The 126904-nt window shown below is 43.1% G+C and overlaps 2 protein-coding genes and 1 non-coding gene across 3 annotated transcripts; all 3 read left to right on the top strand.

Moving 5' to 3' along the window:
• The first annotated feature begins 41567 nt into the window (after positions 1-41567).
• Positions 41568-79643, top strand: LOC147883009 (glycerol-3-phosphate dehydrogenase SDP6, mitochondrial-like). The gene is made up of 6 exons (XM_087399929.1): positions 41568-42615; positions 42781-43254; positions 77375-77706; positions 78291-78451; positions 78607-78865; positions 78967-79643. The coding sequence occupies exons 1-6, from the start codon at positions 42243-42245 to the stop codon at positions 79261-79263; spliced, it is 1896 nt and encodes a 631-aa protein (XP_087256055.1). The 5' UTR covers positions 41568-42242; the 3' UTR covers positions 79264-79643.
• Positions 79644-79976: 333 nt separating this feature from the next.
• LOC147883010 (small nucleolar RNA U3) lies at positions 79977-80162 on the top strand. Its single transcript, XR_015543834.1, has one exon. It is a non-coding gene; the product is annotated as a small nucleolar RNA U3 (small nucleolar RNA).
• A 28800-nt stretch (positions 80163-108962) lies between these two features.
• Positions 108963-112159, top strand: LOC147883011 (pentatricopeptide repeat-containing protein At3g09040, mitochondrial-like). The gene is made up of 2 exons (XM_087399817.1): positions 108963-109662; positions 109866-112159. Exons 1-2 carry the CDS (start codon positions 109660-109662, stop codon positions 111828-111830), a joined length of 1968 nt encoding a protein of 655 aa, XP_087255943.1. The 5' UTR covers positions 108963-109659; the 3' UTR covers positions 111831-112159.
• The last annotated feature ends 14745 nt before the right edge of the window (positions 112160-126904 follow it).

Here is a 126904-nt window from a genome sequence, read left to right on the forward strand (position 1 = left end):
GGATTTCCAAAAAGGAGGAGGAAGAAAGTTAGGGGAGGAGTCATGTACAGTGTGGAGAGGCTGAAAGATCTAAGGACTTGAATAGAAATCTGAAGGTAATCTTCTACTTGGAGAAGGAGCAAAGGAAGAATCAAAAAGATCCTCGGACGTATGTAAATGAAAAGATGGAAATTTTTTATGGGAAAACCCAGGATGTCGGCCGCAACCTTGGCTGTGACCACGGGAATTGCTACGACCAAAAGCTGGAGCAAAAACCTCTGGGAGAGGAGGTTCTTCTGGAGGCTCTCCATCATAACTACCTAAGGAGATCTCGATATCAATACAGAAAGGTTGTCATTGGTGAGGAAGATTCATCAGGCTATATACATTGGGGTTGTCATCTTTGGATGCTGGAGGAGCATGTAGCTTGCAATGATGACATTTTGGAGTATCTGATTCAGAACATTCTAGAAGGGACTCATCAGACTCACCTTGGGAAATGACTTACCATTGTTTAGGGTGTGCTACCATTGTGAAGAAACCTTTTAGTTGTTTTTGCTATGGTTTGTAGGGTTTCTCATGATAGTCGCGAGCAAAATGGCCTTTCTTGCCACATATAAAACATCCTATAGATTTGTTTTGTCGGAAGGAGCAGTGGTGAAGAAAACGTTGAGGCCGTCTAGAGTAGCGGCAATGCCATCAGAGCTTTCGAATTTTAGGAAAGCTTGAGGACCCACATGAACATTTAGAAGGGCGAGATTTTAATGAATGGGAATGTCGGGAAGGACGATCATAACTAGAACCTGGAGGGCAAAAATTATGATGACCCACAAACTACTCACATATGGTCGGAGAAACAATACCAACCTTTTTAAGCTTACACTGGAGAGTGTATTTTGTACATTGTCGGTGGATATATACTTGGACCATCTGGAATAGGTTAGCGAAAGTATAATTTGTGACTGTTTTATGGATTTCAATCAGCTGATTGTCAATGTTGACAATCTTCGTCTCTGCGCTTCAATGACGGTCATGACCACTTCTCCAAGTCAGTGTAGTAAACTATACAGGTAATGACGCTTTGCTGCAGTGTCAGAAAAAATGCCAGCTCTATAAACTAGCTGTTGCACATGTGCATTGTAAGCTTCCAACTGAAAAAGATCTCATAGCTTAAGAGCAGAAAATTCATTTGCTACCTGGGCATGATCATCCATGAAAGTAGGAAGAACCTGATTGGAGATTGTGGCTATGAGGTAATCCAGAGCATTAGGTTGATGATTGGCATCAACACTTGCAAAGATTTGCTCTTTGGACTCATCTGATAAGAACTCCCACCAATTAGCAATAACACTGGTGAAACCTTTGGTGGATTCAACTGCTACATCTCGTGGATTCCATCCATAGATTGTGACTAATGACAACATGTGTCCGTAGAATATTTTGAGAATATCCTTCATTGCTTGTGGTGAGATAGTATCAATATTTAAAATATAACTAGGGAAGGATTTGTGTTGCAGCCATTTCTGCAGATCAGTCTGCTCATCAAGGTCACCATGAGTGAAGTGAGTCTGGAATTCACCTCTCATGAATTCAGATCCAGGCCCACCGTAAAAGGTTGTGCGCTTGCCTCACCATTGCTACTAAGGGGGTTGTTGTGAGGTAGATTCTTGGGGTGGATCTTCTTTCATAGGCTCAGGTTTAATTCTAGAGTTCATGTAGAGAATGGGACCAAAGGAATTAACAGAGGAAGCTCGGGGAGAACCTTGGCAGAGATGGAAATGGAGATTCCGAGAGCGATGATGGAGAAGGACGCGGTGAAGTGGGAAGTGGCGGAGGTATTTCCATATGAGGGGGTAGAGGTTGGAATTGGTGGAGATCATCTCTGTCCTCTTGTAGCATATCCCGTTCATCAATGCTAAATCCTCGATATATTGGGTGATGGGTGTCAGTCCAATCTATCGTTTTGAGAGGAGAATCAACTACTGCATAAGGAGAGTCAACCATCTTGATAGAATCAGAAAATTGGGGCCAAAACATAAGACTGGGAGCTTTGGAAGGATAGCAAGGCTTTGTGAGGGGACTAGCCAAAGAGGGGGGTAATGACAGAGGAAATGACTTATATACAGACTGGGTTGAAGAGGATGCATGGCCCTTTTGAAGTTGTTGGAGCTCATCTAACACTGTGTGGATACTACAATCTAGTTTTCCCACAGCAAGTTGTAAATCGTACAAGGTAGAGTGGCAAGCATCCAAACATACCTAAGTAGCAAGGTTGTGCGAATTGCACCAATCCAACTATTGCTACTCGACAAGCATGTTATTGTCATCTTTGTCTGTTAGGGCATAAGGGGCATGAATAGACTTCAATAAACCATCTTCAGTTGTTTGCTGAAATCCTTTAGACTATGGCCACTTGACAGGTCGGAGCATCATCATTGGATGTATGCAATCAGCTGATGCAGTGATACTATCAAAATTTGAATGCAACTGTACAGGTGGATTTATAGTAGTAGAGCGGTGATACAGTAGACTAGCATCAGCAGGAATCGGGATGCAGTTGTAGAAGCTACCCAATCTTTAATAGATTCAACTTTGTTAAGGGAGAGATCAGGAGCAGTATCGGAGGCCCTAGTTCCAGCTCTCATCAGGGATTCTAGCAATAGAAACATGAGAGGCTAATGGGAAAGATAAATGCATGATGTGCTTACCCTTTTCACTTGGAGTGCGATGGCAAACCATAGATTTTGTTGGAGTATCCTCAACTTGAAACATAGGCATTTTGGAAGAGGAGGAGGGGGCTTCGTCCAAGACTTGCTGATAATCCATTTCCCACTCTTCTGGCATAGGAAGAGCATCGAAATGGAACTTGGTCACTTCAGCATTAGTTTTGCCGTAGATAATACATTCATTATTAGTAGTGACATGGCAAGGGACGGGATTAATGGTAGACACTAAATAATTCACAGAACGGACATGAATGGCACACTGCTCTGATTTTGGCTTCATGGCTAAACCTTTAATCTGGACGTACAAATGCAGAGCAGTGGACAAGTGGGGGTCTGTGAGGGACATCTTGAAGTTAGGATAGACTACTGTATAGGCAAGCGCATGATTGAGGCTACCATGGATGAGTCATTTGCAGGCATCTTTAATATTATAGTGGTGAGTATCTACCAAACTAACCATGCAAGTAGCATTTACACCCATGCGGAAAAGAGGTTCTATAGCTAGGATAAAGCATCCATAATGTATATATTTATATCCAGAAGATTGAAAAGAATCAATCTCATGGGGAGTGAAGAGAGGGAGGTAAACACCGGTGGAACCCTCATCAGCCACATTGATCACTACTTCGGATACCTTTACATGTTTGAGAGCATTGAAATGGAATGCAGAGAACTTGTAAATATCATCAGCGTTGATCATTGGTATATTCCATGCCAGCTTGTTGTCGGTAACTTTAGTAGATGAGGAGGTTGAGGAAATGGGACGGGAAGCAGAAATACAGGAAGAGAGGGATCGAATCACCATAGCCATTTTGGGGTGGAAAACTTTGTGATAAGGAATCGTCAAGCGGGGCGGCTCAACCTCAACACGGCTCTCTCTTGGCCTTTAACAGGGAGCTCTCAGTGCTCTCTTGGATCTTCTTACACACAAGATCTGATACCAAAAAGTATGGGTGCTGGGTGGAAGGAACAATGGGGTGACAGAAGAATGTAGATCTGATACCAAAAAGGATGGGTGCTTTGTGATAAGGAATCCTCAAGCGGGGTGGCTCAACCTCAACACGGCTCTCTCTCAGCCTTTAATGGGGAGCTCTCAAGGCTCCCCCCTCTTGCATGCAATAAGCCTGCCACCAAAAAGGATGGGTGCATGGGTGTTGGGTGGAAGGAAACAAAAAGGATGGGTGTTGGGTGGAAGGAACAATGGGGTGACAAGAGAACGTAGATCAGAAAAAGAGAAAGCTACACAGAGTAAGAGCGAGAACCCATGATAATGCCGAGAGGTAAGGAGAAGACAAAATTGAGAGACAAAGCATGAATGAAACAGACATAAATAGGAAAGTCGGTAGGAGGAGAGGTGTGTAACAATGGGGAAGACCAAAGAACAGGATGTAAGAGATGGAGAACGGTGGAACAGCCAAAGGCATGAAGGAAAATTGAAAGTAAGAAACTGAGAACAAGGGAGTTTGAAGCAAGGAGGCTTGGAAGCTAGAAATATATTGCTCTCGGAGGCAGACACTACCTACAAAGGAGCCAAGGATGCTCTTATATAGGAAAAAAGTTGAGTGGAGGTTGAGTTGTAATCCACTCTGAGCTGTCATGAGTGGAGGTTGAGTTGTAATCCACTCTGAGCTGTCATGAGTGGAGGTTGAGTTGTAATCCACTCTAAGCTATCATCCATTTGTTTGTACAATGAAAAGATATGTACAAGACATAAAGGTGAAGGTCTTACTCAGATATGAGCAGTGTCTAGTCACTTTATGAAATTTATTTAATTTTTGTACAGGTGTCATGATGAAGGTCTTATCCAATTGAGGACAGTGTCTAATCACCATCATCGAGACATAGGACTTCTGTTTGTCCAGTATCAAGTGGAAGTAGTAATCCGCCATTGTGAATGTCCCAATAAAGTGCTCCTTCATAGGAGAGCATGTTTGGGAGCACATTTGAAGAGCCTTTTTTCCATTCTACTTTGAAATCATACATGGTAAAGAATTCCTGCCAGTGAGCTAAGCATCCCCTGCCAATCTGTTTATCAATTCGGCGAGTGCAAAATGTCTTGAAGTTCTGGTTGTCAGTGCGGATGAGGAATTCTTTATTTAAGATAAAGAGTTCTAGCTTTTGAATTGCCCTTTTGACTGCTAGAATTTCTTTCTCAATTGAATGGTAATTGAGGTCAGTGCCTTGAAAAGTTCCTAACCGGTAGGCACATACAACTTCTTTAGTGGGTGTCTTTTCAAGTAAAACTACTCCCCAAAAATGGTCAAATGCATCTGTTTCAATTATCAGCTGTCCTGTGGCTGATGGAATGGTGAGAGATGGTAGTTGTTGAACCTTTTCTTTGATGTGTTGTACTGCTTGTGTTTGGGGTGGACCCCATGTCGGTCCATATTTTCTGAGATAGAGTCGGAGAAGATGCTGATGTCAGGCCAGGCCAACTGTCTATAAAAAGGGGATATGTAATTTAAACATCCCATGAACCTTTGGAGTTGAGTTTGATTTCATCTGGAAATGCAAGAAGGGCCTTCAAGACATGTTGCTGCATTTGAATATTACCCTTGTGGATGTGGACTCCTAAGAACTCAATCGTTTCCTAGCCAAGGGTGATTCTTTTGGCAAAAAGGGCCAACCCTTTGGATTTGATGAGATCATACACAATTTGGAGATGGCAGAGATGTGAATGAACATCCTTGCTGTACACTAGTATGTCATCAATATAAACTAAAAAAAAGGAATGATGCTGACTGTGAATATGGAATCCATGAACTTTTGAAATTCTACAGGAGCAATTTTGAGATCGAAAGGGAGCACGTTCCATTGATAGAATCCCTGAGGAATGACAAATCATGTCTTATTGCAATCATTAGGATTAAGACCCACTTGCCAGAACCCTGCCTTGAGGTCAAACTTCCAGAAGATTGTAGCACCAGAAATTTTTTGCATAAGGTATTATTTGTTAGGAATCGGATAAGAAACAGACAAAAGACATTTGTTTAGTGGCTTGTAATTTATGACAAGGTGCTTCTTACCCCTCTTCTATTGGGAGTGTTTATTTACATAGAATGCCACTACTGCCCACTCAGAGTGGGATGGTTCAATGAGACCCATATCCAAGAGTTCTTGGATTTCTTGGTTGCACAATTGTCAGTCGGCTTGGGTAAACCCATATGGACTTTCTTTGAATGGTTTGGAGTTTACCGAAGAGGGAGGTCGACTTGATGCTAAAACACTTTCTTGAAAGCTGAAGGTGAGTCACTACTACAATCACAAATGAACTTTTGTTGCATATCCTGCAGTGCTGTCATCATATGACGTGTATGAATAGTTCAGCGGAGCTGCTTACTGTTTTCTACCTGGAGGAGGTTGTTGATATAGTCATCGAGCTCCACTCCTTGAAGGGGTTATTGAGCATCTTGAGGAGAAGGCTGTGGGCTAAATGACTCGACAGGATTTGGAGAGGCATTTGGAGTAGAATCATATTCGGGTAGAGCTTCGACATATTGGAGGTCAACTGAGGAAGAACACTATTGGACAATCTCTAGGTCCTCTTCAAATGGCTTAAGGACACGCTTGAGAGATTCTCTCGCAGGGATATGTACCAAGATGTTATTTATGGTAAGGAACATCTCTTTAATAGAAAACCCAAATGGGAGATGTTGATTGAGAAAAGCATTACCAATGACCAGATCTACCCCTTGGGATTCCAATTGATAGAAACTAATAGTGGTGGAATGCCCAGCTAGGGTGATAGGATTTTCTGACGCATACCTCTGGTATGCAATAAGCCCGCCACCCATTGTCGATCCACGCATCTGATCATGGGTCTCAAGTTGTTGCCAAGAAGAAGCAAGAAGAGCTCGATATTTGCAGATGTTGAATCCAGACCCTGTGTCAACTAAAGCAATCAAAACCCCTAAAGCCCTAAACCCCTAAAACCCTGAAACCCTGAAACCCTAAACCCTAAACCCTAAACCCTAAGCCCTACCTAAGCCTAATGCCATTAGTTGTAGGACCAAAGGGGAAGATCACTCAGTTACATATGAATTATATGTTATGATAAATAGAAAAGACTATTTGATGACTTTGAAACATGGGAAACCGAGACCATGAGGAACTTATAGTAGAGCAAACTTCTCATGCAGAAGAGACCCTGGCTTATGTTTTGACCGTGTCGTATGTGGGCATCCCTAGACCATGAGGGACTTATAAGAGAGAACACTTCCCATGCAATATGGAACATGAGGGACTTATAGTAGAGCACACTTCCCATGCAATAGACTCTGGCTTATGTCATGACTGTATCATATATGGGCAACCTAGAGCATGAGGGACCTATAGGAGAGCACATTTCCCATGTACTAGATAACACAAATGTATGGGAGATGGGAGAGAGGAACTCTTGTAAGAAATCACACACAAGCACTCTCACTAAACAAAGAGAATATGAGACATAGATGGCTAAATTCTTATATCTCCTTATTCTTCTATAAATAAGCATAAGATAAAAGATAAGAGTACACAATATAAGTGAAATTACCCTACACTACATAATACATATGTCCACCAAAGTGTGAACCAAGCTATATGAGCTGGCACTATAGCTATGCCACATTCTCTGCATGTGGTTACTATCACCCATGATAAGTTCAATTGCACCATAACCTAAAAGCATGTAGCTATGCTAGTGACATAAATGCATGACTATCACCCAGGCAAGTCACCATGCTAGTTGAGCTTGATATCGCAACACTCCCACCTAAGTCCAATTCTATCCTATGCACACAAAGTGAGCTCTGAGGCTTCAAGAGCTTCTCAACACCCAATGCCTTTGTGAAGATGTCAACTACTTGCTCCTCTATGTTGACATACACCAAATCTACATACTTACCCTATATGTTGACATATTTTCTCCTGATATACACCAAATCCACATCACCTGCTACTACAAACTCCTCCCTCACAAAATCATAATTGATCTCAATTCGTGCTAGCATGGAAAAATGGGTTATTGGCCACAAACGGCATGCTCCTAATACTGGCCACCAATAGTATGCTCCTAGTATATCACAATAAATGATAATGCACTAGTCAAAGGCTCATCCAAATCAACAAAGTAGCTTCTAGAAATAAGATACCTGATATTATACCACTTTATCACCCCTGCACTCTGCCTCTATACTCAATAAAGAAATCTGGGTTTGCATCTATACTCAATAAAGTAGCTACCATGGGTTACTTCTGTGTTGCCTCATTGCAGCACTCCAAGAGAGAACATAAGCATGCTAGTACATATCCTATTTGAGACCCTACTAGACCAATATGCATCCATGTAACCATGCACCTATATCTCTCTACCAACCTCATAGAAAATTTTGTAGCTTGATGTGGACTTCATATACCTCAAGATCCGTCTAGCCACATCTACGTGTGGCTTCCTTGAGACCTTCATAAACTAGCTCATCAATCCAATGGCATAACTCATATGAGTCTAGCCTAGTAAGGGTAAACGGATAAGACTATCAACCATATATCTATATGTTGTTGGATCCTCCAACAAGTCACATCAATCTGTAAAGAACTTTGGATTTTTCTCCAATGGCATTGAGTTAGGCTTGCAACTTGTTATCCTATATACTTGGACAACATGTTCAAAGCATATTGTCTGATCTAATCACCTCCAAATACCCAAGAACTATCTCAGCATGCACAAATCCTTCATCTCAAATTGCTCTTGAGAAGAATCTCCACCTTAGCCACGCCATCATCACTATCAACTCTGTGAGAATCAAGTCATCCATATAGATGACTACCACAATGACAGCTTTGTCAATCTTCTTCACATAATGTGAAGAGCTAAAACTAGAAAATTGAAATCCAATAGAGACAAGAGAATGTCTGATCTTGTTTGACCATGCTCCAAGTGCCTTCTTTAATATATACAAGACTTTCCTTAGCTTGTATACATAATTTGGATGCACATCATCCTCATTACTAGGTGGATGTAACATATAGACCTCCCCTTGAAACTCCCCATGTAGAAATGCATATTTCACATAATCTGATGCAATTGCAATGCATAGTAACTATGTGACTTATTGGAGACAACAACATGGTTATTTTCTCACAAGAGGAATGTGGGAGGTAGAATACATGTATTTGATAGTTTTGATGCACACTATATTGATCCATGTGTGGACATTACACCTCTAAGGACTTAAATCCATGGATGAGTGCATCAAGCTCACAAGCTTCTTGCTCAAGGATGGATCTACTTCTTGTACCATAAACCTATATGCCATTTTGGCCTATCCTTGAGTGCTTTTTGGCTAAGTAAGCACTATGGTTTAAGATTTGAAGCACATTGGCTCAAATAATGCTACACGATACTTCAATCTAATGCTTGCTCTCATGCTTGCATGCTTCACCTTTGATAGCTAGAATTGTAGGTTCATCTTTGCAAATTTAAAGGAAAATTCCCCACCCATGCTCAGTGTAGTGTAAGGAATGCTTCATGAGCTGGAGACCTACTTTGAAATTACAAACAATAATTTTTCATGTTTTGTTTTGAAGGGTATGCCCAACATTGGTGGAGGTCAAGGCAAACTATAGGGACCCTGATTGCCACATGGGAGTAATTCAAGGGGGGAGTCGACGGTGCATTGACCTCTAATTGAGGTATGTATGAGTTGAAGCAAAAAACATTCTACCACCAATAATTATCCTACTGAAGAGATATGGGAACATTAACACATGAAATTTGAGTGATACTCCCTATGAAGCAAAGGACTATGTACACTCCCTATGCTAGCCACAAAATAAAAAACAAATGAACAAAAAGTGAACGATAAACTAGGCACATTCAAAACAAAAAATGCTCTTAAGAGATAGGTTTGGTTGTAGATTACAATGTCTACATTTTTTTGTTAAGAGAAGTAGATAAGGACAAACCCTTCATGCATCAGATTCTAGGTGACATGTTTGCATTTATTGGTTGAATCCAATAAAAAATCCATGACCCACTAACTCCAAGCTATAGAGATGGCCCTATGGCATATGATAGGATGTCTATAGATGTAACAAGGTAGTCGGCCACTATGGACTGTGAAGGCACATTTCATTGGATTCAGACTGAAGGAGACTTCCCTGCAGTGTTGAAAGCATTTCTACAAGTGCTCCAAGTGCTCATCGAATGTGCCAAACACACTAAGGTCATCCAAGAAAATCCTCATGAAACCTAGATTACCCGCTGAAAGGTCAAAGGAGCATTCTGCAATCCGAACCACATAACAGTGCAGACATAGACCCCCCAAGATGTGATAAATGTTGTTTGTGCTGGTCTTCCAGAGCCATTCGGATTTGGTTATACCCGCTATATCCATCCAAGAAGGAGTACATCTCGTGCCCTGCCACTTCATCGAGCAGCAAATCCATATAGGGCAAGGGGAATGGATCAGGAACTATGGCCACATTCAGCTTGCAGTAGTCGACACAAATCCACAGTTTCTTGTTTTTCTTTGGCACAACGATAATAGGGGAAATCCACTTTGGATTTTCAATCAGTGTGATGAATCCCACCCATAACAAACGCTCCAATTCTTCACGCATTTGCTTAGCCATGTGTGGATTCATACAATACCTCTATATCTTTGTCAGAGTGACATTTGATTTGAGGTTAACCCGGTGTTGGTAAAACTTTGGATCTAGACCCTTCATATCCACATAGTCCCAGGCAAACACATCAAAAAATTCTCGCAACATGGGAATCAATTCACTACAGAATTCAGTTGTCAACAAAGTGCTAACTTTGACTAGTTTAGATGCACCATCTGTGTCGAGAAAAACCGTATCGAGAGCATCCTTCTGAATCCGCGTGACTCTGCTCATTCATTCTTCAAATTCTCGCTCTTGCTGCAAGAGGTCCCGTATATCCAATTCTGCTGCTACTTGTTGGGGCTTGGACTCCTCCTCCGAAATAGGGTTGACCGCGTCTGCTAGACAGTTGTGATGCATGTAGCTGTCTATAATGCCTTCCACATCAATGGTGAAGATAGGAACCACAACTTCGGATTTGCCTTGAGAAAGGCTTCCTCCTCATCATCCTCCAATCCATCCACCATGTTCACCATCTCGGCCAACACAAGTCGGACCACATCTGCCAATGGTGCTGCCACTCCCATGGTGACCCACACTTTCTTCTTCCCTCTCCACACTGAAATCACATTCTACTCCCAATTTTGCTTGACTTTTTCTTGCTACAACCAAGGCCTTCCCAAAAGGATGCTATACTCTGGTGTTGCGGCTTCCATGTTGAGCACCACAAAGGACACTATGAATGATATGCCGGCCACCTCCACAATGACGGCCCGCAAGATTTCGAGTGGTCAAACTCGGTGTTGATCAACCATGCAGACTAAGAAGGTTGCCGGCTCCCAAGAAATCCAGCCCATTTCTTTGCAGGTCTTCAAAGTGACAATATTGACCCCCGACCCGCCATTGACCAGCACTTGAGCAAAAGCCCGACTTTGTGCCTTTGCAGAAATCACCGAAATCCGCATGTTGGTCAAAGGCACTACCGGATCTAGGCATGAATCAGCTTGACATAGCTCCACCTCTTACGGTTTCGACTTCATGTGCAGGGAATGCAACAATTGTCGGTGGAAACCTGGAAACAGATTAAGCAAGCGGCCTAATGAAATTTGGATAGGAGCCTCCAAAATGCACTCCAACCCCAGGTCCCTTTGTGGAGAATTTGCTCGCCTCTTGGCTTGGTTAGCAACCAACAACGGAGTTGCTTCGACCGCCGTCGGACCATTTTTGGTAAGTGTAATTTGAATTTGACTTGAGTTGCCACCTTAGATTAAACAACTGGTTTCGCAAACTGCACCTTTCACACTTCACTAGGCGGCATTGCGGACTTTGGCACAGGGATATCAATGGGGGCTCCTTCGTCACCAACTCGCAGACTTGGCGATGCACGTTTTCTTGAGCTAACCAATCTAGCATCTTGTCACCATTCTGAGGAGTCGGTCCTCATAGCTTGGTACCAGCATGGGTGATTATGCTAATCTTTGGGCACACCAGCAGATCATCATTAACAATGTGTACCATCGAAGTGTTAGGCATTTTTTCGGCCATCTTTTGCCGCTCTCACATTGCCGATCCCATTCTTGAGCCTCGAGGCATTCGTTCCACCAATGGCCTTCGCCCAAACACAATAGACAGTTCTTCGAATGATTCTAACCATGCCCCTCGCGTCCGCGGCCACTGCCAACTCTACCTCACTGGAATGTCTATTGCTATGGTTGGAACGCTTGTTGTTGCGGCTCTTCTTGCACAAAAGATGCAGCCGCATCTTGCTACAGACCAACCGCTCTCTGGCCACGCCCATTGTAATGGCATGCCACCGTGTTGTGTGTATTAGTCAACCAAATCACGCATCAATTTGTGTTAAGAGCACACTCGATTGTGGAGTGACCCAGATTGTGGTAGTGAGTACACCATATCCCCTTTAGGTATGGTATTTGGTCCATTTTTGTTAATGGCAACACAAGTAGTGTCAGAGGTGATGGTGATGCATGGAGAGAATTTGGGGACATGGGGGAGTAATATGGAAGAGTGTTAGTTGTGGGAGGGGAATCAGAGGGGGGGGGGAAGAACTAGAAAAATGGTTTGAGTAGCTTGGTAATCCTCATGTGTAGGATTAGCAAGGGAAGGGAAGAAGCTAGGTGTGAGGGGCTAGTAAGTTTGCAACTATTGGGTTAGTTGAAAGTGGTGAGAGGCATGAGAAAAGAGAAGGGAGTAGATATTTGGCTAGAGCTCAGGGAAGTGTAAGAGGGTGGTAGCAGCAAGGGTAAGTGAGGTTATGAGATTGGGATAGAGAATGGTTAGATATGGCAAGTTATTTGTGAGATAGGCCATGTCATCCTCCAACACTTCCTTTTGTTGGTGCAATGGGAGCATCAATTGTTGCAAGGGTGGGATGTCAGTTATGTCATGCCCTATAGATAAGAGTGATGGCTTTTGTAACAATGGCAACAAACCACCAATGACCCTGAGGGGAGGACTGCCCATGAGGCATACATATGCTATGAAAGCATCCGTCCTAATTGTAGTAAATTCGGCATGTGTGGACAACAAGCAGAAGACATTTTTTTCAAGTCTTGGCAAATTTTGCATAGAGTTTTTGCCCCTATGCAATGTTCCCATTATATTTTTGTATGAGCAGATATGATCTTGAGTTGGAGTTTTTTCCCATTAGATAAGTACTCATGCTCTGAGATGATCTTCAGCTTGTAGAACAACTACAAGCTCTTGGCACACCACCATCGTGCACTATAGTGGGACTTCATTTGTGGTATCTTTCATTGCCTCATTGTTTTGCACTAGCAATATGAGTTCAATCTTGAGATGGCTTTCTTTGGGATTGCATCTAATCCAATTTTTCCTTATACTTATGGTGGATGGATGTATATGCATCCTTAAGCTTTTTCATGTGCAAGGTGACCTATGCTTATTGAGGAATGGCTTCATTGGTATTTGACCGGTATTTGACCACTGGTCCATGATCTGAGCTTGAGCAATGCTTGCCCCTATATTGGTGGAAAGTTGGTCTTTTAATAATTGGCATTCCTTGTAAGCTCCTCAATGCTGAAAATGTATGTCTTTAAAGATTGTTGCATCTCTTTAAGCTTTTCTTGGCAATCCTAGAGTTCTTCTTCTTTTTTGATAGAGTGAGCTGAACTTGTACAAGTTCCTCCATTTACTGAGCATGTGCTAATGTCAAGTGGTCATAGGAGGTTTGTAGGATTGCCATAGCATGAAGTGCTACTATCAGCTGTATTTGGCTCTGGTGGAGGTTGGAAGTCATATCTCGCACTACCTTCTCCTAAGCTCGGAGAGCTTGGTTCATGCACACTTCTTCAATCTCCTTCTCATCTATTTGAGCCCAAAGCTCTGTGACCTCTATTGAGATTAGATGGAATTGTTCTTGGATGTCTACTATAGTTTTCATTTCCAATTCTTGGGCATGCTCCTCCTTGGCCAAGCTAGTGAATAGTTCTAACATTTGAAGCATCTTGTTGGCTTGATAATGGAGGATGGTAGATGGTGATGAGGATTGGCAAAATTTTTGATACAATTGGTCCCATGTAGCCATCTTGTATTACCTACTGGGGGTTGCTCCAATGGTAAGTCAGCCACTTGGGTATAATAGTCATATTGTTGATTTGGCACTAGATCTCCTTGTGGCTCATTGACTGGCATAATGTTAACGAGCGGCACTGGTATTGATGTAGCCTCTAACTCTTGCTACTGCTATTGATGGAGATATATTGGTTGTAACCATGCACCCAACTATAGCATCTCGTGGGGAAATTTCTTATTTTCTACCTCCCTAATAGGCATGTCTTCTGAGGTATCCGGATTTGTCAATGTGGTAGTAGGAGAAGCTATGGCTCCTACAAGGGTGATAAGAGGATGTCTAGATCCTCATAGGCTTGGGCGATAGGGGGAGAGTCATTTATTTTTCTTCTACCTCCTTATTGATGATTACTCCCAATAATTGCAAAAACTTACACTTTTTGCCAAATGAATCATCGAGTTTCTTTGTGAAGAATATGACCAAATGCCCTACTAAGCAAAACAAATGTGTGGAGTGGGAGGGATTGATTCTTGCTGCACTTGACCCCCAGGATTGTTGATCAAAATGTTGTTGGTTCCTTGAGTTGAGGGTTGATGATTGTGCATAATAATATCCCATCCCTATGGAACTTGGTGCTGGACACAATGATGTAGCGTGCTTGTGTTTCCTTTGTGGCTAGATGTATGGGTCCCAAAAAATCAATCCCCCATTTTTTGGATGTTGTTGAGTACTAACTATCATTAGGGGGTTGAAATCCTTGTGTTGGGGTTTGATTGTTCTTTGGCATACATCACATCGTTTGACATAGTCGTAAGCATCTACCCAAAGGGTTGGCCACCAATATCCTACTAAGCGGATTTTTCTTCCCCTACAAATTTTCCTCCTACAATGCCTTCATGCACTTCATGTGGCATGATGCATCTACACAAGATGTGATCTTTTCCCATTTTATAGAGTTGGTTGGCTAATTCACAAGATAAAGCAATGCTTGATGGTTGGTGTAGAAGATAAAAATCAATATCAATATGAACATGGAAATCAATATCCCAATTGGAGCCATTAGTATGAACATGAAAATTAATATCCCAATTAGATCCATCAGTATGAACATGAAAATCAACATACTTGGAGCCATCAATATGAACATGAAAATCAATATCCCAATTGGAAGATATAAGGATGGGCGCTGTGATTAGGTGCCACTTTAGAAGCTCAAAGGCTTGGTTGCACTCTTCTGTCCATAATAATTCCACCAACAATTTGTAAAGTGGTATGGCTATCATGGCATAGCATAAGATAAATCTTCTATAGTAGCTGGCATGTCCCATAAAGGCCTGTACACCTTTGGAATTTGTGGGAGGTGGCAATTCCATGATGATTTTGATTTTGTCCATGTTAGTTGCAATCCCATGTTAAGAAATGTGTCCTAAAACAATTTTGTGGGTGACCATGAACTGGCATTTTGTAGGATTTAGAGAGATGCCATATTCCCTGCATTTGATTAGAACTGCTTCAAGACATTTTAAGTGGTCTTGCTTGTTGAAGTGGATGCATAAATCATCCAAGAATACCTATAGAAATTTATTCAACAATGACTTGAATGTGGTGAACATGACTCTCTAGAATGTGGCAAGGGCATTAACATATACATACATACACACACACGCACACACACACACACACACACAGAGGACAAATGGCATGAGTCCATAGGCAAAGATTCCTGATTCTGTAGCAAATGCTATTTTTTATTGGTCATCAGGAGCAATTTGCACTTGGTTACAGCCATTAAAGAAGCTATATATATCTGATCTACTAGCCACATTTTCAAACACTATTTTTATTTAAGGGTAGGGGATAGTGATCCTTGACTGTGGGCCATTCATATTCTTTAAGTTGACACATATTCTTAGCTTCTTTTTCCGTTTAGGCACAATGACGATGGGGGAAACCCAATCAATGTGCTCTATCTCATAGATGAATCTTGCATCTAAGAGTTTTTCTAGTTCTTCCTAGACCATGATGCCATATTTTGGATTTGTTCTATATGGTCCACATACCTTGGGTGGGCACCTTCCCTAAGAGGTATCATGTGTACTACCACTTTTGGTGAACTTCCCTTCATTTCCTTGTATGACCATGCTAGGCAATATTGGTATTCCAATAGGAGTGCTTTTAGCTTTGTTTCATCTTCTTATGTGAGATGTTTCCCAACGAATACCAATTTCTCTTCCTCCCCTTCAAGGATGAGGTTTATTGTTCTAGTTTTGGCTGGTCCCTCATAGATGGGAGTCTCTCCAATGTTATCAATTTCTTGCACTTCAAATTCTCGTACTAGTCTTGGCATTGCTATGGGGACACTAACACTAGTGTAGTTCTTCAAGTACTCTAGTACTTCATGAAGATCAGCCTCTAATAGTGTTGAACTAGCCATACATGGCCCATGGGCCATGGCCACTTAGTGGCATAGAATCATTAATAAATTTTTGAGAATCTTGTGGACTTTCTTTTTCTGGAGTCTCATTACCAAGCTTCATCTGCACATGTGGCTTAAACTTTCAAAACTTTTTACATTGGGAACTATAAGGGAACTATGGGGTAACTTTTCCACTGGAAAAGTATTCCCAAGTAATGGTTCATCTATTGTGCATATTCCTTCAAGTCCATTGGGGGGACCATTCAAGAGGAGGTGGATCAAATTTTGGAATAGCTAGGGTGGTAAGATACAACTCTATGATTCTAGTTTGGACTCATTTGAACTCATTGAAGTGGCCGGCGGCCTTGGCTTTACGGCGGCAATGTCCTCCTTTGGTTTTCTTGTGGGATCTTCAGTTATTGTTTAGCTTTGGAGTTTTGACTTTGGGAAGTTCAATGTCCATTAGGCCATGGAGAATGGCTAAATCATTGTCAAAGACATGGTCTTCTAATCAAGCATGGGGGGGGTGGAGGTGGTGGGGGGGTTTGGATGGAAGGGGGGGGGGGTGTGGAGGGGGGGGGGAAGTGAAGGCAACTCTTGTGTGTATGATGAAAATCCATTCTGGTATACCTAATTTGGTTGATAGTGGGAACACCCACAATTTCATTAACTCTAAGTCTATCCTACCAGTTAGACTACATGATTCACCATGGGCCACAAGTTTAAATGGCCAATGGGGAGTAGATGACTATAAAGAATAAGTTTCCTATCCCTAGAGTTGATGATCTCTTGGATGAATTGAAGGGAGCCCAATATTTCACCAAGATAAACCTTAGGTTGGGTTATCATCAGGTAAGGATGAGAGAGGAGGATGAACCAAAGACAACTTTTAGAACTAACAGGGGATTATATCAGTCCAAGGTGATGGCATTTGGCCTCACCAATGCTTCAGCCACTTTCCAAGCCCTTATGAACAAAATCTTGTAGCCTTACCTCTACAAATTTGTATTGATGTTTTTTTATGATATACTCATCTACAACAAGTCTAGGGAGGAGGATCTCTCTCACATGAAGCAGGTCTTGGAGGTTTTAAGTACCCACTAGCTCTATGCAAAGCCTAGTAAGTGTACTTTCAAGGCTAGAGAGGTGGGATATTTGGGACACATTGTGGGTAGCAATGGAATTAGGGTGGATCCCAATAAAGTAAAATGCCACAAAAGGTTTTCTTGATGAGTACTTGACTTAAATGAGCAAGTCAACAACTCAGAATGGCCTCTAAGGAGTCCTCATTTTTACAAAAATGTATTTATATGTGATCGATGTTGCATAAAAAATTTTATATAAAGTATGGTAGCCACTTTAATACATCATCGTTGCAAATTCTATATGATGAAAATGCATTATACTTTGAGCCCATCATTGAAACTAGGAAAGCACCTACTTCAACTTTAGATATTAGCCTCGCAATCAAAGCTGGTTTCAAAAGAAGCACAATAATTAGTCCATGAACCACTATAACCAATCATCAACATGAAACAATTGATGACATGCTATTCAAACAAAACTTATATCATGCAGGGGCTTACAAGTACACACCTCATGATTGCTTGTTTGATACAATAAAATATTTAGTTGAGATGAAGCTAACATTCAAGGAACTTTGAAAAGCAATTGTGTGGCAATTTCTTACTTGATAGTAATGGAAGAATGAGCAATGGGGTGCTTGCAAACACACCTACTACCAAGTTCTCTTCAATCACCACATGATATACAAAGCTGTGATGAGTATTTAACACACATGAGGAAGTAAGCAACATAGGATGGTCTTTGGGGGGATGAGTTCGCTATTTTATGGGCAATGGTTTTTTTGCAAAGGCCCATTTTTGTGTGGTCATTTTTAAATAAACAATCTTATATCAAGCATGGCCAACACTTTAGTACATCTCCACTATGCATTCTATATGATGACGACCCCTTGCACGCGTCTCATTTTGAGCCCATTATCCAAATCAAGCCTGCATTTATGAATGAGGCTCAAGCTACTGAGCTACCTACCAGCACATCAGTAATAGCTGAACTAGACATGAAACAAAAACTTAAACATACAATAGCTACTACACAAGCCTTCAAGAGAAGCAAGCAACATGTTTGGTTAGTAGAGGAAAATTTCTAGATGAAAAAAATGTTGGATGAAAGATTTGATACAACAACAATGCAATACGGACAGTTACCCAGCTAGCTTGATGTCTCAAGTATCTCCAAAGTAGATTGCAAATGCAGATCCCAAAAACAAGGAAGAGAAAAAGGTCAGGAGCAAATAACAACAAAGCCATACAAACATTCATGGTACTCGTTTTGGACAAACTCGTGCACTCTTGTTGTTGTTGTAGCATGCTATTTTTTAAGTGTCGAACTAAACAAGAAATGGCAAAAAATATTAGGCTGTTACTGGAAATTGTTAATATACTAGAGGACTGCATAGGAGCATGTAAGAATGCCATATGTTTATATACAAAGACAAATGCTATGAAGAATTAAACTACACAACATTATTCTTTGATCGGCCAAGACACGAGCACATGCTTGAAATCCTAAGCTACCAAAAAGTTGTGCAATGGGAGATAGCGCAAGAGGACCAACGCTTTGCAATGTACATTAAAAATCTTTTCTTCAAAGTAGCAAATTATTAATACATTTCATTGCTAGTTTAGTATGGATCCAGATGTCGAAAGCACAATTACAAGGTAGAGCTATAACTACTGTGGATGTTAAAAGTAAACCCAATCTAAATTTTCTTTTACAATCAAATGTAGGTTAATGTGAACTTGAAAGCATTAGAACATCTCCACATGACTTACAACGTCAATCTAAATAGTTATTTGTGATGATTTGCTAGCTAGGTCCTCCAACATTCTTTGTAACATTCACAAGAGGAGAAAGCAACTTGGTGGCATTAATGAATGCATTAAAAAAACTACCCCTGGCCCAATGTGGCACTATAATGACAACACTCTAATCCACCAACTTGTACTGATGATCATGTGACATGTGCATGTGTCACTATATCAGAGTATTAAGAAAACTTCTAAAATTTGATAGACAAATACAAAATTTTTACTTTCTAAATGAATTTCGAAATTGTGGACTGAGCATAACCATGGTTTGCTATGGATTAGTGACGCTCCTACTTATTATAATAGAGAACTAGATGAAGTTGTTATGGATTACATTGACTAATACATATCCTACAACCTCACATTGCTCCCTAAATCATTACAGCAGGTAGCACAATGTCACACAAATACACATACATGTAGGAAAAGGGGAGAGCAATATGCAGGTTCCATTTTCCATTACCACCAATGGACAAAACAACTATCCTATAACCTCTAGTGAAAGAACTCTACAATGGTAACATCACCCTCACTAAAGTATACAACTAGCTAAATGATACAATCTCAAGTCCATTGCAAAGCTTAGAGCAATTGTTAGTGAAATTGCAACTTACAAAGGATGAATACATCTTATCTTTGAGGGCAAACTCAACATTGTTCTTGACTCAAGAAAACCAGCAGATGCTTGGACAAACCCATTTTCCAAATTACTAGCATTGTTATGGGTAGCAAATATTGATGCTCAACTTATACTTTATCCATATGCAATAGCAGTTGCTACATACTCTACATCATCCCTTACAAAGGTAGACAACACAATAACCAAGTTATTTTGTGACATAATTAAAAAATAAAATGACGAGAACAACGATGCAGTTGACTACATTAAAGAAATGGGGGCTACATTCTTTAACCTACAACAAATGTCAACATAGCAAGCAGTATACATGGTGCTCTCATTACCATTGCACCATGCCTCCAAACCAACATAGTTTATAAATGCCACACTGTTACAATGTGTTACTGTCCTGAAACCTGAAAATATATTGCTAACACTCCCATACGACTCAATTGTTCTAATGTGCACTTCAATTAGTTGACCGATACACAGCAAGACAAAAAATGCTTGATACAACATGCCTCAAAGAATTTGTTTCAGAATATAATAAGAAAACCTATATAGAAAAAAGGGACCACAAATAATTAGATTCATGCATTCTTACCAACAACAAGACCCTAACAATTTCTATAGAGAACAGCTCATGCTTTACAATCCTTACAGTAATTAAGAAAAAACTCTAAAGAAAACAAATGAAACTTGGCAAGATGTGTGTTACAGACCAAATTTCTACAACCAAAGAAAATTTCAACTTCCATGTAAACACAAAAAACCAAGACATTGAGGCTTGGAAAAACTTTTAGAACCAAACAGATGAAATGGCTACAACTGCAAACAATGACATTTTAATAATGCTATTTTGCTAGATTCATCTAACATAGTTGGCGTAACACACCACAACTACATAGAAAAGCAATCAATTATCATTTCATTGCCCCAAGCTCAAAATAGGCTGAAAAGGGAAACTCATGCTTCCTTTCAATTCCTTCAACTGATACTAGAAGAAGAACATTAGCCACCACAGGTATGGTTTGCTAAACCCAAAGAAATGACATATATTTGATGACATAATGTGGAAAAAAATAATAACCCTAATGAACCCATATACATATTTCTAAAAGGTGGAGCTAGAACTGATAAAACAACTGTCATGCATGCTCTCAATCAAGAACTACTATGTTGGTAAAACAAAATACCAAATTCAAATCCATTGAAGACCAAAATATTGAAAATGGCATATACAAGAAGAGCTAAATACAACATAAAGATGCAACTCTATATTCAACATTAGGTATACCAGTAAATTGCAAAGACATGCCTAAAATACCTACTAAAAAACTAGACAAACTCACAAAGGAGTACATGGAAGTTCAAACAAAAATTATAGATGAGATATTGCTGATTGCTGGGAGAATGTTCAACTTTATCAATAGAAGACTAAGTGGCATGCACTGTTTGTGCCACCACCAGCTCTTGCAATGTTTGTGCAATTTGTCATTAAGCATAGTTATCACCCACTATGCTTTGCTACAACCTATACCATGGGATCCGCATGCAGGGCTTCCAAATGTGATTTAGAGTTTGGTTGGGGTGCAATCGATAGTGACAACTAGTATTAGCAAGGAGGTGTTGGGTAAGAAACATCTTCCAAGTTTGAATGTCTCAAGTTCATGCCTACAGCACAAGTTTAATATTTAACATATTTAACATATCTACAATGTTATTAGCACATCTATATCTAGTATCAATACATATATTATTTACTAAATTGTTATTAGCACTTATGTGTTGATAGCATATGTAATTGTTAGTTTATATTCATGTTTATATCCAATAAAAAATAGTATACATTTACCTATCTTGTGTAAACACAACTTTCTCTTATTGATCCTCCAACATGATATCAGAACGTGAGAGAGTGCAAGCCATTTGCTTCATTAAGTCACAAGTTCTTCTTCCTGATACATCTTCATCTCATTTATATCTTCTTGTAGGGCTCCTTTCACTCTTTGTTCAAATACAAAAGGCTCCTAATTTCATCATTTGAAGCTTCAATTGTCTCATTTTGGTGCACAAAATGAAATACAAAAAGGTCTTGTACATGCACCCTCTACTTACCCACTGCAATTTAAAAGGGGGTGTTACAGATGATATAAATTGCACCATACCTCTAGGGCATTAGGGGAAAACCCTAACCCTAACCCTAAGGGGTTCTCATGTATATATTCATGCAAGCTAGTCATCTCATACATAAGGAGGGCCTACCCATTTGCTAATCCAAGAGCTAACTAGAATACCTCTATTAATAGTTAGCCAACAAAATATGATACTTTTTTGGACCTAGTATTACCCCAAAAATGATACTAAGACCTCCACATATGATTCTTTAATATCTCCTATACCTGCCAGTACTAAACAAGTGTGGGTATTTGATGGGTAGCTCTCTGTTGAATCTACATCCAATCCTCATGGAATATTAAAAGAAAGCAATAGAGCAATCTAGAGTAGAGAAAGCTAGCCATAAGACCACTCCTTTGGATCCTAGTCCAGAGTAGGGGCTTGATTTGCAAACTAAAGTCATTGTGTCCATCACCACCCTCATGTCATCACCCTTAAAATCAACCCAAGATTGGATTCCAATGCCTAGAATTGTGTGTCTCTGTGTGTTACAGTTCAAAAGGTATTTTTATAATCCATGCTATCCCACCATACTATATCATCCATATGAATAAATATGAACATCCATCAATAAATACCATGACATGGATAGGCAAATCAGCCCCCTCATGTCTCATAGAAGAATGGGATATACCCTCCATCACATGGAAAAATCCATCAACATGGATCCCATCATGCATGGAATGCATATCATCAAGCATCATATCATGAGAAATAATAACTCCATCATGAAAAATAGTATCATAAGGATCAACATATAAAGAATCATCATGTAAAAGATAATCATGCATAGTAGGAACCTCCAAATCTGTAGCATAATCATCTTCAAGAACTAAATCATCCATGTGAGAAATATCATCATCATGAACATGAGAAATATCATCATGTAGAATATCGTCGTGCACATCAGTACGAGCATATGAAGAAACATGTAGTAGCATGCAAGACAAACCACAACAATGGCCAAGTTTAAACATTGCAACATCAACATTGACAATAGTAAAACTCAATGATGCCTACAACAACTGATATTGTTTAACACCAAGAATAGATGCACAAACCTCACAGAGAGACAAGTCATTGTCTGCATATCCAATCTCTAAGCAGAATGCCAATGATAGAATTAAATGGAATCACATCGGTGGAAACTAATTGGATGATATGGGCAATGTCTCACTTGGATTAGGGGAGTCCAATCCCCTTTGTGGCTATGCTAGTCTATAGCTAGACTACACATTCATGGAATAAAGTGGAGGGACCATTTTTTTATTCATTCATTTTATGTGTTTGGTGGATGCGTTGCCTTAGGAGGTGGTTTCAATGATTGATTATGAATTGTAAAAAAACAAAATGTAGATTAGATATTCTCACCATGTAGAGAAATATCTGCTAATCATTTTTACTTGTAGACCATTGCAAGTTTCCTCAAGGATCAAGAGTTATAGCCATTTAAAATTTGTGCCAGCAATTTTGGTGACGGAGAAAGATAAGTCACCTAGGTCTGTCAGTTTCACCTCAGAATTATTTGTTGCTTTTCGGGACTTGATAAGGGGGATTTTACTGAGATGGCAAACTATGCGGTGATGAGGGGCTACCTTTTTGAAGATGTAAATGCCAGTTTGGTGAAGCTATTCTCAAATTGCCAAGAGAGGCTAAAGGTCGGGGATTGGAGACCAATCGCTATAATGAATACCTTGTATAAGGTGGTGGCTAAGGCTTTATCTCTAAGGATACATGAAATTTTCTCTCAAGTGGTGGACTGGGAATAGAATGGATTCATTAAGTTGAGAGACAACATTTTGAATGTCTCGAGTGCTCTAGATTATGCATGTGTTATTGGGCACAAGTGCATTCTCTTTGGTATTGACCTTAATAAAGCCTATGATGGGGTGAGATGGGATTTTATGCTTGCAGTGTTGAAACATTTGGGTTTTGGTGTTGCTTTCTATAGGATGGTGGCGACTCTATTCGAGAATGCCTCAACTTTTCTTTGTATCAATGGTGGAGTGGTCAAAAGATAGTGAGACAGGGTTGCCCATCAGCACCGTTGTTGTTTGTAGTGTGCATGGCATTGTTGATGGCTCATATAAAAAATAATTGACAATGTGAATATGGGGCCTTGAAGGGGATACTCCTCCCATTGGATAAATAGCTATTGTTGAGAGTGCACAAGCACCCTAAAAGATGAAGAAGAAGAAACATTCATTCATGAGGAAGTAAGAAAAATACACAAGCTGAAAATCCATAGCTTCCTTTCATTATGCAATGACATCCATCAAAAAGATACATCCATCAAAGATACATGAGGAAGTTACCATGCATAAAGCCACACCCCTTCACATCTCAGGTGTAAATGTACTTAATAGTGAGCACTCTTTAGCCTTAGTGTGGTGCCTATATCCCCTATTAACACTGGCACACCCGGTGGTTACTATTTTCTCAAAATAGTAGACTCAAACCCACATAATTATTTCTAGTTTCAATCTAATGCAATTTAGTAGGCCCTCTTCATGATGCAACATCTCACCAATCCAAGACTATGCTAGAAAATAGAGCATACTCCATAGACAGCCTCGCATTTACCTCCATAGGTGTAGCTATCTCCTTGCACTCGGACATAACAAATGCCTTCAAGATCTCCCTTGCATATTTCTATTGAGAGATGAAGATCTTGCCTGCTTGCCAGACTTCAATCCCCAAATAGTAGTGCATCAAGCCTAAGTCTATCCTCTCAAACTTAGTGTCAATGCCTTTCTAGTCTGCTGGATCATGTCTTCATAGTCACCTGTAAGAAGGAGATCATCCACATATAGAGCAATAATAGCATATTTCCACCTTTCCTGTACACATGCAAGTTAGGATCTGAGGCACATCGTTTAAAGTTTAATTTATGAAAGAATTTGTCTATCCGTTGGTACCATGCTCTTGGGGCCTGTTTCAACCTGTACAGTGCCTTCTTTAGCTTACATACCTTGTTCTCAGAATGGGGGGCCTCAAACCCTGGTGGCTGAGCCATGTACACCTCCTCCTTGAGGTCACCATTCAAGAATGTTGATTTAACATCCATTTGATAAACTGGCCACTTTTAATGAGCAGCCACCGATAGTACTGTGTGAATAGTGGTCATTCTAGCAATCTGAGCGAAAGATTCCTGAAAATCAAACCCTTCAACCTGCACAAATCCTTGTGCAACCAACTTGGCTTTGTACTTTTCCAAAGTCCCATCGGCCTTGTACTTTACCTTCCAAACCCACTTGGTGCCAATAACCCTTCTGTTAGGTGGTCGATCTACCAGTTCCCAAGTTTCATTCTTCATGATGCTATCATATTCTACTTGCATAGCATTTTTCCAATCTCGGTCTGCAAGTTCTCTCCAAACTCGCAGGCTCCTTTACTTCTGCAATAATCTCAACCATTAAGGCCATATTGACTATGTGAGTAGAAGCCCTCCTTTGCTCCTCAATTCTCTGAGACCACCTTGGTCCATCTGCATGATGCTCAATAGACATAGGAATTTGGTTATCATGGTCGTAGAGTTGCCTTACCCATCACAGCAATGGCTTTTTTGGTGGTGTAACAATAGGTTGGTGACTTATACCTTCATTATCTAATATTTCTTTGGTGCTTTTTTGTTGTAGCTTGTTTCTCTCTTGGTCTAGTACATGTGCATCGAATTCACACCCAAATGTTTTGAAGTGAGAGATAGATGGCTTCTTATCGCCGCTGTAAGCCTCATGTGGTGTTTTACCTTTGAGTGCCTTTGTATAGCTACGATTAAGGATGTAAACTGCAATATTAACAGCCTTAGCCCAAAAATGGTTTGGTAGTCCAGCACCTTTCAACATACACCTCCCCGTCTCCTTAGTGGTCTGCAATCGGCTTTCAACAACAAAATTTTGCTAAGGCATATGTGATGTCGTCATTTGTCGCTTGATCCCTTTGCTCTTGCAAAAATCTCCAAACTCACCACCACCATCCGATCTGATTTTCTTCACTTTTCTCCTTGTTTCATTTTCAACAAGCTGTAGCCATTCTTTCAATTTACCAAAAGCTTGAGCCTTTTTGCAAAGAAAGTACACCCACATCTTCTTGCTATAGTTGTTAACGATCAATAAAAAATAGGAAGATCCCCCCAAGGCTTGTGTAGGCATCTTACTGCACAAGTCAACATGCACCAACTTTAGAGGAGCGTTTGCTCTATTCTTGCTTTCTTGTTTGGAATGCCTTTCTCTGTTGCTTGCCCATCATGCAAGCTTCACACGGTTCTTTGATTTCTGCTACTGTAGGTAAGTGAGCAACCATACCTTGCTTCTGCATCTCCTTCAGCATTGCAAATTTGATGTGGCCAAATCTTTCGTGCAAAAGTCTGCTTGTGCCCACTCCAGTGGTGGCTATAAGAGCACTTAGCTCATACAGGTTGTTCCTCCTTACTCCTGTGCCAACAAGATTGCTAGCACTATCCAAAATTTTTGCTCCTGTCTTGTTGAACCTCACCTCATGGTCAAGGTCAGTTATGGAAGCAACTGATAGCAAATTTCTCTTGATTTGTGGAACATACATCACATTAGATAGTTTCTTAAAATCTCCATTCACATAAACAAATGAAACCGTACCTATACCCTCAATAGAGCATTTTGTGTTAGTTCCAAAAGTCATGGTGATGGGTTCCTATAGAGGCTATAAGGAACAATATAGACCCTTCTTGCAGGTCATGTGACAGGAGGCACCACTATCCAACACCCATGAATCAGTGGTTGAAACTTCTTGAACTGAGGAACACTCTTCCTCAATGGCCAGAAATAGATCCAACTCTACTTCCGTTGTGTTAGTTGTCTCTTTTCCCTTATCTTTCTTCTTCAAGGTACCATTCTTTTCATCTGCTTTCTTGACCTGGCAATCTGCAATCACATGGCCCTTCTTCTTGCAGTAGAGGCATTCTCCCTAAAACTTCTTCTTGCCGCCCTTCTTCTTTTTATCACCACTAGTAGAGGACTCACCTTTGGTGGAGGAACCAACTTTGCCTTTCGCAGTGGTAGAGAACACAACATCCCCATTGCCACCTCCATCTCGAGCTTTAAGCCTCAATTCCTCCTCCATAAGTAATGCACAGAACTCCTCAAATGTCAATGGTTGGGGTCTCACCTGAGTGTTAAGCACTGTTACCAGTCCATCAAACCTTGTGGACACATCTGGAGACACCGCTGAGCTAGCTCTTTGCTAGTCTTTTGTATCCCAGCACTAGCCATCTGGTAATGCAGTTTTTTGATTTGGGTTATGAACGCCTTCGCTGTCTCTCCTTCATAAACTTCTCAGCTGCAAGCTGATTCTCCAAGTTTTGGATCCTTGTCTGACTCCGCGTCTCATACTGACTCTTCAATATGTTCCAGGCCAGTTGCCTTAGATGTATGCATCTAGCTTGCCTTCAGCGAAGGCTGGTGGGCGAATCCTCAACGCCTGGATTGTTGGTGCAGCTACTGAACTCAAGCCACTTCCTGATGCCATCACTATGTATGCTGTTGAAGCCCTCACCTCTCTTCTACTCTTCGATCCTTAGAGCTACCTGGGCTCTGATACCATGTTAAATTACATGGTGCAGCGAAACAGAAACTGAACAAAGAATAGAGAGTACACAGCAAATTGAAGAGGAACAAACTTTTCCTTCAATAATGATGTAGTACAGATGATGGCTCCGTCCACCCGTGCACTCCCACAGTGGAGCTTAGATGGCGATCTAGACAGATACTAGGTGAAGAGCTACTAGTTGGAAGATCTGATCTGATATAATGGACTGGGAAGGTCGCCTCTTTATAGCTATGAGGATGGTAATCGGATCAACATAGTTGATGGAGCTGACCAGTCAACCTAGTCGGTGGAGCCGACTAGTCGTCCATGGAATATTCAGGGAATATTCCCTATACTTTCGCCTTAGGGGCTAGCCCCCAGACCATAGCAAGAGCAAGGGGCTCCCACACAATCAAGACAATGTGCCTCGTTGTGCTACTAGCATACCTACCCTACCTAGCCATAGGCTAGACTCACATAGATCACATTTCTACCATCAACGGTCTCATTGATAGACCTCATCTGACATGCAAGTCATCCAGTGTCCCAAGCTCACACATGGCTTCTCCTCATATGGGGGCCTTACAACTTGAGCACCTTGGACCACTGGTGGTTACCAGGAGGGTGGGGCATTGAGCATATCTAACATCTTCTCCTCTCCCTCTCGATATTTTGTCCCACATGCCATGGGAATATGCTTGGCACTATTTTGGATGTCTATCATGTAGGTGATGTCTCAATATTATTGGGCTTTTGCCATTCCACAAAATTTATGACGTTGTTGGTAGTTTTATCAAGTGGAATAGTGAAAATGTAATGAGGGTACTACAAAACCAAGATGGAACACAACACAATGCATTTGACATTGATAATGACAAAACTCGGATATGTAATGGTGATGGGGAAAGGGTGCAGTGTGATGAGGTGCTTGAAGATTATTATTGCATTAATAATGTACGACGATTAGCTGGAGAGAAAGGAGAGTGGTGTTGTGTTTAGAGGGAAATACAAAATACCTTGGTACAGGACCTATATGAGGCTATTAGTTTTGGATTGGTAGGAGACCCTTTATGTGGGTATAGTGATAGATGGGGCATTCAATGCTAATGCATCAACAACTATGAGTGACAATCTAGACTATGTCAATTTGGTAAGGTGGCCTATCAAGGGACTAATATTGGAGGAAGGAAGACCATTGCTATAGGAGAAGCACATGAAAGGTTCCATGGATGAAGCATTCATAATGGATGGAATGGGTGTCCTAGTGAGGATTTTGTCATGAGCAAGAACTCAATCTATGTCAAAAAATAAAATTATTGTATGGTAAATAGGAAGGCTAGGGTTCTCACACAAAAAGGTTCTATATTGGGGTTATTTATGGATGATCTTCTGCAAGTATCAACTAATTGTTATGATAAATAATGTTGTCAACTCACTAGTCGAGAAGCAACAATTGAGCTTTGCAAATGCTTTTGGAGCTTAATGTTGGAAGCATGCACTAACTATGTCTATGATATTTTTGACTCATGAAATCATGTTAATAGTGTGGGTATAAGAAGATATAATTTTATGGTTGATGGGAAGGATGTGTGTGCAATGGCATGGTATATATGGCATCCCAAAGATCTTGGTTTATAGGTATGAGTAGGATGTGCAGAGAGCCATACATGGAAACAAAGGGATTTTAAGGAATGCTTGGGATCACACTCCAATGGGAAGAGCAACTATGAGAGACTTCATGGAGGAGAATGCAAAGAAGATGCCAGAAAAAAGCCAAATAGGACGAGATGGTTAAGATGAATACAATTGATAATTTCATATGTGTGTAAGCAAGTAAACATCTTGAGTGAAGTTAATACAACATTGGAGTAGCTAGGATATAAGCAGATGTCAAAGCCCACATTTAGTTGAATATGGAGCATAGAGTTCAAGCATGTCAATATTGCAAATACCAGTGAGTTCTCCAAGTGCACCTAGTAAATTCTTTGAGAAGCTCATGGCAAGCATGATTTTCACTTTTCCACCCAATGCATCATTTTCAATAGTGTGAAATTTCAGGGCCCACACAATCACATAATTTATGTCCTTGATTTCTAAAGTTACATCGATGGATTCTTGTACAATGGACATCATGCATTGGCAGTACATTCAAAACCATTACAATTTAGGTTCTATGTGAAAGGGAATATACCAAAGATGCAGTACAAAATGAATCCAAAGTCGATTGAGTGGCTACCTAGGGAAAGTAGCATTGAATTATGGAAGAGGGATAATATTTTGGGGAGCTCATGCTTCCAACAGGGTCCCCAATGTTGGCACCCATGTTTGTTCACATAAAGGACCATCAAGAGGTGGTAAGTGGCATCAAAGGTTACCTAAGGTGTTGAGAAAGATGGTCAAAAGCACAAGGTCCTAATGTTAAGTTCACCAATACATAGCACCCGTGATTAAGTATTGGAGAAATATGGTGGATGCTCTAGAAACTCCAAAAATTTAAGTAGTTTTCAAAGATGTTTGGCCAAGGACACATGGTGAAGGCATATCTTTAGAATGGTTGACATGGATGACTTCAAAGAGTTGGAAGAACTCAATGACCGCTGTTGTGGGCCTTCACACAAATGACATAAAGGTGCACTTAATCCAATGGGGGATGTTAAGAATGGTGGTTTTGTGCTTGTTTTACCATCAGATGCAATCTACCTAGTATGGCTTGGAGTTGTACAAAGTGATATAGATGTAAATAGGACATTAGGCAGCTCCAAGAACTCCTTCTTACAATATTGGGCATCTGCTTACATTCATTGCCGCAATGCTATAGATAAAGAAGTGTATTCAAAGTGTTGCAATAAACTTTGGATGTGCTACAGGATTAGTAGCATTTATCATTCTAGCACACATATTAGCCGTACTATCTCATGGCTAGCTCCATATTCTAGCACACATTCTAGCATGCATACTATTTCATGGCTAGCTCCATATTAACCAAATTCCCAAAATTAATGAGAATTTTATCATTTGTGAATTTCCAAAGTATTCAAAAATTCCCTAACTCCCTAATATGGTGCTAGATGCAGAGGAGATTAAAAATTGGATAGCTACTATGCAAAGTGAATATATTCCATCATGCATAATGATGGTCTTTGATAGATTTACCTTATTGGAGAAAGGCAATTGGCAATAATTGGGCTAATAAAATAAAACAAAAATCTCATGGATCAATAGACTGCTTCAAGGCAAGTTTTCTTGCACAGTAGAAGGGTATTGACTTTGAGGAGACCTTTACTCCCACTTCCAAGAAAGTTACTATTAGATGCATGATTACAGCTCATCATGGTTGGAATGTACATCAGTTGGACATAAAGATTGCTTTCTTTGCATGGAGATTAGCATGAGAGCATATTCATATCTCAACCTCATGGTTTTTTTAAAAGGGGCAAGAACATAAGGTGTGTTGGCTAAAGAAAGATTTATATGGCCTAAAGCAAGCACCTAGAGCATGGTGTGAGAAACACACACTCATCTTGTTGCACATGGCTTCTATAACAATTTGAATGAAAGTACCATCTAATTGCAATCAGATGGTTCATAAAAGGAGATCTTATCCTACGAAAGGGAGGGATTATGTGGTAAAATTACGAGACATGAGCCATTGCAAAGTAAGCAAGAAAGGTTAGGCACGAGATGCCATTGTGGGATGATCAAATTGATGATGGCACTCTGTGATTCCCCTTCATAATGGATTATGTTGTATCTAGATATGATTATGATGGAGGAGTTCATTTAGATGCTGAGGAAGACGTTGTTGATTGGTTTGGCTTATTTGTGGAATTTAGAAAAAAGATAAGAGATATCTTAGCTATGAGTTTAAGAAGATTTGCAATGAAAAGAAGGATTGTTAGTAAAGCACATTCAAAGGAGAGTAATGAAGCAAACATATGGTGAAATCATGTGATACATTGGATTGTATCACATTGAAGAGGATATTAAGTCTTGATGAGGTTTTAGAGATCATAGGCACTTAAGTGGGTGTAAACTAGAGAAAATAGCTTTCAAGAAAAGAGAAATATTGATTCATGGAAAGAAATCCTTGCCGCTAACAAGTAGCGCTAGAGAGTTTACTTACATTAAGATGAGCCCACATGATGAACAAACATTGATTTTGATGCGAATAACACAATCAAAAAAGATGTACTAGCTAAGTGTTGATATTTTCTTCCTTGACATTATTACCAAATACATGCAGCAGAAAGGCAACCTAAAACACGTAGGCTAAACCAACATGAAACCGAAGAGACAAAAGCATGCAAGGATAATCCGATTCAACAACTATAGCAAATCAAAAGACTCTTAAAACCATTATAAGGAAATTTGTTTGCTTTATTTGCCTTTCATTGTGCAAGAACACTCCTTGAACAAGGAGTTCCCCACATGGCATGACATCTACAATGATGGACATGAAATCCATCTACATCTGCAAGCACTTCCACATCCTCATCGACATCACACATGCAACTTCGTGGACGAGGTTGAATTTGACTTGCAAAAGGAGTTCAACACAAGAAACAAAGAAGCTCAATTTCATTAGAATCAACACTTAACATACAAGCTATTGTCTAACAAGGAGCACCGCTCCTCAACTTAGAGTAGTGTACACTCTTGGAGGTCATGCTTCTGAAGAAACACATAGCTCCAACATATTGTTTGCATTTGTTTTTGATGGGAGACATAGGCACATGTAAAACTTTCACGTTGTTGCTTTTGGTTCAACCTCTTTTATGCCATTACTCCGACTAAGAAACTTTTGACTTGAACTTGCCAAGAGCTCTACTAATGGCGTATACTGGAAAAGCTAACTACAACATAGGCAGCACATAGATTCTGGCCCTCCTCTTGCCTTTGATGGCATTTGCCTACAAAGGCTTGGCCACTGATAGCCTATGAACATTATCTACTATGTATAGAAGTTTGGTGCCCATAGTTCATCCACCTACAAAGACCCTCCACTTGCCTTTGATTCTTCCCTCCATAGTATAGATTCTACCCTCCACTTGACTTTGATGGCATCCACCTACAAAGGCTTGGTGGCTGCTGACAATCTACAAACGCTATCTACTATGTACAGAAGTTCGGAGCCCATAATCCATCCACCTACAAAGGCTTGGCCATTGACATTTTACAAACACTATCTGCAATCTATTGAAGATTAAAGCCAATAGTTCTCAATGAAGTTTTGTTGATAGAACAAAACACATTCATTGCTGCTGCTGACATGGACATGGGGGAGATTAAGCACAATCATTTGGAGCCTTATGCGGTGTTAAAGAAGAGAAACATATAAGGAAAAAAAGTTTGAGACATGTAAGTTGAAAAATGCAACTAGAGTTTGCAAAAATTTTGATCAAAATTAGGAATTTTTAGTTTGACAAACATAATATTGAAAAAAGATGTCGAATCCTCAAGCAGTCTAGGTTCCGAGGTCACGGTCCACTTACGAGCCACCATCCAAACAAACTAGGTGTTAGAACATCATAGTTACATTTGGGTAGACATGTAATGCATGTTTTCCCCGGCTTGTTATTGCTTTACCTAAGAATATAGAAAACCATATGGATTCTTAGATACTTTTTAAAAAAATTAGCCACAAGTGAAGTTTAAGTCACAAGTGGACTAAGGAGCAAATGAGTATATGGGTTGAGAAGGGATTAGAGGAGGTATGGGACGATTAGTGGGCTTGGTATGTGGGGTGGTTAAAAAGAAAGTGTAAAGGGAAGATTTCACGGGGGTACATAAAACAATAATTCATAGTTGGGGAAGTATTCATGTGTGTGAGTGTGTAAAGAAATAAGTGCCTATGTGTGTGAGATACATTTACTAATCAAATTTATTTATTTTTTTTTTTTGTGTGTGTGTGTGTGTGTGTATGTGGCCCACCCCCAATGCACAGGGTAAGACCACATGGTGCGGAGTAAGCCCACCATGTTGGAACTTACTCCCCACCTACTAATAATAAGTGAATAAAATCGGATCTGTATGATAAGTGTCAAAACAAAAAAATAATGCCAATAGTAAATTCATACATCATTTTTGCAAAATAGTATTAAAGTGAGTAAAAAATAAGACAGATCCCAACATGACTATGGATTATCCATGCTAAAGAATTATCCAATGGATGTGAATTAAGTGTATGGCACTAGCTTGACCAAAGGCTAGTTGGGAAATCAAAGTGTGTGTTTAGATTAAAAAGTCCCATCAATAATTAAGCCATACAATTAATTCCATCAATTGGATAAAAAGTTAAAAAAGGGAAACATATATGGGAAAAAAGTCTAAGACATCTAAGTTGAAAAATGCAACTAGAGTTTGTAAAAATTTTGATCAAAATTAGAAATTTTTAATAATATTAAGTTTAACAAGCATAATATTGAAATAAGATATCGAATCCTCAGGCAGTCTAGGTTCCGAGGTCGCGATCCACTTACCTGCCACCATCCAAACAAACTAGGTGTTAGAACATCATAGTTATATTTGGGTAGATAGGTAATGCATGTTTTCCCCGGCTTGTTATTGCTTTACCTAAGAATATAGAAAACCATATGGATTCTTAGATACTTTTACAAAAAATTAGCCACAAGTGAAGCTTAAGTCACAAGTGGAGTAAGGAGCGAATGAGTGCATGGGTTGAGGAGGGATTAGAGGAGGTATGGGACGGTTAGTGGGCTTGGTATGTGGGGTGGTTAAAAAGAAAGTGTAAAGGGAAGATTTCATGGGGTACATAAAAGAATAATTCATAGTTGGGAAAGTATTCATATGTGTGAGTGTGTAAAGAAATAAGTGTTTGTGTGTGTGAGATACATTTACTAATTAAATTTATTTATTTATTATTATTTTTTGTGTGTGTGAGTCCCACATCCCCAACCCAAAGGGTAAGACCACATGGTGGGGAGTGAGCCCACCATGTCGTACTTACTCCCCACCTATTGATAATAAGTTAATAAAAGTGGATCTGTATGATAAGTGTCAAAATGAAAAAATAATGCCAATAGTAAATGCGTAAACCACTTCTGCAAAATAGATATAAAAATTAGTAAAAAATAAGGCAGATCACAACATGACTAGGGATTATCCATGCTAAAGAATTATCCAATGGATGTAAATTAATTGTTAAGGCACCAGCTCTCGACCAAAGGCTAGTTGGAAAATCAAAGTGTGTGTTCAGATTAAAAAGTCCCATCAATAATTAAGCCATATAATTAATTCCATCAATTGGATAAAAAGTTTAAAAATGGAAACATATAAGGGAAAAAAGTTTGAGACATCTACGTGGAAAAATGCAACTAGAGTTTGCAAAAATTTCGACCAAAATTAAGAATTTTTAATAATATTGAGTTTGACAAACATAATATTAAAAAAAGATGTCGAATCCTCAGGCAGTCCAGGTTCCATGGTCAGGGTCCACTTACCTGCCACCATCCAAAGAAACTAGGTATTAAACATCATAGCTACATTTAGGTAGACACGTAATGCCTATTTTCCTCGGCTTGTTATCACTTTACCTAGGAATATAGACAACCATATGGATTAAGGCACAAGTGAAGTTCAAGTCACAAGTGGAGTACGAAGCGAATGAGTGCATGGGTTGAGAAGGGATTAGAGGAGGCATGGGATAATTAGTGGGATTGGTATGTGGGGTGGTTAAAAAGAAAGTGTAAAGGGAAGATTTCACGGGGACACATAAAACAATAATTCATAGTTGGAAAATTATTCATGTGTATGAGTGTGTTCGTGTGTAAAGAAATAAGTGTCTCTATGTGTCAGATACATTTACTAATTAAATTTATTGTGTGTGTGTGTCCCACCCCCAACCCAGAGGGTAAGACCACATGGTGGGGAGTAAGCCCACCATGTTGAACTTACTCCCCACCTACTGATAATAAGTGAATAAAAGTGGATATGTATGATAAGTGTCAAAATGAAAAAATAATGCCAATAGTAAATGCGTAAACCACTTCTGCAAAACAAATATAAAAGTTAGTAAAAAATAAGGTGGATCATAACATGACTAGGGATTATCCATGCTAAATAATTATCCAATGGATGTAAATTAATTGCATGGCATTAGTCCCCTGACCAAAGGCTAGTTGGGAAATCAAAGTGTGTGTTTAGATTAAAAAGTCTCATCAATAATTAAGCCATATAATTAATTCCATTAATTGGATAAAAAGTTTAAAAAGGGAAACATATAAGGAAAAAAAGTTTGAGACATCTAAGTTGAAAAATGCAACCAAAGTTTGCTAAAATTTCGATCAAAATTAAGAATTTTTAATAATATTGATTTTGATAAACATAATATTAAAAAAAGATGTCGAATCCTCAGGCAGTCCAGGTTCCGAGGTTGGGATTCACGTACTTGCCACCATCCAAACAAACTAGGTGTTAGAACATCATAGTTACATATGGGTAGATATGTAATGCCTGTTTTCCTTGGCTTCTTATCGCTTTACCTAGGAATATAGACTACCATATGGATTCTTAGATAATTTTAAAAAAAAAAGCCACAAGTAAAGTTTAAGTCACAAGTGGAGTAAGGCGCGAATGAGTGCATTGGTTGAGAAGGGATTAGAGGAGGTATGGGATGATTAGTGGGCTTGGTATGTGGGGTAGTTAAAAGGAAAGTGTAAAGGGAAGATTTCACAGGGGTACATAAAAGAATAATTCATAGTTGGAAAAGTATACATGTACACACACACACACACACACACACATATATACATAGATACATAGATACATGTATGTGAATGTATATGTATTTTTACATCTATATGTGTGTGTGTGTGTGTGTGTGTGTGTATGTATATATGTATGTATGTCTCTCTCTCTCTCTCTCTCTCTCTCTCTCTCTCTCTCTCTCTCTCTCTAGGAGTTGTATCAGAGACCCATGACTCAATTTGATAAAGTAGTTATTTTTGGAATCCAAGAAGGCTCGCAGTAAGTTTGCCTTGCTCATCACAAGTAGCCACTAAAATCAGTAAAACTGTGATGCTAGGTTGTCCCCTTCTAAAATTTAGAACTCCCCACATCCCTCTAGTTGCTACCATGTCTTGCTTAAAAGGGGCTAGATGAGTGCCCCCGTCACACATGGTCAAAGTTGGTTGGACTTCAAAAGATGAGGTGGTAATTGGATAGGTGCACCTCATTACAAACAACCAAAATTGAGCAAACTTCAAAAGATGAGGTGGTAACTGATTGATGAGCAATTTTATGCATAGGCAATGTTAGCTGCCCACCCACTCATCCCACCAATCAAATTCATATTCTATTAAAAAAAAACAAAACAAGCCGACTATATTAATGGGGCCTAGGAAAAAAAACCATTACATAAAAAAGCTGAACTAATAGGGTGCAACCGCATGAGGCCCACACAAATATGCATGGAATTACTTATTTCAAGAACCAAGCCACCTCCAGGAGGTTCACACTCAAGATGTCATCCTTGGAGCCAATCAGGTTTCTGATGTCAACGAACCAACACACCAATCCGAGAGGATTTTTCAAAGAACACCATCTAGTTTCTTAGAGTCCATACGGCCGTGCTCATAGCATCCTAAGATACATCCAGCAAACAAATAGCATGGAGGTAAACCCCTCCGTGTAACCTGACAACACTACCTTCCATTTCTTCCTAATGCCAAAGTAGGACATCAAACCTGCACATCTAATGGCCTTTTCCATCTTCATCGAAACACGCTGAGCCATTGGGCATGCCCAAAATAAATGTTTTAACTCTTCAAATGCCCCTCCACACAACGGGTAGACCAGATTTACATTCATCCACCTGGCTACTCTGCCTCTCATAGGCAAAGACAACTCTAGTGTTTTCCATAACAAAAACATTATTTTCCCAAACTGGCATCCCCGCCAAATGTCCTTGAGCCTCTCCATCCACCACTTACTTCTATGCCTAAGTCCCCACTTAGAATCCAAAGCAAAGTTTTACGGCATATTATTAACCATGCATTTATATGCCACCTTAGAAGATATTTTCCTTAAGCAAGTTCAACTAAATGACCATTAGTTCACCTTCAAGTATTAGAGAAGACAGTATTGGTGGGCCACTCTTTAGCAACGCTCCAAAATACCTGTCATGAACTCTTACTCATGCCTTTTCAAGTTAAACTGAGCTAGCAGCACTACTATAGGTTTCCTATTAGCCAGACGGACATCCTAGAGATCCTACCAATTCTTCATGCCTTTCTAGTATAAACTCCTCGCACATGGTAAATTTAGAGTCGCTAAAGGATTGCCCTCTACTTGTATGGCCTGACCGCACCAGATTGGTTCACCAAGGCTAGCATCACCACGAAGCCCTCTTCTCTACCCCTCCACTTCAAATGTTGTCCCCCAGGTTTCAAAGCCCTCACTGATCCATCTACCGAATTAGAACCTTTAATTTTAAGAGGAATAAAAACAAATAGCTCATCATTCCAAGGCATATTAGCCCAAGTCCAACATATTTGCGTTTGTCTTGCCCAATATACCATTCCACCATTTGAAACCAGGGAACATCCACCCCAAATACTTAAGGCATCCATTTGAAGATCAAGGATCTATTCTTGACCTCAACATCAACCAATCGTAGCCCACCTTTACTCTTTGGGGTCCTAACACATCCCATGCAATGTAATGAATGTTCCTATGCCCACTTTCCTCAACCCACAAAAAAGCCATGAACAGTTTCTCCGCCTCCATCCAATGGCATTTTTTAAAATTCCAAACTGAAGCAAGATAGGTCGTAGAAGCAACCAAGATATGTTGCAGAATCACAAACCGAGCATTCCACCCCCAAGGCAATCCATGTCGAAAAAGTAATTTTTGTTTTTGAACCAATCAAATCTTTGCTGTAAAGAAATTCCCAACACAATTGGTGCACCTAGATATCTGACAACTTCCCCTCTCCTTATCAATTGTACACCAAGATCGTTCAACCACTAAGGAGGTTCATTCGGATCCTTTCTAAAGCCCAAGGTTTTGAACCAACTACACTTGGGATCTCGAAGCATGACAAAACTTTTGCACCACTTTGAAAGCATGGAAATACTGCTTTGCTCTTCCTGTGAAATGGACAACATATCATTAGCAAAAGTATTCGCACCGCCCACTATTCACCATTTGGCAACACAAGGCCTTTAATCTTCCACCGAAGCATTTCTCTTTTGATCTTGGCAATCAGCGATACTATGGCCACCGCAAATAGCAACGGTGCCAACATGCCGACAGCCTTGCTCGACGGACCTCTTATGAGCATATCTTCCCACTACCCACCCATTGAGGCATAATATTGCTGCAACATTTCCAAATAACGACCCAACCATCTTTGTGAAGCCTTCCCCAAACCCTAGTTTGCCAAGCACCACGACAAGGTAGTCCCATCTTACCTTGTCATATACCTTGTCTAGGTCCACCCCTAGAAAAACACACCTAGCACCCACATAATCGAAAGCTGAAGAGGCATTCAATATATTCTCAAAAATATCCCTAGATCTAAGGAAACCAGTTTGTTCTCTGTTAACAACCAAACAATAGATCTCTCTAATCCTTAGAGCTAAGGACTTAGCAATTACCTTATACGAGATACTCAACATTGTGATTGGGCACCAATCCCCAACCACTAATCTTGACTACCTTTTAGGGAAAAATTTGACAAGCCCACTATTAACATCCTCTGAGAGAGCACCTCTCTCAATTGCACAATTAGCCATCTTAACCAGATCCACCTTAAGCAAATCTTAGAAATGCATAAAAATTTCAACAATAAAGCCATCCGAGGGCTTGGGGCTTTCTCCTTCTCCATACTAGACAAGGCATTCCAAAACTCATCTATTGAAAAAGGGCAAGCTAGCAAATTCTTTTGTGCTTCAAAAATTTTGCAATCCAATTCACTCATCAAATCTTCTACATTCTCTATCCTGCACACTCTCCATTCCAACAATGCTACTTAATTCATTCATGAAAACTCTAGCAATATGCCAAAACTCCGTCTCTACATTACCATTCCGATCTTGCACCCTATCAACACTCTCCCTAACTTGTTTTCTCCTCATAGTTTGAAAAAATAGCTTTAAGGAACAAACCCCCATCTGTAGCCATGCATGTCTTGATTTCCCAAGCATGTAAAATAGATCCTACTTCAGATAGTAAAGTGGCCAATATTTGGTCTTTTGGAAACTCTTTGACAGCCACCCACAAGGCTTTATGAATGCCCAAAGGGAATTCTCAGCAGTGCAATGAAGAGGGGGGCCATTAACTGTTGCAGAGACACCTACCCATAAAAAAATTACCTTCATAATTACAAGAAACCCCAAATGGAGGTCTCCGCCACCACCACCTCTAGTCCAAGACATAAAAGTTGTTCCCACCCTAAACTCAGAGCCCAAATCTCCTATGATTCCACGAGAAGCTTGACACTCAGCAGTCCCAAACACTCTCCTACCATGAGATCTATCCTCTAACCTCTCGGTCATGTTCCAATCCCCCCTTATCAACCAGTTTGACCCGACTAAGCTCGACTTCAATTCTTTCCAACACGATATTTGGGGCATATACACAAGCTACTCTAAAACAATACCTATTAACTGTAATAAAAGCCACCCAGCCAAGCTCCTACAAAACCTCTTCCGCATGCAACCTTTGCTTAACAAGAATGGCAGACCCCCATCTACCTCTTGAAGGACAATTGACATATAACCGCATTTGTTGAATGAAAACTAGAACGAGTCCTCCAACCCACACTCGAATTCCTCAATTAGCACCACCTCGAGATTACTTGTAGACAATCCTTCTACTTTTGTTGCAATGTCTTCTAAGGTTCCATGATCAAACTCTCCCCCGACTTATACGCATGTTTAAAGAAAGAGAAGCGGTTCTCCTTTCCTACCCTTGAACTTTGTGCGAAGTCCCTTAATCCTCTTCAATATTGTCTTAGAGGCTTGAGTCTTCTCCATTGGTCGTGGATTGTCTTCTGGTTCCTGTCTTCCAAAAACACGCTTTCTATGGCTCAATTGGAATTTCTTCATCTTTGTCACCAAAGGATGCATCTTCATAGACCCCCAACCAATGTCCTTTTCTGCATTGATGGGCACCGCATCAACCTTTCCACCACCTAAGTCTTTTAGCCTGCACTGGCTAAGAAGACTCACCTCTAGTTTGTCCCCCCGCATCCAGACCACCAACCATCGACTGGTATGGAGAACCGTCATAGATCTCTTGAACTTTACCCTTCTTGACCACCAACTTCCATGAGGACCCTCTAGCACTGTCTTTTCGATCACCAAACCGATCCGTAGGAACGGCAACTTGGCTGCTAACAACATGCACACAAGAGTCCGCACCTTGACCAGGGAGATTAGAAGAAGTCTCGGGACTTGCTAGCCTCCCGATTCATTCGAGGGATGTTGCTAAACTTTCTCGTTGGCCATCGGCTCCTCCGTTCTCTATCTTCCACCAGCTCCCTAGCCAGCTTAGTGTTCTATGCTCGCCTTGGACACTCCCTCTAATAGTGACCCGTATCCTTGCAGATGTGATAGGCATCCGGGAAAGGCCCAAACCGGACTACGCAGAGAACTATGGTCCAGGAAGGCCACCCGGATAAAGTCTCGAAGGTCTTGGCTATGATCCCATAGGATCCATGCCTTGCGGAGATCAGTATCCTTGCGAGAAGAAGGCAGCACAACAGTGTTCTGCCCATCCTGCTGGAAGTCCAGGAAGCTCCACCCATACAGGACCCCATGGGATTGAGAGCACCATAGCACCTTCGAAGATAGAGCATTACGAATAGACTCCCACGCACAGCCAATCAGGAAAAAAACCCTTCCCCACAAACTTAGCCGAGAAGCACGACGCTAGTAAATCACACTCTGCAATCAGGAAATCCCTACGCTCGATAGATGACTGAACTCTCCCTATAAAAAAAAGATCCGCACCTCACCAACGTGCTCCTTTCCTTCGTCTGATACACCCCCCTTACTCTCCGCCTCTCTGCTACGCCAGGCTAACTCTTGCTTAAGGATTTCTTAAATCTCCTGTTCAAACAACGGCGAAAATTCGCTCGGCGCTTTTTGGGCTATAGCATTGGCATATGACACTGTTTCCTCAGCTTTTCCCAGATTACCCTACTCTCGAGACTCACACTTGTCATCTTCAGCACCGTCCTGCTCCCGAGACTTGCACGTATGGAGCTTTTACACCTAAACTCAAGAGACTCACCTTCGCTCATTAGGCACTCTTTGGGAACCTCGTTTTCTATAACCTCACACCGACAGCGCTTCGAACCTTTCCCCTCACGACGCTCAAGACGATGGACATGCACAAACCTAAGGGAAGCTGTCAAGCTCACAAGCTCCGACCCTTGCATATCTTGATCCCATCGGCCTCTTGTAAATTGCTGTAAAGGCGCTTGCCCATGAACGACGCGTGGATTTAGGAAAGCCCATTTTGACAAGGCCACGTCAGCGCCACCTTTCGCGTCTGCCACTTGCACATCTCCTTAGCTTTCTTTCTAGCTTTTTTGGTTAGCTTTCTTTGTGGCTTTTCTGGCTTTCCACCTGAGCTCCGCTTTCGTCTTTGTTGCATCAACTCCTCTCTGCTCTCTCTCTTTCTCACAGTAATTGCGGGTTGGGTCGTCCTTACTCCTTTCCAGCTACACGTTGATGGATTTTTTTCGTTTTTGATTGAGAAAATGTCCCAGTCCTTTGCAAGATTGATCCTGCGAGGTTCTGCAGTGGCAGCTGTTTTTGCAGTAGCTTGTACGAATTCTTCCCTTGCCTCCAATCTTCAGCTGTTTGCCCTCTCTGATCAACAAACTGCAGTGCAAACTTGGAAGCAGAAGATTGATGCATTGGGCGGTGTGGTACCGCGCAGAGAGTCTCACCTGTCTGCACTTGCTGGTAGTAGTCCTGCTTCTCGTTTCGATCTTCTTGTGATTGGCGGGGGAGCAACAGGTTGTGGCGTTGCTTTGGATGGAGCCACCAGGGGACTCAGAGTTGGACTGGTTGAGAGAGACGACTTTTCGTCTGGAACCTCATCACGCTCGACAAAACTAGTTCATGGCGGTAAGATAGTCGCAACATGCTGTACCTACTTCATTGTTTCTCTTCCCGTGATGAGTCTATTGAATACGCTTGCATGTGAAAATTGGCTAAGCAGCAATGCCTGGGTTGGATTTGGGGTTTTAATTTTTTTGAATAAATTGGTTACTAATGCGTGTATCTAACCAGGTGTGCGTTACTTGGAAAGAGCCGTTTTTCAATTGGATTTGGGGCAGCTCAAACTGGTATTCCATGCTCTAGAAGAGCGGTCTCACATTTTGCGGAATGCACCTCACCTTTGCGCCCCGTTACCCACCATGACCCCATGCTATGAATATTGGGAAATCCCATATTACTGGGCCGGCCTGAAACTCTACGATTTGGTAGCAGGTCGGAAGCTTTTGCATCTTTCAAGGTTTTTCTCAGCGGAAGAGTCGAAAACCCTTTTCCCTACGCTCTCTCAGAACGACCATGGCAGGAGTTTGAAGGGAACGGTCGTGTATTACGATGGCCAATTCAATGATAGCAGGTTCAATATTGCACTTGCTTGCACGTCTGCCTTGGCAGGAGCTGCCGTGCTCAACCATGCTGAAGCTGTGGCACTTCACAAGGACGACATAACAGGCCGTATCACAGGAGCTCGTGTTCGAGATCACATCACAGGTAATTTCGTCAAAGCACTTGTGCTTCTTCTTTGAGACAAAGTGCAAACGCGCACACACACTGCGCCCATTGACTTTCTTTCTCTCACAAGAATTCTGGCCATTCTAGATTAAGAATGGGCACATGCTATGGAAGAGTTTTATGCTGTACAAAATTCTAGCTGTTGCTTTGGTTCTAGTACTTCCATCACCCAAACTAGATAACAGAATTAACCTATTGGATTACAATGCCACATTGTAATTGGATCGTCGCTCAACAAGTACCCTCAGCTGTATTCCCAACTTTCGTAGCTTGCATGCCAGCAATGACAATTTGTTAAATCTAAGGCATCTTTAGACAATCAATGAATCTAGTTTATTATAAATCATAGTTACGTGGCCTTCGAGTGCAGGTGGGAGAGGTGAATGAGGTCCACCAAATAGCTCCAACATGTGCACTCCCAGAAGAAATTGTAGTAGAGGCAGAGGGAAGAGGAGTCCGTTTTGCAGTAGCCACATGAGTACCTGAAGTAGCTCCTCCACCATGCAATAGTCGTCCGTTTTGCAGTAGCGACATGAGAACCTGAAGTAGCTCCTCCACCATGCAATAGTCCTTGCCCACTTCAAGTCATACGAGCCCTTTATATCGACTTGACTCCACCAATAATCTGCTTGGGTGAACTCCCCCTTGGGCTCAAACTCGAAGATCCCAACTCTTGAAGCCATGGCCACAGTGCGAAAGAGGGGGCTGAAGGAGGGTTGAGTGAGGGGGCTGAAGCTTCAAAGAGGGCTGAAGCTATAGAAGAGGGCTTCAGCTCTTGAGGCCTTCTCCTACAGGGTTGAAACTTTAAAGAAGGCTGAGGGCTGAAGCTGAAACTTGAAAGAGAGGGCTGAAAGGGGGCTGAAGGAGTGGAAGAGAGTGCTGAACGAGACAGTCTGAAGAAGTGCTGTAAGAGGTGGAAGGAGTGGATGGGCTGAAGGAGGGCTGGAGAGCTTTGAAGAAGTGCAAGCTGAAGGAGTGGAGGGAGTGCAAGGAGGGTTGGGGAACCTCCAAAGCTGAAAATCGTCAAAAAGAACTAGCAGCGGAAACACACGGCGCTTGAGGATATAGGGCAGTCTGAAACGGCGTGTTTCAGACTATCTCAAATGTTTCACGCTCCTTTAGAAACGTTTTAGGTGCCGTCTTTGAAGCGAGAAATGTTCTGCTGAAATGTTTCAGGGCAAAATAGGCCTTGAAAATGCATTTCAGTGTAACTATGCTTCAAAGGCTCCTTGCTTGCAAACTTGCGGTACAAAGGAAGAGAAAAATGATGGCGTGTGATAAACCCAACCACCTGTCTTCCATTGTCAATCATATTCACAAAGGAAGAGAAAAATGATGGCATGTGATAAACCCAATGCTCTTCCATTGTCAGTCATATTCCTAACGCAAGGCAATTTTCTAATGTGTTTCAACAAATTATTTAATTTTGGACTTTAGAACAACAAAAAATCTAAATTTGTACGATTGGATATATTCTAGTCTTAACAGGTATATAAAAATTATTTAAACAATGTACAACACAAGAACTCTGATACCTTTGCTCCGATAATGCCCCTGCAGCCTTGTTGGTATTTTCACTATCTGAAACAAGCTGCACAACATTAGATGGACCTACATATTCCACTGCATCTGCCCACATTTGTTTTTTTCTGTACTCCACACTCTATGGAGTGTATGTAGAAGGCAAATCCTCTACAATATGCCAAGATGCCCTCAAGTGAGTGACTTCGCACATCACTCCAACCATATGAAAACAAAGTCACCCCATACCTTTGCCATTTTTGCTTCACAGGTTGAATGGCTTTATTTGCCTTCACCTCATCATCTAGAAGCTTTCCCCTCAATGCATCAAAACTGGAAAAGGTATACGTGGGCCCAAATGCTATAATTTCCAAACGTCCTCTAAAGGTGAAAATCGGCAAAAAGAAATAGTGGCGGAAACACACGACACTTGAGGATATATAGTAGTTCGAAACGGTGTGTTTCAGACTGTCTGAAATGTTTCACACTTTTTCTTATCGTTTCTGTTAAAATGTTTCAGGGCAAAATAGGACCTGAAATGCATTTCAGCTGAAGCTCACATGATTGTCATTACAACTTTGAAAAGATGGGCGGATTGCCAGCTATCAAGTGAACAAAACATCTGTATTCATAAATTAACCCCTGACCATCACATTACATCTACTAGCCTATCCTTGGCCCTCTAGGACACTTGATCGTAACCAATACCCACTATCCCTAGGAGCTTCCTTACCCAAGTTAGGTATGGACTAACCATATACCTAGATGAATCCAGGAACATTCCCAAACTCATCCTCTAAAAACACAACATAGTGCAGTTTCAATCTCATGATAGTCACTCACAAGGTTGAAAACCATAAACTCCATCATGCATAGCAGGAACTAGCTACTATGACATCCCCACTGATGTCATCAGTGCCCAACATAGTCAGCTCAAGATGTAACCTCTCTCTCTCTCTCTCTCTCTCTCTCTCAGCAACGTCTCTAGCTTGCCTCTCAGCCGGCATGTAGCAGTGCCTGTAGCCCGCTTCTCATCCCGACTATAGCAGCGCGTAGCAACAGCTCCAACGAAATCCACATCGCAAGTAAAACATACATGCAGATTATGTGCAATCTTCACATTAGGTGGCTTCAGGACACGGCGCACACTGCGTCAAGTGCATGTTGTTTTGAGAGCGTCTTACATTTAATGCATTGAGAAAATTTTTGCAATCATGGCTTGCTTGAGGACTTTCATGGAGGAGCCTACAGCCATGGCTGTACGGCAGAATGCCAATACTAGATATTCAGAGACCACACTTTTCTAGAGCTAGGGTTTTTGGGCCAAAAAACGTTTTGATTAAAAACAGATGTTTAAAAATGGTTTAACGTTTGCTTCAGGCAGCAAACATGTTTTATTGCAACTATAATGTGTTTGTCACTAACGGGAAAATGAGCCTCAACATGATGCACAAGGGGAGCTCCAAGACACTGGAATTGAGGCACAAATAAGCATCTAAGCTGGATGCAAAATAAAGTGGAACTGAAGCTTAACTGAGCTGAGATAATAGCTCTAACTGAGCTGGAAATTGAAGTTTAACTAAGCTGGAATTGAGCTTTATCAGAGCTCAAAACCAAGCTTTATCTCAGCTGGAATTGCATTCATTGAGCTAAAATTGAGCTTTGATTGAGCTGGAACTGAGCTCTAACTGAGTGTAACTGAGCTGGAGCAAAGCTTGAACTAAATTGAAAATCGAACTCTAATTGAGCTGAGAATGGGCTGGCCATTGTGTTAGAAATCAAGAGGGAATGAATCACTCAAACCTCCACCCAAGATCTCTCCAAAAATGCAAAAATGCAGAATGGCAGTACTAAGTCCTAAGTACAACATAGTCATGTCGATGGTCGACCATATATCAATCTCAGCATCATCATCCTCAGCAATAGCAAGATATTAGGATGGATGAGGCAGTGGAGGCATGAAGTCGACAATAGAGTGCTGTCAGCCACTCAGAAGTGCGGTCCTGGCACGTCTCCTGGTCGTAGCTCTGCGTCTAACCAGGGCTACTGTGACCCCCATCGGTCGGGCTCCGACTCTAAACAAGGAGGGGATGTCTCCAAGTGTGATCTGTGTGTCGACCCTCTGTTTGAGCTATCGGGTCACGGTCATGTCGAGGCCTCGTCTCGTTGGGGTCCATGTGATCTAGCTGAAAGAACTCCGTGATAGAGCTCTGAGAGGGATCAACCGAGGAAGAAGTCTGCTCTTGTCTCCGTGCTCGGAGTATCCTCTCGCGGTGTCTAAGTGCCTCATGAATGAAACCTGCCAAACACCGCTGGTCTGGGTAGGAGAGGAAACGGGCTAAAATCCCATAACTATCCCTGAAGAGGCAGTGGAAACGTCCTCGGATCTCATAGTACACAGGACACCTAAAGATGAAATGCTCCTCTGTCTCAACCTCCTGTATGTCACACAGTGTGCATCTGTGCCGCTCCATGGGTAGTCACTCTGCTCTTGTCGCTCTCGATGCGAAGTCTGTGTGAAGAGACCCGGAACTGCCCAAGAGAGATCCTCAGCGAGTGGGGTAGGTGAATCTGTGTGTATCCTGGTGGGTCAATGAAACCCTCCACTGTGATATGCAAGAAGTGATCTCTGTAGAAGCTAAGCTTCACTAGGAGTTCACTTGGTCCCAACCAGGTCCGAAAAGTGTGTAGCTGTAGTAGATCCTTGCGGATAACCTGGTTGACCTCGTGTGATAAGAGGGGAGAGAACGGAGCATCCATGCTATACTGGAAGGGAGGTAGTCTATCCATGTGGAGCCCCAGTCGCTCAAACCATCTCTCTACACGTGCATACCAGCACCTCTGATCTCCTCCTGCTGCAAGTGCCATAGAAGAGGATAGAGCTATCCATGGTACCCTGCTATGCCCCGAGGTATAATCCTCATATTCCCTAACTCGGTACAAATATGTGATGACCTGAAATGCAGCATCTAGCTGTAAAGGGGGTGACCCAAACTGAGCCTGAATGACCTGGTGAGGAACGGATGACTTACCACGAATCATCCGTGATAACATGAGAACCTGTAGCTGCTCCACACGGGCCCACTCTGTATCCGATAAGTCTGGCCCCCAACAAGGGCTGTCGTACATTCCCGTTGGGCGAGCCAAGGAGTCAAAAGGTAACCCCTTGGTGCGTGGATCTTGAAAGTGCGAGCGGAAGCATTGCCTCTCTAGCTTGGCCAATGAGGCATACCCTCTACTCAAGCGTGCTTGCATCGCGGGTCTCATAGTGAAGCTCGGTTTGGAGAAGATAACCCCAAGATAAGTGTATGATGAAACTATCTTAACAGATGACCCCGCAAATGTGAACTGCTCCTGATGCATGATGGCTCGAGATGTATTGAAGATCATGACCTTGGTTTTACCCAGGTTGCCTTCAAATCATGAGACTTACAAAAGGACTGTAGTGCGTCTAGGTGTCTCTGAAGCCCCTCTGCTGAGGAAGACAAGAGAGACACGTCATCTGCATAGAGAAAAATTTGGATCAGCGTGCCCGCAAGAGAGCAACCTACACCCCCCTGTGTCTGCATCACTGTCTCAAGCTCATCAATGTAGAGGCCAAACAAGGTAGGTGACAAAGGACACCCTTGTTTGACCCCGATGGTACTCATGATCTCGGCTGTCTTGTCCGAACTTTGCCAGAAACTCTCTCGTAAAGTGCCATGATAGCCCAAATGATCTCATGGTCATAACCCAAGTCCTGTAGGCGCCGTATGAGACGGGCTCTCGGGACCGTGTCAAATGCCTTGCGAAAATCCACAAAGCAACAATAAACCCTCTGCTTCCGTGACCTTGCCTCCTCGATGATACATTTGAGCATGAGAATGTGGTCCATGGTTCCATGATCACGTCGGAATCCGGCTTGTCCTGCTGCTCTAAGTCCTCGACACTCTGCAAGTCTGCTAACCTCGGAGTCAAGTACTGATGCATAAATCTTGGACATGACATGTCCAATCATAATGGTCGTGTAGTTCTTCGGGCTCATGGGATTCCCTGCCTTGTGGATGGGTGAGATGGTGTTAACGGTCCAAGTGTGTGGAAATCCCAAACAAACCGCTTCATTAAAAAACTTTGCTAAGATCGGGGCTAGGAGGTTAATCCCATATGCAATGAACTCAATGCATAGCCCCTCATGATCCTTCGCTCGGCCATTATGAAGTTTCATTACGGCATCCTTTACCCCTCCTCTAGTGAAGAAGATACAAGATGTGGGACGAGGCATGTGTGAGAGGTTAGGGACTGGCTGATTTGGGATGTCATAAAGTGTGCGTGCATAATCAAACCAAATTTGGGTGTCAGTGAGTGGCGGAGGGGACCGTCCTTCTAGAAATCTCCGCCAGAAGTCCTTAGAGTTGTTACTAAACAAAATGTTCAGTAGCTCTGTCTGAGGGGGGGGTTCATAACACTTCCGGAAGTATTACCGGAGGCCTAGGGCCACTGGTGCGAGAATTGAGTAAGACATACCATAAGTGTCACGGATGGTATGTATGCGACGGATGGTATGTAGGCGAGTGCTTGTTGATGGTGTCAACTATGTGCAAGCGGTACAAGTGCTGAAGTGATGTGAGCAAGAAGAAGACCTAAGCGGAACAACATCACGAAAGCCAACCCTCGATATGAACTGCAAGAACTTCAAGCACATGACACAGGTCCGTTGTACCAGGTGAAGGGAGAGGAGGGGGGAAAGGAACACAACGGAAAGAGATTTTTAGAGTAGCGAGCAGAGACGGAGAGTAGCATAACTCATTAGAAAGCAAGATGACGGGTACACCCCTAGAAGATACACACGAGGCGAGCTCTTGACTCTAGCCTCTCACTCCTTCACTCACGCCTCTCGCCCCTGCCAGAATCTCCCTCCCCCTCTTCCCTTTCCCCCTCTTCACCTTCTCCTCCTCTGCTCCACCCCCCGCTACCAATCTCCTCTCCTTCTTCCTATTGGATGTCTTCTTGCACCCTGAGCCATCCTTAGCCATTCCACCGTTTGTGGGCCGCTCTGTCCTTGATGGCTTCCGCAACACTCCAGCCTGTCCTGGGTTAGTGAATCCCATGCTCCATGTGTTCTCCTGCGCTCCTGACACTAGTTGGTTGAGAGGGTTGGTGCACCACCTATGCCTCTTAACTGTTGGACTGCTTCCCATGTGCACCAACAGGTGTATCCCGTGTACCATTGCGCCAGTATTTCCCTCTGATTGACTTTGACCATGGTGAGTCGAGGTTGAGGTTTGGCACTCTTTTCATGTATTGCTTCCTATGCCTCTTAACTGTTGGACTGCTTCCCATGTGCACCAACAGGTGTATCCCGTGTACCATTGCGCCAGTATTTCCCTCTGATTGACTTTGACCATGGTGAGTCGAGGTTGAGGTTTGGCACTCTTTTCATGTATTGCTTCCGTCATACCCAAGTCATGTCCAGGTCAAGTCATGTCCAAGTCATGTCCATGTCAAGTCATGTCCAAGTCTGTTCCATGTCATGTCCAAGTCATGTCCATGTCAAGTCATGTCCAAGTCTGTTCCATGTCATGTCCAAGTCAGGTCCATGTCAAGTCATGTCCAAGTCTGTTCCATGTCACCAAGATGTGAACATATGTGAACACGCTGCGACTAGGTATGACCAAGGTCTAACAACTTGGCATGTTGCTGAGGTGACCATGACGTGACCCAGGTGTGACTCTTGGTGGGTTGCCATAAACTTTGAGTACAACAGATCCCCCGCCACTATCATTCACCGTCCCGGTGAATGACTGAGGATCTGTGTGAGAGAAAGTTAAGTATAAATTACAAATAAGAAAGTGACCTTGTGGTTGACATCCCAAAACTGAAAAGAAAGGTCTCATGGCCTTACAACTGTAAAACTGAAAAAAAAAAACTGGCTCATGGCCATACAACTCCAAAATTCCTTATTTACATGAGAACTGCAGAATCCAAATGTACAGAGCTCGCAAAGAGAAATGCCGAACTAAAAGATCCAGGAGCTACTGCTTGCTGGATGAAGGTCAGGGAGGGGGAGGGGGTGGGTGTGGTGGGTGTGCTGATGTTCTGGGGCTGGTCCTTGCCTCTTCCTCGACTGTGTCCATGAGGTTGCGGATGTCCTCATATTTGGATTTATATCTGTGGTAGCCAGACCTGTAATGATCACATCGAGATTTGAGAGCAGCATTTTCAGCTTGCAGCCCATGGAAGTCATCCTGCAACTTGGAATGTGAAACTTGGAGATGGTCCTCCTCCTCGAGAATCTGCTTCATCTGACTCCGCACCACCTCCACCTGTTGATCCACAGTATGCTTATCCTCTGCCAGTGAGGTGTATCTGTCCTGTAGGGCTGCAAGCTCCCTCTGGATCTCAGCCTGTTGGGCTGAATGATTGTCCTCCAAAACTTTCTTGGTGGCTGTCCACTCTGCCTCCTTCGCTGCAAGACATTGCTGAAACTCGTCCTGCTGAGTTTTCCACGCAGCCTCCCTTGCTTGTAGAGTTGCTCCCCACTCTGCTTCTTTCACCTGCAATGTTGTATTCCATTCTTTATGCATGCTGGCTACCTGCTTCTCATGTTCCAAGCGGAGGTGTTGCTTCTGTGACAGAAGCTTGCAAACCTGACCCGTAGTATTAAAGAGGGAGGCACCCATCTGAATGAAGCTGTCATCTATAATGCGCTGAGCCATATGAAGGGATCTTTTAACCCATGCATACCTGTCCCGATAGGTCATTCGGTCAGCCATGTCAATAAGTTCGCCATATTCCTCGAAGGCTGCTTTCATCCCCTCTTGCTCTGGGTCCTCGAGAGCTGCCACTGGAGCCAGTGTGTCGATGTCTAGGTAACAGCTTGGAGCTTGGGATACTTTCTTGTTGGAAGCGATTGTCTCTTGCAAGGGAGTTGTGAAAATTTGGTCCAGGTCCTCCTCCTCCATGCAAACAGGAGACCGCTTCCGCTTTAATGCATACAGCAGCCGTTTGTGTTCCTAGCTCTGTTCCTCTATCTGGGCCTCATGGGTGAATAGATCTCCTGAGGAGGTTGCGAAGTAGGTATCCAATATATCATTTTGAGGAAGTGGAGGACAATCCGCTGGAAAAGGTATCTTACCCCCAGCAAAAATAACCTCGCCAGGTCGAGTTTCCAGTAAGTCTTGTTCAGCAGCCTCCATACTTGGTTCAGCGGTCAGTCGTCGAGACACCCGGGGTGGTGTCTTCGCATCACCAGTGACTCCCAAAGTAAGATTCAAGTTCAATAACCTGTGTCGCTCTGATGCCTCTCCATCAAGAGATTCCAAGGCAGAGGTGCCTGCTGCCGTAACTTCTGTCGAGGGATCCCCTTGAGTTGGGGGGCCAATGTGCATATCTTTGCACCCTACTGACCCTGATGAGATGATCGGAGGGGGAATGGTCATGACTGCGGGGGGGGTAAGTGGTAATGTCATGCCATGGTGCGTGAGACGTGAGGAGGGCAGGGGAGTGACCGGGAGAACATCATCAGGGAAATCAAAATCTGCCTCGAATGGGATGGATGGAGAGGCGACTCCTGCATGAGCAACGGATGGCAAAGCTCCAGAGGCTGGCCCAAGAGGGGATGGCTCAGAAACCTGTGCTGCAGATGTGGGTGGAGCAAGAGTGGGTATGGAGACTGGAGAGGAAGAGAGGACAGAGACTGATGCAGCAGAGGCCGAGGATGCTGGGGCCGCACTAAGGGCCAGTGGAGCTGATCTCAAGTGGGGGATCATAGGAGCGGAGGGTGGGCGGTGAGGAGAAGATGAAGTATGTGAAGGTGGAGGAAAGAGTGCAGGTGTTGCAGCCCGCCACTGGTGCAAGAGGTAAGTGAGGTGAGGTCCACAAGTACAGGTGTGTGTGCTTCTGCGTGTGCGATTTCGAACAGTGGCCCGGAATGTTGAATAAAAGAGGGATGCAAAATCATACTGAGTGATGGTGAAGAGAGCATTGAGAGCAGGACGGATACCTTTCGTGATGTAGTAATGCCCTGGTGCTGAATAGAAGCGAGTGAAGTAGCGTGTGATCACTGCTTCTCTGCTTCCACCTTCCAAAACCTTCTTGCAATCATATCCCCTCCTGTTGGGTTTGCACTGTGAAAGGAATGAAAGGAGATGTGGTGAATCGTCAAAAGGAGGCTGAATAGGGAAAGCAGGGAGCCCCATGTACTGTGAGACCAAATTGGGTGTGAGAAGCTGCCTGGAGCCCATGAACTCAAAAGTGTCTGTGATAGAGTCATAAGATCTGATGAATCCTGTACACAGTTCCACATCCACAGGAGGGAAGATGACCTTGTCGAACTCAGTTAGACCCAGGGTCTGGATCTCGGAAGATGTCAATACCGAGGATAGTTTGAGGTTTGGATCAAGAAGAGGTTTAAACATAACCCGAATGTGGGAGAGAGGAGGGGTGGTTATCGAAGGGCCCTGTATCTCTGTTGGCCCACCCGACCCTTCTGAATGTGGTCTTCGTGTAGAGGGGGTGTAATTTGAGCCCCCATGGTCGGAAGAAGAGGCACTGGAGCTCTGAGAGTGGAAAAGAACCCCCCGCTGCTGTCTTGATTGTGGTGGCTCTCCATCCGAGATGATAGTGATGTCCGGACCAAGATGGGGATGCATCACTGATGAAGACGGCCCTGTTGATGAAGTCGGCCCTACCGATGAAATTGGCCCTACCAATGAAATTGGCCTTGTTGATGAAGTTAGCTCTGTTGATGAAGTCGGCCTTGCTGATGGACTCGGCCCAGCTGTAGAGGCTGTAGGCATGGGTGAGGTCATGTGCACTGCAGAGGCTGCCTGAGACTTCATGGCGGTATAGAAAGGGATGAAGAGCTTATCTCGGGGCAACCGTGGCTTATACTTGGACTTCTTCTCGAGCATGAAGAAGAAACAAGAGGTGAAGTAGGAGCTAATGACGAAGCAGGAAGGGGAGCTGCTGATGACGAAGCAGGAAGGTGAGTGCTGACGAGGCAAGAAAGGAAGCAGGAAGGGAAGGGGAGCTGATGATGAGGCAAGAAGGAAAGCAGGAAAGGAAGGGGAGCTGATGTTGAAGCAGGAAGGTGAGTGATGACGAGGCAAGAAAGGAAGCAGGAAGGGAAGGGGAGCTGATGACGAGGCAAGAAGGAAAGCAGGAAAGGAAGGGGAGCTGATGTCGAAGCAGGGGGTGAGCTAATGACAGGAAGGTCAAGAAAGGGAGGGAAATTGATAACGAAGTAGGAAGTGAGATGATAACAAGAAGGGGAGCTGAAGCAGGAAGGTGAGCAGATGACGAGGCTAGAAAGGAAGCAGGAAAAGGAGGGAAGGTGATGTCGAAGCAGGGGGTGAGCTGATGACAGGAAGGTCAAGAAAGGGAGGGAAACTGATGACGAAGTTAGGAAGTGAGATGATAACAAGAAGGGGAGCTGAAGCAGGAAGGTGAGCAGATGACGAGGCTAGAAAGGAGTTGGCCAGGTGATAACGAGGAGGGGAGTCGATGACGAGGTCCAGAGAGGAAAGCTGGCGAGGTGATAGTGAGGAGGGGAGCTGATGACGAGGTCTGCTGAGAAGGGAATAAGCAACCAGAGTATGTGCAAGGTGATGGAGTCGAGGAGAACGCAAGAGGAGAGAGATGGAGCTGGAAAAGATAGGACACAATGGAGAGGTGGCGCAAAGTGGAAGGAGAGAGGTGGCGTAGTGGGTTGGAGTTGGCCCAGGGTGGCGCAGAGTGGAGATGGCAGAGGATGTGGAGGTGGGCAGGGAGTAGGAAGCTGGCAGGAGAGAGGGAGTGGGGCGTGCCCAGCCCAGCAGAGTAGGGGAGATGGCGCAGGGTGTGGAGGTGGGCAAGGAGCAGGAAGCTGGCACAATTCACTAGAAGAGGGGCTGCCAGGAGGTGGAGATGCGATCCAAGGTAAGATGGTGAAGCAGGGAGAGCTGCGTGCAGCAGGAGGGGCTGCTGAGATGGGGTTGCGATCCAAGGCAAGATGGTGAAGCAGGGAGAGCTGCGTGCAGCAGGAGGGGCTGCTGAGATGGGGTTGCGATCCAAGGCCAGGGCTGCCAGGAGGATGCGCTGCAGATTTCGTTGCAGATTTCGTTGATGGAGAAAGCTGCAGGAAAATTCGTTGATGGAGGGAGGGCTGCTATCGCTGGTGGAGGGGAGGCTGTAGGAGAAATCGCTGAGGGAGGGAGAGGGGCTGCTATCTTGATGGAAGGGGCTGCAGGAGAATTCGCTATGGAGGGAGAGCTGCAGGAGAAATCGCTGGAGGGGAGGCTGCAGGAGAATCGCTGAGGGAGGGAGAGGGGCTGCTATCTTGATGGAAGGGGCTGCAGGAGAATTCGCTATGGAGGGAGAGCTGCAGGAGAAATCGCTGGAGGGGAGGCTGCAGGAGAATCGCTGAGGGAGGGAGAGGGGGCTGCTATCTTGATGGAAGGGGCTGCAGGAGGATTCACCGATAGAGGGAAGGGAGCTGCGTATGGTTTCGTTGGAGGGGGGGGACAGCCACAAATACACAACCAAAGAGATCCAAATTTAGAAAAGTAAGCCAAAAATAGCATGAGTGGGCTGCAAGATGCGATGGATGAGCTGATCCCAAGGATCCACGCTGAGTTTAGCCAGATGCTAAATATAGCACTGGTCGGAATTGGGAGGTGAGATGAAGGACCGACGCTGAATTTGGTGGCTAAATATAGCCTTGGTGGGAGGTGGTAGGTGAGAGAAAAAGCGGTGTGGGCAAGAGGAAATAGAGGAAATATTTGAATGAAACGGTGGGAAAATCGGAACTTGAATTTATTTTCTCCTGTATAGGCCATTGGACGAGTGTGTCATAGGGGTGAATGAGGCTGAAGGAGGGATGAACCAAGGGTGAACCAAGGTTGAACAAGGGGTGACATTGGTGTGCCCATGGGTGACTGAGGGGTGAACAAGGAGCGGCAAGGAGTGACCTAGGATGAAGAGGGGAGGAACAAGGGGTGACATAGGGAGGAGCATAGGTGACAGAGAGTGAGCTTGGGGGGTGACATAGGAATGAACAAGAGTGAACTAGGAGTGAACAGGGGTGACCTAGGAGTGAACATGGGTAACAGAGAGGTGAACATGGGGAGTTGACATAGGAGTGAACAGGGGTGACCTAGGAGTGAACAGGGGTGACCTGGAGGTGAACATAGGTGACAGAGAGGTGAACATGGGGAGTTGACATAGGAGTGAACAGGGGTGACCTAGGAGTGAACAGGGGTGACCTAGGAGTGAACAGGGGTGACATAGGAGTGAACAGGGGTGACCTAGGAGTGAACATGGGTGACAGAGAGGTGAACATGGGGAGTTGACATAGGAGTGAACAGGGGTGACCTAGGAGTGAACATGGGTGACAGAGAGGTGAACATGGGGAGTTGACATAGGAGTGAACAGGGGTGACCTAGGAGTGAACATGAGTGACAGAGAGGTGAACATGGGGAGTTGACATAGGAGTGAACAGGGGTGACCTAGGAGTGAACAAGGGTGACCTGGAGGTGAACATAGGTGACAGAGAGGTGAACATGGGGAGTTGACATAGAAGTGAACAGGGGTGACCTAGGAGTGAACAGGGGTGACCTAGGAGTGAACATGGGTGACAGAGAGGTGAACATGGGGAGTTGACATAGGAGTGAACAGGGGTGACCTAGGAGTGAACATGGGTGACCTAGGAGTGAACATGGGTGACAGAGAGGTGAACATGGGGAGTTGACATAGGAGTGAACAGGGGTGACCTAGGAGTGAACAGGGGTGACTTGGAGGTGAACATAGGTGACAGAGAGGTGAACATGGGGAGTTGACATAGGAGTGAACAGGGGTGACCTGGAGGTGAACATAGGTGACAGAGAGGTGAACATGGGGAGTTGACATAGGAGTGAATAGGGGTGACCTAGGAGTGAACAGGGGTGACCTAGGAGTGAACATGGGTGACAGAGAGGTGAACATGGGGAGTTGACATAGGAGTGAACAGGGGTGACCTAGGAGTGAACAGGGGTGACCTAGGAGTGAACATGGGTGACAGAGAGGTGAACATGGGGAGTTGACATAGGAGTGAACAGGGTTGACCTAGGAGTGAACAGGGGTGACCTGGAGGTGAACATAGGTGACAGAGAGGTGAACATGGGGAGTTGACATAGAAGTGAACAGGGGTGACCTAGGAGTGAACAGGGGTGACCTAGGAGTGAACATGGGTGACAGAGAGGTGAACATGGGGAGTTGACATAGGAGTGAACAGGGGTGACCTAGGAGTGAACAAGGGTGACTTGGAGGTGAACATGGGTGAACAGGGGTGAATAGAGGTTCAACCTGAGTGGCAGGGGTGAAGAGGGATTAAGGAGAAGTGTGTGTCAGAGAAGGCAAGGGTTGTTTCCGTCTTGCCAGAGAAGGAGAAACCCAGTTTTTATTGGTCTCCCACCAAGGAGTGCAATTGGGCAGAGAGTAGAAGCTTGACAGGGTTAGGAAAGGGAATACATTGTTGTTGTTTTTTTTTTTTTTTGAATAAATAGAAATTCAACTAATAGGAATGGAAATCCTTATCCAAAGAGAGAGAGTCAATGTGGATGATACTTCTTTACCCGTGAGCCATTCACAGGTGCTGGTAACTTCTTGCCCTCCAAGGTGGCCAAATAAACCCCTCCACTGGGAATAATCCTTGTGATAAAGAAGGGCCCTGTCCAGCCACTGACAAATTTGGGTTTATGCTCAGGAACTTACTGGAATATAACAAGACCAAGCTGCCAACTTGGAATTCCCTCTTCCTGAGATTTCTGTCATGCCATGCCTTCTGCCTTCTTTGCCAGACTTCCTGAGCAAGGATCACTTCACGACGATGTTCATCCAAGGCTTCAAGATCCCATAATCTCTCAAGTGTGCATGCCTCCAAGTTATCATCCATCTCTGCCATGACCCTAGTGGTCTTCATGTGGAACTCATAGGGCATAACCGCCTCCAAGCCGTAAACTAGCTGGAAGGGTGAATATCCAGTGCTAGCCTTGTATGCTGTTCTGTAAGCAAAAAGAGCAGCTGGTAGTAGAATATCCCAATCTGCCAAGGAATGAAGGCATAACCGAGCCACAATATGAGACATGGTCCGATTGGAGCTCTCGGCCAAACCATTGGCTCGAGGGTAGTATGAACTAGAGGTCTTGTGAACAATTTGCAGTTGGGTGATGAGGTCAGTGATGACATCATTGAGAAAGTGGGTACCTCTGTCACTCATCAATTCCACAGGACATCCAAACCTAGAAATGATTTGATCATACAAGAATGAGGCCACAACTTGAGCAGTGCAGGTCTTCGCTGCCTTAGCCTCCACCCATTTAGTGCCATAATCGGTAGCAATCAGAGCATACTTGTTCCCTCTTCGAGTTGCAGGAGAGATGGGTCCAACAAAATCCAATCCCCATCTATAGAAGGGTGGTACAGGGCTGGATGGCTGAAGAGGAAGGTACTCCCGTCGGGTAGGCTTCGGCCCCCCTCTTTGACATGAGTCACAGCGGCGCACATAAGCGTAGCAGTCTTGGAATAGCTTTGGCCACCACAACCCAGAGCGCATTATCTTTCTAGCAGTGGCCTCTGGTGCCATATGACCTCCCCCCATTCCTGAGTGAGCCTCCTGAAGGATGGCTTGTGTTTCATGAGGGAGCACACACCTCCTTAAAATGTGGTCCTTCCCCAACTTGTACAGCTGACCCGCGATCAGTTTGAAAGGAGCAGCCTGAACAATCTGCCTCTGCTTTTGTGCTGGAGTTAACCCTTTGGGGAACTCCCCTGTAGACAACAAGTGTACAATGTTTGCATACCATGGGGGAAAGCAGTCCACAGCAAACAGGCAGTCATCTTTTGGTACTGTGGCATCGACACGGAAGAGGCCCGCATCTGGAAGGTCATCATCAACTCCTATGGCTGCTTCACTTGAAGAGATCCTTGATAAGTGGTCTGCTGGTTGATGCAATTGGCTTGCTCTCACTAGGATGTCAAAGTCAAGAATCCACCTGCTCACTCTCCCCCCAAGCGTTGGTTTGTTCAGTAAGTACTTGAGAGCTTGATGATCAGTAATGATGATAAACTTACTGCCCAAGAGATAGTGCCGATACTTTGTCATGGCATAGACCATGCCCAAGCCCTCGCGTTCAGTGGTGCTATAGTTTCTTTCTGTCTGCTTGCGAAGTACACAGGTAGGTCGAGTTTGTGCTCTTCATCTGGTTGGGCCAATATCGCCCCAATCGCCAACCCACTTGCATCTACATGCACATGAAAAATGACATCCCATTGAGGTTGCCGCAAGATGGGTGCCTTTACTAGACGATCCTTGAGGTTGTCAAACGCCAGTTGTTGAGGTGTCGACCAGTTGAAGGACTGCTCCTGCTGAAGGAGTTCCGTCAACGCCACCGCTATGTCGGCATAGGACCTGATGAATCTTCTATAATAATTCACATGTCCCAAAAAAGACTTGACTTCTCTAGGTGTGCGAGGAATAGGCAAGGTCAATATCACTTCCACCTTTGCTGGGTCCGTGGTCATTCCCTCAGCCGAGACGATGTGGCCAAGGAGGACCCCTCGCAAGGCGAGGAAGAAGCATTTGTCCGGATTCAAGCACAACCTAGCTTCTCTGCACTTATCAAAAACCCACCTCAACTTACTCATGTGATCAGTCTGAATAGCAGGTTCGAGGTGAGAAGCATTCTTACCATTGAACACAGAGAAGTCATCCAAGAATACCTCAAGGAACTTTCCGATGTTCTCTTGGAAGAGTTTGGTGACAAGACGTTGAAACGTGGCCGGTGCATTGCATAGACCAAAAGGCATCATCCGGTAAGCATAAGTTCCCCATTGGGTGACGAAGGTAGTCTTTAACTGATCTTGCTCTTGCACCCGAACCTGGTTATACCCACTATATCCATCCATGAAGGAGTAGAGAGCATGACCAGCTACGGTTTCTAGCACCCTGTCAGTGAAGGGGAGAGGAAACCTATCCCGACGTGTGGCGGTATTCAAACTCCTATAGTCGACACAAACTCGGAGTTTTCCAGTCTCTCTTTTGGGCACCACTACGATGCCACTAAGCCATTCGGAGTAGTCAACAGGGTAGATCAACCCTGCTTGCTCCATCTTTTGAATATCAGCATGGACAGCCTTGCCATAGTTAGGATTCATGCGATATGGTCCCCTGATCACCGGCTCTGCTTCCGGATATAGATCGATTGGATGTTCCATGAACTCAGTGGGTACTCCCTTTAAATCCTTATATGACCAGGCAAAGACATCAACATACTCTTGAAAAAAATCAGACAATGCAGCAAGGAGATAGTCATGTTCCCAGACCCAACTGGCTACCTTAAGATGTCGTGGTTGGTCTTCTGTCCCTATGTTCAGATACCTCCAATCCCTGGCATGGTCAACCTGAGGTATGCTTCCTGATGTGGAGTTGTTCGGTTCTTCTACTCCCACTGCTGGGTGCGCAGGAGAATCATCCAGAGAAAAATTCCCCACTACTTCTTCCATCCAGGAGCTCAGATAGGATGGTTGGGTATGTTCTGGAAATGGTTGAACTGTAGAGGCAGCACTTGGGCCCATTCTCTTCTTTCCTTTTTGCGCTTGCTTGAGCATTCCTCTGTATGGTAGTCCAACCACCTCGTATGTAGTTTCGGGAACCTCCTGTGTTGCTGGGGGGTCAGCTTCTGACATACATAAGTCGAGTAGAACAAGGTCCGCGACATCTTCTTCTCCCTGTATGCTGTGGGCTTGCCTTGAAGGTCTGAAGTTCCAAACTCCAGTGTGAATGTGGACAGCTCCTTCAAATTGTCCGGTCTCTTGACCCCTCCTAGGTTGGTCAGGTTGCACAATGGATTCAATAACCCTTCCAAGAGTCATTTCCAGCACCGCCTGCCTGAATGACATCAGTAAGTAGGTGGTCATCCTCTTCTTCTGCAGATCCATGAGTGTCTTCTCCAATACCATCATTATACTCAGCCAGCCCATGATCTATGTGGTCATCTTCTTCTTCCATAGATTCATGAGTGTTTTCTTCAGTACCATCATTATGCTCCGCCCGCTCATCATCTTCTTGCATAGTATCCTCTTCCTCCTCTGTTGTGACCCCATGGTCATTTTCTTGGTGTGAGGCATCCATGTCGTGTGCCTCCATTGCTTCCATTGCTGCTTCATGGTCTTGTCTTTGAGTCACCCTGGTGGCCTCCCCACCATTTGGTCTGGTACTTGCGGACATCGTTCGCTGATACATGTGGGGATTATTAAGAAGACCAAAAGGCATCCGTTCATACATGAGATCAGCCAAACCAGGTGGGGAAGAGGCTTCCTGGCGCACCTCTTGCGCATTTCGTGAAGTACCAAGATGGGCTTCAGGATCCTCTTCTGGACACAAGTCCACCATATTGATGGCTAAGGATCCCAGGGCAACCATCCAATCCAAGATGACAGCTTCTTCCTCATCTGGTCTAGCATGTTCCAACAAGTACGTCAAGCTCTCACCATCATCTCGTGCTGCTGTTACATAGGTTTCACCTTGGAAGGGTGAGTCTTCCACATAGGCCAACTCTTCTTTCTGTAGGGGCCAATCCCCAATTGCCCATCGCTCCTCTTCCACTCCTTCTTCTTCTTCAAAATCCTCTTCCCCAAGTTCCACAAGTCGGTGACGGGCCCTTCCAGTAACCATGTCTATTTCTAAGGATGTGGATCCCAAAGGTAGTCGAACTTCATCACTTGACCAATCCTGAATGGCCTTTGCTGAGCGTAACCATGGTCTACCAAGAAGTAGAGGATAAGTCTGCTCACCCTCCGTCATATTAAGTACAACAAAATTGGACAGGAATGTAACTCCCCCAATCTTCATGTGAACACCTTTGACAGCCCCCATAGGCTTCACCTTGCGTTGATCCGCCATGCGTACTTGAAAATGTACGTCAGTTGTCAATTTCAAACCCAGTTGTTGAAGAGTACCTCTCGGCATGATGTTTACTGCTGCCCCACCATCCAAGAAAACATCTTTCAGCTCCACCCCATTGATCTCCACTGCGAGCTTGGGACTTTGTTCACATGTGAGGGCAGCATAGGCTGAGCAATTGTCTAGTGTTACTCCATCTTGAACTGTTGCTGTCTCTGGTGTGGGTCCGCCCTGAAAAGATCCCCTTTGGCGCCCTCCTGGCATGCGATTCAAAAATGCAATAGTCTGATGCTTGATATGTGGAGACAATTGACAGAGTTGTCGTAAGGTGATATTGGGCCTAAAATCCATCAAGTCATCCATCAAAGAATAGGGCTGGACAGTAGCAGCAGCCTTTTGTGCCTTCATCCGCCGAGCTTCTGGCCGAGGGTCGAAGCTCACGCGAGGGAGAGGAGGTGCCTCTGGATTCTCAGTCAATATTTCCTGTGGTGACTCTCCCATCACCCATTTCCCCTTTTTTTGGGTACTACTAGGCTTCACCCCTTTTTCCTTCTCTTGCTTCATTATGCTTCCTGAGTGGAAGGTGGATGGGCCTGCCTGCGACTCCTCACGTTTTTGCCCTAAAGTTGTCACTTCTGTTGCAAACCTCACTATTCAGGACTTGCGGGAAGGAAACTGAGGTGTGACGCCTTCATCTTCAGAACTAGATTGAAGATCTTTGGCGACACTCCTGACCACCTCCTGATACCTTGAAGGCATAGATTGCTCACTTGGAGCTGAGGTAGTTTTAGAGCTATTGATAGGTCTTGATGGCTGTGGGGCCCTTCGGGTCCTTTCTAATCCAGTTATAGGAGAGGACAAGGGTGATGCAGTCCTGTGCCCACTGTCCACCTTGGAGCAAGGAGGTGGGGATGCTCCTCTAGTGACTAAGCTGGTATTAGTTGGTGATGAGGCCTCTGATATTGATGTTGAGTCATCCTTACTACTGTCACCCTTCATTTGTGACCTAGTCACAGCTCCCAACACTGCACCAATCAAATGGGGTTTGTCACCCTCCCCCGCCACTACTACATCAACCATGTTGACTTGCGATGTTGATTCCCTTCTGCCATTGGGACAATCTCTGGTGTAATGGTCATTTGTGTTGCACTGTGTACAAGAGGGTCCCCCGAATGGTTGTGTACAATCATCTTGGTAATGGCCGTACTCGCCACATCTATAGCACATGATGGGCCTGCGAAAGTTGGTACCTCTGCCTCCACGTCCACCTCGGAACCCACCCCGTCGACCGCGGATATAAGGGGGTCCATATCCACCCCCTGACATAGGTGGTTGATATTGTGCAAAGTAGGGCGGAGGATAGAAGTATGGAGCCCCAAATTCACTAGGAGTAGGAGCTTGGAGCAAAGGAGGATTAGGAAGTAGTGGAGGTGGAATGATAGGATGGGTGGGTGGTTCAGGTGCCTTCACAGGGGCTGAAGCTAGGGGTACTGGCCCTGAAGTGGTCGGTGCAGCTTTGTTGATTGTAGCCACCAGTGGTTCTCCAATTGGATACTCCGGCAGAAGCTTCCTCAACCCCTTAAGATACCTACACTCGGAGGCATCATGTCCATGAATTTCACAAAATGTACAAAAGGAGGTCGGGGTGGGTACCTTACGCTTCGATGGACATTCCCAGTAGCCATGGCCAGACTCCTTGCAGTCGGTGCACCAGAGACCACTTCTTATCTGAGCTTCAAAGGGTGACGGTCCATCCACTTTTGTTCTGTCTTTCAGACCTTCTTTGATTTCTTCTAATTCCTTCTTGAGTTGCTGCCATGCCTGTGAGCCCTCTTCTCTCGGAAGTTGGGCGGTCTGGGCGGGTGTTGAGGCGAAACTTAACTGGGACCGTTCCATCTTCACCTCTTCCCTCAGAAATTCTTGTAGTGAAGAATGCTAAGGAAGTTTGTCAACCAGCCTTATAGCAATGGTGGAGGGTAAAGCCTTCAAAAACCACCCCTTCATGACGGCGTCATTGGGTGGCACCGACATCTTTGCCGCCAAGACCCTCATCCTTGTGTACATCTCAGAGATGCTCTCTCCAGGCTTCATGGTGTCAGTGGATAACTCTTGGACAATCATGTGTTCGAATTTTTCCAACTTGAAAGTGCGTAAGAATTCCTCCCTTAGGTCTGTCCACGTCTGGAAGTGGTCTGGAGGAAATTGACTGTACCATACATCCGCGGCATCCTCCAATGACGAGGGAAAGATGTGAAGGAACGCATGCTCATTCTCCACACCTTTAGCTCTACATGCTGTGAGGAACTTCCTCACATGAGCTTCCGCATCCTCATGGAGGTGGCCTTTGAACTTTTGAGTCTTCACGTGGACCTTGTTGAGTAGCTCGAGAAGTCTAGCTCTGTCTGGAGGACTGAGAACGACCATCCCCACCCGAGAGGCTGGAGAGGATGCAAGAGTTGGAGGGAGTCCCGATGGGGCTGTAATGAGTGTTGGTGCTCCCAAGGAGGAGACCACCCCGACAACTTCTCCTGTGGAGGACCACAATGGAGAAGTCACTACTGATGTAGTCATAGAGGAAGTGTACCCAGATGGTAGGGCGTAAGTGGGGGGTTTCGGTGTTGCAGAGGGAAAGGGTGAGAACATGGAAGATGTGGGGGTGAAAGAGGATGGGAGAGCATTTGGGAAAGAGAGGGACGGAGTTGAAGTCATGGATGAGTAAGCAGAAGGGAAGGAAGGAGGTGGTGGAAAAGGCAACACCGGTGTGGATGGAAAGGGAGATGAAACCATCATGGCAGGTAAAGGCATGGCCAGAGCAAAAGTACCCCCCAATGGAATAGATATAGAAGAAGGATTAGCTAGGAGCCCGGAGCTATGCATAACAGATGAGGTAGCAGCTTGTCCACAAGAGGTTGAGGCGGGAGCAGATGGAGTCACCACTTCGGTAGAAGAGGTGGTTGATGAAGAGATCATTGCAGGAGGAGGAGAGGGGCTGCCTTGACCTTGATGAGTCCCTGAGGAGCCCTCGTCCTTAGTATCCTCTTCTTTCACCTGTTCTCCGCTTTGCACTTCTTCTTCTCCGGAGTCCGGATCTGACCACTAGGGTTCCTGTTGATCCAAGTCAATGAGAGTGTCGATGAAGTTACTTGCTCTGGCTACTGCTCCAATGGGCTCACTTTGTGCTCGAGTTGAGGACTTCGCAAACTTACGTCGCACGTAATGCTTCTTGTACCTAGTTTGGTCTGCCGGAAGTCTTTTCTCCACTCTCCTCAAGTACCTCCTAGTTCTCTCACTAGCTCCTTCAAATGTTTCAGAACTACTCGGCATAAGACCTCTCTCTAGGACCCTAGATCACCACTTCACTCGTGCTACTCAACACCAGCAGTGTCCCACCGTGATCGCCATAAACTGTCTGAGGGGGGGGTTCATAACACTTCCGGAAGTATTACCGGAGGCCTAGGGCCATTGGTGGGAAGCGAGTAAGACATACCATAAGTGTCACGGATGGTATGTATGCGACGGATGGTATGTAGGCGAGTGCTTGTCGATGGTGTCAACTATGTGCAAGCGGTACAAGTGCTGAAGTGATGTGAGCAAGAAGAAGACCTAAGCGGAACAACATCACGAAAGCCAACCCTCGATATGAACTGCAAGAACTTCAAGCACATGACACAGGTCTGTTGTACCAGGTGAAGGGAGAGGAGGGGGGAAAGGAACACAACGGAAAGAGATTTTTAGAGTAGCGAGCAGAGACGGAGAGTAGCATAACTCATTAGAAAGCAAGATGACGGGTACACCCCTAGAAGATACACACGAGGCGAGCTCTTGACTCTAGCCTCTCACTCCTTCACTCACGCCTCTCGCCCCTGCCAGAATCTCCCTCCCCCTCTTCCCTTTCCCCCTCTTCACCTTCTCCTCCTCTGCTCCACCCCCCGCTACCAATCTCCTCTCCTTCTTCCTATTGGATGTCTTCTTGCACCCTTAGCCATCCTTAGCCATTCCACCGTTTGTGGGCCGCTCTGTCCTTGATGGCTTCCGCAACACTCCAGCCTGTCCTGGGTTAGTGAATCCCATGCTCCATGTGTTCTCCTGCGCTCCTGACACTAGTTGGTTGAGAGGGTTGGTGCACCACCTATGCCTCTTAACTGTTGGACTGCTTCCCATGTGCACCAACAGGTGTATCCCGTGTACCATTGCACCAGTATTTCCCTCTGATTGACTTTGACCATGGTGAGTCGAGGTTGAGGTTTGGCACTCTTTTCATGTATTGCTTCCGTCATACCCAAGTCATGTCTAGGTCAAGTCATGTCCAAGTCATGTCCATGTCAAGTCATGTCCAAGTCTGTTCCATGTCATGTCCAAGTCATGTCCATGTCAAGTCATGTCCAAGTCTGTTCCATGTCATGTCCAAGTCAGGTCCATGTCAAGTCATGTCCAAGTCTGTTCCATGTGACCAAGATGTGAACATATGTGAACACGTTGCGACTAGGTATGACCAAGGTCTAACAACTTGGCATGTTGCTGAGGTGACCATGACGTGACCCAGGTGTGACTCTTGGTGGGTCGCCATAAACTTTGAGTACAACAAGCTCCTCCTTGTTTTGACGAACGAAGTCTAGTTTCTTCCTCTATACCAGTCTATAGTATTCACATAGCGTATCTGGTGCGCTTGGAAGACTGTTTTTGGTTTCGAATCTGAGTTGACGGCGTAAGGCCTTACACTCATCATCGTACCAACTATTACAAGGTACGGTTCCAAGGGGTGGTGGGCAGGTGGAGCGGGTGAAGCAGTGCGTAAGAGGTGTTGAAAATCATGACCTTGGTCTTCCCAAGATTAACCATCAGGTCTCTCTCTCTTTGCAAAACACCTCTAGGGCATCTAGATGTCTCTGTAGTCCCTCTGCCGAAGTTGATAGGACTCCTCTGTCATCTGCATATAGTAGGATCTGTATCATCAAGTCTGCTAGTGGTGCTCCCTCGCCTCCTAGGCAGTCTATGAAAGATGTAATCTCATTAATGTAGAGTCCGAAGAGAGTCAGTGAGTGAGGGCATACTTGCTTTACTCCGATCGTGCTCTCAACCCAGTCTGATAGGCCTCGTGGGACACGAACTCTCCCTCTAACTGACTCGTATAGGCTCACCACTCCCCAGATCAGAACCTCTGGAATCTGCATATCCTGTAGTCTCTTGATCATGCGGGATTGTGAATCTGTGTCGAAGGCCTCCCGAAAGTCCACAAAACAAGTGTAGACTTTCTGGCTTCTCGACCTCGCCTCCTCAATGATAGCCCTCAAGGTGAAGATGTGGTCTAGACTGGAGTGCTGTCTCCGGAAGCCTACCTGCCCTAGAGCACGCTGCCGATGTGCCTCTGTATGGGTGTTGATCTCCCTCTCCAGTATCGATCCATAGATCTTGGCCAGCATGTGGCCAATCATGAGAGTGCGTTAGTTCCCAGTATCCATGGTGTTGCCCACCTTGTGTATCGGTACTATGGTGGTGGTACTCCATGAGGGTGGGAAGCTGTGACATATGGCGTGGTTGAACATCTGTGCTAGTACCAGAGCCAAAACCTCCTATCCATGATCAAAATGCTCAGTCCGTAGTCCCTCATGGTCGTGTGCTCTCCGATTGTGAAGCCGGTTGAGTGCAGCACATTCTGTGCAGTGAACAAGTGGCAAGTGGTGGGCTGGGGCATAGTGGACATTGTTGGGGAACTGAAGGGAAAGCATGAAGTGAACACAAAATGAGATAGAATGAAGAAAGGTGAGGTCCTTATGTAGGCACCTCTTACATGATCACTGACATCACTGATGACCTCAGAGCTCCACAATCATCTCCTCAATCTGCTCCTAGATTCTCTCAATCATCCTATGTGGCATCTACCACCACCTAACAGTGCTTATGGGCACCTAACTGTGCCTCTAGCGCACACACATAGAAACCAAGGTGTGCCTGGGGCATACACCTTGAGATATCCCATCATACCCCCCCCCAAGGGAACGCCTCAGGCTATGTCAAGGATACATCTAGTCTCATAGTTTCTCATGCCATCTCATGGTGGTCAAGGATAAATCTATGGCTAGGTTCTCATGCTAGCAAGGGGTTCCCAAGGGTGTGAAGTAAACAAAAGGGATACAAAAGACCTTCCAATGGTTATCTCCCCTGCATGTACATGCACACAATGTCTGCAGGAGGTACCATGGAGCAAAACACATACACATGGCCTACATCATATGGTGACCAGAGGTGTTTTCAAAGAACACAATAGTTTATTTCATTCATTTTGGAGGACCTTGACTCAACATAAAAAGAGAGATCTGGAGCATATATGGAGATGGTTCAAAAGGCATAATCTTCATAGGATGCCTCATCTTGTGGAGGCACATCAACTTAAAGTAGATTGGCAGTCTCTGGCTTTGTAGTTGCTTCCTTTTTGGCAACCATTATCTTGGCAATCTTCAACAAGGAAGCCGTGTTGGCATTCTCTTCCTTTGTAGCATAACAAGACATTGCTTTATGATTTGGCCTTTCACATATTTTGCATAAGCAAGCCATGAGAGGGTCTAACCCAAGAATTGGGCAGTGTGTACTCTCTTACAAGGCTAGAAAAAAGGCTGAAAAGCTTCAAAGTATAAGCATTTAATGTAGCAAAGACTTGTGACCAAATTTCATACTACAAATCAATGATGCTTTCACTTGCATACTTCATAGAGGTGGCTAAATGAAAGCATTCCAAGCAAATCCAGGTGTAGCAACTTAAAGCAAAGCTGTAGCCACAGTTGTACTGATGCTATTCAACACTTTAAAACATTAGAAATGCTAAAGTAGCATCTAATGTAGCATCAAACTCACAACCTTGTCAAAACTGTCCAAAACAGAGGCCTGAACTTGGAGGGCTTGTATCTCCTTCTTTAGAGCAAAGAAAACAGGGCTTTCTGAAGCAAAAGAAAGCTCATATACTAGAGAAGATCCACTGAGGAGGAGAGGCGCAATTCCACGTCACGTCGCCATAGCTAGCTGCTTCAAAGTCGACTACCAGAAAGCATGAAGTGAACACAAAATGAGAATGCTTGCTTATAGAATGAAGAAAGGTGAGGTCCTTATGTAGGCACCTCTTACATGATCACTGACATCACTGATGACCTTATCCACAATCATCTCCTCAATCTGCTCCTAGATTCTCTCAATCATCCTATGTGGCATCTACCACCACCTAACAGTGCTTATGGGCACCTAACTGTGCCTCTAGCGCACACACATAGAAACCAAGGTGTGCATGGGGCATACACCTTGAGATATCCCAGTAGACATATTAGGTGGTGCGTGCATCGGGACATCATAAAGAGAGCATGGTTTCCCCTCCGATAGAAACCCCCAGCCAATGGTGGGATCCCCTCCTCGGAAAGAACTGATCACCTCGTCCATTCTACGGATGAGAGAGAGAGAGAGAGAGAGAGAGAGAGAGAGAGAGAGAGAGAGAGAGAAGGGGGATAAAGGTTACGTCTCAGGTTGATTATCGTTAGTCCATATTTAACCTGGATAAGGAAGCTCCTAAGGATAGTGGGTATTGGTTTGGATAATTAGTGTTAAAGGGCCAGCACTTAGTCCGTCTTTTCAAAGTTGTAGTGACAATCATGTGAGCTCCACCAGAATTTGCTACCCAACTAATTGAGAGCTACACTCCTGCAAGCATAAATTGAGCTTTTGCAAATGCTTCTACTATCTTTGTTAATTGCAACCAGTGGGTTTCAATCTCCATAGTTCCAGTCACATTCTTGTCTTCCTACTTGTTCAACATTTTGAAATAACGGTGGTTGGGGCAGTCATTTGGGCTAAGCTAGCCTCTATGTCTTGGCCAGAGGTTGCTTGACCTCCTTTGGTGCTACCTCTCCTCCATGTTTTAGGGAGCAACTATGGTAGAGGCCACCTACCCATCTTGATGGTGTGAGGTTTAATCAACTAGGGCATTCTTGCAATAACGGGTGATGTAGCAATATGTATTACGTTTGTGTTTATGAGAGGATTTCATGAAGTCTGTGTGTGTTTAGTGAACCATGGTTTCCTGTGTAGGTTGGGTTGCAGGTAATGCTACTATGGTAGAGGCCACCCCTGCAATCTTGATAGTGTGAGGTTTAATCAACTAGGGCATTCTTGTCATAATGGGTAATGTAACAGTATGTATTACATTTGTATGTATGAAGGATTTCAAGAAGTCCGTTTGGTTTAGTGAACCATGGTTTCCTGCATTGGGTTGTAGTAATGCTACTCTCTAATGCATATTGCAATGGCTTTCTGATCTGAATATCATAGTGATGATGAACTGAGCAATGGTGACTTCTGTTAAACATCAAGAGAGGAGGTGACTCATGAAAAGAATGTGGACTACTTTTTTATTAGCCTTCTCCTTTAGTGCTAGCCTTTGTCATGGCTGATTCTTCCCTTCACCTCCGGAGTGTTGACAGAAACTCAGTAAGAAGACCTTTGTATAAATCGTTGCTCAAGTATGTGCAGGTGTGTGGATTTGTATGTGTGAGAGTGTCATGATCTGTGACGTATTCCTTTCTCTATTTCTAGACTTATGGATGGTTTGATGAATGGACACTTGTGGAAGGGTATGCCCTTTTGACGGGACACTTCCTATGAGGCACAACCCTTCACAAGAGACACTCTATTGAAGAGACATTTCTATTGTAATGTACCCTCTCATCAAGGGTCACACCCTTCACAAGGGGTACACACCTCTTCATGCACATACCCTTTGGAGTACACACCTTTTCATGTGTGACTCTTCACTCTCTATATAAGAGAGGCCCAATTGTATGGATGACACTACAGATACACTACAGACACTCAAGCAATACAATTATTCCTTGTTCTCTGCTATTTCAGTCTCCTTTCTGTTCCTTAGCACATTTCTAAATATAGTAAATCTAGGATTTCTTACAGTGGTATCAGAGCGTTCATGACTGGCTGAGTAAAGATATACTTTAAAGAGTGATGGTCTGTCTTGACCACAGAGTCGGCTCCCATGAGATAATGTTTCCAAGAGCGATAAGCATGTACAACGGCAAGAAACTCCTTATCATAAACCGGGTATCGGGTTTGGATATCAGAATGTTTATGGCTATCAAAAGCAATAACTCTGCCTTCTTGCATCAAGACTGCTCCTGTAGCGATGTCGGAAGCGTCGGTCATGACCTCAAATGGAAGGTTTAGGTCAGCAATAGCCATAACTGGTGTGGTAGTGAGTGCTTGCTTGAGTTGTTGGAAACTATACTCTGTTTCGGGAAGCCACTGAAAAATTGTTGTGCTTTTCAATAATTCGGACATAGGAGCTGCGAGTTCGGAAAACTGATAGACCTTTGTATGGTAGAAGTTTGCCAATCCGAGAAAAGAGCGGACATCATGAACATTCTTAGGAGTAGGCCAGTTTCGGATTACCTCGACCTTCTTGGGATCCACAGAGATGCCTTGAGCTGAAATAACATGTCCCAAATATTCGAGTTGGGTTTTGAAGAAATCACTCTTCTCAATGTTGATGTAGAGAGAATTTACGCGGAGAACTTCAAAAACTTGGTGAAGATGTTGTTTGTGCTCTTGTAGGGATCTGCTGAAAACGAGGATGTCATCGAGGTAAACAATGACGAACTTATCGAGGAAAGGCCTGAAGATGTCGTTCATTAGTGTCATGAATGTGGCCGGGGCATTGTTTAACCCAAAAGGCATGACCAAACATTCATAGTGTCCATACTTTGTTCGAAAAGCTGTCTTGTACTCGTCGCCTTCTCGTATGCGAATTTGATGATAACCTGAACAAAGATCAATCTTTGAGAATTGTGTTGCGTGTAGAAGTTGATCGAAGAGGTCATCGATGCGAGGCAATGGATACTTGTTTTTGATAGTGAGCTTGTTGAGGACTCGGTAGTCGATCTAGAGGCGCATTGATTTATTCTTTTTTTCCACAAGTAGTACAGGAGATCCGAAAGGGCTGCGACTGGGCCGAATGTGACCTTTGTCGAGTAGTTCGGTCACCTGTCTTTGGATTTCTTCATTTTGAGTGTAAGAAACCCGATAAGGAGGTTTCGACGGTGGATTACTGCCGGGAATAAGTTCGATTAGGTGATCCACTGGTCGTCGAGGTGGTAACTGCTTTGGCAATTCCTGTGTGGATCCAGGTAGGGTTGAAAAAAAGGTTGGTTGAGGTACTCAGGAGGATCCTTTGTTGGTGTCTCCTCTATTGCCGTAACCAACAGAAGTGAAGTCTTTACTTGATGTTTACGAACCCACTTCTTTACTTGTAGGGGAGAGGCAACTAGGGTTGAAGGAGAGTTCCTAGAACCAGTTAGCTCAATAAGTTTTCCCTGGTGGACAAACTGGATAGTATGGCTGCGAAAACTGATTGATGGGTCATAGTCGTAGAGCCACTGTTGTCCAAGTATGACATCGTACCGAGAAAGAGGCATGATGTTGAAGTTCAACTTGTCCGTATAATGTTGGATGCGAAAAGACAAGTTTTTGATCCTGGTGTTGCACAAGAAGATAGTTCCATTTGCGAGTTCAATCTGATAGTCCATGGGACTAGGACTGGTGGTCAACCGAAGTTTGTCGACCATAGAACTAGCTAGGAAGTTATGAGAACAGCCACTGTCGATGAGGATAGTGACCGTTGTTCCACGAATCGATCCTTGAACACAAAGTACTTGAGTGGCCAGGGAAGGTTCGGGGTTGCGGGCAAGGCTCAGGTGGATGGTATTCGCCATTCGAACAGCTTTGCCTTTCTTGTCTTGTGCTGGGGTAGCATCTTCTCTTTAGGAAGTGCTAGGTTCCATATTGGAATTTTGCTTTGGTCGCTTGGGACAATCGAACCATCTATGGTCGCCTGTACAGATGGTACAAAGTCCTTTTGTGCTGGAGTTGTTCTTCTTGTCAGTGGCCGCACCTTTATGTTGGGGATGTCGGTAATGACTTTGTGAAGAAGAAGAGCCGCGATCCTTGGAGGAGTGCTTCTGTTGGAATCCAGCATATGATTTCTGAGTCTTCTGGGGATCTTGAGACTGTCGCTGACCTTGATTACCGGAGTTTTTTCGAAACCTGGTGTTATCTTGAGGGCGAGCACCTTTGGCCATAGTAGAGTTCTATGTGCGATTAGCACTCTGCTTCCCTGTGTTTTGGAAATCTGTAATGCGCTCTGCGTAAGCAATAGCGCTAGCTATGGTGGTGATGTTTGCTTTAAGGACATCAATGCGTAACGAGGGATTTAGGCCTGAGATGAAAGCATGAAGGCGATCATTCTCAGTTAAACCATCAATCTCCAGCACCAATGTGGTGAACTGAGAGATGTAGGAAGACAGGGAGCCTGTTTGCTCCAACTGTCGGAGTTTTGATCGTGCTTGGAAGTCCGCATTGGCAGGTATGAACTGCTTACGGAGCACGTGTTCAAAACGTTCCCATGTTAACACACTTTTGCCGTCCTTTAAGCGTCTTTGCCACCATAGAAAAGCTGTATCCTTGAGGAGGGAGGCTGCCAAGGCGATCTTTTTGCCTTCAGTGAGGTCAACAGTATCAAAATACATGCACATTTTTGCGAGCCATTGGTCAACTGTTCGGCGATTGCATTGACCAGTGTAGGCTTCCGGAAGTTTGATGTCAATTCTTTTAGTTTTGGAACCTTGAAGTAAACGGTAGAGGGCACGTAGTTCAGTGTTTTCTACCTCTGGTGGGAATGAATCCGCATAGTCGTCTGATTGCGTCACGTCATCCTCTGTATGTGTGGTACTTCGAGAATCTTGAAGTTGTTGAACTTTCTGGACCAAGTCGGAGATGCTGTCCTAAAGCTGGGAAATTTGAAGTTGCAATAGTGTTTCGCCTTGTACGTTGACTTCAGGGTTCTTTTTTGGACTTGAGTCTTTGATCTCTGGAGAGGCTTCACGCGAGCGTTGCGACATATCGGAGATCCCTGTGAGAAAAGCGCGAACTTGCGCTCTAGTTGTACCATTCCTGGAAGAAGATTCGGGCTGCTCCCTGAGGTTGCTCATGTTGGAGGGGGCAGGCGAGGTAGGATGGAACCACCCGTGGAAATCTGGTAAAGGAGGTCCTGTCTGAGGTAACAGTGGTGATGCCGAAAGTGGTGTTACTGCTCGTGAGAGGACAGGAGTAGGTTGCAGAGTCCACGGATCTGAGAAGGGATAAGGAGCTGCTGTCGGAAGTGGAGGATATCTAGGAGAAGGAGTGCCTTCAGAGTGTAAATACTGTCTTGGAGAAGGTACAACCTGTATAGGAGGATATCTGGGAGGTGAAGGAGGTGGAGAGTACCCTGGAGATGCTGAAGGTGAGGGGTAAAATTCTCTCCAAAGATGGACAGCAAACTCTTGAGGAATATCGGGTTCTGGGTATCTTCGTGTCTCATGGAACACAACCTGGACTGTGTTGAGGAAGTAATGTAATTGAGGTGCCTTACGCAGAAGATATAGGATGTGGTCCAAATCACTAGGAGGGCACGTGACACAGAAGACCCACGATGCAAAAGCTCCGACATGGGCTGGTTGTGCAATCTGAACACGATATTGTGTGGTAGATGATGCCTGAGGTGTCCTTGAAATGCCGGGTGAATTACCAGGGGTTTCCATGCTTTAAGGAAACGTCTTTCATTTGCTGTAATTTGATAATGACAAGAGAATCCTTAGAAGTAGAATGGAAAGACTCCACTTGGCAATGATTTAATCTGCCAAATTGTTGTGTAGAGGCCTGGAGATTTTTGTCCGGAGGTCCATGTTGCAATGGGTGGCGAGGAGCAGATCTGGGCCTGGCATTTAATAGGTTCTCTTCATCGCGATAGGAGGCTGAAACTGCTGCTGATCTGGCAGGAAAAAAGTGGCGAAACAAGGAGAGCAAGGTATCAATGGCGCAGACTGGTTGCAGGCTGATTTGCGACAGAAGGGCTGGCTGGCGCTGTGCTCACGCTGCAGGCTGGCAAGGAACAGGGCCGAATAACCAGCGGGGCTGCAAATGGCAAGGTGGCTGGCAGCGAAAAAGGCGAGGGGCTGGCAGCGAAAATGGCGCGGGCTGGCAGCCAGATGGCACGGCAAGGCTGGCAGCGAACCAGCGCGGGCTGGCAGCGAAATGGCGCGGGCTGGCAGCGAGTCATGAACGCTTGACAAGCACGCTGGGTTGAGTTTCTGGCCAACTTTCACATGACCATTGAGTACATTCCAGGACTACGCAATGTAGTTGCAGATGCTCTCAGCAGGTTACCTCTAGCATCAGCTATGGTAATCTCTACATTATCTGTGGATATTCCGAATTCATTCAAACAGAAGTATTTCAATGATAAAGACTTCGGCACAGCAGTACAAGTTCTTTCAAAAGATCAACCTTCGACTTCCGAACAGAAGATTTTCTCATCCTATTCTTATACGGATGACCTTCTGTACTATCAAGATCGCGTCTGTGTACCACATGACAAGGATGTTCGACGTCTTTTGTTAAAAGAGCATCATGTAGTTCCTTATGCTGCCCATCCAGGCATCAACAAGACTTATAGGTTACTCAGTGCAACATACTACTGGCCTCAGATGAAAAGCGACGTCATCAAAATGGTTACATGCTTATCTTGTCAACAAATGAAAGCAAGCCGACGACTTCCAACAGGACTTCTTCAGCCTCTTCCAGTTCCAACTGAAAGGTGGGAAAGTATTTCCATGGATTTCATTACAACACTACCACGATCCTCCAGAGGTAACACTCAGATTATGGTAATTGTTGATCGATTGTCCAAAATGGCACACTTTGTTGCTTGCAAAAGCAGTGCACAGGCTCCGGACATAGCCAAACTCTTCATACAACACATCTTCTGACACCATGGATTGCCCAAGAATATCATATCCGATAGAGATCCTAAGTTTACCAGTCACTTTTGGATTTCACTGTTCGAATCTTTGGGTACAACTCTACTGTTCAGTTCAGCCTACCACCCAGAATCAGATGGCCAGATTGAAAGAGTCAACCAAGTTCTGGAAGAAATGCTTCGACATTATATTCAGTCACGCCTAGCAGCTTGGGAAGAGTATCTACCACTCCTTGAGTTTGCTTATAATAACTCTTTCCATAGTGCCATTAGCATGACTCCATTCCAAGCGGCTTATGGACACACTCCGATCATACCAACGAATTTTGTACTTCAACATCGAGTGGCCCTAACTGATCAACTGGTTCAAGAAATGCAAGACATTCTACTCCAACTCAGGGATCATATGCGAAAAGCACAAGAGCGGTATCAACAGTCTGCCAACAAACATAGACGTCACCCGGAATTCGACACTGGTGACATGGTGCTATTATTTATAGCCCCACATCGCTATAAGACGGCTAAGTCTGTGTTTCCTAAGTTGCGACCAAGATACTATGGACCTTTCCGGATCGTCAAGAAACATTCACCTTTAAGTTACAAATTGGAATTACCACCATCATGGGATAAAATCCATCCAACATTTCATGTTTCTTGGCTAAAGACGTACATTCCAGGCGATGAAGCAGTTCCTCCTGCAGGTGATTATGTCCCAAAAATCGAAGACGATTATGTTCTCCTTATTCCTGAGCGTATTCTGAACCATCGACAGCGAGAGACTCGACATCGACTTATCACGGAATTTCTTGTTCTTTGGCGAGATATGGACGACTCCGACGCTACTTGGCAATCTGATGAAGACTTGCAGCAGTACCTTGACCTTTTACAGCAGTATTTTCTACATACAGTTCATTGTCTCCACCAGGGTCTTCTTTTGAGTGGGAGGGGATGTCATGATCTGTGACGTATTCCTTTCTCTATTTCTAGACTTATGGATGGTTTAATGAATGGACACTTGTGGAAGGGTATGCCCTTTCGACAGGACACTTCTATGAGGCACAACCCTTGCCCTTTCGACGGGACACTTCCGATGAGGCACAACCCTTCACAAGAGACACTCTATTGAAGAGACATTTCTATTGTAATGTACCCTCTCATCAAGGGTCACACCCTTCACAAGGGGTACACACCTCTTCATGCACATACCCTTTGGAGTACACACCTTTTCATGTGTGACTCTTCACTCTCTATATAAGAGAGGCCCAATTGTATGGATGACACTACAGATACACTACAGACACTCAAGCAATACAATTATTCATTGTTCTCTGCTATTTCAGTCTCCTTTCTATTCCTTAGCACATTTCTAAATATAGTAAATCTAGGATTTCTTACAGAGAGTATGGTCTACACCCACTGTTGGCCGCTGATGACATCAGTGGGAATGTCATAGTAGCTAGTCCCTGCTATGCGTGATGGAGTTTATGGTTTTCAACCTTATGAGTGATTAGCATGGGCACTAGTTGCGTTTCTAGAGGATGAGTTTGGGCATGTTCCTCGATTCATTTAGATCTAAGTCTGTGTGTATTCAGTGAACCATGGTTCTCTGCTGTTGCAGGTAATGCTCCTCTCCAATGCTTGAATCACCTAAGGAAACTGCTTTGAAGCTTGATACAGCCATGATCCCCATGTCTTAATCTCATTTTATGCAGGGCTTCATGTAATGTGAAATGTTATCAATCTATCAAAATGTTTTCCCCCAGACTACAAGTGGCTAAGCTAGAGTGTACAGACTTTGTGTACCTTGGAGAAAAACCAAATAACGTTATGAAATTTTGCAGGAAAGGAGTTTGATGTGCATGCAAAAGTCATTATCAATGCAGCTGGTCCCTTCTGCGATGAAGTTCGAAAACTTGCAGACAAGGATGCCAAGCCTCTTATCTCTCCCAGCAGTGGCGTACATGTCGTTCTTCCTGACTATTATTCTCCTGAAGGGATGGGGCTGATTGTACCAAAGACAAAGGATGGGAGAGTAGTATTCATGCTCCCATGGCTTGGAAGAACTCTGGCTGGGACTACTGACTCCAGCACTAAGATCACAATGCTTCCTGAGCCACATGAGGAGGAGATCCAATTTATATTGGATGCTATTAGTGACTACCTGTGTGTCAAGGTAAGGAGAGTGTGGTTTGAGTTTCTTGCTGAGCCCTTGTCCTACTAAAAGAAGAAATAACAATATATATATTTATATATTTTAGTGTTGTTCGAGGAGAATCAATGCCTGAAGTTTTGTGGAAATAAGTATTATATATTTCTTTAGTGGTGTTTGAGTTACTGCAAGAGCATCCAAATTGAAATTCACTCAAAAACATAAAAGTGACACTCATAACCCAGACGATAACAAGAATGACAATATATTCTAATAATTGCTCTCCCATTAAGGACTTGAAGAGGCAATTTTGGAGCGAGTTCATATGTATCCGATGTTATTGTGACGCTTTTGTGCTGTCGTCTTGTGAAGAGTCCAAGATTTGTAAGTAAATGCCTTCATGAATTGGTCGAATGCTGTCTTTTTTGTCTAAAGTTTTGGTGTCATTTTTATGTTTGATGATCGGCACCAGATTGTTAGTATGAAGCTTTGAAAAGCAACTTCAGAGGTCATAGTCTCGAGTTTGAGAATGGTTTCAGAATGTTGTGATTGACTTTCCTTTTCACATAGACTAATTGACGTGATTTCTTGGTGTTGCGTGCCTCTAGGTGCGTCGGACAGATGTGCTTTCTGCTTGGAGTGGCATACGGCCCCTTGCATCTGATTCGTCTTTAACCAATACGGCAAATATTTCCAGGGATCATGTTGTGAGTACAGGGTCTGAAGGGTTGGTGACCATTACCGGTGGGAAATGGACTACATATAGGAGGTGTGAATAGCTTGAATTAAGCAAATAAATGTTGCATACCTGTGCATGATTTAGAAAGAAAGTAAAGGACAGAGTGTTTGATAAAATTAGCATGAAACTAACGGAGTAAGTATTCTTATTTCTTCTATTAACGTGCTTTTGGATTGGTCTTTCAGCATGGCAGAGGATGCAGTTGATATAGCCATTAAGATTGGTGGGCTTACACCCACAAATGGCTGTATAACAAAAGATCTCAAGTTGATAGGAGGAGAAGATTGGGATCCTGCTGCATTCACAACACTGGCACAGCAATACATTCGGATGAAGAAGACGTATGGTGGTAAGATTGTGCCAGGAGTAATGGACACATCAGTAGCGAAACATCTGTCACATTCATATGGGGATCTGGCACAACGAGTTGCCACAATTGCACAGGCAAGTTATGTGCCAGTAATTTTGATAGATTCATTCTCTTGACAGCAGGAGACTAATAAATAAGCACATTGATATGAGGTTTTAACATTGATGTGGTGCAGGATGAAGGTTTGGGGAAGCGTCTTGCTCATGGGTATCCATTTCTAGAAGCAGAGGTGGCATATTGTGCAAGAAACGAATATTGTGAAACATCAGTTGATTTTATTGCACGGCGTTCAAGGTTGGCATTTTTGGACACTAGTGCAGCTGGCAAGGCAGTCCCCCGAGTAATAGAAATACTTGCAGCTGAGCATAGATGGGACAAAAGAAGAAAGAAGGCAGAACTTGCAAAAGCCAAGGATTTCCTCAAAACTTTCAAATCATCACAAAATGCTCAGTTTGATGATGGCAAACATTAGGACAGCCATAAGGGCCTTCTTTGAATCCTGCATGTATAAATGTGTCAATGAGCGCAAAGATAGTTGCATGCTAGAAACATTCATTCAATCATGGCAATAAACAGGGAATAATCCCTGGGTGGTCGCCTATTCTAGTAGGTAGGTAGATGGGTGCTAAGCATATGTTAAACGAGATAATCCCTGGGTGGTCGCCTCTTCTAGTAGGTAGGTAGATGGGTGCTAAGCAGGGAAATCAATCAAATGCCATATGTTAAAATGCTGGAACACATTGAATGCATCATGTCAAGTACATTATTCTCTCTTTAATCTCCGTTGGGGGGAATAATGGAATTGTTATGGACTTTATTTACAAGAAGCATGCTAGTCAAGTTCAGATCTGCAAGCTCTTTCTTGAGGTAATGTGCATACACTTTTTGTAAAATGTTGGACAAATGAGCCCTTGTTGACTGTGGGGAACTCCATGCTACAATTCCATCCAACTTGGTACATGTGGCTAACATCATCTATACATGTGCTCCTATGGCTAATATTATTGGAGAGCGAGTTGCATGCATGTGTGCTCCTATGGCTAATATTATTGGAGAGCGAGTTGCATGCATGCTACGCATGCATGACAAGGCTTTAGCTTCTTGCAGGTATTCATAGTTCCAGCTTTCTTGCATGATGATGGTTCCAAGCCTTGGAAGAAGTACCTAACAAGGATTGATACCATGAATTAAGTACTCGAACAGTATCTGTTTGAGCATTTCTGCTTAGACAAGCCACACAGCCCGGAAGATGAGAGATGCCCCGGGGGCTAGAGCGCGAAAACCCTGCTAAGTGAGCCCTTCCCACTTGATGAACGTCCCACCATGCTCCTTCCGCCGTAGTGGTGAAGGCCCTCGGCGATTTTGATGGGTGGTCTCCTCCTTCCTTTTAAAGCTCTAAATTGAGCACCCGTCGGTTGATGGATTTTTAGCGTGGTGAGTTGGGAAGCTTGGGGGCCTAAGGCAAGTCTCACATGCATGGGTTCGTTAGGTCCTAGTCCCTTCTCGGCTCTATGGTTAGTTACAAAGTGGCACTAAAAACATAAGGCGGGGGGAAAGAGAGCTCCATGAGATCTCTGGTGGTTCAAGTGCCTCACACAGAAAAGCTGCCTTTCAAAACAAAAGAGTACTAAGAGCCTCCTTGAAAGATCTTCAATGCTTTATTTAGTGCTTAAGAGCATTGTTCACGGCTCGAGGTGAGAACTCTTCCATCGATTGTCAAAATTCCAGAAGGCATTTATTGCAATGTTTGTACAAACTTTATCTACACTCCACATATCTAGGAAGGGAAGCCACACGTCTCACAAGTCTGTACATCAAAGCCCTTCAACATTTGACTTAAATATTTTCACTAGAAGATCATAGTGTCTCAAATCTTGGCCAAACTTGTGATTGTGCACAATTGTACCCAAACAAATCTTGCTTATAGCTCACGATCTCCACAAAAATCGTTAGATAAAGCTATTTTTGACCATTAGCCTAACATTGTGACACTTGGTAAACATGCCGCATCAACATGACAACCTATGCTATAGTAGTCATTAAACCTTGACTATGAACAATCCAACATGACTCTAGGTTAAGTTCTAGTTATACCTAGTTAAAGCTTGATACCTAGAGTCGTTGACTTAAGCCAAAGCTCTACTAGTAGAAATTGAAATTGAGCCTACATTTGACTCAACATTGAAACACATGAAAGGCAAGATATTAGCATCACTCAGACACATTTGATCAATTTTAGTTGTCACAAGATTCAACGCAAGTAGAAGCTCACAACACTCTTATGAAGGTTATTGAAGGTTATGAAGTTCACAACACTTTTATGAAGGCATACATGCGACCTTAGACTAGGAACACAAATTAGCGGTAACAAATGTTGTGACACATGGAACGCATAACAACAACACATACTACAAGCACACACAAGCCTTGCAAGCGTACCACATCATCAATAACTAGTGCACATGACATTTATATACCTTCTCACTTTTTTAGCAAATGTGGTAGTGCTCCTCAGTGCGTTGTCATTGCACAATCAGTGGGCTACTGACAATGACACCTCATCATTGCCATAACATTGCATAACCTAATGCATAGTCACAACACATGATCGCATGCATGCAATGCATTTTTATTTATCCATTTCCAATTAAAATCATAAAAAATTACGCTTGCTCACTTGTCATCAGACCTAGCATCATACTATTAACCTGGTGATAAAGCACCATAGAAGCCTAAGTAACACAAACTCATTTAAGTAGTAGTCACTGAGACCTTTGGTTGAGGTGGCAAGGTGGTACTTGTATTATTGAGGTGGCAAGGTGGTACTTGTATTAGTTTGTTTTCAAAAACTAAAATTCTTAGTCTAGTTCATCATGCCTTAAGCACATTTGGTTTGCATGCCAATTTCTACTAAAAATGTTCCAAAGTTAATATGGTCATAACTTCTTGCCATTTCCATCGGAATTGAAAGATTTTTGAACCGGATTTGAAAGAAACATTGAAATTGATTTCGCATCATTTTGTTGGCCATTTGAGCCAATTTTCAGCAAAAGAAAAGTCACTTTTTAAAGGGTTATAGTTTTCTCAACAGTGTGTCAAAAAATGATGATATTATCTTCCTTGACCACAACAACAAATTGGATTATTAAGATTTTGGCATTTGGAAGTTTAAAATGGAGAAATTTCTTGGTCGAAACAAGCATTGTACATGATCAAGGTGAACATAAAAGATGGAAGTATACTTATCATTCAGGATAAAAAGAAGCATGGAATGCCATTGAAAATAGGTTTGCTACCAAAGTTATATCAAGGGGATCACTTTTTTGAGTAATAACACTGCAAAGTGATGATCATTTGAACCAGATCCAGACTTTTTGCTAAGGCTAAAGGACTTAGCAAACCAATTGGATGCAAGTGACTACAAAGTTGGCAATGCAAGAGTGCCATGGTTAAAAGGGGAAATCCCCCAACCTTTGAGATAATAATGGATATGCTAATGCAAGAAGAGATTCGGTGAGGAGGATCCAATGACAACAAAGGACATCAACAAGCTTTTGGAGCTAGAGGCTATGGTTCCCAGATAGAAATGGCCAATTTTATGCCCAAAGAGGGAGCAAATATGTCAAAGTAACCTATGATAGAGGTTCACAACTCTCAAACAATAGAATTTCAATCAATGATTTTCTAATAAGTAGAATGGGTAAAGTATGCCTAGAAATACATGGAACAATCATGGAAGAGGTAATGCCAAAAGGTGGAACATCTCTTGTGATTGTCACGGTCACAAACAACTTAGTCTTTCCCTAGACAATTCAATGCAATATGTAGGAATCTCTCAAATCTGATCTATCATCTAATGGATGCTGATTGATCAACAAGGGCTTTGAGTTTGACAAGGTAATTTGGACATGTCTCACTCTGAAGTTTCTTAGTACTATTCAAATGATTCTCTAACAAGGTTAGTCTAGACATGTTTTTTGCATTGAATAGATTCTCCAATGCTTTCCATGTATTGAACAATGATTATTTGTCTTAGATGATTGGAATCATTGGATCTTTGATATTGAAGTTGATGAGATTGAGTGCCAATTGAACGTGTTCATCCCAGTGTGATCATGGAGCTCCCAATTCCCAATTCCCAATTTGAATTAGGAATGGATATCATCATGTGGCTTTGCCATGATGGACCAACTTGAAAAAAAACTAATTTAAAAGAACAAACCGATAAAAAGATTATGGTAAAAGTATATTCAAAATAGCCAAAGGGCTTTACAAGGCTTATAAAGGCTTATAAGTGAATTGCAAAGAGGCTTTAAAAGGGATATATGAAGTGCAAAGCGGCTTTAAAGGTTTATATGTTGTTAGGAACTAATTGGGATTTTTTAAGCGAGGCATTACCTAGCTTTGTGGAGTTGATCCATGTCACATCCTTGGCTAACCATGGGTTGCCAATGCTAGCCCAAGGGTTAGGGTTAGGCTATTAGCCTAGGGTGAAAGGCCCAAGGGCTAAGGCTAAGAAATACCATTTCGATCACAGATCCAACGGGTAAAAAGAATTCATGGAGTATTTCGTTATGCCCTAAGCTATAAATTTGCATGAGGGATTAGGCCTTGGGCATTCATTGATCAATACCAAGATTTGGATCTTGTTCATCTAAGGTAGTTTCACGTCACCCTTGTGGTAGAGGGGATCTCTGTGGTATAGATGTGGATGTCTATTAATAGGTCACTCCATAGACCTTACTTATGATCTGTGCTATGGGTGAGCTAGATGAGCCTATGCTTGGGAGGTGAGTTTTAGATAGTGATTCATGTAGTTAAGTTCCTCATGAAGATGATCAAAGTAGTTGACTCTAGGAGGGATTCATCTCAACAGTATCATGAAGTAGCTTTACAAAATCGTCAAAGCCAAAGCTTATGAACCCTAGGTATATTTATTTTCAATTGTGGCATCTTCTAATTAAACCTTCAACTATAAGCAAGTTCTTTTTGGAATATGTCAAATTGCATTTTGCACTAATTGTGGTTGGAAAGTGCGGTTTAGAGTAAGATAAATAGCTGGTTAAGTTCATTAGTGACACGGTTAGTGACCTATAATATGGGACTTTGGATATTTTTCATACCTTAGATTTTCTTTATTCTTTTTATAATCTAGGGAAATTTTTCCAATAGATGTCAAGCTAACTATATTTTGAAAAAGGTGGGTTATTTCATGTAAAATTTTAATTCAATTTGGATTGAATAAAGAAATATAGTCATTGTGATCCTAGGAATCACAAAATTTAGCCATTTGATTTCTAGGCTATGTTCATTATTTAAGAGTCCTTGAATGTTGAAATTGCATAGAAGTCTAAGAGGACTAAAGTATTCTGAAACACTGACAATTATTAGATAAAACCATTCAAAAGAACCAAATTTGAGGGTTTTTTAATGGATTTCATTGATATGATTTCATGCATTGCAATTGCATGATGCCACCACTAGTGAAATTTATTCATAGGATTTGAGTGGTGGAACTAGTTTGAATAAAAGTGGCCACATGAGAATCAATTCCTATGCCCAATCTATGAAAAGAATTTATGGTAAGGTATAAGACAAGGATCTTATAGATTCTTGGAATTTTTCTTATGCAAAGAGTTTTGCTATAGCTGAAACCAAAGAAATTTACCTGAATTGAAATAAATTTGACCTTTAGAATAGACTTGAAGATCCTTATCTTAGGTGACTAAAAGATGGGCCACTCAATTGAATATTGAGTGAATTTGACCATATGAATATTTGAGTCCCTAAAATACAAATGAAACCATTTTAATAAAATTTATTCATTTTATCATTGAACTCTTCAAATATGGATTAAAAGATTAGACATGCTATACCAAGAATTTTAAATAAGAACAATTGTTAAGACTCTTTATAAATAATTACCACAATGTGATCTTGGACAAGATAAGAAGAGGAAATGAGGATAAGAGATGATTTGGATAAGATACATTGGACTTATCAAATTAATACACATCACAACTCTACTAGTCAACAATTGGGATTGGACATTAAATAATGAATAGTAATATGGTGACCAAAGCTAAAAGTTGATTGGACAAGTAGTCTCTTAAAAAGGAAATTAGGTTTGAGCTCGGTTGATCATACTTAATTTATAAGGCAACTACTAAGGATAGAACATATTGGAGAATATGTCAAGGGAATATATCTCAAGAAAATCACTAGATTGGGAGAGCTACATCCCATATGGAAGTGTATGACTATACTAAGTACGCACAACTAAAAATGAACTTTAGTATAAATCTTTGCTACCCCTGGACTACAAGAAGATATTGAATAGTTTTGCAACCCTGAAAGATCTAGAAACACCCTCAAAATAAATATTTCAAAGTAAAGATAGCTACCAATGGAACATACCAATGTGAAAGAACAAGAATAAATATCATGACATGCTACTTTTGTGGAAAGGAAGGGCACCACAAAATCAAATTTTGTGTATGGAAGAAGTAGCTAGAGATGCTGTAAAAGGCATGCAAAAATGTTGATCATGTGACCCAAGTAGGCATAGTGATCACCATACTAGATGCCAAGTTGGTCACAAGATTACCAAACCACAAAAACCAAGACAGCCCCAGTTCAAATGAAGGGAAGAAAGAAGATGGTGACCAAGATCAGCCAAGAGTTGAAGGAAAAAGAACCATCATCGAAAGTGGAACCAATAAACTTGAGTTGACAACCAGAGGAGCAACCAAAAGATGAATGATCAGCAAAGGGCAACATATCCTTGATGTTGAGTTTATGGATCGAGCTCCCTAGCAGTACCAAACACTAAGCAAAGACAAAAGACTACATTCTAACAAAACATGCAAAAAACTAATCTATGGTGGATGAACTCTAAGTGTGCACATAGTGTTGCTCAAGTCAATTAGGTTCCAAGATAGATTAGCTTGGACTCATAAAAAGAATCTTGAGGCAAGTGCACAAAGCTGATATGATTTGATTGATAGTGACCTCTCCTTTTATAGGAGAAAAGGTACAGACCACTTTGGTACACACTTCTTTATGGGATGCCTCTTTGCCACATGGCATGCTTCTCATCTACTGCCCAATACTACACCCACTAGTGCACTTTGGCACCACATATTTTAACACTTGAAAGAAGAAGATAGCCACTGGATGACAAAGATCAATTTGGCATGGGAGAAGTTCCAGGATGACAAAGATTAATTCGGCATGGGAGAAGTTTTGAGGACCTTAATGTCGCAATCACCATCGTTCAATAGATGGAACCTACACCCCACTAGAAAAAGTTCTTTCAGAGTCCAGACCTATAGCAACAACCCATAGTCACACTACAAACTACACTCTGTGGAAGTTTAAAATTAATGCTGTTCTAGATTCATATGAGCTTTTGGAGAGTACTGGGGACTGACCCAGAACCACAAGGAACCCCCGACCCAGCAAATTCGGGGAGTACGATACCTCCTAATGCTGACCTTCTACGAGTTTGGAAACATAGGAATGCAAATGCTCTGTGTGCCCTGGTTACAAGTAATATTGATAGTATTTTGAACTTGATTCAGCATACATCTAAGGCAAATGTCGCCTGGAACATATTGAAGAGTCAGTATGAGACGCGGAATCAGACAAGGATCTAGAAACTAGAAAATCAGCTCGTAGCTGAGAAGTTTAATGAAGGAGAGATAACGGAGGTGTTCATAACTTGAATAAAAAATATGCGTGACCAGATGGCTAGTGCTGGGATACAAAAGACTAGCGAAGAGCTAGCTCGGCGATGTCTCCGGATATGTCCACCAAGGTCTGATGGATTGGTAACATCGCTTAACACTCAGGTGAGACCCCAACCATTGTCATTTGAGGAGTTCTGTGCTTTACTTATGGTGGAGGAATTGAGGCTTAAAGCTCGAGATGGAGGCGGCAATGGGGATGCTGCTTTCTCTGCCATTGTGAAAGCCAAAGGTGGTTCCTCCACCAAAGGTGAGTCCTCTACTAGTGGTGACAAAAAGAAGAAGGGCGGCAAGAAGAAGTTTTAGGGAGAATGCTTCTACTGCAAGAAGAAGGGCCATATGATTGCAGATTGTCAGGTCAAGAAAGCAGATGAAAAGAATGGTATCCTGAAGAAGACAGATAAGGGGAAAGAGAGAGCTAACATAGCGGAAGTAGAGTTGGATCTTTTTTTAGCCATTGAGGAAGAGTGTTCCTCAGTTCAAGAAGCTTCAACCACTGATTCATGGGTGTTGGATAGTGGTTCCTCCATCACATGACCTGCAAGAAGGGTCTATATTGTTGCATGCAGCCTCTACAAGAACCCATCACCATGACGGTTGGTAATAACGCAAAATGCCCTGTTGAGGGTACAAGTAGGGTTTCATTTGTTTCTGTAAATGGAGATGTTAAGAAACTATCTAATGTGCTGTATGTTCCACAAATCAAGAGAAATTTGCTATCAGTTTCTTCCATAAGTAACCTTGACCATGAGGTGAGGTTCAACAAGACGAGCAAAAATTCTAGATAGTGCAGGCAATCTTGTTGGCATAGGAGTAAGGGGGAACAACTTGTATGAGCTAAGTGCCCTTACAACCACCGCTGGAGTCGGCACAAGTAGACTTTTGGCATGAAAGATTCAGCCACATCGGATTTGCAGTGCTAAAGGAGATGCAAAAGCAAGGTATGGTTGCTCACTTACCTGTAATTATAGAAATCAAAGAACTGTGTGAAGCTTGCATGATGGACAAGCAACAGGGAAAGGCATTCCCTCAAGAAAGCAAGAATAGAGCAAACACTCCTCTAGAGTTGGTGCATGTTGACTTGTGTGGTAAGATGTCTACACAGACCTTGGGGGGATCTTCCTATTTTTTATTGATTGTCGACGACTATAGCAGGAAGATGTGGGTGTACTTTCTTCGCGAAAAGGCTCAAGCTTTTGGTAAATTTAAAGAATGGCTACAGCTTGTTGAAAATGAAACAGGGAAAAAAGTGAAGAAAATTAGATCGAATGGTGGGGGTGAGTTTGTTTCTATAGAGTTTGGAGATTTTTGCAAGAGCAAAGGGATCAAGCGACAAACGACGACACCACATACACCTCAGCAAAATTCAATTGTTGAATGCCAAATGCAGACCACGGTGGAGATGGAGAGGTGTATGTTGAAAGGTGCTAGACTGCCAAACCACTTTTGGGCTGAGGCTGTCAATACTGTGGTTTACACCCTTAATCATAGCTATACAAAGGTACTCAAAGGTAAAACACCACATGAGGCTTACAGCGGTAAGAAGCCATCCATCTCCCAATTCAGAATGTTTGGGTGTCAATGCTATGCACATGTACCAGACAAAGAGAGAAACAAGCTACAACCAAAAAGCACCAAATGTATCTTCTTAGGCTATTGTGATGAGAAGAAAGCCTATAAGTTGTATGATCAAGAGGCAAAGAAGATCATAGCGAGCCGCGATGTGGTGTTCAGGGAGTAGCCACATGTAGTGGAGGTAGAGAAGAGCTCTTCTACTTTATCATCAAGCAAAGAGGTAATTCACTATGGACCTGTCCCAAGAGCTATGAAGGAGGAGGAAATATCAGATGATGAAGGTATAAGTCACCAACCTATTGTTACACCACCGGAAAAGCCATTGCCGTGATGGGTAAGGCAGCTCTATGACCATGATAACCAGATGCCTATGTCTATTGAGCAACATGCAGATGGACCAAGGCAGGTCTCAGAAAATCGAGGAGCAAAGGAGGGCTTCTACTCACATAGTCAATATGGCCTTGATGGCTGAGATTATTACAGAAGTAAAGGAGCCTACGAGTTTGGAGGAAGCACTTGCAGACCGAGATTGGAAAATTGCTATGCAAGTAGAATATGATAGCATCATGGAGAATGAAACTTGGGAGCTAGTAGATCGACCACCTAACAGAAAGGTTATTAGCACCAAGTGGGTTTGGAAGGGAAAGTACAAGGCTGATGGGACTTTGGAAAAGTACAAAGCCAGACTGGTTGCACAAGGATCTTTGCAGGTTGAAGGGTTTGATTTTCAGGAATCTTTCGCTCCGACTGCCAGAATGACCACTATTCACACAGCACTATCAATGGTTGCTCATAAAAAGTGCCCAGTTTGTCAAATGGATGTTAAATCAACATTCTTAATGGTGACCTCAAGGAGGAGGTGTATGTGGCTCAGCCACCTGGGTTTGAGGCCTCCCATTCTAAGAACAAGGTATGTAAGTTGAAGAAGGCTCTATACGAGCTGAAATAGGCCCCAAGAGCATGGTACCAATGGATAGACAATTCTTTTATAAATAAAACTTCAAAAGATGTGCCTCAGATGCTAACTTGTATGTGTACAGGAAAGGTGGAAAAATTGCTATTATTGTTCTATATGTGGATGATCTCCTTATTATAGGTGACTATGAAGACATGATCTAGCAGACTAGAAAGGCGTTGAGCACAGAGTTTGAGATGACAGACACAAGCTTGATGCACTACTGTTTGGGGATTGAAGTCTGCAGGCAAGAGCCAGGCAGGATCTTCATCTCTCAGCAAAAATATGCAAGGGAGATCTTGAAGGCATTTGGTATGTCCGAGTGCAAGGAGATAGCTACACCTATGGAGGTAAATGTGAGGTTGTTTATGGAGGATGCCTCACCACCAGCAGACATCGGGAGGTATAGGAAGTTGGTCGGTAGTCTCATCAATCTATGCAACACCAGACCGGACATTAGTTTTGCTATTGGCGTTTTGAGCAGGTTCTCCAATAAGCCCTGAGAGAATCATTGGAATGCAGGGATGTGGGTGCTCAGATATGTAAAGGGCACTCTTGATTATGGCATCACCTATGGTACGGGCACTTCCTTGGATGGTCATTGTGACTCAGATTGGGATGGAGATGTTGATTCCTAGAAATCAGTTTATGGATATTGTTTCTCTTTAGGTTCAAGTATCTTCTCTTGGATCAGTAAGAAACAACCAACAGTGGCATTGTCTTCTACCGAGGCTGAGTACAAGGCAATATGTTTTGCTACATGTGAAGCAGTGTGGCTGAGGAGGATCTTATGGCACATGGGAGTGCAAGAGGATGAGGCAACTATGCTGAGGTGCGACAATCAAAGTTGCATGGCCATTGCTAAAAATCCAGTGTTTCATGTGCGTAGTAAACATATAGAGATTCAGTATCACTATGTGCATGATTTGATCGAGCATGGGATAGTGGAATCGGTCTACTGTCCAACAAAGCAAAATGGAGCAGATATCTTCACCAAGGCACTCAGGAAGGATCAGCTTCAGGGTCATCTTTAGAGACTCGGCATTGGGCCGAGAAGGTAGTTCAGACATTGAGGGGGGGTGTTAGATATGCTCAATGCCCCACCCTCCTGGTAACCACCAGTGGTCCAAGGTGCTCAAGTTGTAAGGCCCCCATATGAGGAGAAGCCATGTGTGAGCTCAGGACTTTATATGCATCCTGACTTGCATGTGAGATGAGGTCTATCAATGAGACTGTTGATGGTAGAAAGGTGAATGTGTGGGAGCCCCTTATTCTTGTTGGGGCCTAGGGGGTCCCAGGGGAGCCAGCAGCCCCCATGGTGGGGGTTCAGGGGTGCGAAACCCCCAGGCAACGGTATAGGGAATATTCCTTGAATATTCCATGGATGACTAGTCGGTTCCACCGACTAGGTTGACTGGTTGGCTCCACCGACTGGGTCGACTGGTCGACTCGATCGACTACATTGATCTGACTACTACCCTCATAGCTATAAAGAGGCGACCTGCCTGGTCCATTGAATCAGATCAGTTTAGATCAGATTAGATCTTCTAGCTAGTAGCTCTTCACCTAGTATCTATCTAGATTGCCATCTAAGCTCCACTGTGGGAGTGCACAAGTGGATGGAGCCATCATATGTACTACATTAGTATTGAAGGAAAATTTTGTTCCTCTCCACTTTGCTGTGTACTCTCTATTCTTTGTTTAGTTTTTGTTCCACCGTGCCGTGTAATTTAACAGGATTCATTTCAAAATTGAAAACATGTGGTGATGACCATAATGGCTAGATATTGCAAATCCATTCAAACATTGATAACATGTGACGATGACCATAATTGCAAGAGATTTCATACTGACCTCGGTTCAATTTAAAACCTAAGTAAATAGCTTCAAAATTCCATGCAAAAAGGGTACTTTTACTCAAGAATTTTGAGCATTAGTGGGTCTTACCATTAGGTTGCATGCAAATATTGTATAAGAAGTAGAGTGCATTTGAATTATCACTTTATAAACATGAGTAGCATGACCTATCTCCGACACGCTGAAGATACCTTGAAAGAAATCATGCATTTGCTACTGTATCCATTGAAGCAAATTCTCTTGGTCTTCTTTCAATTCATCTAAGAGTGATTGCACCCGTTTATAAAGTTTTGGGATGTTCCCACTGTCATCATCTCTTTTAGATCCACCTTCCCCAATGTGGAGGCATCACTCTCATCCAAGCATTGCCCCTACTCCTTTGTCTCTCCCATCAATGATAAATCTATGTCTGTGTGTGTGTGTGTGTGTGTGTGTGTGAGAGAGAGAGAGAGAGAGAGAGAGAGAGAGAGATCTAAAATGTGTCACATGGATAGCATATGATACTTTGCAATATTAAATAATCTACAAACATCAATACACACATCCTTATATCTTAGTACTTGAAGACTCATCATGAATCTATCACATACTTTAAGCATTTTTGTAGCCTTTCTTTAGTTATATAATAGTCTATGAGTAATATACAAGAGTACATTGATTTGAAAGATAGGAAGATGTGATCTTGAGCATAACTTTGCAAATCATGGTGTTGGTTTAAAAACTAGGAAGATATGATCTTGAGCATAATATTGCACATGAACCTTGGGTTGCTTTAAAAACTTGGAAGATCTAATCGTGAGCATAACATTACAAATTAACCTTGGATTGATTTCAAAACTAGAAAGAATTAGTCATGAGTATAAAGATCCAAATTGACCTTGGATTGATTTTAAAAGTGGTTAACATGTGATGACAGCAATGATCCATGGTTAAATCACCACCAACAGACATCGGGAGGTACAAGAAGTTGGTTGGCAGTCTCATCTATCTGTGCAACACTAGACCAGAGATCAGTTTTGTTGTTGGCGTTTTGAGCAGGTTCTCCAATAAGCCCAGGGAGAATCATTGGAATGCAGGGATGCAGGTGCTCAGGTATGTGAAGGGCACTCTTGATTATGACATCACCTATGGTACGGGCACTTCCTTGGCTTGTCATTGTGACTCAAGTTGGGCTGGAGATGTTGATTCCAGGAAATTAGTTTTTGGATATTGTTTCTCTTTAGGTTCATGTATCTTCTCTTGGATCAGTAAGAAACAACCAATAGTGGCATTGTCCTCTATCGAGGCTGAGTACAAGGTAGCATGTTTTGCTGCATGTGAAGTAGTGTGGCTAAGGAGGATCTTATGGCACATGGGATTGCAAGAGGATGAGGCAACTGTGCTAAGGTGCGACAATCAAAGTTGCATGGCCATTGCTAAAAATCTAGTGTTTCATGCACGCACAAAACATATAGAGATTTAGTATCACTATGTGTGTGATTTGATCAAGGGCGGGATAGTGGAATTGGTCTACTGTCCAACAGAGCAAAATGGATCAGATATCTTCACCAAGGCACTCGAGAAGGATCAGCTTTAGGGTCATCTTCAGAGACTTGGCATTGGGCCAAGAATGTAGTTCACCTATGGGTGGACATTGAGGGGGGTGTTAGATATGCTCAATGCCCCACCCTCTTGGTAACCACTAGTGGTCCAAGGTGCTCAAGTTGTAAGGACCCCATATGAGGAGAAGCCATGTGTAAGCCCGAGACACTGGATGGATCCTGACTTGCATGTCAGATGAGGTCTATCAATGAGACTGTTGATGGTAGAAAGGTGATCTATGTGAGTCTAGCCTATGGCTAGGCAGGGTGGGTAAGCTATAGCATAATGAGGCACATTGTCTTGATTGTGTGGGAGCCCCTTGCTCTCACTGGGGTCTGGGGGCTAGCCCCTGAGGCGAAGGTATAGGGAATATTACCTAAATATTCTATGGACGACTAGTCGGCTCCATTGACTAGGTTGACTAGTCGGCTCCACTGACTACATTGATCCGACTACCACCCTCATAGCTATAAAGAGGTGACCTCCTCAGTCCATTGTATCAGATTAGATCTTCCAACTAGTAGGTCTTCACCTAGTATCTGTCTAGATCGCCATCTAAGCTCCACTATGGGAGCGCACGGGTGGACGGAGCCATCAATTGTACTACATCAGTATTGAAGGAAAAGTTTGTTCCTCTCCAGTTTGTTGTGTACTCTCTATTCTTTGTTCAGTTTCTATTCCGTTGCACCATGTAATTTAACAGAAGAGCGGAGATGTGGAAAGAGGGCATAGCTTGAGAGCACACCACAAATTACTAACTGTACACTAGTATTAGCAAAAATAATATATATGTACAAACCCCTTTAGTGTTAGGGTTAGGGGTTTTAACCCTTGTGCCTTTTAGCACTCTATGTATTAGTGCTATGCAGATATGATAACACATGATGTTGAGATAAATTCTCAATAGCTTCCCTCAAGATCAACATCATGAAGTAGACCTTCCCTCAAGATGATGACTCTGGGAAATCAAAGAAAGGATGAACATCATTCCATCACACCCCTTTAATGGGAATTTCCTTCCTCTAAGTCAAGCCAAGAGCTTGTTGATTTTTCTCAAAAAGCTCTTTTCCAAGTGGTTTGTAAAGAAATCTACAACATTCTCCTTGCTATCACAATGTTGCAATGCATGTCACCACGTAACACTCTTTCTCTTATGAAGTGCTCTTTGACATCAATGTGCTTTATCCTAGAGTGATATGTTGGATTCTTGGCTAATGATTGAGCTTATTGATTATCATAATTATTGTTGTTGGCTTTGATGCATCAAAGTAATCTATTTTTTACAATAGTCTTCTAAGCCATATAGCCTCACATGAACATGTTGTGAGTGCCCTATATTCTACTTCTATTGAAGACAAAGAAACAGTTGGCTGTTTGTTTAAAAACCATGATATAGCACCTTGACCAAGGAAAAATGCATAGTCTTGTGTGGATCTCCTGGTCTCATGATCTTCGGCATAGTCACTGTCACAGTATCCATGCAACCCCATATGACTTTCTCTGTATTCTATACCAAATTGTCTTGTACCTTTTGATGTACCTCAAGACTCTCTTGGCTGCATTATAGTGATACTATTTTGGATTTGCCATAATCTCTACAAGTGAACTTACTATAGAACAAATATCTAGCCTTGTGATAGTCATATATATAAGAGATCCGATGAGCAACCAATAGTACTTGTCATTGACTCTAGGCTTTTCTGGATCTTTGGTAAGTTTTAAATGAAGGTGCTATCTGAGTCTCTCCAGAACTCAATTTTATGATAATAGTACACAAGTACAAGATCTGTCATGTCAAACTCTGCAAATAAGTCTTGTTTTAGCTTGGTGACACTCTTAGTACTTCCTATCACAATCAGACCATCTACATACAAAAGTGCAATAGTAATGTCTTTCCCTTGAGCTTTGTAGGGGGTTTCCATTTTCCAAGCAAAAACCCCCGAGGACAAAAGGTGGGAGGGGTCAAAATATATAGGCTCAAGTCATTTTTGGGGAGCAAAAAGTTCCAAATTATTTCAAGGAATACGTAAGTAAATATGAAACATTGATAAATAGATATAGATATAAATATACCTTTATATAATATACATATATAATGTCCAAGTGGTGACTTATTTTATGACTTTCAAAAATCCTTTCTTTTCCTTTCACTATTGCTTGGATCATAAAATTTTAACCAAATATCCTCCTTATGATTCCTTAAGAAAAATAAATAGTACCTTTTTAATAGACCCTCTAAGTGTATTTTGCTAGAGGAATATGGTTTGAAGAGCTTGCCCCAACCCTATTCCGCCGGTGAAATACCCTTGGAGACCCTATGCAGAAGGCGTCATAACTTTTGCTCCTTAGCTCAGATTGAGAAGTTGTAAAAAGGAAAAATGTTCAAAATTTATGATCTATGAAATGGTAGGCTTAAAATTATACTTTTTGTAGTTATAAAAGAGAAAAATAAAAAATTTCAAGATGTATATGAGAGTTACAACTTGTCCCTAATTCATATTATGGTAGGAAGGAGTTTAGTAGAGACCACACTTCCTTAAAAGTACTTAGGTTTAGAGAATTGGGAATATTTTTAAAATCCCTACCTTGCCTTCCCATATTTGATAATGTATTAGAGATCAATGGCTTTAAGTATGAGGTTTCCAATATCTTTTTCCTAGTTATCCAAGGAATATGGTAGACATTGTTATATGAGAGCTTCAAATATGGAAAGATTAGGGAAAGTCTTTTAAATTGATTGAATTACCATAATACTCAAAAGACATTATGGTAGGGAGGTATTTATAGGAGTTTCTAAAGTGTTCACTATTTGTTCATATATAGATGATGTTCTCTAAAATGAGGGTTATAATAAAAAATAAGTAAGTATATGGTTCCATAAATGAGAAATTAAGAAAGAATTGTATATTCCTTTGAGAAATATACAAGCATGGTTGGTGTCAAAAACTATCGCTCAGACTTTTTTGCTCGGAGGTTTTTGCTCAAAAACTGTGCACATCCTTGTTTGTAGTAGAGAGTATGATCTGCATTGGACTCCATATATCCCACATTACCAAAATACTTGTTGATTCTACTCTACCAACTTTTGGGTGCTTGCTTTAGGCCATAGATTCTTTTCTTGAGATGGAGAACCTGACAAAGTGAGGATCGTACTCTCCTAGTCACTAAGACAACATCCTAATACAACACTAATCTAAGGAGTATGCAACCTAAGTGCAAACATAATGAAGAGAGTGCTCATGACATGTACCTCAAGTCAATTAGGTTCCAAGATAGATTAACTTGGACTCATCAAGAGAATCTTGAGATAGTGCAAAGTGCTTGATTGATATTACTTCAAATGAACCTCCCTTTTATAGGTGAGGGTACTTATATCCATATGCTTGCTCACATGTGGGATATCTCCTCCATGCCATGTGGTAGCTTGCCCTTTACTCATACCTTTGCTCTACATGTGCTCATGGCACCATAACTCTCAACACCTCCCCTTGGTGCCATTATCCTTTGGCTATTGTAAGGTGGTCAAATGTGAGTTACAAGATCAAATCCTCCCCTGGATGCTGTCATAGCTACTCTCAGGTGGTCAGGTTTGATTTACAAAATATAGGCAAGGTTGGCAAGGTTTTTGTTTGTCAATACATTCCATTGATGTCACCTTTTGGCTCATGGCTTGATGACGATGGCATTTGCTTCTTTGCTTGGTGTAGCTTCATGCATGTATGCTTTGTTCTTCCATGTGCCTTGATGCTTTATGTGTGGATGCCATGCTTCGTGCTATGGTCATCTCATACACTTGTGCTTTTAGCATGCTTATGACAATGATGTGTGCATTCATGCTTTGATTTGTCATTTGTTGCAAAGGTCTTACCATGAGCTTTATTTTGCTTCAATGGTAGTGTCTGATTGCTAACAATGATTCTGACCTGATACGTGCGTAGAGCTCAAAAAGACAATCACTTTTCCCTTTTGGAGTGTCTCCAAATTCCTCCTAGATTGCAAGTTACGCCTTGTTGAAGTTTTTGTGAAGAAGAGGGCTTTTGATGATGTGGCACAGGGATTCACATGCAGAATTCCAAACTGTGCTTAACAAGAGGCTGTGTGCTTAGAAGGCACTACTGACTGTGCATACTGATGTGGCTTAACTAACCCTATCTACTTGTTGACCAAGGTTAATTCTACCCAAGTTAAAGTTAACTAGCAGTCAATGATCACACCCAACTAAGCAAGGTTAATTGTGGTTGGATTAACTTAACCACTGTTAAGCCTTATCCTGCCATGTGGCTTTTTGTGGGAACCTTAGAGAAGAAAGAGAAAATAGATATGCAGCTTCTCTGAGGTGACGATGCGATGGAGAGCCCGGAAATCTGAAGCGTCGACGCGATGGAGAGGTCGCTTGCTGGTCGGGTTCACTAGAGCTCGTGGAGCTGTTTTTGGCCGAGAGCCTGCTTGATGGCTTATTGTTGTTTCTGCTCGTTGGCGATGCGCTGCACTCATAGAAATTCCACTAGACATTTGCAAATAGCTAGACTCAGACTGTGGTTCCTCGACCGTCAAGTTGCTCTTAAACTTCTCTGTAATTTCATTTTGATTCGGTGATGCTTCTCTTTGTCATCGTTAGGCAGCTTGGCTATCCCCAAGTAGCTTGTAGCTACCTTTGTGTTCGAGATCTGGAAGGAGTCCTAGGTCTGCTGCTCATCTGCTCAAACTTGAGGCTACATTGCGGTGAAGTCTATTGTTCGGTTGCTACATGAGTTGGCCTTGTTTACTACAGCCCTAGTCATGACCTATGAGTCTACCCAGTAGTCCTACCTACTCACATTGAATCGTGTGCTATAGTCGACGAATGCTTGGCTTTGTCGATGGGCTATTTGTGCAAGCTCTGTGTTGCAGGACTGCATTGGAGCTTGGTGTTACAACACTTATATTCATTGCTAGATATGAAGCATGGGCTGAGTAGGAGAGTTGGCTGGCTACAGGAGCATTCAGGAACTTCTTTTTGGCATAGTCTACATCAAGGGAGCGGTCATTGCTTTGTCTCTTAGGAATCTCTAAAGAAAAGATTTCCTCTCAGAAATATCACGAAACTCTCCCTATCTTTCCTTTCTCACTCGAAGTAAAAAGGAAGAAGAACACTCTCTCTCACCATAGATCTTTCAATCTCTCAAGAGCTTATGAAGGAATCGCTCTCTTTCAAAATGGGGAGATGGAAAATTTCAACTCCTTTACAAAAACATAAGGAAACCAAGAAGGAACTCTCCATCTAAAAACTAAAACTAACCTAGGAGAACTCATGAGCTCCTAAGACATGCCTACAACTAACCTAGGAGACTAGACCTAAGCTCTAATACCATGACAAAGTGAGGATCATACTCTCCTAGTCACTAAGACAACATCCTAATACAACACTAATCTAAGGAGGATGCAACCTAAGTGCAAACATGATGAAGAGAGTGCTCATGACATGTACCTCAAGTCAATTAGGTTCCAAGATAGATTAACTTGGACTCATAAAGAGAATATTGAGATAATGCAAAGTGCTTGATTGATATTACTTCAAATGAACCGCCCTTTTATAGGTGAGGGTACTTACATCCATATGCTTGCTCACATGTGGGATATCTCCTCCATGGCAGCTTGCCCTTTACTCATACCTTTGCTCTACATGTGCTCATGGCACTACAACTCTCAATAGAACCTGGTGCTCTTTCCCTTTTTCAACATATCATGTTGGTTTCTTCATGTAGACTTCCTCACCTAGGTAACCATTGAGAAAAGCATTTCTGACATCTGGCTAGTACACATTCCATCTACTAAGTGTGGCAACTGATATTAAAAAACTTAGGAAATCCATCTTTGCTACTTGACCATAAGTCTCATCATAATTTTGACCATATTGCTATGCAAAACCTTTTGCAATTAGTCTAGCTTGGTACCTTTCAAATGCTTCCATCTGGATTGTACTTTACTTTGTAAACCCATTTGTTTGTAATGGCCTTTTTTCCTGGTGGGTGGTCACATAAATTCCAAGTCTTTTTTTTGTACAAAGCATCCATCTCTTCATTCATAGTAGTTTGCCATTTTGGCTTGTCAACTGCATCCTCAAAGTACACTGGCACTTCTATAACCATAATGGTAGTCATAAGGGCATAATTGGTGGTTTCAATCTGAATTGCTTTGCCTTTCTGAGCATATGTCAATTTGGCTAGTGGGCGGCTCTCTCTAGTAGATCGTTTGAGTTGCTACTCTTTTGGTGGATTCTCTTGTAATTTTTGCTCTTCTTCATCAGTAATTTTATGAAGCTAACTGAGTAATCAGTGTGGCCATCTCCTGTTTATTTGATGTTTTCCATTTTAATTCTTCATAAAAAATTGCATCTCTAGAGATTATTACTTTTCGCTTAATTGGATCATACAACTTGTATGCTTTACTTTCTTCACTATAGCCAACCATGATGCATTTAAGTGACTTGACATCCAACTTTTTGCGATGATCATCATGTATGCAAGTATATGCTCTCGAACCAAATCTGCGGAGATGCTCAATGTGTGGCATGTATCCAATGATTGCCTCTTAAGGTGTCATACCTTGAATTGGTCTAGTTGGAAGCCAAATAAGCAAGTAGTTTGCAGTGGCAATTGCTTTTGTCCAATATTGATTAGAAAGATGCTTCTCACTGGGCATTGCTCTGGCACTATCTGCTAAAGTCCCATTCTTCCTTTCAACTATTGCATTCTATTGAGGAGTATTTGCACATGTGAATGGCCTTCAAATTCCATTACTTATGCAAAAGCTCATGAAGCTAAAGACATGTAGGCCTCCAAATAGGGGTGGACAACTTGGGTAGTAGATGCCATTTAGAGAGGAAACAAGGAGCTTCAAGATCAAGCTCTTAGGCAGTGTCAAAAACCACATAATTTAAGGTGAGATTTTTCTTCCATAGAGCAACTTAGCAAGCTAGGTTAGTAGGGACCCATCTTTAATGATTGAGGGATGAGAGTAGGCAGATTCACTAAGACCTGTAGGAGATTGTTGGCATGAGACCTTGGACTTCTATTATTGTTTGTTCTAGGCTAAGGAGTTATACCCATAAGTTTCCTTGCGTTGGAGGCTGTCTAGGGCCATATTTCTTTGGTAGTCTCCTAGAGCATGGGTATGTAGGTGGAGGCAGCTTTTACCACAACGAGGAGCTCTCAATGCCCCTCAAAGCCCTCCCAACCTAGAAGTGTCTAGAAGAATATGGACTGACTCTGTCCTTCTTTTGATGCTTTTGGGAGCACATTCTCCCCACCTTATGGATGGATTTTTGGGAGATATTTGACTTAGGATCCCATCCTCCATCCTTGAGTGATTTATTTAATTGCAAGGGGGGAGATAGATCTGACATACACTAATGGAGACTCATTAGTTCTTGGATACAGCATATATTATCCAAGGTCTTGAGTCTCATAGATATCATCCATGTACTCAAATAGGTTTTGTTCTAGAGTGCAGTATTCTAGAAAATATCTTCACTTTCTTCAAGGTCGTTGATTGGGCCAGGGAGGATTCATAGTCTCTTGTGATCCGTCTCTTGGATTTCAAGAAAACCTATGATAGGGTGGAGTGGTCCTTTCTAGAGGGCACCATGCAACAGTTGGGCTTCTTAGAGAGGTGGATTTGAGGGGTCTCTACCTTGTATGTAGGTAGCACTAGCCAAATGCTCACTGGTGGGGGCTAAGCAGTGGAGCCATCTAGATTGTCCAATCAGTTCACCAGGGTTTCCCTTTAGCCCCCTCCCTATTTCTATTCATGAAAGAGGCTCTAGGTAACTTCTAGAGTTCTCATGGATTAGGCCTCATAGGGATGGGCCTCATGGTCCACCGAGAGGAGGAGCTTCTTAACTCTGAGCTTGCAAATGACATGACACTATTTGTGGAGGTCTAAATGAAGAGTTTGGAGGAGGTTAGGAGAGCACTAGAGACTTATTTCTATGCCTTAGGGGCCAAGATAACAAATCAATTGGCTTTCTCATAGCCTAAGGAGGTTCAAGAGATCTAGGATCGGGGGGCTACTTGACGGTTCAAGTGGATATCGTGTGGCTACAATGTTACATGCCTTGGTTGCCATAGTGTTACATACCTTCGAGTGGATATCATGTAGCCACATTGTTACATACCTTGGTTGTTAGCTAGCATTGATATTTTAGTGGAACAATAGATAGCCACTATATTAGAGAGCTTTTGGCACAAGATTTGACACTAGAGCTTAGCCAAAATCTCCCTAGTAGTAGATAGGGCATTTGTGGTCAATCAGGCTCTCTTGGATATGACTTGGCATGTTGCCTCCTATATGTATTTTCACAGGGGATACATGGCCAATGCACAACTTCTTATGGGTAGGTTCGAATGGCACTGGGAACACTAGAGCCAGCAGGGTGGCTTGGTAGATGATGATTCTATCATAGGCTCAAGGAGATCTTGGCATCATTGATCTCGAGATGTAGAGGAGAGCCTTGTTGCTCAAGTTGGTGATACCGCAAGATATTTCTTTAGTGAGGGCTTCTCAGGAACATGCTTGTACAGGTAGACAAAGGAAGTGGTCTCAAAAATGGATTTTTTGGATGCCCCCCTTACAAGGAAGGACTCCCCCTTGACGAGGATCCCTCTCAAATTTGGAAGCGCCTATTTGGTGGAATCCTCTAAGCAAGCCCCACATGTTGAGAGGAGTCTGGGTGTTACTAGTCATCTAGAACCCAAAGGTTTGGGATCTAAAGAGATTCATGTTAGGATAGTGATCACATACTAGCTAGGCACAGTGGCATGGTGGCCCAGCAAGGTCCTTTGGGATATGGAGACAGCTTTCTCTCAAAGTGGAGGCCAAGATGCATTCCATTTTGCATTTGAGAGAGGAAATCATATGGATGATAGAGATTGACATAGCAATCCTTGACTCATGGTGGGAAAGGCTGAGTAGTACCTAGACCCCCCACCATTGGTTTGGACAATCTTTACAAAGTAGAAACTAGTTTGATCAACTAAATAGAGTAAAAAGTGCCTAGCTCTACATCTATACGATCACCCAACACTCTTGATTGATAACAACAAGAACAACAATAATAGAAATCATAAAAAAGATCAACACTACATTCGTTGTGGTCTGCCATCAATGATACTCAAATTAATTGGTTATTTCATCGGGCTTCATTAGAAAAGAAGAAGGCTAAGACCACTTTTCCTCAACAACTCCCCAATTAATTCTTGGTAGAGATTTGCTGAGTTTTTTGAGGGTCTCACTCCCACTGTCTTCTGCTACATTCCAATTGTCTAGTAGTCCTCCAATCCTTAGTTTCTTTGAGTTGAGCTGCCTTTCAACTTGCTCCTTTACTTCCTTCTGGACTTGTTACCTAAAGAGCTCTTTATCTCTCCTTTAAAATTCTCTTGAATCTCTCCCATAAGCTTCTTGTGCAACTCTTCCATTTGAGTAGAGACTAGCTCCTCATCTAAAACTACATTAGGGATAGGATTGTTGAGTTTGAGCTCAACAGTTTTCACTCTATCTTCTAACTTCTAGAACCTATCTTTTAGGTCACTATTCTCCTTCTTGAGAAGGAGAACTTACTATTGAAGGAGGATGACTTCATTCTGCCTAGTATTGGGCAAAGGTGATGCTACTATTGTAGCATAGGAAGGCTGCTTTTCTACTTTTCTGTCACTCATTGAAAAAATGATAGATTACCAAGACCCCCCTGTTTGCAATGCTGATATCGTGCTAACAAGACAGAATATGACTTTGAACCAGAAGAAAAATATGTAGCTTAGCTTCTAAGGAACAAAATTTCTTTTTACTTCGAAGTAATCCGAGCAAACCTCAAAAAGTTATGCTTGATTCTTTGTCTGTGAAAAAACCAGTCTGGAGCAGGAGCAGTACCCTAGTAGAGCTTCGCCTGAAGGTGAGAAACGATTGGGGGGGAGCTCCTAAAGTTCTTCCTAAGTAAGATCAGCTTGATGGTGACTCCAAACCCCTAAGTAAGATCAGCTTGATGGTGACTCCAAACCCCTAGTCTAGGCCATGGAGTTCAGCCCAGCTAGGAGTGGGAGCACGAAGGAAGAAGAGAAGGGAGAAGAGGAGAAGAACATATCACTATCTTGACATTTTTAGGGGATGACTCCATGGACCTTGTACGATGTCTCATGTTTGTAAATTTAATAAAAATTGAAAGAAATGATAAAGTGATAGAGTTTAGGTTGTGTTTTGAGTTAGCAGTTACATGCTCCATGACAAAAAATATCAAGTTTAATTATCAGTAGATGTATGTAATAACATTAAAATCTATCAACAAGTAATGAAACTATGAGTCACAATAGAGTTGGATGCACATAGCCCATGTAGACTCTCCATGGAGGTTTTTAAAAACCCATCGACTATATGTGCCTATTTCCTTAGGGCAATGCTCCTAGCACTATGTGTCCTCTTGGTAATAGGTCCCCTGATTGATAAGAATTTTAAAAATGTATTAATTAGTGGAAAAGAGAGGAGAGGAGGGGTGTAAATAGGAGTGTGAATAATTAATAGGGAAGTCCAAGTGGAAAGACCTTATGAATCGGCAAAGACTAATTAATAGAGGGAAAGACTAAGTGGAAAGACCTTGTGTTAGCAAAGGATATTCAGGCTTCACATCCCCCCTTTGCAAGAATTGTGAAATTAGCACTTTGATCTTAGCTTAATTAGGCTATCTCCAACTTTTCACCAGACCCAAGAGGTCCCCCCAAAAAGTGGAGGACTCTTGCCCAAAAGGTCCCTTATGAAAGAGATCCCACCCTAGAGGTACCTATGAATTGTGTAGAGACCAACATGTATAAATCTCTCTCAATGGAATGAAGATCCCACCCTTTGGGTTCATTATTCAAGCTCACTATTGTGTTCATGTGATTGATCTCCATTGCGTCCATGCTCTCTTACACTATCATGTTCTAGCATGCCCTTACCCTTGCACTCCCTAAGAAAGACTAAAAGCCTACACTTTTGGAGGTCCCCCCACATTGTGTAGAGACTCAAAAGGTCCCCCCACTTTTTATAGGGACTCATGAGGTTCCCCCACTTAGTATAGAGACCCAAGAGACCCCCCCAAAAAGTGGAGGGACTCTTGTCCAAAAGGTCCCCTATAAAAGAGGTCCCACCCTGGAGGCACCTACAGATTGTGTAGAGACCAACATGCATAAATCTCTCTCAATGGAATGAATCTCCCACTCTTTGGGGTTCAGTGTTCAAGCTCACTTTTGTGTTCATGTGATTGATCTCCATTGCGTCCATGCTCTCTTACACTATCGTGTTCTAGCATGCCCTTACCCTTGCACTCCCTACCCTTGTACTCCCTCTTCCTCCTCCTCCTCCTCCTCCTTCCTCCTTCCTCCTCCTCCCTCCTCCTCCTCCTCTCTCCTCCTCCTCCCTCCTCCCTCCTCCTCCTCCTCCTCTTCCTCCTCCTCCCTTCTCCCTCTTTCTTCTCCCTTGTCCCTCCTCCTAAACCCTTACCCCTTGAAATTGCAAAGGAGACTAGCTCTCCAGTCCTTAACCCTGGACTCCTCCTGCTTCTTGCAACCCTCTCTAAATCTTGGAGCTCCTAGCTAGCTCTCTCAACCATGTCCCCTTCCAAACCCTGCATCCCCCTTCTAAACCCTTGAACTCCTGTCGAGGCAGAAGCCTCCATCCATCATCGTGATTAAGCCCTCTTTCTTAGCCATGCGTGCATGAGATCTCCTTTCCACACTTTAGCCTACACCTCTCATTGGCATTTGACTCTAGGACCTATGCTACACTTGCTACAACGATCAATGACATGACTGGCACCCTCGAAACTTGGACTTGGGAGAGACAGAGACAACAGTGTCTATGCCCCAAACAACTCCTGAAAGGAGTGAATGTTAGATGCACTTAAATGAGTCAATGATAGGCTTCCATTTGATCCTTGGAGGAGATGGGCACTATTCAAGAAGTCATGTGCAGGAAGTTGACCTCATTTTCTTTGTCCCTCACCTCTACCCCTTCGTCCTTCATTATGCAGCCCCAGCTGCATATTTGGTTGCCCCAAGGGGGGCAACAATGTCATTAGCAAAGGGCTAGGAGCAAATTTTCTACCCGAGGGGAGCGTAATGCCCTTGATCAATCATCTGTGATTCTCTACTGAAATAATGAGATTAGAGGAACCTAGCATATTACAAACAACAAAAGGGCCAGGAGCCACCCCTACCTCACAAAGCATCTTAACTCATGTCTCCCCACCACCCAGCTATTTAAGCCCAAGATTGTTGATGCATTCTAAAACAGAGAGGAATCCATATGGTTGAATTTGGCCCCAAAGCCCAATCTATCAAATACCACCAAAAGCCCCATCACTCACTCTCATAAGCTTTGTTTGGACCAAACCTAAACAAGAGGAATTTTTGACTAATTGAGCACGCATGATCTAAGGCTCGAGACATTAATCACATTTTTAAAAATGTATATGGACCTAATAAGCCCGTTCTCTTCTTGGTCAACCACCATCTACACACATCCTGAATCCTCAAATGAAGGACCTTAGCAATATTCTTATAGGGTGATCAAAGGCCTTGGCAAATGCATTACCTCCAAAATCCAACTGTCAGCATTAATTTTTGGTATCCCTTTTGAGGGCAAGTAAAGGCATATGTCAACGGGTGGTGCAAAAGACAAGAAAGAGGCGGCATATGTTAGAGCTGAATGAAGGAGGCTTGACAGTAAGAAAATGAATGTCAAGAATATTTATGGTTGTAAAGGTTGTGGGTAGTACCTACCACCTATGTAAGTTTCATGATAGTATATCTTGTAGCTAGGGTCTGAGGAGTCAAAGTCCTATAGTCAAGGTCCAAGGGATTACTAAGGATGATTAATGTGTGTCGATTGCAACCATATCTAGGCAGTTTGGATTTACATAATAGAACTCATCTCTCAAAGAATCCCATTCTCACCACTTCACTTGTCTTGCATTTGTGTGCACTCTTTCTAGTATGACTCACTTCACATGCTTCATTTGGTGCGTTGCATGACCATTGACATAGTAACACTCGCACAACAATCTAGAACCGGCAATTGCCCGGCCACCCAAAAGCCAAAACAACCATGGGCTTAAGGAATGAATCACAGCATGCAGCCTGTGCACTTTGGCATTAAATTTAGACATCATTGCTTTCTCTAAGAAAGATCAAGCTACTGTGGAGAATATACTTGATGCTCTGCTACTATGGAGAATTTACTTGATGATGTACGTAAGTTTTGGGTTCTAAGTGTAGTTGGACCAAGACCTTTGCAATTAAGGTGCCGTCCCTTCTAGGATGGGCTAAGGTCCTACCATTCTACCATATTCAAAGGGGAGAAATAGTGCATTACCTGCTAGGAGCCTCTCTAGGTTTCAGGACTTCACTTCGCCCACGGTTTGACTGGTTTAAGAAGAAGATGAGACAGAAGCTTTGCATATGGGGGGGATGCCTTTGGGATGGAATGCTCATGCATTATCATGATAATTCAACATGTGCTAGCTACTACATCGACTTATTTTGCTACAGTGTGGAATTTCAAAAAGTGCCACTGATTCGAGATTGAGAAGATGTTCAGGCCATTTCTTTGGGTGCAGGATGATGGAAGATGAAGAATGCATTATATCCCCTAGGGTGCCTTGAAGTTTCCCAAGCTAAGGGGAGGCTTGGGCTTAGCAAATGATCTAGTTATAAGGTTAGTAAAGCATGGAACACTTGCTATCTGATGCTTACTCATGGAAAGAAAGAAGTTGGTTAAGAGGGGATGCTAGCCTCAAGGAGAATATTTGGTGGAGCTTGGTTGTAACTGTCAATCGCGAAAAACTATTATTGTGTTGCATATACCGAGCACTCAAAGCCTAAAAAGGAAGGAATCAGAACATGCGTGCGTCTATGGGATGCAAGGAAAGCAGACTAGAGGACATTAAATGATCTTTGGGTGCATTTCATTGTGAATGGTCATGAGGTGAGACTTTTGGGGGCCATGCTTGATCTAGTGCCAGATTTTTTTGCATACGTGCATCGGCTACCAGCAATGTGCCCCTTTGTAATTGGCCATGTTTTGTAATTTGGTCTCTTTTTGGGAACTAAACCCCCCTAAATAATAAGAGTTGTGGCCAGTTTGTGTGTGTGTGTGTGTATGTGTGTGTGTGTGTGTGTGTGTGTGTGTGTGTGTGTGTGTGTGAGTGAGAGAGAGAGAGAGAGAGAGAGAGAGAGATCAATAATTGAGCCATACAATTAATTCCATCAACGGGATAAAAAGTAAAAAAAGGGGAACATATAAGAAAAAAATGTTTGAGACATCTAAGTTGAAAAATGGAACAACTAGAGTTTGCAAAAATTTCCACCAAAATTAAGAAATTTTCATAATATTGAGTTTGACAAACACAATAATGAAAAAAGATTTCAAATCCTTAGGTAGTCTAGGTTTTGCGGTCTGGGTCCACTTACCTACCACCATCCAAACAAGCTAGGTGTTAGAACATCATAGTAACGTTTGTGTAGACAAGTAATTCCTATTTTCCCCAGCTTGTTATCACTTTACCTAAGAATGTAGACAACCATATGGATTCTTAGATAATTTAAAAAAGTTTAAGTCACAAGTGGAGTAAGGAGCAAATGAGTGCATGGATTGAGAAGGGATTGGAGGATATGGGAGGATTAGCGTGCTTGGTGTGTGGGGTGGTTAAAAAGAGAGTGCAAAGGGAAGATTTCACGGGGGATACATAAAATAATAATTCATAGTTGGGGAAGTATACATGTGTGTGTGTGTGTAGATTTAATAATCCCATCAATCAATGAACCATACAATTGATTCAGTCATAGAATAGCTTAACAACATTGACAAAAAGAAAAATCAGATATGGAGAATAAATACTTGAAGAACTCAAATTACATTTAATTTCAAATGTATTATTACAACCAAACCCCAGTAGGGTGTCAAATCCGTCAAGTAGTCCAAGCTCCAAGGTCAGGGTCCACTTACCTGCCACCATCCAAATAAACTATATGTTAGAATAGTATAGCTTAATTTGGATAGCCAGATAATGCCTATTTTCCCTGGCTTGTTATCGTTTTACCTAGGAACAAGAACATCCCTCTAGATTTTAGCATATAAAAGTATACTAATTTCACAAAGGAAAGCACTAATAAATAATGCATTAACTTAGTTTAAAAGGAAATGTACCAATAGACTAAAGCTGCATTTACAGAAAGAGTAAATTAACTAAAGAAGAAAATTAATTGTATGGCTTAATTATTGATAAGACTTTTTAATCTAAACACACACATACACACTTACACAAAACTTCTCTATGGAGAAGACATTCCACAAACATGGACTCCAATCCTCCAAGTTGCTCGTGAGTTTCAAATAGGAAAAAACCATCTTAACACAATTCTCCATACAGCCAGTAGTAGTACAAAAAAATCACCACTCACAAAGGCCTTTTTATGGACTCCTTAGCATTGGACCCTTTTAACATCAAATTACATGGTCTTGTTTACACATCACTCTCATGGGTACGTGACCTTACAAACCTATACATTTTGACAGAATTGCAACAAAAACATATCAAAGTTGACACAATTGTCCTCTAGGGTATTGAGCACCTCAAGTCTTTTAGTGCAAGGCAGCTTCAACAAACTGACTTTACCGTATAATAAAACCACTTATCCACCTTACTCTCCTTAAACACAATTGCACGAAGGAGACATCCACTCGAGCAATATCACTCTTGCATCTACAATACCAGATTCCAGGATTCCACCATATTTGTGAAGATCAAAAGTTGGGAAATGTGACATATTACAGAAAAGAACTCCAACTTTACAAAAGATGCTACTAGGTGTTCAAGGCTTGCTCACTATCTTCCACTCCTTAACATTGCAAATCGTATAAGTCACCGAAATCGAGTACAAACGTCCTTATTTGCACACTCCAAAAATGCTCATGAAAATAAAATGTGGCATATCAACTTACATCTTAGGAGACTTCAACATCAACCAGAAAATACAAAAGCTGACAAAACTCCAACAATTCATGGCAAGTCGCAAGATGGATTAGCTCATTTATGCACGCACAATAATCCACGACTCCACGTTAGACCATATTTGGATGAACATATCCATCATGAACAACAGGTGTGTATTATTGGTTACACCACTTGTGTATACTACACTTTCAACAAAGATCAACCCCTTCCCCACCAAGGCCTAATGAATGTAATTCATCTTGTTTAATTTTGTGAACTAACAAATATTATTTTCTACTAACCTTATGTGCAAAACGAAGGGTGTTTATAGACTTCAGCACCATGGGCACCACCCACGGATCATGGACGGGCAAGATTACCTGCCCACGGCCCAGATGCATTCAACGCACGATGGGCGGCTCTAGTCTATAAACACCCTTATATGAGATGGCACTATGCTAGAGAGGAGAGAGAGCAAGACAGAGATCATGTGAGCGCAACTTCACCTAGCTAACGCTTGCCACCCAACAAAGCGACACTGAGGAGCGGGTCTCCACAGCAAGGGCTATGATGAGCAGAACACTGTCATGGGCTCACCTTGAAGATATAGTTGCCTCAGGATCATTTCGGAAGGAATCCGACAAAAACGACGTACAACATGACAGTTGCCGTTGCCACGGTCCCGAACAGCAATGTTTAGGACATACCCAAAGGGTAGATATTAATCTCGAGTCGAATGATTTAGCAACATTTGTCTTCTCGGACCTTGGGATATGGCAAAGTTTTACACATGCGGTGCTTGTGTCTATGGAGTAGATTAGGAGCTCAAAGAGTTAATTCGTTGGCATTGCCTCATGAATACCGCAACGTGAGATGTTTGTCGGAAGGAAGTTTGTATTAGGAAGTTTCAAAAATCCTCAAGGCAAGCACGACAGCGAACTGCGGGGATTTTTTCCATTCGAGTTGCTAGGAGGCATGGCCCCTGATCGTTGGGGCCCAACAAAGCGCTTTGAAGCCAATATAAAGGCAAGGACCTTGTCGGAGGCAGATGGTGAGCAGCAGAAAGTCTTAGGAGGGCAGAAATTGTACTCATGGGGAAGCCCGCACAGTTGGATTCAAATTTGGATACCTTGGCTTCTATTCTAAGGCGTTATGGTAAGGTCAAGGCCCTATCTGATGGTAGACGTGTGCATGCTCGCATAAGCAGGCTCGGTTATGATCATAACACATTTCTGGCGAATTGTATTGTTGAAATGTATGCAAATTGTGGCAGCGTAAACGATGCACAAGCCCTGTTTGACTCTATACCGAATCCTAACTTGTTTTCGTGGAATATACTAATAAAAGCATATGTCCAGAATGGCAGCTTGGAGGATGCAAGGAGTGTGTTCAGCAAAATGCCCAACAGAGATGTTGTCTCGTGGAATGCCATGATCGCTGCATTTGTTCAAAAGGGGCATGCCATGGAGGCTCTGGAGCTCTTCCAACAGATGCAGCTCCAAAACGTCAAATCAGACAGCATAACCTTTGTTTGTGCTCTCAATGCATGCACCAGTTTGGTAGCGCTAAATACAGGGAAAGGAATTCATGAAGCTATCCATTTGAGTCACTGCGTTCCTAATGTGTCACTTGGAAATGCACTGATCAACATGTATGGCAAATGTGGCAGTCTGTGCGATGCCAGAAGCGTCTTTGCTGCAATGCATCATCGGGATGTAGTCTCTTGGACTGCCATGCTTTCAGCGTTAGCTGAGAATGGGCACGAGATAGAGGCTCTAGATATCTTCCATCAGATGCAGAGTGACGGTTTAAAGCCAGATAATGTTGCCTTCATGGTTGCTCTTGATGTCTGTGCCAGGCTAGCAGACTTTGAAGAGGGCAAGAAAATCCATTCTGCCGCTGTAAAATATGGGTGGGGAAGAGATATCATGGTTGGTACTGCACTCATAAATATGTATGGCAAGTGTGGGAGCGTGGGAAAAGCAAGGAGTGTGTTTGGCAGAATGGCTAGCCATGATGTTGTGGCTTGGAAAACCATGATTGCAGCTTATGTGCAAAATGGACATGGCAATTTTGGTCTGGGTCTCTGCTATCAAATGCAATGCGAAGGTTTAAAGCCAGACACCATTACTTTTATCCATGCTCTGGATGCATGCACCAGCCTGGCAACACTCGAGGAAGGGCAACTACTTCATGTTGCCATTTGTGAGAGTGGGTATGAAGAAGATTTGGTGGTGCAAAACGCCCTTGTCAGCATGTATGGCAGGTGTGGAAGTGTGCATCAAGCAAAATGTGTGTTTAGCAGCATGCCATATCGAGATGTTATTTCTTGGAATGCAATCATTACTGCATTTAATCAAAATGGGTATGGCAAGGAGGCTCTGAATCTGTTTCACCAGATGCAGTATGAAGATGTCAAGCCAGACATTGTTAGCTTTGTTTGTGCTCTTACTGCATGTGCCAGCTTGGCATCTGTCGAAGAGGTGCAAGAGATTCATGCCACAAGTGAAAGCCTTTGCACACAAGATATGACTCTTGGGAATGCTCTTATTAACTGTTATGGCAAATGTGGTTATGCCTACGATGCTAGGAGTGTTTTTGGCAAAATGCCTCATCGAGATGTAGTCTCCTGGACTGCCATGATTGCAGCATATGTCCAGAAGGGCCATGGCAAGGAAGCTTTGGATCTCTTCTGTCAGATGCAGCTTCAAGGAATCAAGCCAAACAACATGACGCTTGTCTCTGCTATTGATGCATGTGCGAGCCTGGCTGCCTTGGAAGTGGGAAAAAAGATTCATGCCACAATTGTGGACAGTGGGTATGGTCAAGATGTCTTTGTGGGAACTGCTCTCATCAATATGTATGGTGCGTGTGGGAGTGTGCATGACGCAAACAATGTGTTTGGAAGATTGGCCCATCTGAATGTGGTCTCATGGACGGCCATAATTGCAGCATTTGCACAGAATGGTTATGGTGACGTTGTTCTGGACCTTTATAACCGAATGCTACTTGAAGGCATAAAGCCAGACAATGCCACCTTCACGTGTGTTCTCAGTGCATGCAGCCATACGGGATTGGTTGATGATGGTAGGCGTTTATTTGTTTCTATAGGTGCTGATTTCGGAACAATATACACAATCGATCACCTTGTATGTGTAATTGATCTTCTTGGCCGTGCTGGATGCTTGGATGAGGCAGAGGATTTTCTAAATCGCATGCCATTTGGAAGGTCTATGATTGCGTGGCATTGTTTGTTTGGTTCGTGCAGAATTCACGGTGATGTGAAGCGGGCAGAACGTGCTGTGAATCAATGTTGTGAATGACCATATTTGATTCTGCTAAAGTGTGCTCCTAAACAGTGGAGGCTTGCTAAAACTGTGATGAACAGAGGGTTGTTACCAGTTTTCTCTTTAAACTTACCATATGATGAAAAGGCTTCAATATAGGGAGAATGGACGATGGATGCCATGGAAGCCAGGTCTACCTCTACCATCCCAGTACACTCGAAATAATTCAACGCAAACAGTTGCAAGGTGTGCAGAAATTTGTCAAAATTATCACCCCACACAACCTTATAGCTTTCACACCTCCATTTTCCTTCATTTTTTCATGAAAATGGAATAAGTTGATCGGGTGGGTGGCAGAAGGAAAAGTTCCCCCCAACACTTTTTTTTCCCCAGAGAAAAGGAACTGCTATTTATGCTTGAAATAAAACACCATACAAATCAGCAAAAACAAAAAACGGTGCTGACCATTGGGAAAAAGAAAAGAGAACTGGTTGTCGCCAGAAAAGGGCCAACTTGTTTGCTAGGGAATCTTTGGAACAAGGGGGTGGTAGGTTATACAACCAGTGAATACCTCTTGTTCGCGTTGAGGATATAGAAAATGCTTGTAGGCCATGCCTTGCAAAAACGCTCCCACCTTTCGGTGATGGCTCTAGAGCATGGAGTCTGCGCTCCCAAATGGCACGTATGGTGTAGATGATGTCTATGAGAGGAGTGGCCGCCGGAGTACTTTGCTAGTCCCCCATCACGAAGCTATAGTTGTCGACTCAAATGTGCTAGGTGTGATGTTCATTGTCTGCCCCTGCAATATCCTTTTGAAACCCAAAGCCGCCCCTCAAGCTCGTATCTCCTAGACCTCAGTTGCCACCAAGATCTAGAAAAGTGGTAAGAGAACTCTTCCTAACATGTCTTCGTATCCTGGAGGTTCAGCCGTGCACATTCGTATCTATCTGCTAGCCACTGTGACTTTGGGTCTTGCTCTCTGAGACGCTCGATGTTGAGGCCAGGTCCCTTCTCAATGCTCGCTCACCTGCTTGGAGGAGACGGCGGCGGTGCAGAGGCTGGGACTGCAGCTCCTCGCTGCTCGTCTGGATCGCCTCTGCTGTCCACGTGGCCCATCCTCCATCTAGGCCATCAATGGGCTGACTCCAAATCTATGTCACTGCATCTTGTACTTCTTGTTCCTGTAACAGAGAGTCAAGAATGCGGATTCTCTTCTGGGGAAGCCCCCTCTTCGGGGCTGCTCAAGCAAAATTGCCGGGGAATAATTTATGGGTGGTAGCCCTGGCTAAAAATTTGCTCTCCATCACATGATAAATTATACAAGATACCTTATGGGAATCTAATCCTAACATATCAACCAGTAAACATAGAACAAAGTAATAGGAAACTTTCTCAGACTTAAGTTAAAATATTAACATACCAATACAAAGAAGAGTGAAATACCTCAAGACATATACTAAACAATATTGGTAAGAAAGAGTAGAAAATTTTAAAGGAGTTAAGTCAAATTTTGAAAGACACAAAATGAATGCAAGAAGAAGAAATAATAAAAAATGATTGAAATTTTACATTAATACATGCACATTCATTAATATAGTCAAAAGCATGTAATGAAAGTAAATAATTTTAAAAACTAGAACATAGCTCTAAAAAGACTTAACTAATGATATAAAAATTTAGTTTAAACATTGAAAAAAAAAACCAAAATCAATAACTTATATAATATAAAGCATCAATTATAGCTTGGTTAATGGTGAGAGAGAGAGGGATGGGAGAAGTATAGCTCAAGGAATGCATAAGATATATAAAGTACACTATGCTACACGTAAGGGCTAAACCCAACGATGTGTATATATACAAAGATGAGGATAAGGGCATAATACCCATGTATTCTATATGCACACGAATGGTGCAATCTAAATTTTCAACACCTCCTCTTAGATTGCACAAAGAAGATGAGGGTGGAGTATGAAATAAGATGAGGATGGAGTACGAATGGTGCAATCTATATCAACACCTCCTCTTAGATTGCACTAAGAAGATGAGGGTGGAGTATGAAATAAGATGAGGATGGAGTAAGAATGGTGCAATCTATATTTCTCAACACTTCCTCTTAGATGGCACTAAGAAGATGAGGGTGGAGTGCGAAATAAAAATCTTCTCTAAAAGTAAAAAAAGCAAAAAACTGCCATAACTAGCAAGAAAACTATAGAACATGTACAATGTATGCAACGTAGCATGTGATGTCTTCCTCTTAAGTTGCAAATGATCATGCTTCAACTTTGGGAATAAGTCTTAGAAAATAGGCAGAAGGGAAGATGGATATATGCCAGTAAAAAAAGAAGTCTTCCTGGATCAAAGACTGGTTGATTAGTAAATGAATTCATGCTACAAATGGCTGATCCAAAGCTGAACATGTCACACGTCACTTTGGACTATGAAGCTAATGTGACAAAGCTAGATGTCAAGTTGATTGGTATAGTTGTAAAGACACACTCTGAAAGGTTGTGACAAAAAAGGGCATGACTAAATCAAGACAATTTCAAGACTTCATAATATATGCAAAAGCAAAAGAAGCTGTAGCCTAAAAGACTTGAATGTTCAAGTAACATGAGTTGATGGTAATCTACAATGTTCAAGCAACATCAAATGAGGGTAATTTGCAATGGGACTGGTTAACCTGTCGACATGAGATCCAGTTTTAACTATCTTATGCTCATGAAGGAGCTAACTTGAAGAAGGTCTAATACCCTTGATTGCAAAGGGGAATGCATTAACTATCCCAAACTGATGTGAGCTGAAATAACATAAAGAAATGTTTTTGGGACAAATTGGTAATCTTGGATGACACCACAAAACTACATCAAGTATGGATTGTGCAAAAAGTCATGAATGCATGTTGAGACAACATTGTTGCCCAATTTTCTCTATGAAAAAAAATGATGATATCAAGGTGCATTATGGAAAGACTCAGTTGATTTTAAAATTTCCTCATGTTAAGACATGATCTATTGATTAGAAATGGTGATGAAAAATGGATCTAAGAACAATGCACTATGGCATAAATCTTTGAAATCTGATGGAGATGGAAGGGCTTCATTCTAAGGACTTTGTTGCAAATCTACATGATTAGAAAGTGGAGTTTGATCCATGCAAAGATTTGATGGTTGTACGTCATGACAAAATTAGGTGTTGATGTAGAGGATGCTGTATTAGGCATTATGGCAATGTATAGTGAATCAACACTCGTATAGTAGATGATTTTATGTCCTTTATCTTGAATTCCTTGCCACAATTTTTATTGACATTCACGCACTTTGTTTGATTCATGATCACAACATCATCAATAAAGTTAGAATGTGAATGGTTCCATGCTAGAGACTATCTAGGACTTTAAAATGGAGAGTCACCCAATCTGTGTGTCAAGAGGATCTACCCATGAAAGGATGCAGACTTCGTCACTATGGATGACTTGTTGACAAAAAACAAAATAGAATGGTATGGATGAATCCTAAAGTGAATTCTTTTCCTCAAGCTAAAGTAGTGCAGTTGCTATGGGTCTTTTACATACATACATGTCAAGAGGCTCTGCCCATGAAAGGACGCAAACTTCTTCACTGTGGACAACTTGTTGTCAAAAAAAGAAAAAAAGAATGGTACATTGAGCATGGTATGGATGAAACCAAAAGTGAATGCTTTTCCTTAGGCTAAAGTAGTGCAACTGCTATGGGTCTTTTACACACACACACACACACACACACACACAAAAAATCCTTTTTTCTCTTCTTTCCATGTAAATTACCATTCTTTCCTTTTTACCCATTTGAGAAAACCCTTTTTAATTGCAATCCCCCTCCCCCTCCCCCCCTTCTCTCTCTCTCTCTCTCTCTCTAGCGTTGGAGTCATCCTGACGACTAGTAGGAAGAGGCTTTGATATAGTATGGTGCATGCGGGTGTCCACATGGTTTGATAGCCACATTATCCATATGTATAGGCTCCCCCCCTTTCAGTACAGCATGGATGCACCACTAGAGCTCATTCCACATGATGAGATTAACCCTATCATACGGTTAGACCTTCTCCAGCTCCACACATCTCGGGCTTGGGGGGGGATCAGGAGTTCCCCACCAAGACCAAGTTCTATCATGACCACTTTCTGAGGATATCGGAGCATGGTCTCATCATCAAGCCTCGGTACCTCGAGGATAGAAGAGTCTCACACTCATTGATAAGCAAGGACCGCAGAGAGACATGGCGTTATGCAAGAATTCGATACTCACAAAAAGTTTGAAGAGGTCACTAAAGAGAGGATTCAAAGCTGTGGCATCTCACGCCTACAGAGAAGATTGATCTCTCTACCTTTCTTGGTTGTTGTGTCGTCTAGGCATATGCGTAGGTACTAGGTTTTGTGTAGCTTTATGCTTTCGTTGTGTTTGTCCTCGACATATGCACAGGCTTTCTATAGATATATGCTTTTGTTGTGTTGCCAATTTTTGATTATCGGGTAAGGATAGATATAGTCCACCCCCCAATGTCGTTTGTCCATGTGCACACGTGGACCCCACCTGGGTCAAACTTCTTTCTCGACAGTCAAACATAAGCTCTAGCGGGCTGAGGTGGTAGTTCCTACATGTGGACATCTGCATCATCCCACTCGTATGGACACTAGTGCCCTGTCACGCTCGACGTGGTTAAGAATGCCATGTCAAACCGCCTTGGAGACGTGCAGATGTGGACATGACAGACCTGTCAGTTCAATTCTAGACTGATGGCATCTCCATAATTACCCTCATCAGTCCAATCCGAAGTTCGAAATGAAGATTGCGTGAACCTAGGCTTCCCGTCCCTGCCACTGCGTTGTGTCTCCACTGCATTAGTGAGTTTCTCCTTCCAGCTTCCTGCATCAATGAGCTTCCAGCTTCCTACGTTAGTGAGCTTTCAGCTTTCCAGCTTCTCTATACCCTGCGTTAGTGAGCTTCAAGCTTCCAGTTTTTAGAGATCAAGCCTTCCCGCGGTTCCCCTTACACTGCATCTAGCAAGCAGTGAGCTTTGAGAAGTTCTGAATCGGCGATCTAGCAGGAGAGAGGATGTAGAGGAAGAAGGAGAGGATGCAGAGGAGCCCGTGGAGGCTAAAGATGAAGGCTCCGAGCACGGATGGCACGTTGGGAGGGAGGACAACACGATAATTGGTTAAAACCTCTCTCTTTTGTTTATCTACAATGGAATCTGCATCCATGGTTGTCTCCATCCACGAGTAAGGTTCTCGCCCTACAAGTTGTCATCTTTCATTTCCCATTCTCTGGTGAGGAGCCTGACGAGCAAGAAATCTGACCTATGTTTATGATATGCTAGAGTCTCATAGCATGTGCTTCCTCTTGTCATACATGCATTTCACTCCTCTCTTGCTACACTGCATGCATGTCACTTCCGTGCTAGGCTTTGCCACCTTCCCCTTCGAAATTTCGGAGTACATGATGCATTTCCACAAGTCGTATTCACCCCCTGCAAATTCCCACGATCTTTCATTCTTTTTTTTGACAATTATGGCGCTTTATTTGGCCAAACCGTGTGCATGTAGCCCCATACACATGTGTATGTAGATGAGGGAGGGAGGGGAAGCATGGCTGGAATAGTTCAATAATAGGGGAAAGGAATGATCGAGATTTGGAGGCTCCATTCTTTGACTCTACTATCCAGGATGATGATGATGATTTGGAGATTGTACCCCAAAATTCAAGGAATACAAGGCATTTTCCCAGCGTAGTGTACATGAATTTTCTCATCTCCCAACTCGAGGTACTATCCTAAACTGGATAGTAGAGTCAAAGAATGCCGGTGACGACATGCTACCACAAAGATAGGATACAGATGCCCCATGCACCAAGTAGTAGCAAAAATGGGCTGCTTTGGAGCAGAGGTAGCGCCTTGCTAAAATGGCAGAGCCTGCATGGAAAAAATCAAGAGAGGGCAAGCCCCCTTTGCCTGAGAGGCTGTTGCAGATAGAAAAGAAAGTCTTCATAGAAGGCTCTGTCAAGATCAAGATGGATTTGTACAGGCCCATCTTTGAGAAGGAACGCCAGGACAAGGTACACGGTCATGAAGAACATGTACACATACATGTTGAGAAACCAAAGGCAGATATAGGAAGGCAAAAACAGCATGTGCCCCTTCACAAAACTTACAAGAAACCATAGGATCAGGTTGCCCCACATGCACCAAGACTGATACGTACAGCACAGAGCGGGCCTTGCAGGGGCTGGTAGGACCTCTCCCCCTCAATTTCTCAGTGTTTTATGTTCCTTTAATGCAATTGCGCTTACCTTCCTATTTTCCTAATTGCAGGAACATCCTGGAGAACAAATGCAGTTCCTATTGACTTGTCGACACCTCTTGAGCCTTCGTCAAAGTGGGTGTCAAAGACCCCGTGTTTGATTCATGATATAGAGTCCGTGGCAGCCTCTTTGAGAGACAGAGAGAGAGAGAGAGAGAGAGTGCAGCTGTAGAAATCAATGCAAGCTATGTTGGTTGCCATTCAATATTTCTCTAACAGGCTCATCCCTAGCACCAGTAAATGCATTCTCTGTCTGTCTTTTGGTTTGTATATTGCATGTCATGTGTTTTAAGATGGATTAATTGAAAATGCCAACGTGTCTCTATTGCATGCAAATGGCCATATGTACATGTGTCCAACTTTCCACGTGTGAATGTGTCCAAATGCACCAATGTCTTATGGGTGAGGAATTGAGCATGATGATGCAGAGGTACATGGCATATCTGAAAGGAGCAATGCTTTTTATCTATGCAGCCCAGAGGTGACCAAGCAACAAACGCTTCCAGACTTCAAAAAAACTTCTCATCAGGGGGAGCCTTTTCCTGTGAGAGTCGTGGGCAAGAAAATCCATCTAAATGATGATTGCCACTGTCCACTTGTGCGGGGGGTGTTCTTGAGAAGCACTCATTGCATTAAGAGCTTCCAAGGCTCATAACCTGGAGTGTGACCTTGCACTATTAGCTTGCCCAGGAGGGCCCAACTATGATCTCAGGGTCTATGATGCTGAGGCCCATGCGCTTGTGGCAAAATCACCATCTGCCATGCCACTCTAGCTGGAGTATTCTGAGTGCCATCCGAGCCTACCCAAAGGAAGTTGCGTACCAGCTGCCTTAGCTATCCCATGCAGCCCCTTTAAAATCACTAGTAGGAGGCTATGTACCAAGCTATGGTCAGGAATACCTGGTTCACCACTAAAGCCTTGCCTGTTGGACAAATTTTGCTTGAGCTTCAATAAAGAAGCTTGCCCGCACACTCTCCAAGACCGAGGCTATCTGCTACTTTGTAGAAATATCTATGCCCATCTGGCACCCGAGATATTGCATTGTCTGATCAATCAAGATCCATTTGAAACTAAGGGATGCCCCTGATCTCGAATCTTCTGAACCTCCTCAGTGGCTGTAAGGAAGCCCACTGATTTGGCCTAATTGATCTTGGCTCCCGAGGTCGTCCAATACATAGCCAGAGCCCTCCTAACCGCTTCCAAGCTCCCTGCTAAGCCCTCCACATGATGTGCCATGCTGTCTGCAAACTCCGAGTCTAGCAACTCCTCATCCTATTGGAGTGGTAGTCTCATTCCTGTGAGCCCCCCCGCCCGTGAGCGTAAAAAGTAACCCAAGGCTTCCGTCACAAAAAGAAAAAGGAAGGGGGTGAGAAGGCAGCCGTGTTGAACTAAATAGGAGAGAGAGAAGGCATTGCCTATGTAACCACCAATAAGCATCTGACTAGAGCTACCTGCATACAATGCCAAGACACCTATGATCCACTTGTCGGAGACACCCAGCCGTCGCAGTCCCTCCATAGTGCCCTCTAGGAAGGGGCACTTGAAGGGGCACTCCACCCTATCATACGACTTCTTAAAATCTAAGAATAGGATAGCGAGAGGCTGAGACTCCTCCTGGGCCTAGTCAAGAGTCTCCAAATGAGTAAAGATGTACTAGATGCTACATTCTTCGACAAAACCTGTCTACGTGTCATGTATGATGTCCACCAGATGTGGTCGTAGATGCAGACTCGAGACCTTAAAGGTTGTTTCCAACAAGGTGATCGGCCTCTATCGTTGTAGGTCTGCTCTATTGCCCCCCTTCGAGATCAAACAAATCCACCCTCTACTCAAGGATTGTGGAAGCAAGCCTGTGTAAAAAGTCTCTGGAAAGGCCCACTGAAGAGAGATACAAATGTGATCCTAGAAGCACCTGAAGAAAGTATAGATCAAGCTATTCTCTCCCGATAACTTCTACAAAGGAAGTGCCCGCAAATCCTCTGAGAGATCTTGACCTATAAATGACATCTCTAGCTGCCTGCTCATGCTCTACAATACCACTAACGCGATGTGGTTCTAGCTATCACCTGCAGGGACGACTCCTCTACCTGGAACATTCCCTGATAAAACTTAGTGGTGATCTCAAGGGATTCAAGTGTATAATGTCGTCTGAGCCTCTCAAACGTTACAACTGTGTCCCCATGGATCCCATGGATCGAGGGCATGTGCTTTAAAAGAAACGCCTAGTCATCCTATCCCCTTGTTGCACCCAACAAGATCTAGAGGTTGATAGGAAAGCTCTACCCGACTTATCTCTGTATCCTATAGGTCCAATTGTGCATACTCATATCTATTTGCCAACCATTGCGATCCTAGATCTTGCTCTTTGAGATGCTCGATGGAAGCTAGGTCTCGCCTCAAGGCCCCCTCCCATGCCAATAAGAGTCGTCTCTACTACCAAAATGCCTGGGATTGCAGCTCCTCGTTGCTCTTCTACTACCCACACCGCCCATCCTCCCTCTGGGCTATCGATTGACTGCCTCCAAATATCTATTACCGCGTCCTACACTTACTTCTGTAACAGAGAGTCAAGGATGCCGATCCCATTCTGGGGAAGCCCACGTTGAGGCTGCTCATGATGCAATATGGAATGGTTTGACATCATGGTACCCGCCAAAATTCCAATGGCTCCTCCCCTAAGCTAAGCCGAGTATCCCACATAGAAGTGATCTAGCTTCTTTAGGAGTCAATCGTGCTTGCGCTGCCTAAAGGAAAAATGGAGCTACCAGGAAGCCGAGAGTACTCCGCCTCTCTCCAAGGGTCTTTGCAGTCGTAAACCATGAAGATGAGTAGTGATACAAACTCCCCCACCCATACCACATGCCTTCTTCCTAACACATGTTATCCCATTGGTTCGGGCGAAGATCCTTGACCATTGGCTTGGGCAATGGTGCATCTACACCATCTAAAACATGAAAACAAAAATGCTAGAATTTGAGACCCCTTTATGGGCTATGAAATTGTGCATTTAGTGCCTTTAACCATGACTCATTTTGCCATAATTTAGGACTTTGACCCATTCCTAATCAATCCTTATGAGGCCCTTTTTGATCCCAAATCTCCCCTAATGGGAGAACTGAAAACAGGAGGGCAGGTGGTGAGGGTAACAATAGTGGGGGGGAGGGGGGGTGGCAGGGGGCAGGGGGAGCAAGGATGGGATCTATCGAGGTCACCTGCGGAGTGGGCAGAGAAACCCTTGGATCAGAGGGCTCTGATGCTACTAGAACACCCCATGATCTTGATGCTAGGTCAACTCCTGAGAACCTTGCCCTACTAACGGCAGGGGGGCTACCGACCCTCCTATGAGCATGGGTGGTCCATAGACGTTTCTTCTTCCTACTTCCCCTAAGGCTAAGGGCGATCCTAGATCCCCTAAGACTAAGGAGTGGCCTCTTGCTCTATCCTCCTTTGCTCTCGCTGTCTGGCATGCCACCATCTCTGCTTTGAGGCATTCTTGTTGGGCTTCTTTTGCTGTACTCTAGTCCAAGCCCATCCTGAAGGCTGTTTGGGACTCCGTCCACTAACCTGTCCCATGATACACACCCACTGGTTGAGCAGTCCTCTCCTCAGGGCGCGGCTAAGGGGGATCCCTGCCCGGGCCTCTCTTGCAATCCCTGGCCAGGTGTCTCATCTGCCTGCAATGTAAGCATACCTTGGAAAGCTTGAAATATCAACACACTTTTGGAACTCTCCACCAATGTCTCTAAAAAAATCTCCGGAAGAGTCTATGGGCTCTCCATAATCAATTTGAGATTGGGGACTCCATCATCTGCAACCACACTGACGCGTCGTCTACGATGGTGGCTCTAACACCATGCCAAAGGCTCCACCAATAGAGTGGAGGATGGACCTATACTCCTTGGGGAGCCCTAGGAACCCAAGCATCATTGGAAAGTGAGGTATATGATGGTTCAACTCCATATCATCAACTGTGAACCATGTTACCAAGGGATAAGGTAAACAAGGTGTTGGCCCGAAAGAAGCGGGCTCCACTCCACCAAATCCTGTGGTTGCGGCAACTCAGATGGAGAAGCGAAACCCCTCTACCTTAGATGGTAACCTCTTGTATGTGGTCCCCATCCAATGCTAAGCTTGCCTGCAACCAATCACATACTTGGCTCCTGGAGGGCGTGAAGCTAATTATCTTGCCTACCAATGCTCGATCCTAGAGTGATTGTATGGCTTTCTTCACCTAATGTTTATCCTCTAGAGAAACAAGAACCTACAGCTTGGGGAGTCGAGGGTGTTGCCATGTGAGCCCCTTTGGCCAAACGAATGATCACCACCAGGATTCCTTCTTCAGAAGAAAGACACAACCACTACTTTGTGGAAGTGGAAGAAGGAAAAAAACCAGCAAAGGAGCAAAGGCAAAGTCCTTTGAGAAAAAGCAAAACAAAGACAGCCATCCCCAAGGAAGAGACAGGCTATGCGTTGCTCTTCGATGATTGAGTAAACCACCAAAAAATAGTTCCAAAAAAAGGGGATGAAAGCCCCACAAAGGGCCACCTCAAACAGAAGGGCAAGTCAAGGTCTAAAGGCAAGAGCCTCCACTCCTCAAAGGCAGACACAAAGGAAGGACTGCTTGCTGGAAGAAGAACCAACCTACAGGTTGGCTGCTCCACCTTATGTCCTCAAAAGGGAGGGCTATGGGTAGCAATGCATTGCTTCCTGCCTCACCACACCTAGGGGGGAGCCCTAGGTGCCAAGCGACTGCTATGGAGCAACTGCACTTGCTGTTCCAGTGCACAAGCCAAGCGGGCAAGGGCGGGAGCCCATGCACCTGCGAGGAGGGGATGCTAGGGGGGTCATGGACCCCTACGAGTCTGCGTACAATGGCAAGCCTTGCATGCAACCACAAAAGGCCTAGGGGACTCATAAGGGGTGACTTATGATATCACATGAGTGTACAATAGGGGTTTTTTTGGGGATGAAGCATAAGCTTATACATTTAAGGTGGGGGTCCTTTTTTTTTGCCACTAGCTGACACATTTGACTATAGGAACATAGTCATGTACCAAGGCATGCATGAACTAAGTTCAAACTATGGATCATTTAAGGCTATGATAGGAAAAAGCACAGTCAATAATCAGTCCAAACAAGTTTTATTTTGTACGAGTAAAAACTATGTGCTCACACTTCTAGTTATAAAATAAGATGGATCAATATTATGGGGATGCAATCTAAATTTGCTTATGATCTAATCTAGATGGTTTAGAAAGAATGTAAGTAGACTTTTGGTGGTATCCTTACAAGCTTAAATAGGTCTATATCATCATCCTATGTAGACAATCTATAGGGGGTTTATGCATGCAAGTGGCATTCCCCTTTTATTAAGAGTGAATCCCTCGGTATAGAAGGGTTCGGGTCGATGGCAGATAGAGGAGGATAGGAGGGACGAGGGGGGGGGGAGAAGCTTGACGATGGCAATGGCAATGGTGGGGAAGGGAGGGTTCATAGCTGGAGCAGGGAGAACCCCCAAAGTTGGAGGACCCAATTTTGCATAGTTACTTGCATTGACTCCCACATAACCTAGCAACCTTTGCACCTTCAATTTCCCTTTGCTTCTCCATGAAAATGGAAGAATTTGATCAGGTGGCAAAAGGGAAAGTTGTTCCCCATAACATTTTATCCCTAAAAATATTCATTCTCATCACAATGTCTTAAATTGGAGATTTCGAGCACCGTTCAAAGGCCCAAATTCATGCCATGGGAAAGTGTATTTTTAGGGGTTAAATGTTGTGGGAAACAACTTTTTCTTTTGCCACCTAATGATATTCATTCATTTTCATGAAGAAACAGAGGAAAGCTTGTTTCCCCATAAAAATTGAAGAATTGGATTAGGTGGTAGAAGGGAAAGCTATTCCTCACAACATTTTACTCCTAAAACGCAATTATTCAGTATGGCACAAATTTAGTGCCTAGAGGCCCAAATCCGTGTTGTAGAGGAAAATAAAGTTTTTTTTTAAAAAGTACAAATGTCGACATTTATTAAACCAAAAAGGAGAGACAATACAAAAGTTGGTCAACTATTAGGGCCAGACTGCCCATGACCTACGCCAACTCTCAAAGCCTACTCCTTCCCAACTCACATAAATAGCTTCCCACCAGAAATTCCTTATTCCCACAACTGGTCCTTTTTTAGGAATAGGTAGGATCAAAGAATGTTGACAGAAAAGAATGCGTTTTGGGTGTAAGTGTTGTGGGGAAAGGTCTTGCCTTCTAAGTTCTTCCTCCCCCCCCCTCTTTGTTTAATTGTATGATGATCAAATATATCGTATGATGGAGGAGTGGATGGGCCCTCAAGCAATCGACATTTGGCTCAACCATGGTGATTTTGCTACTTTTCAACTAGCTTTCTCCATTCAGAGAGGCCGGGCATAGGTTTTGCAATGGGCATGGTTGGCCTTGGGCTAGATATACATTATACATAAGTCACAGATTGGTCTCTCCACCAAGGTGTAGCCAAGTTGGGGGTTGAGGTTTCATTCATGATGGAGTTGGCCCTCAAGATAAGGGGCATGGACTTGTGATGTCTTTGGTACGGAGATGTCTTTGGTACGGAGATGCAAAAATGCAAATTACTCCCCTTCCAAACCCCCTACGAAGTCTCAAAGGTCAAATGTAGTGGTGCAGGCTCCTACTCATAAGAGAGCCATGTTTTCTCAAGCCTCTTCTCCACGAGTTAGACTCTAGTGAGTTTAAACGTGCATGGACACCGCGACCGTCCATGTCAGTAGCCGTAGTACTTGATACTTTGCTAGGAGCTACAGAGGGAAGTGGTAGGACGGGCAGTGGGTTTTCTTCTAATCCAGGAGCATATGTTGTGAGCAACAGCAGATATGAGCCGACAGCATCATCTCTTGCCAGGGAGAGGACTAGAGGCGTGGTCCCCTGCAATAGGCAGAAGTGGAGGAACCTACATCTCAATTTTGCAAGCGATGGCAGTAGATGTTTGACCAAGGGGAGTTGATCACATGCAAAGTAATGTGGATGGGGATTTGCTCTGAGGACTCCAAAACATGCATCTTGAATGTCTACGCTGTGGCTTGTAGGCAACCAGCAACTCGCCTTTTGGAGGCGGTTGATGGAGAGCGTCCTAGATGTCGACTCCTGGATTATTGGAGGGACTTCAACAACTTAGAGTTCCAGGAGCACAAGCAAGGCAGAGCCTCCTTCAATGAAGATGTCGGCAATAGAGAGGAGCACTTGGGAGCAATTCATTTTCATGATTCGCGAGCAAGGATTCCTAGAGAGAGAAAGTTCTCCAAGCTTCCAGGCAGCCTCAGTTTCTCCTTCGGTCAGCAGTGGCATGATGGACTCCTTGAGAGGCTATACAGGTTTTACGTGGGGGACTGGGCGATGCACAGGGGGAGCCACTAGGCACCACAATGTCTAAAGTTGTTAATGAACTAAGTAATCTACAAGATGACGAGAGTTTTTCTTTTTGTGAAACTCTAATGTGTTCTATATGGTTTTGTTTATGTGGTAGAAATTTATTACGATCTTACAAACCAAAGCATGGAAGTGGAGGATAATAAGCGTTCATACTTTTGGAAATGGGGTAAGCAACCACTTCCAAAAATGAAATGTGAAATGGATCTAAAGGGTAGGAGCTATATGTGACTCCCCATATGTTTGTATTTGGATATCTTGGTGCATTTTCTAGAAGGGTGAACTAATCAAGTGGTTGGGTTGAAGGTTGAATTTTAAAAAATTAGTACCGAACCAACTGATACTCATGGATTAAGGGTTCTCACTAACTCATAAATTGAGGGCACCTATCAATATTTATTATGGTAAAGCAACTATGGTTATTGCTGAGTAGAATGATTGTGTTGGACAACTTCAAAATTACTATATGTGGAGACTCCTAAGGAGCCAACACCAGCAGCACAAGATTAAAGAGGTGGCCTTAACATCAATTGCAAAAGATAAAAAAATTGGTCATACATTAAAGAAGCATTAAGTAAGGGAAAGGAGAAAAAATTATTTAAAGGGGCATCAAATCTTGTGTTAGGGGTTGATATTCAAGATAGCACTATGGATGCCCACCAAAATAGAGTGTGTGGCATTGAGGTTAGCATTGACGTAACACTATGGACACTCACCAAAATAATGTGTGTGCCAAGATCAAGCTATAGAATCTTTTGAACTGATAAACATTTTTTCCTAGAGTGTTCTAACACATGCCTTGTTCTATAAATCTCAAACTATCAGTAGGAGTATGCGAGCATTATGAACGAGATATTGTGTGGGGCTAATAAGATAAGGAATAATGCCTCAAGCATGCACTGTATGGCACGTGCATGAAGGAAAGACTAATCCCATAAGCATGTTGTGCTTGGGTATAGTTAAAACTACTTGTGAAGCCTCTCTCATAATCTTGCTAGCCTTTTTGAGAGTGATAGACGCAATGTGGCTAGGAGGAAGGGGGATTGGGACCCCCCTCTACTTGGTGTTATTTATGGACCAATGACACCTCAGCATATTGGGACCCCCCTCTACTTGATAGAGGCAGCATGGCTAAGAGGAAGGGGGATTGGGACCCCCCTCTACTTGGTGTGGCCAATAATAGTTTTAAAAAGATCCATTATTTTCTGCCAAATCTCAAATCTGAGCACGCGATGAGAAAGATCTTGAAATTATGAGTAATTTCCCTTTTTGAACCGCCTCAACTCGAGTTATGCATCAAAAGTTATGCCCCTTCAAAGTTTTGGCTCTAGAGCGATGAAGACTGGC

This window comes from Dipteris shenzhenensis, chromosome 28 (assembly GCF_047967505.1).
Source record: "Dipteris shenzhenensis isolate YYH24624 ecotype China chromosome 28, Dip_SZ_1.0, whole genome shotgun sequence".
NCBI lineage: Eukaryota > Viridiplantae > Streptophyta > Polypodiopsida > Gleicheniales > Dipteridaceae > Dipteris > Dipteris shenzhenensis.

Bases quoted from the DNA above. Each gene is read 5' to 3' on its own strand.
- LOC147883009 (XM_087399929.1), top strand. From the start codon at position 42,243: ATGTCCCAGTCCTTTGCAAGATTGATCCTGCGAGGTTCTGCAGTGGCA. The intron at 42,616-42,780 runs GTAAGATAGTCG...GTATCTAACCAG, and splicing joins GACAAAACTAGTTCATGGCG to GTGTGCGTTACTTGGAAAGA. The intron at 78,452-78,606 runs GTGTGAATAGCT...TTGGTCTTTCAG, and splicing joins AAATGGACTACATATAGGAG to CATGGCAGAGGATGCAGTTG.